The sequence below is a fragment of the Centrocercus urophasianus genome, unplaced genomic scaffold, assembly GCF_019232065.1.
Source record: "Centrocercus urophasianus isolate 14NV4802_14NV808 unplaced genomic scaffold, USGS_Curo_1.0 seq_25, whole genome shotgun sequence".
NCBI classification, from domain to species: Eukaryota; Metazoa; Chordata; class Aves; order Galliformes; family Phasianidae; genus Centrocercus; species Centrocercus urophasianus.
In genome coordinates this window covers 15,924,322-16,068,500 of record NW_024884811.1, presented here as the reverse complement: position 1 = coordinate 16,068,500, position 144,179 = coordinate 15,924,322, and the positions used below count along the sequence as shown (strand labels likewise).

General features: G+C 39.4%; 5 protein-coding genes across 14 annotated transcripts in view; 1 reads left to right on the top strand and 4 right to left on the bottom strand.

Moving 5' to 3' along the window:
• Positions 1 to 10,206, bottom strand: part of CAPSL (calcyphosine like) — a 12,044-nt gene extending 1,838 nt beyond the window's left edge. Inside the window, exons 1-5 of one of the 3 annotated variants that reach the window (XM_042825939.1) lie at positions 10,090 to 10,206; positions 6,552 to 6,688; positions 5,153 to 5,330; positions 4,171 to 4,380; positions 1 to 1,951 (exon numbers count right to left, since the gene is read on the bottom strand). The exon at positions 1 to 1,951 is cut by the window's left edge and continues 1,838 nt beyond it. In XM_042825939.1, coding sequence (XP_042681873.1) covers positions 1,850 to 1,951; positions 4,171 to 4,380; positions 5,153 to 5,330; positions 6,552 to 6,688 — 627 coding nt within the window. In that variant the 5' untranslated portion in view covers positions 10,090 to 10,206 and the 3' untranslated portion in view covers positions 1 to 1,849. The remainder of the gene's footprint in view (positions 1,952 to 4,170; positions 4,381 to 5,152; positions 5,331 to 6,551; positions 6,689 to 10,089) is intronic. The other 2 variants (XM_042825940.1, XM_042825941.1) reach the window with 2 other exon arrangements.
• Positions 10,207 to 29,321: 19,115 nt separating this feature from the next.
• Positions 29,322 to 58,637, bottom strand: LMBRD2 (LMBR1 domain containing 2). Of its 4 annotated transcripts, none has more exons than XM_042825913.1 (18): positions 58,535 to 58,637; positions 53,670 to 53,899; positions 53,179 to 53,258; positions 51,085 to 51,180; positions 49,912 to 50,079; positions 49,232 to 49,442; positions 45,449 to 45,523; positions 44,751 to 44,864; positions 42,714 to 42,897; positions 41,148 to 41,329; positions 39,393 to 39,526; positions 38,977 to 39,082; positions 38,268 to 38,365; positions 36,304 to 36,407; positions 35,416 to 35,462; positions 33,570 to 33,672; positions 31,701 to 31,830; positions 29,322 to 30,528 (listed from the first exon to the last, which is right to left on the bottom strand). In XM_042825913.1, exons 2-18 carry the CDS (start codon positions 53,841 to 53,843, stop codon positions 30,468 to 30,470), a joined length of 2,067 nt encoding a protein of 688 aa, XP_042681847.1. In that variant the 5' UTR covers positions 53,844 to 53,899; positions 58,535 to 58,637; the 3' UTR covers positions 29,322 to 30,467. The 4 variants fall into 4 exon arrangements, with proteins under 4 accessions (XP_042681847.1, XP_042681849.1, XP_042681848.1 ...); XM_042825915.1 differs by lacking the exon at positions 58,535 to 58,637 and adding an exon at positions 58,157 to 58,201; XM_042825914.1 differs by lacking the exon at positions 58,535 to 58,637 and adding an exon at positions 58,044 to 58,090.
• A 181-nt stretch (positions 58,638 to 58,818) lies between these two features.
• On the top strand, positions 58,819 to 68,495 carry SKP2 (S-phase kinase associated protein 2). The gene is made up of 10 exons (XM_042825919.1): positions 58,819 to 58,896; positions 59,343 to 59,596; positions 60,475 to 60,586; positions 60,861 to 61,004; positions 61,587 to 61,721; positions 63,143 to 63,241; positions 64,751 to 64,878; positions 65,460 to 65,511; positions 66,108 to 66,215; positions 66,867 to 68,495. Exons 1-10 carry the CDS (start codon positions 58,889 to 58,891, stop codon positions 67,075 to 67,077), a joined length of 1,251 nt encoding a protein of 416 aa, XP_042681853.1. The 5' UTR covers positions 58,819 to 58,888; the 3' UTR covers positions 67,078 to 68,495.
• Positions 68,496 to 68,648: 153 nt separating this feature from the next.
• On the bottom strand, positions 68,649 to 98,935 carry NADK2 (NAD kinase 2, mitochondrial). 2 transcript variants are annotated; one of them, XM_042825917.1, is made up of 12 exons: positions 98,602 to 98,935; positions 87,542 to 87,630; positions 87,092 to 87,180; positions 85,614 to 85,695; positions 84,206 to 84,289; positions 79,891 to 80,027; positions 78,927 to 79,005; positions 76,704 to 76,847; positions 75,069 to 75,124; positions 74,929 to 74,982; positions 74,173 to 74,296; positions 68,649 to 71,934 (listed from the first exon to the last, which is right to left on the bottom strand). In XM_042825917.1, the coding sequence occupies exons 1-12, from the start codon at positions 98,896 to 98,898 to the stop codon at positions 71,796 to 71,798; spliced, it is 1,374 nt and encodes a 457-aa protein (XP_042681851.1). In that variant the 5' UTR covers positions 98,899 to 98,935; the 3' UTR covers positions 68,649 to 71,795. The 2 variants fall into 2 exon arrangements, with proteins under 2 accessions (XP_042681851.1, XP_042681852.1); XM_042825918.1 differs by having other exon boundaries at positions 76,704 to 76,799; positions 98,602 to 98,932.
• Positions 98,936 to 101,953: 3,018 nt separating this feature from the next.
• On the bottom strand, positions 101,954 to 140,375 carry RANBP3L (RAN binding protein 3 like). Of its 4 annotated transcripts, none has more exons than XM_042825930.1 (16): positions 140,240 to 140,375; positions 139,974 to 140,159; positions 129,222 to 129,280; positions 128,927 to 128,963; positions 128,228 to 128,305; positions 127,107 to 127,178; positions 125,923 to 125,994; positions 125,101 to 125,225; positions 124,582 to 124,685; positions 120,918 to 121,002; positions 119,752 to 119,842; positions 115,797 to 115,927; positions 114,433 to 114,553; positions 113,785 to 113,927; positions 110,726 to 110,915; positions 101,954 to 104,335 (listed from the first exon to the last, which is right to left on the bottom strand). In XM_042825930.1, the coding sequence occupies exons 2-16, from the start codon at positions 140,002 to 140,004 to the stop codon at positions 104,292 to 104,294; spliced, it is 1,383 nt and encodes a 460-aa protein (XP_042681864.1). In that variant the 5' UTR covers positions 140,005 to 140,159; positions 140,240 to 140,375; the 3' UTR covers positions 101,954 to 104,291. The 4 variants fall into 4 exon arrangements, with proteins under 4 accessions (XP_042681864.1, XP_042681862.1, XP_042681861.1 ...); XM_042825928.1 differs by having other exon boundaries at positions 139,974 to 140,132; XM_042825927.1 differs by having other exon boundaries at positions 139,974 to 140,375.
• Between the last annotated feature and the right edge of the window lie 3,804 nt (positions 140,376 to 144,179).

The window sequence follows — 144,179 nt, the reverse complement described above, 5'->3', positions numbered from 1 at the left end:
ATGTCAGCTCAACAAATCACAGTTGAGTCTGAAACCGCAAGCTAGCAGGTCAGGAGGAAATAATGCCTTTATTTTGTGATGCCCGCAGTCTGTTAACATTACTTTCTTTTCATTTGAAACAGAAGATAGTTAACATAACACAATGCCCTGTTCTGGAGCCAATTAATAAATGAAAATGAAACAGATTGCACATAAGCTGCCAGGATGTGTAAAGCCTCTATTTCACTGCAAGTTTATTTTTCATACAAGATATACTGGCACCTCAGTAGCGTTCCAGTAAGTAATGACTCTTCATATGGTTAATGTCAGTCACAAAGAGACACTTTACACAAGGTAACAGCATTAGCTAGCGTACAGATATCTGGAGGCTTGCAGATCACAGAAAACAATTGAGTTTGCACAGCCCTTAGTCAGGAGCTGCAAACTGCTATGGCTTCTACTGAGGTAATGGCTAAAAAAAACCACAATCAGAGCTTGCACAGAACCAGAGCACTCAGGGCTGCAGTACCCGAACTTCTAGCAATCTAGACTAAGTATGAGCAGAGACTTTTCATTCAGACTCATCTGAAAGTACAGTGTGTAAGTCTATACTGCTTTTAGCTTGCTACCAGCCTGAAACAGAGTAAATGCTGCTGTGCACAAACCATTTACTCTGAGCAGCAACAGCTCAATCTGGCAGAACAGCAGCATGACATGAGGGAAATAGAAGACAAATGGAAAAGAAATCAAGGCAGGAATAATTAGATACATTAGATACATTCCCCCTCCCCAGATGCCACTTTTGAAAACGTTTCCTCATTGTGCCATTTCCCCACTCGCTGTGTGGGGAGAGGCCATCAAATCTCAGAACACAGGCAGTCCCACTGGTGTGGATGGGACAACAGGAAAAGCATCAGTTCCCATCCTCTATACAGCATCAGAAACAACAGATGATATGACAGTTTTAAGTTCTTAAGATCCCAGAAAATTTCCTGAAGTCATGAGCTTGGTCATAACCCAGTACAAGCACAAAAAGCAGTAAGCAACTTTTGGTGTTGGTGTGTACGGACAACAGGTACACAGCTGGTAAATGTTCCAGGAACAGAGAGAAGAAAACACTATAACACAATTTTATCCTTTAGAGCAAACCACTAGTTTTCGGAGTACAAAAAGAAAGAAACCAAAGGCAGGGAAACAACCAACAGATCCACACAGGTTTCAAGCAACAGGTGTGCAAGAAACATGGATGCACATTGAGCGTTATTGGTTGTAAGTCATGGAAAAATCAGGGTTTTAAAGACACTTAAAACTGCTCCATGTCTCTCCTGCTTGATTTGTTCCCTCTCCAGCTTCTGACACTCCAAGGTGAGCAATCATGCAGCTGCTCTATCCTGCTGGTGAGAGCTGAGAAACCAGGAGATGTTGCAGGAGAGGAATGGTGGCCCTCCAGCCTGCATCAAGGAGGCTGGTCCCTGCTAGGACACTGTCACTGGTGTTGCGTCAGGCCATCACCCTTTCAGAACATCTCATTTTCCTCCTCTTGTATCCTTTGCCTAGCAGAGATGGAGGGAGAAAAACTGCGACGTGAAAAAAGCAGCTCATCTCAGGAAAGAGAAGAAATGTCAAGGATGCAGGTAGAAAAGAGACAGATCTGCACAGTGGCTGGTTTCCAGATCTACTCTCTGATTGTCCTGTCCATCCTCTGAGGCTCAGCCTAACAAAACATCTGGGAATTGCTTCTGTAGATTGAATGTAATTGGCACAGTTACGGGAAGTTGCTGTTTTGGAAAATGAGCATGTTGTTTGCATACATTTAATCATGGGAACCTACAAAATATGGAAATAAAGTCTCGTTCATTTAATCATACAATCAGAGTTTCCAAGCATTCTTCATCATGATGATAAAATAGACATCGGTGTCTATTGAGGCGCTGACTCCTGCATAGTAGTTCATGAATTCTTCTGTTGTGACCTGGGACAAGAGAATTTAAAATAGAAAAATAAACATGCATTTTTTCCAAAGTAGAGTAATTAAAACCAAATACTGGGAAAAAAAACCATAAATAAAACCCAATACCTGCCATTTTGCATTGTTCGTAGCGAAAAGGGACCCAACAGGAGGAATTAAGACAGTGAAAATTTGTAGAGAATCAAATTTATAAGAGCTCCTTCAAGAACACTTGGATGCAGATTAAATGCGCACAGTTAAATTAATCTCATCAGGAACCAAAGTTAAAATTAGCACTGCCCATGAAGACAAATGTTTTAATCTGATTTTTTTCCAAGAATACTATCACCTCGTTCTTTGCATTATCATTAATGAAAGTAGATTGGGTTTCTGGTGCAACCCAGAGACAGACAGGAGCTTTACACTCCTTCAACAGAGAGAAAATGTCAGTGCTCCATGCAAATCTCATTTAAAGAACCAAAAATTTTTTCAAATACTGGAGATTTTAATGAATTTAATGGGTATTTGGAGGATGAAAATTCTGCATATCTCTTGTGATATCATAACCCTTGAACCATAGGGGTTATTCTTTGAACAAAACATCACACAGAAAAATATTTGCTCCTATAGTATCGTGTATTTCAGAGCTAAGCAAAATATTGCAAACAGAAACAGCAAAGCCTACAGCCTGTCCTAACAGTACAAATGAACACAAACTTCCCTGACCATGTCTGTTTCAGAGGCATCCAGCAAGATTACAATGAAGAGTACCTTCATAGCAAATATTTAGTCTTGAGGCATTTCAGCTGAAAGCCTTTTAGGTGTCCTCAGTTCATAGAGGGGCCATTAGTGACCTCCATTCTGGCACAGGAAGCTAACAGTTCTCAGAAGAAACTGCAATCTAGCTACCTAGCGTCAGATTGTTGAACAAGACATGAGATATCACAGCAACTTTTCTTTAAGTTCAAACACTACGGTATTTTTGAGAAGCAAGGCATTGGTGAAGCTTATTGGAAGCACTCAGTTTATCAAGGACCAATCTTGTTTAACGTATTCATTTATGACCTTTAGCGCAAAAAGTGGGAATATTTTGCTGGGGTTTGCTATATATCACCAGAGCTGCAGGAAAGGGACAATTCACACAGTGGTATTTCTGAGAGTGCCAAAGAAGAAAAAGGTTTGAAATTCAGCTCTACAAAGTGAAAAGCGTTCCCCAAGGGAAATAAAAGCAATCACCTCTCAACCAGCTGAGAACCTGCCTATTGGAAGCCTGCCTATTTGTGTGTTTGCAGCCTGGATGGCCAGCAGTACTCTGGGCTGCACCAATAGAGTGGTGGCAGCAAGGAGACAGAGTGGACTGTCCCCCTCTGCTCTGCCCTCCTGAGGCCCCATCTGTAGGAGGGCATCCAGGACAGGGGCTCCGAGCAAGAGAAAAAGGTGGAGCTGTTGGAGCAGGCCCAGAAGAGGCAACAAAGATGATCACAGGGCTAGAGTATCTCCACTATGAAAACAGGCTTAGTTTGGAGAAGAGAATGTTCCAGGGAGACCTGACTGTACTTTCAGTACTTAACAGAGACTTATAAACTGGAAGGGGAGCTATTTTCACATGGTCTAATAGTGACAGGACAAGGAGGAATGGCTTTAAACTAAAAGAGAGGAGATGCACACGTGATAGAAGGAAGAAATTCTTTACTCAAGTGGTGGTGAGGCACTGGCACAGGCTGCCCAAAGAAGCTTCCCTTTCACCAACACCCTGTGGATAAATCTGTCACTATTACAGACTGACTTTCAAGTAAAGCATGATAGCATTTACAGGTGCTAGAGAAGTGCTAACTGTAAAGTATTTCACCTATTAGGATACCTGCTTTTGAGCTGGATCTCGGTTTATTTTCCCTAAAAAGTAAAAGTTCCTCCAATTTCTGTGGATTTTGAAAATTAGCAATCGAGTGGGATAGTTTGAAGAAATAATATATGAAAATAGGTCTATAGAAGCTACAAGCTCATAAATGTAATCACACACCCATCTTTTCATCTTCTGCCAAACCCCTTTCCTCTCAATGACTCAGCAAGATGCACCAACAGTTCTACTCAGAGGTTTCATTGTACTGTACTCCATGTATGTGACACAAATGAATGTTTGGTAGTGGCCACAGTGCTAAATGGTACCTAGTACGTTTAATAATTTAACTCAAATTGTGAGTCAGCTGGTGATTTCATGGCCTTACATTAGGTGTTTCACTTACCTTCCCATCTTTGTCATAAGGTGAATCAAAATTATCCAGAAAGGCCCTAAAAACTTGATCTTCTGTCCAGTCTCCGTTTTGGTATTTGGGATGGTGCTTTGCATTATATACTCCCCGTAAGTCTTCAATTGTGATGACACCATCTCCAGTTTTATCTAACTTCCTAAATGCCTGCATGATGATCTCTTTTCTGGCATTTGACATTGGAGGCTGTAAAGAATCAACAGATTAATATTCTACAGTAAAAATATAGGAACAAAAAATCGTTCAAGGCCCATGGGATAACAAAATGTTGACAAATTATGTTGCCCATGACATAGGAAGAGCAATGTATCATCAAAAAACTGGTTTGATAGAGTTTGATTACTGTCTATCGGTAGGATAGGCAATGGAAAAAAAGAGATAAAATGCTTTCTAGAATATTTCTACCAATTTCAAATATTTATATCATCAGTAAGCACTAATTATTTTCTTTCTAAATTGTTGAGACTTCAGCAGAGTAGGGGCTCCAACCAGAAACAGTCTCACTGTGGCCCCAGAAGTCTAGCTGATGTTATGATGAGGAGATACGGTATAAGACGATGCTCAGGTAAGTGAGATTAACAGGTTAAAATACATATGTATTCAGACTACAGAATAGGAACTGATGTACCCAAATCAAGACAGCAATTCATAATGATCTATCGTAACCTTTTATTTATAAGGAGGCTTAGGCTTTGCCAATAAATAGCAATTATGTGTAAGACTCTGCCAACCATAGACGGGTTATTTGTGGCAATTTTCTTCTTCACATATTTAGATGAAAATGGAATACTTTGACATCTCAAGAGTTACAGACACATAGAGTACATCTATAGATTTTGCTAATTACTAATTAGTCAGTAACTACAGTGCTGTGATTTGCTAGTTCTCATCATCAAGTTTAGCTAATGAGAAATCAGGACAAATTTAATGCAGTAATGACATAAATTCTCAGACTTACTCTCAGTGTAACAAGAAATTCATCAAAATCAATTGTTCCACTGCCATCTTTATCAAATATCTGGAAAATCTCTTGTGCTTCTTCCTTGTCTATCATCATAGCATAATCATTTAATCCTTTCACAAATTCTTTGAAATCAAGGGTTCTGCTGTTGTCATCATCCATAATCTGAAATACTCTGTGGAAAACATGCAAATTGAGGAGAACAGAAAGGAGAATTTAGAGGACACTGCAAAGGTTTATCACTGAGCTGGAGAATGGTACTCTCAAAGAGTCACATGAAGTTTCAGCTGGTCATGTGTGGTCCCACTTGTGTCTAAGAGGGACAAGGAAGGGGTTTCAGGGCATGACCCCGTTCCCCCTCCCTAGGCTGGGTTGTCTACAGAAGGGTCTGGGTGCCCCTCATAGGCTAAGCAGTTGACAGACCATTAAACAAGGGCAGTCACAGCCCAAGGAATGCAAGGACATTTCACATTCCACTTCTCTCTAGGGAAAGCATTATGGATTTTGGGAAAGCACTTTCCTTTGCGGGATTCATGATACTCAGTACTTCACCAGGTGAGCAAATCAGCCCTGTCTCCCAAAGCAGGGCTCTGTGGGTTGTGGCATGTGCATGAGAAGTGGCAAACACGGGTTCTAGATCCTGCTCAGACTGCTGCTGGCCAAAGAGCAAGGTTTGTCCCAAATGGTTAAGGAGTACTTACTGCAAAAGCAAGGAATTCAAATCTTCAGTGGGTGAAGATTTTGAGGACCAAAGTTGGTCCTTAGAATTTGGGCACGGGCAGAAAAAGAGCCAGTTGAATGGGATGAAAATCCCTAATTTCTTCTCCAGATCTAGTCCACAGTGTCTTGGGGATTCACTTCTCACATGAAACAAGAGATCAGAGTGGAGTGATATGCTTTCCAGGTGCAAACAACTGCACATGGCATGCAAATCACAGCTGTACTTTATGGGTGCAGCAAAGATTTCTATTGTACAACTCAGCAGGGCCAGAATTTCAACAAAGATATGAGATTTTGTAACTTTAAATAGAGGATAATTCAGGTTGAACAAGACATCTGGAAGTGTCTCATGCAGCCTTACACTGAAAGCAGTGTTAAATTCAAAGCTAAGCCAGGTTTCTCGGTGCTTTGTCCAGATGGGTTTTGGAATACTCCTAAGATGGAAGTTCTGCAGTGTCTTCTAATGCTTAACCATGCTTACGGTGAAACAGCTTTTCCGAATATTCATCTGGAATTTCCTTCATATCAATTTGGCTGTTGACTTTCACCCATCTCTGGATACTCAATGAAGAACCTCCCTCTTTTATCCTATAACCACCCTTTTGCTACTTATGGCTAGGGCCTCCTGCAGCTAAAACTATTAGGTTTAACAAAGAAATTGACTTATTAGACTCACTTGCCAAGTCCTTTGATGCCCGCAGACCCTCTTGCTAAGCACTTCAGTCGAAGTCTTTCTACAGGGTCAGTGGTTTTGGACAGACTCCTTTTGGCCTGGATTGCCATCTCTCGGTCATGCCTTGCTGTGCCTGGCATCTGAAAGATAAAGGCTCTCAAAGAGACTGGATTCTTACACACAACACACTGTATTTAAGCCAGTCAATATATAGAGCATTCCAAATCTCTCACTTGTAAGGTGCTGGCTGCACTTTCATGAGGACTCCTTTCCACCCCCTATTTCCCTTCTTTTATCCTTTATCCTCTTAGTAAAATCCTTTACTAAGAAAAAGAAATTACTGAAGGAACTACTCATAATCTTTTCACTAGCGAAAATGATTGCTTTGACCTGTGCTTCATGGGCTAGCAAACGTGAAAGGAGAGCTCGGACAACCACACTGCAATTGTAACCCAGATACAAATGGGAAAGGGTTGGTAAAAGTTGGCTTGACCTACAGTGTACGAGCTTGCTGAAAGCTGGTGGGCACAGCAAGGCGAACACTGCAGCCACTGCACCTCCTGCATCCCACTGGGCCTCTTCAGTCTTGTGGTCTGGTCAGTGTTCTCAACCCAAATTGTTCTGTATGAGGACTGTCTTCTTGTCTGTATGTTGTTCTCTGTGCTGATTCTCGAGAGAGCATCTGAAGCCCATGTGGGCAGTAGAAACATATGTGAGCTCAGGTCCCTATCCTCATACAATGTATCCACTCCTTATACGCAGCAATAGCTACAATGGCTTATTGTGGTGTGTGTGTTGATTTCAGACCTCACCAGCTGGGCTTAAAAAAAAAACAGCCACCAAACAAAAAACAACAATTAGAGCAAACATTTTTGATCCCCCAAAATTTTGATCCACTTCTAGCATAATTGAGAAATTCAGTGTGAAAGAAAAGAGATAGTTGTCAGCTTTTGCTTCATCCAGAAAGAGCAAAGTTCTCCCAGGAGCTCATTAATGAGTGACCAGGAAGGCCTTTCAGCTATGTGAAGTCAGCAGTCAAAAATGTTTTCTGCAGACAATGACATGTCCTTAATGGATGTTTCTATCCAGCAAGAATAAAAAATACAGTGAGTTTACATCAATACTGCACAAACCGTATTTTCCTTCAGTGTCTATATATTACATCACACATATATTGTATCTATACATATATCTATTAATAGTGTGCACAACTATTTATAGTGTGAGGATGGTTAGACCCTGGAACAGGCTTCCCAAGACAACAGGCACTGAATTGTCAGTCAGAGTTCAAGAAGTGTCTGATTTTTGGGAAGTCTCATATGGAGTAAGGAGTTGGACTCAATGAGTCTTCTGTGTCTCTTCCAACTGAAGATACTCTATGATACTCTATGATTCTTAAACATGTGCTGGTTTCCTGTGCCACACAGCAGCATGTTTTTGAGAATCCTCTCTCTGCATTCAGTAAACACAGAAAAGCTGAAATATAAATATGTAAATATAATCCACATAAAAAAAAATGTACGTATGCGTATATGTATATGCATATATATGTGTATATATATATATATATATATATATATAATTGCTCACAGTCATTGGGTTTGGATTTTGTGTGGTCCTGTGTGGAGCCAGGGGTTAGACTTGATCCTTGTGGGTCCATTCCAACTCAGTGATACTCTATATATAAGTATAAAGATGTAAACATGAGTCTGATCCATAGTAGCATGTCTGCCACTTCCTTATTTCTGTTGGCAGCTGCTTTAATGCTAAAGACAAATTTTCTAAGACTGTTAAAAGATCATTTTAAGAATTACTGTAAGAAAAGAGCTCCTGAATCATGGCATGGATTGAACATTCACAGCAATTCACATGCTCTCTCCTCTGCTTTCATTCTGCTTTCCATATATACTACTTCTTCCAAGAAATCCTCTCTTTGCAGCCTGTCCTGTGAAATAAAGAGCGAGTGCAATATGCAATCATGTCTGTACTAGACACAAGTGACAAAATCTACGTTATTCAGCAGGATCTGACCACTGTCCTCTGAGAGGACAAGAGTTACAGAGCCTACACACAATTAAGCACTGCAGTGCAAAGCCGGAGGTGCAGGTTGGTTTTGTCCCTTCTTTGCAACAGCGTCACATTATTGTTGGAGACGGAGATAGAATAAAGCACTTAACTGCAATAAGAGATCAAAACAGCACAACTCTAGAGGGATTTGTCACCAGTAGCACTGCTCTCCAGAGGGCAGAAGGCTCTTCCCAATCTATTCTCCTCTGTTTCTTTTTTGTTTACTAACTCCAAGCAGCTCTTCCTGCAGGTTGATTTTAACCTATCTATCTCTCCCAATGCACTGAACAAGAGAACTGATGTATATATATAGCACAGTGTGTGCCAGGGGCACACTACAGGGCATTTACAGAATAACCACTGCAAAAACAATTTTTTTTTATTAACTGAGGCCCTCTTTTGGCTCTAACATAAAAGAGTTATGCAGAGGGTCAGGATTTTTTGACTGTGACAATTCACCATGTACCTTCCAAATGTGTTATGCATTAATAAAATAAAATAAATACAAATAAAACAAGAAAAGATATTAACTGCAATTTTATATATTTATAATTCCAATACTTTCTCAGATTATCAGACATATCCCACTGTGAAATGAAAAAGAGTCTGGTTAACTTAATTAAATGCTGGACAGTCCTGTTTTGCCACAGCTTGGCTACAAGCAGTCACAGAACTGAGCATTGTTTGTTTCCACGGGCAATGTGTTGTGCATGCTGAACTACAGTGACTGCATTTCCTAACAGAAATGAAACCTGATATATTGGGTTCAGAAAACCTCAGGTTGTTCAGCACCCAGATCCTCTTACATCCCTTTTGCACCTGTAGCTTACATCTGGAAAGAGCCAGATGTAACCAAAATGACATTATGGCTCTGTGCCACTCATTTACACATCATCCTTCAGCTGAGCCTAAGAGCTTTCTTGGAAAATTCTAGCCTTATTTTCCCCAAGAAACACCTAAGCATGGCAGATACAAAGCCACACTGATCTCTGGATTTCTGTCATTCTGAAAGTGCCTGTCCTGGCCAAAGTCCCAAGTCGCACACTACACTTGAGAAAAGATATCAGATATGGTGATCAACTTAAGCAGCTTAAACTAATTGCATGTGTTTGAAATTTTTTCTAACAATTTCATTACATTATTACAAACATGAAAACTGCACAACTATTTGTTGACTACTCAAACATGAAACAAAAAATTGGTTTTCCAACCCCCACAACCCTTCTGTAGCAAGCTGCAGCCTCCCCTCTGCCTCTGCCCGATTCCAGAAGCATCCAGTTCCCTTCTGGCAAGTTTGGCATTGCTATTCTGTGCACACATGTATGTATCTCTCTATATATAAAATAAATATATGATGTATATATATGATACATATAGATCTGTATGTAAAATAAGTTGCTCTTGGCTGAGACCCAAGCTCTGCAGATCAGAGAAACTCATAATGAGCCAGCAAACAGAATAGAAAACTTTTTACCTGCAATGCTATCTTGCACGTGGGATACCACTTGGGTTTCGGGGCTGTGAATGCAAGGAACCCCGGCTGCTCCCAGGCTCTCACCCAACAAGCAGAGGGCACACAGGTCCAGGCTCACGGTAGGGCTTCCTCATAGATCTCATTTTACTTGTTTACACTGCCAGTTCCCCCCCCCGTTCCCCTCCCTTTTTGGGAGGCCTGGAGTTTACCAGCCAGTCTCCAGGGTGATAGTGGTGCTGCAGCAGGCCCAACCTGCAATGACGCTGCTTCCCCAGACAATTGCTGGCACCCCTTTACTTAACCTGATTTCAAATGGAAACCTTCATCCTCATCCCTGCCCAGCAGTGCTGAGCAGGGGCTATCCAAAGGCTACAAGGTTGCTTAGAGCACCTTTCCACTGAAGAAAGGGTGAGGCAGCTTGACTTGCTCAGCCTAAAGAAAGGAAGGCTCTGGGAGATCGCATTGCAGCTTTCCAATACTTAAAGGGAGGTTATAAACGAGACAGAGAGTGTCTTTTACCTGCTTTGATAGTGATAGGACAAAGGGGGACAGTTTTAAGCTAAAATAGGGAAGATTTAGATTCGATATCAGAATGAAAGTCCTTACTTGCAACCATGGGTGGGATCTGGGCTGGGCATGCTTGTGCTCCCTCCCTCCCAGAAGCACAGGACATACGCTGAGGGTGCTGGGGAGATGGTGAGGTTTTGGTGACGTTTCTCTGCTCCATAGCTGATAGGGATAAGAGACTTGCTGGTTCAGTCTTTTACTCAATGTATAATAGGAGAAAGCAATTAATAGTCTGGAAGTTGTGTTTTGATATACGGAAATTTCCACTTTTTTTTTTTTTTTTCCTGGTTAATTGCCATTTTGGGAAACCAGACAGTGGCAAGAGCCCTTGGGGAGACTACACTCAGATGCAGGAAGAAGCAAATTGCAAAAGGTTAAACACCCAGCTAATGAGGGACAATTTATCTCCATCTTGACACCACTATTAACAATTCTGCCTGCAAAAGGTCACCAGCATTATCAGCAACAAACTGTGGCAGCTGCAGAAAGAGCTAGTATCTTGATAGACTCCTTAGGGGTGACAAAGCCTGTGTGTTTCCTCCTGGTATTCCCTGAGTTCATGGCTGGGGCATAGGGTGAGGGCAGCTGAGCATGAATGCATGAGAAATGTAGAGAAAGCCCTGTGCTGCCCACAGACCAGAGCGAATAAGAGCAGGAAATTATTTTAGGCCACTACTAGAGTAATAACATTTGCATCCTGGCAGGTTGCTTATCTTCCATCGACAGGTACTTCCTGGTACTGAACTACAGCTTGTGCAGGGCTTCTTGTGCTCTTTATATCTCCCATCCGGCAACTGGCAGTATATCAGTGCACAACCAGGAAACAATGCATGTTTAATCAGTCACCGATTCGAAAACCATAACTCCTGGCAACATGTCAGCACAGCCTGCCCACACTGCAGGCAAAGCGGGGGCTCAGGATGGAATCTTCTCCTAGCAACAGCTTGATCTTTGCAAGGCAGCATCCTTAAAGAGGCAAACAGTTCTCCGTGTGCAGAATTTGCAGTGCTCTCGGATGCCTGTGTATTAGCACAGCAAGGCAGCCTGTGAAACACTGAGGGGCAAGTTGACACATGGATACTTGGTTGTTTCTATTGGAAGTAATTTATGTGTCTGAACACACATTGGCAGGTGTTCAGCTTACCTTCAGCGCACCTCTCTGAACATGGGCTATTCTGTTTAATGAGATAGGAATCTGTATCTGAATAATGATTAATTTGCTTTCAGATGTCTCAGATAGCGTCAGGCTGGGATTAGCTTTATATGCTAATATCTGCTTACGGAAAGCAAAGCTGTAAGCAGAGCACAGATGATTCAGAGTTTATCAGAAAGGAGATAAAGTTTTCACCAAAACTCTGGAATTGTTCCTCCTCTGAACACTTAACCATTTGGTTTTTGTCCACGCCTGTTCATGCCAACAGCCTGTTCAGTTCATTCTGTCCAGTTTCTGGTTGAAAATGCGATTGAATTCAGCAATCTAGCAATATAATGTAGTTGTCACAGAAGACAAATCTTGCTGATGTTCAGTTTCAAAAAATTCAAACTTCTTGTTGAATTTCAGGTGGAGGGAAGACATAAGAAATATACGATGTCTCAAAGAAAAGAGAAAAGGCCCTGCATATTTTGCCATAGTTAGTTTACCTGCAGTAGTGTTGTTACTTAGTGTGAATGCACTGTGCTGATCTGTGAATATTGGTGCCAAGAAGTTCTCCAGCAGTAAGGAGTATGAGGTATGAACACAAGTGTGTCCATTTGTACTTGGTAGGAGAGTCAACACAGGGATTAATTTTCGTGACAAGCTTGGAAAAAAAAATAATTATGAAGTATCAGAATACTGTACACCAAAGATGACTGTTTATATGGTATAGACATTGGGGATTTTTCCTGCCATTAAATTCAGAAAGTTTCACACACACCAAAAAATAAACCCTTATGGTAGATGAACTGCCAGGGGAAAAGTATTCCTAAATGGGAATTCTAAATGGAAGCAAACTATAAACATATTGAATTGAATTCCCAGCTTATAAAGTATTTTTACGTCCCAAAATGCTGTGTCCATGTGGTCGGCAGCTATTCAGCTCTGTAAGCTGTGCTCATGATTGCTCTCTGGAGCTGAGGCTATTGTGGTGCTGTGATGATCAGCTTCCACTACTGCCTGCCTGCATGCTCTCCCATGGAACACATCCTCAGCATTTCTCACCCTTCCTGTATCTTACTCCACCTCTACATCTCACTCTGGAGAAGCACAAGCAGATGATATAGTTTGCTGTTAAAGGCATGTGTTGCTTGACAACTTTTGTAAGGTGATTTGCAGAAAAGACAGTTGTTACAAAATCTTGTATTCCTTCTACTAAAAATCTTTTCTCATCTGGAGAATACAAATTCGGGGTATTTCAGCTCTTTGAGAAGCTCAGCAACTAATTTAGCCCACAGTATAAAACAATGAAAATTTAAATTTTAAAGCTTTTATGTAAAAAGTCAGTGTGTGCCCTGGTCCTCTGAGATGTGCAGCTGGTAAGTGGGATTGTGCAGGCAAGATTTGTCCTGGGGGTAAAAAGTGCTAAGGAAGTGGTTTCATTAGTCATACAGGAGAGGGTTGGGGCTTTTTTCTCTGGGCCTGGGCAAAGTGTCAGCTTGACACTGCAGACAGGTGAAGCTGCTTTAACTGCCAGTGAGAGAATGTTTCACTGGTCAGTCCGTGCAGCAGGTCTGACAGAACCTCTTCAGTCTGTGTGACACAATTTTTAAAATGACAGATAAGATGCATATTTTTGTTGTTCTCTGGAGCTTTTTCTCCAAGTGCTAGAGAGGTTTTGGTGCCAGCAGTATGTGGCTCAAATGCTTTTTCCCTTGACATGGCAGAACAAGTGAAAAAAAAAACTTGCCTGGGGGAGTTCAAAAGTCTACTGGCCCAATATCTTAATCTGTAGACTGGCCATGGTTGGGGTATAAGTATTAGGTATGGGAATATAGATCTCCTCCCCTGTCTGCCTTCCAGGTACTAGCCATTTCTCAGTATCCTAAGCAGGAAGCCACATCTAAAGAACCATTCTCCATGAGCTTTATAGTCCCTCCTCGAGCTCATTAGTGCATTTATCCTTCATGGGAACCTTACAGCAATGAATACCACTCGTGATGAGTTGCCTCATCCTGCATGTTACTTCTGGTGTTGCAAGTAGTTATTATGATTTTATGGCATTCTCACTGAGGAATGAGGACTAGAAGGTGAGAGGGGACGCCGTTGAAGAAGTCCAGCAAAAAGCATCCCTGCCAGTAATCACAAGGCCAACCTTGTGATTATGTCTTTGAGCCAGTTTGTTGGGATGAGTGGCCAGAGCCACTCATCAATGCTGAAAGACAGGTGTGAAGTGGCTCAAACACTTTCCATCTGAAAGGAGTGCTGATGGCAGCCAACTCAAGTACCTACATAGAAATGATGCATACACACAAGAATAGAAGAAATTACAAATCTAAGTGCTCTCCTCATCTTCTTGTTTCTTCTTGACTGTGTGATGTAGGAATCACAACTGTGCATTTGTAATATCAGCCTTTGTCATCAGAGTTGACTTTTCAAGGATTCTATTTTATAGTTTTGGTGGAATTAAATCTGCTTGATGTAAGCATTTCATAAGCCTCTAGTTGTCAGTTTTCCAGTAGAATAGTTCTGAGAATAGGTGGCATTCCCTACCTTGTTAATGGACACACATAGGTGCCTTTGGCACTGCAAGGTGAGCCCAAGGGAGTTCAGTGCCGCCGAGGCAACAGTGAGGCTCTGCAGACATTCCTATTGTTCAGCAAAAACATGCAGTGTGCAACCACAGCATGGAGTACTGACCTAATGAAATGCAAAGATGCTTCTCTTTCTCCATTAGCTTTTGGTAAGCAACATTTATAATAAAACAAAATACCTACCCTATTTTTTTTTTATTCTGATTTTTCATGGTACTCATAGTGAAATGAAATTTGCAGAATTCCCTGCAATAGCTGCACACAATCACAGTCCCTAAGAGACTGCGCTTTCTCCCACTCAGAAGTTTTTGAAATCATTTTAATGTTGTTTTCTGTGCTGTTGTCTCTCATTCTCTGATGATGGTACCAACAGATCTTACTTCAAAAGTTCTTTTTTCTTTTAAGTAAATGCATGTGAAGGAGCGTGCATACATCTACCTGCACCTGATTACTACTCCCTGGGTTTTACAAACCCTGAAACACAGAAATTGTAGTGCTTAGGGGATTTCATTACAAGCACAATTTTCTGATGACTTTGACACACGGAAGATTCAAGAACTCAGTCACTCCTTTGATTCCAGCCTGGTAGCATAGTAATAGTAGTAGGAAAGGTCCTGGAATATATTTGTGCAACAAATGCTTAACTAGACAACTGTGGGTATGATGTCGGAGTGAAAAAAAAATTAAAAAAATATTTTCTGATCAAAGCTATGTATCTCTAAAGCTTCTAAAATCTGTATCCTCCATTTCATTGGTAAACAGTCAACTAGACAGAAATGGATAGCAAAGGACATAGTGCATCATAGGAATGTAGAGGAGGACCTAAAACTGGAGAATGCCTCATCCCCAAAGAGGCAGGCAAGAAATGCAGGGGTGTGCAGCTGTGCTGCCCAGTAGCCTGCCATTAATTCAGCCAGCAGCATGACAGCTTTGTGCTGAGCTTGCAAAGCCCCAGGGAGAGCCCTACCAGCCTTGCACTGTCTGAACTTTCCTCCATCTTCCTGTAGCTCTGTGTTACTTTTTCCTATGACAGCAGTTTCTCCAACTGACCAGCTGCCTATGGCTAATCAGTTTGAAGAATTTTTATTTGTATATGGTACAAACACAGTTTAATACAGATGGCAGTAACAAGTAGTAGCTCTGTGTGTAATAAGAAAGAGAGTCAGGAAAGAGAAATGCCAACCTGATACAACTGCAGAGGCCTTGATAATTAAGGATGTGGAGTACAGCACAGAGCAGTCCATGGATGTAATACTAACAGCTGGGGCATGACCCTGGCAATAGAAATTCCATGGCTCTCACCAGTGTCCATGCATACCTGGAACTGTACAAGGCTGGGTTTGGCTTATGGAGCATGCACTGAAAAGCTTTTAACATGTTTGAAATACGCAGTACAAAATAAATTCATCTGTAACATGTACCTACAGATGAATGAAAATTAGGAAGGTTTAATTGCATGTTAGGAAGTGCAAACAAATATGAGTTTGAGCGTGGAAAAAGCCAGCATCATCAACACCAGTTTTCCTAACAAGGACATAAAGAGCTGAAGATATTACAGTGTTGTGTTACTGCAGTTTGAAGATGCAGTTTATGACCCAGAGGAACAACTGAGGAGTGAGCATAATCCCAAGAATACTGAAAAAAATTAGTAAGTGTGTTAAATTATTAACTATATTATTATTATTGACACTTTTCCCTACACTGAAGTATTTTAACTTCAGTTTCTTCCTGGTTTTTTTTTTTTTTTTTTCTTGCAATAATTCTTGCTTTTATGTAACAATTAGATCTGGAATATAGTCTCAGTTATACTCTCAATAGTTTCTTGGCTTTACTTATATGTATGTTTTTCTTCTTTACCTTCTTTGCCTTTTTTTTTTGTTGAGAAGAACAGAAGAAGGGAGAGACACGTATGCAGGCTTCTTCAAAGCCAGCACAGGGACAGAAGGCGCAGTGTAACACCACTCTGGCTCTTTATGAGCTGTGTATCACTTTGCAGTCTGCAAGTTGCATTAGCAGGAAATTGTATTGTTACCTTTTTTGTGGTTGCATTCGCATCACTGTGATTGTACAGACCTGAGGTTTGTCTCAGCAGTGAGATTGTTTTGATGCGCTACCTTTTTGCATGTTTCCCTTAGAATAGGATGGTAGGGAGTGCTTCTTACCTGGGAGCTAGTCAGGTGATATCTCTCCCCAAATTCCTTCTTCTTTTACCAGACTGTCTGCAGAGAAATGTTTTTGTGTTTTCCCCTCTCTTGACTGCTGATCTGTGTTTAGCATAGAACTGTAGAATCATAGAATGGACTGAGTTGAAAGAGACCTTAATGATCTGCCCTGGGCTGGTTGGCCTTCACCAGATTGGGCTGCCCGTGGCCCCATCCAACCCAGCCTCCAACACCTTCAGGGATGCAGCATCCACAGCTTCTCTGGGCAGCTGTGTCAGGGCCTCACCGTCCTCTGAGTAAGGAGTTTCATTATAATTTCTAATTCAAATCTCCTCTCATTTAGTTTAAAGTGATTCCCCACTATCCTATTGCTATCAGACTGTGTAAACTGTTGATCTCCCTCCTGCTTACAAGTTCTCTTCAAGTACTGGCAGGCAACAGTGAGGTCTCCCCAGAGCCCTCTCCAGGCTGAACAGGCACAGCTCACTCAGTATTTCTTCTCAGAAGTGTTCCAGCCCACTGATCATCTTTGTGGCCATCCTGGACCTGACACAACAGCTCCACATCCTTCTAGGTTTGGGGGCCAATCTGGGTGCAGTACTGACAAGGGCAGAGCAGGGGAGACAGTCCGCTCCCTCTCCTTGGTGACACCCCTCTTTTGATACAGCCCAGGATACTGCTAGCCTTCTGGGCTGTAATCACATACTACTGTCTTGCATGCAGCTTTTTGTCCACATATAATAAAGAGTGATTTTAAATAGAGGTGAATGTATTGGCTACATCCAACAGATTTGGTACTGGTTATCCCAGCGTTCCTGCTCTGAATAGTGACACAGTTCCCAGGACATGTGCTGGAGAGACATCTGACAGGGGACAGCAGAGAGGTAGGCATGCCCAGGGCTGCAGAAATGCTAGCATGATCCCCAATGCTTTCCTAGATCTATAGGCCAAACAGTATTATTATATTATATACATATTATATATATACATATTATATATATATTGTATATATGCAAATTATATACAGTCTCTTCTTTATTTCAGACCTTCTCCACTAATCAAATCTTCATATCAAACCGTAGTGGAGCTCCTGCTGATTAGAGAAATGCAGCATCTGACACATGCATCTTAGACTGATGTAATAGGAGTATAGAGTTCTGTCACCACACTTTTCTCTGGTGTCTGTCACCTGGGCCATGTCTATATTCACAGGCTGATGCTCTCAACAGAGGTCTCTATTAAAATCTCCATTGTGAGATTATTGGTACTATTTGGAACCCTGCTGCTATGCAAACTGCTAGCAGGACCAGAAAGCAGCATTTACACAGCATCAGGCCTAGAATATTGGAAAGTGCCTGCTTGTAAGCACTTGTAAAATACATTTTCTGCCAGAAGACATGTTCTATTTAAAAATAAATTGGCCAAACCATCTCATGTGGAATTATGGTGCAAAATGTAGTTCAGTCATATGAACAGGCAATTGGACTACAAATACTGTGTTTCTGATATACTGTTCCTGCATTTCAATCCAGATAACGCTAAAAAGAATTTTTTAACGTTATCTACCCAGAAATTGCATAATCTGGCCTGTTTGTTATCTATGGGAGGAAGTCACTATCTTCTGATGGATGAAACCTCACAAGTTTTTGTACAGTCATGTGATCCAGATGTCACCCAAGATGGCTGTTTTGATGATGCCAACCAAAAAGAAAAAAAAAAGGTAACAAAAAGACGTGACTCACACAGTAACAACAAACACTAAATATTTCTCAGAATAAATCATTACAAAAATAATGCAAATTCTACACTCATAATTTGCATACTGCTGTGCATATTATGCAAAGCATAGTAAAAGTGTATTTGGTCCAGCACCCATTGTCTCTGGCAAGGACACTGGCTGCAGTACAGCACCAGCATGGCATGGAGCATCAGGAAAGAAGGTGGGAGCAGAGTCCAGAGACCACTGATGTTGCTTACAGCAGTGTTTCAATATGAATGCCAAGTAAATACTCCCGACTGCTTTATCACCCCAGTGCCTAGTTGCTTGTAAAGAATATGATTGACCAAAGGAAAATGGGGCTATGAAGCCTTGAAAAAACTCCCAGCTTACTTTCAAGGACTTGTGATGGCATGGCACAAGCTTGGGCCTATTCCTTAGTTAGGGACAAAATGGGTAACAAGGATTTACTCTCTGCTAGAGGATCTTTCTGAGAGGTTTGATTCCTGTTATCCAGCTGCCCTGTCATTGTCCAAATCTGGGATCCAAATCAAAACAAATAGTGAACTGTTTGCCTCAGTGCTGTGAAAGACCAAGTGTTAAACTCTGCTGAACTCATTTTTGAACACAAGGTAAATTTTAGCCTCTGAAGAGTTCAAGGACAAAAGAAAGAAGACTGAATTAAAAGCAGTATGTTAAAAATGTCCTGTTTTGGAAAAAAAAGAAATTTTAATATAATGTGGGTTAAAATAGAACCAGGTAACCAGGTACAAAGTACTCTGTTGTGCAGGACTACACCAGTGAACACACAAAAAATATTTTCAAGTCACACAGATAAGTTTGTGGAGGAAAGGGACGGTCTGCAAAGCTCATCAGCATCTCATCATCCCAGCTAGGATCTTCTTAAATTCTAGGCATTAGATACAGATGTAGGAGTGCAAAGTACTTTCTCTCTCCCCCATGGCATACCATTATTTAACATATTATTGCTAGGCAAAGCAAATGCGGCTTAGAATTAAGTACCGCAGACCCTTGTTTCAAGTCTAGAGATTTCACCGGTGGATCTTATTCTTAGAATAAAATACAAAATAATTCCAGGCACGACACTGAAGAGAGTCAGTGTAGCTCCCAATTCATTACCAACACTTCAGTGTAGAACTAAGACACAAACTGAGTAATATGAAAACAGAAGAAAACACAAGACACACCGCATTTCTCAAGCAGATAGTCTTATGCTTTCTCTACTTGAGGCTTTGGCTTTTTGGTTGGAACATCCCTGGTCATCAGCATCAGAAATCCGTGGCTGGCATGGGTGAGGCATCTGTCACTGACCTTAATGATCAACTCCTCAGAAATCAGACAGTGCACTGGGGGAACTTGCAGAGGATATGAGCTTTCTTTTCCAAAGTTTACAAAACGCTTAAATTCATAGACTTTTTAGCCCTTACCCGGGGACTTTCCTAGTACAGAAGCTTCCTGGAAAGAGACATTGTGTTGAGTCAGGGGTTACTGATACATGGATGTTCTTGAACTGTTGCAGCTTGGATTGAAAACAAACTCTGCCTAACGCTAAGAACTCAGTCCAGCCCTTTGTTATCATGAGGTAGGGAAGGGGATAAATTCTCTTAATGAATTCTGTTTCACTTGTACCCAAAGCTTGTCCCAGAGTTGGCGTCAGGTCTGAGAGACTGCTCTGGCGCAGGCTCTTCAGTTGCTGAGAAAGATGGAAGGTTCATCACACCAAGCTTGGGGATTTGATATGTTTGGACCTATAATGAAGAACAAGCTTCCTGATAAGTATTTTGTCTGGTGTAGGTAGATAGACTCTTAGATTTTACCTAACAGCATAATCTGTTCTGTAGAATTTTTAAAGACTGCTAGTGATTTCCTGGGAGGCAGAACTTCGCCTTACTTGAATGATGAGGCTATTTCAGGCACTGCAATGCTTATCTCAGCTCTAGTCTCTTGAAAACCAACACATGGTTTCCTGTCAACATGAGCAAAGTGGTAAGCAGACCAAAAGAGTTTGCTGTGGGGCAGGATGGAAGTGGCAGCTTATAAGTGGGCATACATATAGCTGGCAAGAGCACTAATTAAACATACTTTTTCTGTTTAAGGATGCTCTGAAAGTAAGCCAACCTTACAACTACGGATTTCAGTGGTAAAAAGGACTGAGGGATTATTTTGAAGTAGAACTAGTACGGCTTGGCTTTGTTTTGTTCTTTTGTTTGTTTTCTTAAATACAGTCGATTACACACTTTCCAGAGGACTCACTGAAAAGTTAACCAAATTTGCTAATTTCTAAACCATAAAAGTCTACAGAATTCATGATTTTTAGATCTCAGAAAGAAATAGTAGTTAAAATGCTTGAAAACAATAGAACCCAGATAAACAGTTTTGCTCTTCGTTCCATACAAACTTGATTCAAGAAGTCTGAATTTTAAATCAATTGCTAAACCAACAATATGCTTAAAGACTTCAATTACTTGAAAGAGAAATTTGGCATAACTCAGCTCGTGCTTTTAATACTTCCTGCTCTGATGTAGAAAAATCAAGTCTGAAATCTACTGCATAGTTTTCTATTGACAGCACTTCACAAGACTGAATGGCCATACACATCCAGTGTGCCAGCATTTCACTGTCGCTTAACTGCGTACTTCTGGAGCCATGTAGAGTTTTGTGCCTCTCTGGTCGCTAGCAATAAATAGGCTAAATCCAAAAACATCAGGAAAGAAGAAAAAGTCAAATTCAAAGAAAACCTGACTCTACATATAGAGACCTCTAAAAACATATTTCATATTCTTTGAATCCAACTAGGGTAATAGCTACTATTCTGTCCTAATTGCATGGCAGAAGTCAAAGCGACAGAGACCTTTGGGAATCTCAGAATACAAAGATATGAAGAAATAGCTCTGAAAAAAATATTCTCAGCCTTATTGCTGAAAATGCCCTTCTGGAAGTGTATTAACTTTGATTCTCTACCTTCAGGCGCCTGGAATTATCATCTGCTCCTATGGCTGATGAGCTCAAATAGTCACATGATAAAAATCAGAGCTGGGATTCCTCAGGATGGTCACAGAATGGTTGAAATTGGGAGGGAGATCTGGAGGTCATATTGTAGAATAGTAGAATCACAGAATGGCTTGGGTTGGAAGGGACCTCAAAGATAATCAACTGCCTTGCTGTGGGCAGGGCTGTCAGCCTCTACATCAGAGGAACCCATCAAGCCTGCCCTTCAGTGCCTCCAAGGCATCCTCCGCTTACCTGGGCAGCCTGTGCCAGTGCCTCACTGCCTTCCAAGTGAAGAATTTCTTAATAGCATGTAACCTTAACCTCCCGTCTTTCAGTTTAAATACATCCTGCCTTGTCCTCTTACTATCTACCAGTGTAAAAAGTTGATTCCCATTCTGCTTGTAAGCTCCTTTCAAGTATTGGAAGATCACAATGAGATCTCCCCAGGGCTTTGTCTTCACCATGCTAAACAATCACAACTCCCTCAACCTTTTTTCACAGAAGTGTTCCAGCCCTCTGATCATCAAAGATCACATAGTTCAACTTCCTGCTAAAGCAGAGACATCAAGAACAGGTTACTCAAGTTTGACTAGCTAAATAATACCCTAGCTATACTATAACCAAAGGATTGGTTTAATATTTTCTGGTGCAGAGCCTTTCCCCACCCCCAAGCCCTCCCCCGACGCAGCTCCATGCCGTTCCCTCGGGCCCTGTCGCTGTCACACAGAGCAGAGCTCAGTGCTGCTCTCTGCTCCCTGTGAGGAGCTGCAGCCACCATGAGGCTCCTCTCAGTTCCTCTGCACCCAAACCTGCCCAAAACTCAGTGCTGGAGGCAAGGCCCCACAGCGCAAAGCAGAGGGGACCCTTCCCTCACCCACTGTCAGTGCTGGACCAGTCTGATGTAATCCCATTAGTGTAACCCTTTAAATCTGACCCATCGGCCAAGTGTTCACCCATTCCATTGGGTTTTTTGTCAAGCTGCATGCTGGGAATTTTGCCCAGAAGAATGCCATGAAAAATAGTATGGAAAGCTTTGCTGAAAGCTTTGCCAGAAAGTGCAGACCTACTTGCTTCTCTTGGTCAGCTAAGTGTGTAACTTTGTCATAAAAGGAGATTAAGTTCCTTAAACAGGACTTTCCCCTCCTGAACTCATGCTGGCTGCGACCAGTGACTGCTTTGTCTTCCAGGTGTTTTTCAGTAATTCCCAAAACAATCTCTGTAATTACACAAGGCACTGAAGGTAGACTGACAGGCCTGAAATATGTTCAAATACATTGATGTGCTCAGATAATCTCTGTAACAGCTCCCAAACAAATAACCACATAAGATATGGCCAGATCTGCTAGTCCTGTTCATTTTGATGGGATTAGAACCAAGCTTATATCTCCTACGGCACAGCAGTGTTGATCCTGATAATCTGCACAGGGGTGAACTCATAACAGCACTGCACGTGCATTGGCTAGATACCTGTAAGAAAAACAAAATCCCCAGGGAGTTTGCACAGTACTGAACCCAATATGTGTCTTCACAGCTGCTCTGCAATTGCAGAACTATGTATTCTTAAACCTCAGGGGTCAGTTGTCAGTGTTGATATCAGACTTCATATTGAAAATTCTAGATGAGGCTGTGAGCACAGAAAGTTGTAAGATTACAAGACTAGGCACAGCTTACATGTTAGTCATCACCTCCTGCAGCTCCCCAAGGCCTTGCTATACCTCTGCCATTGCCTCCTCTGTCCTTTCTCTCTGGCCATGGTTCCTCTTGCCTCACTCCTTTCCACATGCAGAGTGATACACTGTTTTTGTACCTTGTTGATCTCCATAGATCTAAAAACCAAAATCCTCCAAAGTAAAAAGGTTAGAGTTTTTACCATATTAATGCTAACGGAAGGAGCCTCTGAGGGACAAAAAGGCATGCAGGTTTTCACAGAGGATGTCTAGACACAAGCCTGAGTTTTTCTGTTGTGCTGACTGAGCTATTCAAGTCCACACCTTTAACAAGATAAGCTATTTGCGTTGATGGAACTCAAGAGCTTTTCTTAGGTTTGTGGATAACCTGACAACAGCGCCGATCCCTGACCTCTGGTTCTGAACTAAATCACTCTCTGCGACTTGCCATGAAGAAAAGTTGTCTCTTCAGAGTCTGGTCCTCACCAACTCAAAAATACTCTTGAAAAAACTTGATGGCAACGGTGTCTAGTGAACAAAAGCGCAAGATAATACAAATGATAAGATGTATACAAAGAAGAAAGATCAAGATTTCCATCACAGCATGCAGAGCAGACTGAGCAGACACAGCATGGCACAGTGCAGGCAGAGAGAAGTGAAGTGATACTAAGTCACAACTCATACAATTCACTGCCAGTTCAATGCTATTTCAAAAGGCACTCACTGAGTACACCGAATACACTAGATAGGTGTATTATCAAACACTGAGAATTAAACAACAGAATCAATATTGCTCTGGGACCACAGAAAAATCTGACAATGAACACTGACAAGGTAGAAGATCACTCTGCTACTCCTATCTCTTTCCCAGTCAAAGGAGGTAATGTGAACCCCTGGAATGTAATAAATGAGATGAACTTCATTACTATCTTTTCTAACATCTTCATGCATAGTTCACTTGCTGCATTGTCCTGAACTCACATATACATAAAACGGTAAACAAAAAAGATTTAAAGAAATGTGAGAGTGCAGCAACAAAGAGGGATAATGGGTGACAGTCCAGAGAGGATGTGACAGGAGAAGTCTTTACCAACAGTTGGAGCCATTCCTACTGCAGTGATGGTAGACACTAGTCTTGATAGGCCAAAACATGTCCTGCAACTAACTTGAAACAGCAACTATAGATTAAATGTAGGAGACAACTAATGAAATACAGCAGTCATCCTAAACTTAGTTGTTGCAAACATCCTGATGTGCTAATAAAATGAATAATTGCTTGCTCCAGGATTTTCAAATTAGTACTTCCAAGAGATAATTCTGTAGTGAATTGACAATTGATAATTCCCAAGTGAAATGACGTTTCATTAGAATGAAAAAATGAAACCTAAATACATATCCCACCACTGTAGCTGTATATAACATTTTAAAAAATTATTATTATTTTAGGAAGGACAGAAAAACGTGATAAACATGCAAGCAGCAGAAGAGATGAGAGTTAACTCTTTCCTTCACCTTTCTCCTCACAGGAAACAGTCTTTTGCTTGTCACTAACAGCTGCATATATCTAGGACTTCTGTTCCACTGTGATGATGGAAAAGGATGGAGCCATGCCCTTTGCCCATCTTTTGTCCCCCAAAAGTACCAACGACCCCAGTCAGCTTCAGGAACATACAGGCTCTTTGCAGCATTTCAGTACACACTGTGGGAAGCTTACAGTCTCCCTGCACCCACAGAAGCATGATGAGCTGTCAATAAAGGGACTAGACCAAAAGCGCTGGTCCATGCCTCAGCTCTGGGCTCTGACAATGATATGTCAAGGCATGCAGGCTTCTGAGCAACTTCCCTTTCTAACCTGCTTTAAAGATGTAAAAAAGGTGACCACTATGTGGTTGTATTGTCTCATAGAATAAACACTCTATCTGGAAAGAAGAAATAGGTAGAATTTCTCTGAAAAGTCATTATCAAAAATATTTCAGAGAAGTCTGAGTATCTAAAATACACCAAGAAAAAAAAATGTATTGCAGAAATGATTTATTTCATGCGAACTTAAGTCATTGACTAGATATTTTAACATACATTTCAAAAATATATCCAGTACATCAATAATTTAAATACTACACAGGAAAATTTATAACTCAGTGAATTTTAAAACAATGTTTTATGCACACGTACTTGTATCATAAGGCAAGAGAAGCTAGTCTATCCATGAGCAGCACTCCTACAGCCTACTCTTGATATACACTGGAGAATAAACATCTTCTGTTACTACAGCCATATTTGAAAATGATTTCCCTTGTCTTCCAGACACTTCCATAGAAATTTAAAGTGATCTCTTAAAGAAAATAATTCCTACAGTGACAGTTAAGATATCACACTTGAACTACTATTATTCACAGGAATGTCAAATATAACAACACTATCCTGAAGAAATAATTGAAGTCGCACATTATTATTGCCTCTCAATTACATCTAAAACACACGCACACAAAATTAAGCATGCTGAGGAATACATTCCAGTGCATTTTAATGGAGACAAAGAACATACGTGATTGGCATTACCACACAACTGAAACAGAAGATACCAAATCTAATGCAATATAATCAATGACAGCAATCTATATACTAGAAAGGGATCTAGTTCAAGGTGCTATTCTGCAAGGGATGCTGTGTTTCTGTCAACATAATCAAATGGTGTAGGAGTGTCTCAGCTTCAGATTAGACTACTTAATTAGAGGCACAGATAATATCAAAAGAACTGCTGTGAAATAGCATATTCCTGCAGAGTTTATTAGGGAAAAGGAACGTAAAAATTTCAAAATATTTACAAGATACACCAGTAAGTTGCTCTGTAAAAAAAATCGATCATTTTCCGAATGCTAAAACAAAAATTAAAAGCTAGGAGACAATATATGCAATGAGTGGCATTTCTTTTAATTATACATTTGGAAACAATTCTGTTATGAATAGGCAGATTTCCTTAAGAAGCCTCACAGAAAGTTTCCATTCACAAAATGATCTCTATTTGGTACTGTAAATCCCCTCAAACTGCAAGCAATTAGCAGCAGTAATGAAATTTGGAAGAAATAATGTATTTTTCATTAAACATTGACAATATTCTGAGATAAATTTAGTAAAGTGAGAATGATCATCATTACTGAAAATCAGAGTAACCATTGGTAATATTTCATATCTAAAAATCACCACGATTGTTTTAAAATAGTAAGAATAAATATTGAACAGATAGCAGCTTTCCACCATTCCCTTTAATACTGCTAATGACGATTTATTTTACAAGTGCTTGATTGCAAAGCAGAGACATATTGTATACTGTGATTTTTCCAGTAGTGTAAGTTACAGTAGCTTAAAGTTTGTTGCCGTACTCATATGATAGAATATACCATGGTATGCCCAAATTGTCACTTGCTAACACAGACTAGAAGCTCATGTTTTTTTGTATTCCCTCATTAAAAAATTCCTTACTTTACATCACTAAGTGCTGTGCCTTAACATGCAGAGAGGGCTCATTTCCCAGTATGTATAAGTTAGCAGAACATGTACATGCTTAAATGCCTGAAAATACAGAACTACAGTTCTAGCAGGAACAGTAAGACTAGACTAGAGCTTTTTGCTATCTGTACTGTCTAAGAAATCCAGCACTGACAGAGTGTTAAAATAGTTACTGTTTTCACTCCCGCTTTGTAAAGTTTGTGACAATTTACTTTTCACTGGTTTACTATCTTGGGTGGTTGCTTGGTGCAATTTCTATGTGTAAGTGGTGCTCACAGCATAAGAAGTACACTTTGGCTGCTTGGTAATTCAAAAAGTGGAATTGTAAATAAAGATATAATTGACATTCTTTAGTTGCAAGTAAACATGACTATATACCAACAGAATTAATAAACATTCTGTTTCCTAAAGCAAACTTTGCAAGCTCGTTTTACTTCAAATTATCAAATCTGGAGCATCAAATGTGCTGCAAGAAAAACATTAACATACGTTACAATCACAGCTTAAACATGCCAAAGCTGGTTTTAGTTTATTTACTTATATTTCTTTTAATATAGGCTATTTTTAGAGTATAATTACAGTAGCAAAGAACTCAGTACCGATGCCACAGTCAGGCACTTACTTAACCCCCAGGAAAGTTCTGCATTATTTTTATAAGCAGTAACTGAAGTAGTCTGCAGTGAGCTCAAGTACACAGCAAATGTTGTGCAGATACATAGCTTGGTTCTGTAATGTTCTTTTATTGTAACCAGTCATCTTTAGTTAAAAGCTTTTCATATTTAGTCATAGGAACTTACAATTACTTTTTGAAACACTAATTAGCTACAAATTGCACTTAGAGCAAGAGTAATAACTGTTAGTCAGTAATGAATACATGGATGAAACATCACATGGATGACATCACTTATCATCTCCTTATTTAAACCTTTAGTATCCAGCTGGTATGTGACACTGGGGATCTCTAAGCACTATTCAGAGAGCTGTTGAGCTATTTTAAAGCCCTCATGTCTGTGGTTTCAAAAAGCAGCCATTAGTTACTCTACTACTCCACTGCAACATATGACAAAAGGTCAGAAGATTCCCATCTAAATGACCTCATAATTTCAATACTAGCAGATGGATTCCCACAGCAATTAATTTACAGTAAAATCCTCATATTACTGTATCCTGAGGAAAACACACAGATGTCTTATGTCACGAACTAGTTAGCTTTTGTATATAAAACCCTCAACAAGTTTCAATTGTAAATTCGTTAGCAACCATTCCACAGATGTCTGAGCGACTGAAGGAAATGGAGCTGTTTAATCTGGGGAAAAGGAGGCTGAGGGGAGACCTTATTGCTCTCTTCAAATATCTGAAAGGTGCTTACAGCGAGAGCAAGGCTGGTCTCTTCTCACTGGTGACAGGATGAGGGGCAATGGCCTCAAGTTGCACCAAGGGAGGTTTAGGTTGGATATCAGGAAAAACTTCTTTACAGAAAGGGTTAAGCACTGGAATAGGCTCCCCAGAGAGGTGGTTGAGTCACCATCCCTGGATGTGTTTAAAAACCATTTGGATGTGGTGCTCAGGACATGATTTAGTGGTGGGTTGTTAGAGTTAGGGCAGTATGGTTAGGTTGTGGTTGGACTTGATGATCTTTTAAGGTCTTTTCCAACCTGAGCAATTCCATGATTCTATGTGTCTATGAATGCAGAAAAATCATGCCCTGAGAAGGCTGATTCAATACTCTGAAGTCAACAGCAGCTAGATAGGAGTACTTCACAAGAGCTCTGAAAAATAAATATTCCTTTCATGGTTTTTCCATTAGCACTGAATTAGATCCCTTTGTAGTGACATTTCAAGAGTTAAATAAAGAACTTACACCTTATTTCATCCATGTATTTTTACAAATACAAATTACAAATAAACTTTTGGGCAATTAAATGACATATAAGCTATAAAAATAGAAATATAAAGTCTAGAAATGTTAATTGTTGATGGATGTCCAAAAAACATACACAACCTCTTTCAGATCAGGCTGGACTAATAATAGCATTTCTAAGATTATCTAATAAAAATTAAATATGTAACATCACAAAGTTGCTATAGAACAGTCTGCATCCAGAAACAAGTATCCTATTTTCTTGACTTTCATTCCCTGATACAGCCATGCTGTATCATGCTGATCAAGCTTTTATAAGACATAAAATACTCAAACTAAAATGTGTCCTCTTACATGCAACATAGAAATTACATGAGCTTGGGTACATTTGAGCATGGCTGTAATTCAGTGTATTCACCTCAGAAGTGAGGGTTACTTTATGTCTGCCCTTTTATTTACATAATCATTTCTACACAAGCATTTTTCCTCCTTCATAACAGAAATATAGTATTTTAAAACAGGCAGGTCAAATTAATAATATAAGATCAATATATTATAAATACCACTACTGTTAGAACATACAATGTACTAAATTGCAGGAGGTAGAGTTAGATCCCCATTAACAGTTACTTCAGAAAAAGACTACTTCTAAAAATTAGTAGAACATGTAGTTCATGAAAGTTTACTTTTCAGACTATCTCAGTCTCAGCTGCTTTAATGGATGCTTATCTTTTTAAGCATGATAAAGAATTAATGACGGAAGCATGTTCTCTTTCCATTTTCATCATCATTTAGAAATAAGTAAAAAGAAAACTCCCAAGTGCAAGAATATATGACAAATTCCCATAAAGCAGCATTTTAAGTTAATCGTATTTCCCAAGATATCATGAGTATGATCATGTCTTTTACCTTATGATTACACTTGAAAGTTCATTTGACAAACTACAGTTAAAATGCATCTACACCAATTAAATTAAATAGAAGCATTTCTACATAGTTAATAATTGGCATTTTTGAATGGCATTTAAATGAATATGCATTTAATCTTTTTGCAACAATTTACTGCAAAATACAGGCACCTTAAGAACTGATACATAATGCAAACAGGACATGTGAGATATTAAAAGTGTTCATCATTATCTAGTTGTGCTATGTATTTTCCTTCTTCTAAAGAAACACTCAAAAATTTTAAGCTGTGTCTGAAATCTATGCAAATAATTTTTTTCCAAATTTAACTCATTATTCACATTAGATTTCTTTTATGCTTTAAAAAAAAAAGAACCCAAATTCTGCCAATATTTTTCAACAGTTAGAACTGTAAAAATCTTAAGCAAACATCATGCCTTTGATAACATTTCCTTGCTATTGCACATACATTCATACGACAGTGAAACCTTCATCCATATTCATCTAGTCACACACACAATCTAGAATTGCTTGGGTTGGACCGTAAGGACAATCCAACACACTGCCCAGGCACAGCTGCAACTCACTTGCCCAGGGCCCCATCCAGCCTGGCCTTGAACATTGGAAAAGAAAATATTACCTTTCTTGACAAATACATATTCTAAATTTCATTAGTTCCAAAACTAATGCCAGCAAGATTTGCGAAAACAGACTGCCATTCAGTCCTTCTGCTTATTTAGGGTCTGATCTAAAGACTACTGAAGACAAAAGAAGACTAATTTAAATATGTAAATTTTGGACTAGTCATAAATGTTTAGACAGAAAATTTAGTAAGTGTCCACTATTGTAATCAATATAACTGCACTTTGGATGCATCAAGATTTTCTCAGAGCATCTTTTTCTATACAAAAAAAAAACCTTCCAGAAAATGTTCATTCTGAAGCTTAATATTGTAATTCAAGTTGAGCCTTTTTTATGAAATTAATCTCTAGTAATTTAATTACTAGTTCTCTCCTTTTGGTCATTATAAAAACTCATATGGATGCACAATAACATCTAAAATAGAAGAAGAATATTCTTGTTGTAACTGGTACAGTTACCATACAGATACATTTCTAAAATATAGCTGTTTCTTCATTTTTTTAATAAAACAAAAATGATTTTTTCCGGTTCAGCAATAACCATAAATACAATGTTTTCCAAGCAGCGAATAGGAAATAGATTGCCAATGATTTTTCTTTAGATTTAGATTAGACATCCTCAAATATTCTGCTTCGAGACATTGACAGATATCTTCCACCAGGCTGGTACCTGCAGAATCAATTTTAAATATGAAAAGATATCACAGCAAAAAGAAGAAAGACCTATGAATGAAGACTTCAGATACCACATCTGCTCCAGAACAATTATATATGCCTACTTCCATTTTTGTAGACTGTTACTTATTTCAAACACTGTATAGAAGTAGAAAACAGAATTACACTAGGCTGCTTCCTATTTAAACTTTGTGCTAAAAAGAAACCCAAAAGAACTCCAGAAGCCAAAACTTTTCCAAATGTGGTGACATCAGATTAGACAATTTAGTTGTCAGTATTAACAAGTATTGCTGAATTAACCTGTCGAACCTGCCATCATCATTTAAGAACATTCTTTATATGTTTATGAACTGGCATTTATTTGCTGAAGTTACAGACAGAAGTCAACACAAACAATTTCAGATGGATTTGATATGCTAATTTAAACTGAAAAACATACAAATTGTAACTTTTTGTAGAAAAATTTTAAACAATTTGTCATAGCAAGGTTCTAATACATAGCTGTCTAGATTAAAAAAGCACAATTAAACATTTTACTTCTTTCCTGAATGCAAGCAGAACTTAGCAGCTAATAATATATCCTATTTCATGATGGATATTGGAAACACACACAATTCCCCATTATTCACATAGCTACACTGCTCAGCCTAAGACTTTGCCCAATAGGTTCAGATTTGAATTTACTTTACTAGTCTCAAGATCTGATGCACAGGTGCACTCCTGCAACTACTGATCCTATAATACTCAGTTTCATTTCCTTCAATCCTTACAGATTTTCTTTTATACAAGGAATAATAAGCTCTCTGAAGTCTTTTAGGAAATTGAGAAAAATAAAATACCTATACTGAGCATATGTAAGTCATTATTTTGTACTTTCACTACTGTGTTTATATGCATAGTGTCCAGATTATGCTAACACATAAGTTTATGGTCATCTCAAACCTTACTCAGACATTTCTATAAAAACTGATAAAACCCAGTGGTTTCAATTGGGTTGAAAACACTTTTGATATCATCAGAGAGAAGGAAGAAAAAAAAAATAGTGATGTGAGAAGCAAATACTGTTTATAAAGGTATTATACAAAATCATGTGACGTAGCTGTTACAGGACAGGAGATAAAAGCTATAAAAATTTTTAAATTGTAAGTAAAACAGAGGATTCCTCACCTTCCAGAGTCCGATTCAAGAGGGTCATCATTAATTGAGTCTGCATTAAAATCCAAAGGTTCTGCATCCTGAAGAAGTTCTATTCTATCTCTTTCAGTCCTACCATTTGTTCGAGTGAACTTTGACAGTGCTGAATAGGTAAAAAGCAGGAAAAAGATCCATTTAATTCTATAAATACATCCCACTGTGTGAAAATATCAAACTTAAAAGACCAGTATAATAATTTGCTAGTAACTCATCTAAAGCATAATCATGAATATTTAGAGCAAATTCAGTATTAAATAAAATCTGACTGTATGCTCAAAGTTTGTGTCTTCTTAGATTTTTTGTTCTTATTTATCACTTCATTCAACCTGTCACATTTAGCTGTTTAGTTTCATTTCTCACCTGTTGTTAGCTTACAAGAGTACATGAAATACACACTGAAAGTTAGCAAAAGGACAAAAAAAATCAGTGGACAATAAGAGGTTTGTTTACTTTTAAACATTTTCAACTCAACATTATTCTTCTTCTACAAGCAAATACTGCTGTACATGTAACAATCTAAATTGGCTAGTTTAATGTGCTATTAAATGACATGCATGCACTCATGTATATCCTGGCTTTATATTTGTAAGTCATTACTCCAACCCAAATCAGTTCATTTGCATGTAGAAGAGGTACATTCCAATATTTAAAATTTTCAACTGCAAGGCATACCTCAAACATAGTTTTGTGGGTTTTTTTATTAACAACTGCTACTCTAGTTGTATGTCCCACGAGAAAATCAAATAATTTAGACCAGCCAGAATCTCCAGCCTCAACAAGTCACAGAATGACAGAATTGTAGGGGTTGGAAGGGACCTCCAGAGATCATCGAGTCCAACCCCCCTGCCAAAGCAGGTTCCCTACAGCAGGTTGCACTGGTAGGCATCCAGGCAGGTCTGGAACATCTCCAGAGAAGGAGACTCCACCACCTCCCTGGGCAGCCTGTTCCAGTGCTCCGTCACCTCACTGTAAAGAAGTTCTTGCGCACATTTGTGCAGAACTTCCTATGCTGCAGTTTCCGGCCGTTTCCCCTTGTCCTGTCTCCACTCACCACTGAAAAGAGTCCGGCCTCGCCATTCTGCCCCCCACACCTCAGATATTTATAGACCTGGATCAGGTCCCCTCTCAGTCTTCTTTTCTCAAGGCTGAAGAGACCCAGCTCACTCAGCCTTTCTTCATAGCAGAGATGCTCCAGGCCCTTCACCATCTTTGTGGCCCTCCGCTGGACTCTTTCCAAGAGATCCTTGTCTTTTTTGTACTGGGGAGCCCAGCACTGGACGCAGTGCTCCAGATGAGGCCTTACCAGGGCAGAGTAGAGGGGGAGGATCACCTCCCTCGACCTGCTGGCCATGCTCTTTTTAATGCATCCCAGGATGCCATTGGCCCTCTTGGCCACAAGGGCACACTGCTGGCTCATGGCCAACCTGTCATCCACCAGGACATCCAGGTTCCTCTCCGCAGAGCTCCCCTCCAGCAGCTCATCCCCCAACCTGTACTGGTGCATGCAATTATTCCTCCCCAGATGCAAGACTCTACACTTGCTTTTGTTAAACCTCATCTGGTTTCTTATTTATTTATTTATTTATTTATTTATTTATTTTTACATTTTACATTTTTAAGTCAAAATGTAAAAGATGAGAAGAAACACGGCACTTGTCTTGAATGGTCAAGATAGCACTATTTCCTTCCTAAAGAAGGAAATGTATCAATATATGATCTGAGACAAAAAGGAAACTATTTACTTTTACTTACAGTCAGTATTGCACAGACAGGATATTAAAAACCTAAAAGCAAGCAAACAAAAAATTTCCACACAGCACAAAAAAGCCCCACACAACTTACGTCTATTAGTACTGGCCTCTGAGAAGCTGGATTCTTTTTGCTCTGTGTGGACAACCCTATTTCTAGTGGAATCCTCTCTATTTCCATACCGTTCTTTCCATTCCTGGAAAAAGACAAAAAAAGAAAAACAAGAACTGTCAGAAAAGTAACACAACTAAAGCACACACAGGATCAACAGATACTGCAGTCTAGAGCTAACTGATCAACCTTGCCACACAGTGAAAGAAAATACTTTGAAAATGTTACTGCTTGATATCTTGATACAAGAAGAGTTCTTGTTTTGTTTTTAGCTCAGTGTTTATGTATCTTCACAAAACCAATTTCAGTAACTGCTCTTTAGAAGAAAAATATTCAGAGGAAACAAACTACATATTAAATCTACAAAGTTCTTCAACTGTTACAGTGCAAAGGCAGATGCTGGTTGTTTGGTTTATATTTCCATCTAGTGGCAGAATGGTAGAATACCCAGACACAAAAAGAAGAACAGCTATTGCTATACTTCTATCACATAATCTTTTAGCATTTAATAATTTTAATATGAAGAATTATGAAGTATTAAAGAAGAAAACCTGCTCTTCTTAGGAGACAAGTTCATGACACAGTAGAAACCTTTCCTATTGCATCTGTAACTTCCATATTGATCAGATTCTTATATGGACCCTTGATAAACTCGAAAGTTACTATGCTAATTTATGCCAACAGATCTTACAGTTCAAGCTGTAGAGAAAGTATTTATCATGATGTAACAAAAGAATACTCTTATATCCTCTAGAAGTTTCAAGAATATATGTGCTACAGTGTAAAATGCAAACTCAAAAACCAGTTTTTTTCATATTCATATTTTTTTCTATTTCAAAAATAGAAAATGAGTTTTCTGTTGAAAATAAAATTGCTGATTTATGTCAGTTCATTTCAGTGTGTAACAAAGGTATAATGCACTGACTGGTACTTGGTTTTGTATTAAGGGAAAGCCTTAAAACTATGGGATGGAAGGTGCAGAGCAGAGCATCAGAAGAAAGGTTTTTGCAGTACTAGCTGTTAACAAGAATTGAAGGCAAGTATCCCTGAGCTTGAAGAATCCAGAGGTTTTAGACCCCGTTTTATCCTAGCTTTCTGCAAATAATACTTTTCCTTTTGGCAGTTCATTTTTCACATGTACTCCTTAGATATCCTTTCTTTCTATACTGAATTTGAAGTCAAAAACAAAAGCTACAATTAACTGAACTTGCTGAAGCGAATCTCTCTGAATTGTTTCAAAAATTATTTGAAACAAAGATTCTGTTTGTTACTCAGTGGCAACAGCACTCATTCCTTCCTTCTTATTTTCTTTGAAGAAGGGAACTACATTAAATGTTTTCCCTGCTCAGAAGGAAAAAATTAATCTTTGCCAATTACTAGCAATGACTACGCGAAACAGCAGGGTAAGTCTGGGAAGAGCACTCAGTCCCCATTCCAAGAGAACAACCCAACACTGCAAGTCTGTTATTTCAAGCAAATCAGCATCAACAGAAGAGACTGAGAACAAACTCTTCCAGATTATTCTGAATCTTGTAGGTCAGGACTGGTTATCTTGACCTATGTTTATAGCCATAATTGATTCTAAGAATAGAGTGAGTAACAAGAGAGTACAAGTAGTATCACCACAATAACTCTCTTATCTTTTAAAAAGAAAATATAAATTATCTTTTTTCCTCAGCCAGGACTATTCTACAAGACAAAACTGTTTCCATCTGTGATTGCAGGACTTTTTTCTTGTAAAAAGTTAGGCTGAATTAAATAACAATGGCCATCCCCAGTAGTTTTTTTATTATATTAACATTGTGATTACATAAAATAAATCTTTTACCCTTCTTCTGTTTTCACCTTCTTCCTGCCTTTGCCGTTTTCTTTTCTCTAGAAATAAAAAAAAAAGTCTGTAGCTAAATACAAGAACAATCACTTCTAACAGGTTTTTCTTAAACAAATGCAACGAAAAAAATAACATTAACTACTGAGATTCTTACTGAAATAGTTGGTTAATACAATTAATTAAAGACACATGAAGTTCATTGTAATGGAATTTCTCATTAAAATTAATTTATCATGTTGACAATGTCATCAGTGCTGAAATGCACCACTTACATGCTCACATCTACTCCTTTGGTCTCCTTAAACATTCAGCAAGCATCAATGAATGCCAATGGGTGCCATTTTTTCACATGGAGGAATTCAATAACACACCTTTGCTTCATCTGCACTTCCATGTCACATGCCATTCTGTCAGACTGCCCCTCTGCTGCCATCTCTCACACGGCAACAACATTTAATAGAAATATTGTCAGGAAGGCTCAACCTCGACTGCCATGAAACCAACATCCACCTCTGACATTATAGATCAACAAAATAAAATAGGAGGCATTACTTTCAGATCTCAGCCCCCCTAAGATATTATTGATATTACTACTAGTACTACTATAGATATTATTACTAAGATAGTAATGGCTTCAGAGTACCAGCACTTAACTGAATTGTAAAATTACCCACACTGAATGAGTAAAGTTGGTATTTTATTGCAGATGTCAACAAAGTCCAACAGTACTTACATAGCAACCTGTATTGTTAATCTGTTGTGTTTTGTGCAGTAGATTGCCACCTACAGTTCAAAAATTGAAAAGCTATGTCTTTTTATTTTTTTCACAGACATGGAAGAATTACTGTATTTTGTAGGATGATTAGGATATGGGATCTGAATTACCTCTTCGGATTAACTCTTTTCCTTCATCAATCAAATCAGAGGTCATTTCACTGTCCCCCATGAACTGCTGGAAACCCAGAAGATTCAAGCAACGAGTTCCTAAACTGGTAAAAGCAGAAAGATAAGGAATTTCCCATATTAGTTTACAATGGGTAAATGGATACATTATATTGCAAAATGTAAAATAGACATTTCAGAAGTACAGTAATTTAGGAACAATTAAAAAAACAAAAAACAAAACATAAAAAATGGAAAACAAATAATACTACCTGAGAAATCAGAAAATTCAAACCAGTGACAAGGTTCCTGAATGTAATTGAAAGGATGGAAGACCTCTGTTCAAGTAGTAGGATAAAAATGCTTATAGTCTGAGAGTAGTACAAATTTAAAACAATTATTTGATATCTTCTCAAATAGAATAGTAATTATGCCTATGTCTCCTCTTGACTCTCCTCTGCCAGAAGAAAATTACTGAAGATTACATGCAACAAGATTTCTGTTTTTGGAACAACAATAACAGGAAAGCTGCTTTCATCTCAGTTATTACTCAGAAGAAACACCTGGCTTTTATTTATTTATTTATTTATTTATTTTTCCAGCTGTAGGAACACTTCTCCTTTTGTATCCCATCAGACAGCAGTCAGAAAATAAACTTGCTCCACCTTTCATAAAGGATTAAGCTAATGCTGAAATTGTATCCAGGAACTTTTTCAATTTACTATCAGAGACTGCAACTACTGTTTTTTCATTTTTTTCTCTGTCTAACCCAGAACATTAATATTATGTCTAAACACAGCTTCACTTAAGGGGAAGATTTTTCCTGTCCTGTCTCAGCATTAAGACTGCTGGATTAAATAGCTTTATTTGATAAATTTTAATAAACATTCAATCCCATGTGTACTTGATTTTTTATAAGGTATTAGAGATCCTGCAAATCAGATTCTTCATGTTTTTTCTCCCCTTTCCTTTCCCTTTCATTACATTGTAACAGCAAAGAGAAAGATCATCAGAGACAAATTACACAAATCAGTTTTCTTTTCCTTTCTTGTTTGCTTAGGGGATTATTTTCTTCATAGAATGGCTTGGGTTGGAAGGAACCTCAAGGATCATCAAGCTCCAAACCCCTTGCCATAAGGCAGGGCCACCAACCTCCATTTCTAATACTAGACCATTTAACCTGAAAGTAGGTAGGGAAAAACTAGGACTGTATTCTTGCTATCAGTGGATGCTCAAACTTTCTAGCATCAAACCACTTTCCCTACAATTCTAAACATATACAGTGCTTCTAACTGAATAGCAGTGCAAGATTGAAGAAGCAAACAAACATGAAATCATATCTCTCAGAGTGGTCAGAAGCAGATGTTTTGAAATAAAACAACAAAAAGCAAGCACATAACAGTATTTCCTGTAATTATCTTTTCAGATTCCAGCAATCTGTGTTTAAGGGAGAAAGATCCAGTGATTTAAAACACCAGCTAGTCTAGTAACCACTGGATTAAATAAGGAAAACAGCTTTCTTTTACAGATTTTAATTAAACATTCAGTTCCACATACGTTTGTTGCAAGTCTGCTGGAACATTCATTATCTAGAGGTTTTGCAAATCTGTGTATCAGAAAACTGCTGAAAATATAGCTTCCTCACAGTAATTTCAATTTCATTTGGCATAACGTATGTTTCTGTGGGCTTCAAAGTTTGAACAGAAAAGAACCCAAAATCTGATTAATGAATGTTTGGTGGAAAATGGAATTAGTATTAAAGAAAATCAAGAAGTTAGGAGTTCATACAAAGGATATTCTTAAAATGAATACTTTTAACACAAATAAATCTAAAACTATTCCATTATTTTTCGCATTTCTGTTAATATGTCACATCTCATCATCTGGAAATGAGTCTTTTCCTAAGTGATAAAATTGAAATTATTAATATAAAGAAATGCAGAGGATGAGTCTTGCCCATTACTTACCTAAAGTACGTGGCAATGCAGAGAATGACAACAAGCATTGGGTAATATATGTAGAATCCATCTGCAATGAAGGACAGCACTTTCATTGATCCCATTATCTGGAAAACAGAACCAGAGGAGCAAGAAGCTCTGATGATACCCAGGAAAGATTTTGCTACCTCATTCTTTCCAGTTCACAACACATAAATACACAATTCTTAGGTTACATACACATAGGTATTATCATCACACATCTAATTCTTGTCATCTCACCTAATCCAAATTCAGTACAAATTTAGTGTGTTTCATCTGGTGTTGAAGTACAAGAAAAGAGGACTATTTGCTAAGAACAAAGGTAGACATTACTTGCTGTCAGAAACTATTTATTCAGTAGAACCAAATTCAGCAATTTTCAGCAGCCAGTAAGGTTGGCTCCTAATCCATAAAGATACCCCATGCACAGAAGCCAGTGGGAGCTAACGCTCTTAAGAAGAGAAGCCTGCACTCTTCAGCAATCTATACTTTTCTAGGACAAAGGACAAAACATTTGGCTGACAACTCCACTGTAGCCAGCAATCATTACCAAACTCCGGCTCTATAACTCTTTCTACCCTGCTTAACGTAAGTGCAAAAATACAAATATCTGAATCTTACTATAAAAATTATCACAAAGCATTTTCTTCTTCTCTAAATCATGACAAAGCCCCAATGCCTTATTTCCTGTACTTACTGATGTGTAAGCAGTTGGCTGAGCATCTCTGTGAGAGATTGTTGCATCCATATGGGTCAAGCCCAAAAAATTCAAGCATAATGGTGGAGTGAGACGGCAAAATAACCTGAATAAATGCAAGAGGTAACAAACAGCATTTAAAACAATTTATTGCACCAAAAATATTAAGAAATCATATCAAGGAGTATGGCTTTCATGGCCAGGTTGGATGGGGCTTTATGCAACTGATGGACATGAAGGCAATCCTTCCCAAGGCAGTGGTCTTGAACTATAAGGGCCCTCCTAACCCAAACCATTCTATGATACAATTTAAACACATATATGAATATAAGTGAAAGAATATAAATAAAAGCTTAATGGACATTTTCAATAGATTATTTGACATGAAATTTGCAAAATACGTGCCACATACTCACATGCCACTGAAAAGGAGACTGTATGCGTCTGTTTGATGATGTGAAGCTAAGTAGTAATAGTTAAATACGCGGATTCTGAAGACAGTGGAGTAAACACAGATACTGAGGAAAAAGATGGTAAGAAAACAGGCCATCTACAAAAGAGGGAAAAAAATACTTATTTGAATATAGAACTATCCTGGTTTGGCCTGGGACAGTATTAATTTTCCTCCTAGTAGATGGTATGGTGCTGTACTTTGGATTTAAAATAACACCGATAATACATCCATGCTTTAGCTGTTGCTGAACAATTCATTACACTGTCAACATATTACCCTATATTACCTCATCAGCAAGGAGCAAGGGGTGCACAAGGTGCTGGGAGAGGACAGAACCAGGCCACATGATCCAAACTAGATAAAGAGACACCTTATACCATACAAAACCAGGCTGAACAGTAAAACAGGATTGGGATTTGGTTAGAGCGGCTGCCGCTGCCTGGGGACTGGCTGGGCACTGGTCAGCAGGTGCAGCACTTATTTTGTTTATTTTTTTTGTTATCATAATAAAAATCATAAAATCTTATTTTTAGTTCTGTTATTTTCCTTTTCTTTCTTTTTCTTCTTTCTTTTTACATTGTGCTTATATAAAGCTGCAAGTTCTTGTGCTATTCAATTTTCTCCCCTATTCTGCTACATGGAAGCAATGAATGAACAGCTGTGTGGTGTTTAACTGCTTGCCAGGTTAAAACACAAGAACTCTACTAAAGGTATTAATGTGTTAACACAATCTGTATATGCAACAGATTGAATGCAGAGTAATTTTTCATTTTGAAATTGGACAATAAAATCAGTGCCAATACTAGGAAAAAAAAACCTCCATAAACTTGTGTTGAACTATACCTGAAACATTCTGAACTTCATGTAAGTTATATCATAATTGACACTAGAAACACATATTCTACTTTTTTGTAACATAAATGGCATTGATTTAAGTATCTTGATAATTACAATGAATCATTTAACATCTTCTTCCTTTAAAACACCTGTTCTTAATGCTTTTTAAGTTCAACCCAATTTATTAGTATACTGAAGCTTCTTCCGCTCATCTGCTTTACTGTTCCCAAGACAAGGGGAAATGGTTTTGAGGGAGGGAAGATTTGAGTTGAATGTCAGGGGAAGTTCTTTACTATGAGAGTGGTGAGGTGCTGTTACAGGCTGCCCAGAGAGGCTGTGGATGCCCCGTCCCTGGAGGTGTTCAAAGCCAGATTGGATGGGGCCCTGGGCAGCCTGGTGTAGTATTAAATGTGGAGGTTGGTGGCCCTGCCTGTGGCAGGGGGGTTGGATGTTCATGATCCTTGAGATCCTTTCCAACCCTGGCCACTCTGTGATTGTGTGATAACTTTCTGCAGTCAAATTCTAGCCCCATCATGGAGTACTGGATTTCTGGCCAGCAGTGGATTCCTACTTAGGAAAAAGAGGTCATATAAATGGTCGATTAGATGGCAGGTCTAAATATTTAGGCTCCAAGCTAATGTTTCATGAATTATTCTACATGTGGTATTCAGATCGAAGGACTTTCTCTCTGTAACAGAGAGGTAAAAGGCAGACCTCCCTCACAAAACCAAAGTCTGGTACAATGTATTGTACAGAGCTTCTGAAAGCTTGTAAAAGAAACTTAAAGCTTGTTACAGAAACTTAAAGTCAATTTCATCTACTATTATTGTAAAAACAATCTAGTTTAAAGCTTTCTGTTGAGTGATGATCTCGAACTTACCTCTATGTATATATAATTGTATGTCTTTTCTGCGAGCTGTATGAATACTGCAAATAGTGATAAAACTGGCCTTGTGCTGAAAAACGTGCATTCCGACCACACGACAATTACAGAGAATGTGGCCAAAACAACTGCAAGAACCCTGTAAAACCATGGTCGTAGAAGACACTCCCAGTACCACTCTGAAAAACAAATACACATACAAGTCTCCTGAGTTAATGAAAATTAGACAACCAGAAATGGAACTCCTGTAGGAAAACAAAAAAACTATTAATAACTTACTGCATGAATAACCTTAAAATCAAGGCTAAATCTTTGGAGTTGCACATTCGAATTCTGAGATTTAATGATGCCTAGAGATCTGCCTCAGCCCTAGAGAATCATATGCACCAGCTGTGGAAAACAGAATGGATTTGGGTTGCAAATATTGCAAAATTATTGACAAGAACTATTAGAGGGAGCAGAACTGGATTCTCCACTTTCAGCCCACTTTTTATTTGTTTGCTCTTATATTACTCTACTTCGAACAAAGCTTAGACTGTAAAATTGTACTAAGAAATAAATGACTGATATTATACATCAAATCAGAAGTTAATATATGACAAGAAGACACTTTCTAAAAAACTGCACAAGCAACAATATTTCTAATTATCAGTATAGGACAAACAAAGAGCTCTTTCCCCTGTGCATTACTACAAGAGCTGCAATATCCCAATATTCTACAAATGTAAAAGACAGCTACAATTCCATAATTTGAAATTTCAAATTTTTTCTTCATTTAAAATTTCAAAATATTTCAGTTGCTATTAAAGCATGCTACTGCTATTAAACTTGTAAAAAGTTTAAACCGAGAGTCAAGTGCATAACTCAATGCCTGATGAATCTTTCATTAAACAAGCATTTCAAATGCACACTTTGGAGAGTTTCCCTCTGCTCAAACCAAACATCTCCGTACGTCATGGCTTCGTGATTTTTGGTTTTTGGTATTCCACACAATAACATCATGTGGGGCACTGGGAGTTTAACTGTTAATGCTCAAGTCCTGGGTACCTGCCCAAAAGAGAAGAACTACATTCCCCAGGGGACTTTGCGGTCAGGGAGAGGAGATTTAACTCCTGGCAAGGTCACCTGATGCGCTTTCTTTTTCTTCTGCTCTTGGTCGTGGGTGCTGCTCCTGTCTCCTTGCTTCTCAACGGGACTGCGCATCTCACCTCAGTGTTATGGTGAGGCCTATCCACCTTTCGGACATTCTCTCTCTCATTATATTTGATTTATTAGCTTCAATTCTAATTATATTGTATTGTGGTGTGTTATCTTGCATTCCAATAGCATATTTAGTAAATTAGTTTGTTTCTCCTCAGATCGTTGCCTCTGTTTTTAATTATTTTGGGGTCTCCTGTTCCCTCTTCTGGAGGCGCAGAGTTCTGCGAAATCCCTCCGCCCTGCTTGTCATGGAACCGGGCCAAACCAGCCCTTAAACCAGTGACATCATATAAAACCAGCTGTTCTTACACAACATTACCAGTTACTCCTTTATATATTCAAAATCTGGATAACAGCACTTACCAATTGTTGGTGTGTAGAAATACTGAATAATTTTATTCTCTGGTTCCTGGGACTGAAAAGTATGAACAAACTGTCGAGTTGCGCTAGTCTCATTTTTTGCCACATCTTCCAAGTAAAAGGCTTGTTCTAGAAGAATTTGCCACTGGACCTGTGTACGACGATGCCTTTGTACTGAATAAATCACCTACCATAAATTCCAAGTAATTATGGTTACAACATATCATTCCAAGAAATGAGAGAAAAGCTTTGCAGAAATCCCTTAAAAATTTCCACATTACAAAACTGCTAAGATTAATTCCATACAACCACAAAGGCAGACAGCAAACTCTCTTAATAGGTAAGCAGGAATAAGGAAAGAAACAACACATTCCTGGGTATTGCTGTATTTTCAGAACAATCAATCTGTATCATTATCATTATAAGCCTACTTTTTCCAACATAGCTTCTTATTTTTGCGAATCAGCAAATACCATGCTTTTCTATAATACACTGCTAATAAGTCATTCCAAGGCCCCAAATATCATCAATCATCTAGTCAACCAAAATATCGTCAAGTTATCTTACAGTTTTTACATAACCAGAAAATACATTTGGATCACTTGAGATATTGAACTTCTATACTTTCTTTCTCTATGAAAAGTCATTAAGTAACATTGCTAAACACACTACAGCAGGCATGCCCAACCTGTGGCCCATCCCAGCTCACAATGCATCCCATCCCACTCCTGATGTAAAAACAGCAGCTCTTCTCCACAGAGCAGCCCCAGGCATGCGGCCATCACTCAGCAAAAGCCAAACAGTCAGTGTGCTATCAACACTGTCAACTGAAAGCAGGGCACAGGGAAGACACTGCTGTGCAGTTCTGACTGAGGTGATGGCAAATAATTGTATGCATATTGATACAGTGGCTAAACACAGGACTCTGAAAAGAGATGAATAAGCAGGTGCTTTCTGTTGTGACAAAGGAATTCGAAAATAGAATCACAGAATCCTTTGAGTTGGAGGGGACCTTTAAAAGCCAAATCCCCCGTACTGAACAGGGATATGCACAGCTATATCAGGAGCTCACAACCTGGTCCAGCCTGGCCTTGCATGTTTCCAGGGACAAGGCATCCACCACATCTCTAGGCAACCCGTTCCAGTGCTTCACTACCCTCACTATAAAAGATTTTTTTCTTAACACCCAACTTAAATCTACCCTCTTCAAGTTAGAAATCATTTCCCATTGTCCTATTGCAACAGATCCTGCTAAGGAGTCTGTCCCCTTTTTTCTTACAGCTGCCCTATAGATACTAAAAGGTCACTACCAGCAATCTGATGCCTTCTCCATATTGTAATGCCCCAGCCCTCTCAGCCTGTCCTCACAGAGAAAGTGTTCCATCCTTTGGGTCATTTTTGCATCCATCCTCTGAACACACTCTAGCAGGTCCATGTTTTTCCTAGGCTGAGGATTCCACATCTGGATTCAGTGCTTCAGGTAAGGCCTCCCTAGCACAGAGTAGATGGCACCTCCCTCATTCTGCTGGCCATGTTTCTTTTGATGCAGCCCAGAATATTGTTGGCTTTCTAGGCTGTGAGGGAACGTTGCTGGTTCATGTCCAGAGTGGTGCAACGGTGAATGTGAGCACAGTGAGTTGGTGGGTAGTGTTTCAGGAGTGGTGACAGTGGGTCAGATTGTTATATGGCATGCAGGCTCTTGTTCATTGCTGGCAAAAATGCACAGCTAATGATGGTGACAGTGTTGAAAAACACTGTTTTGTAGCTCAGAATTTGGTCTATCAAATAGTGTTATTGTGCTCTTCGTATCTGTTATTGTTTCCACGGAAATGAATCAGAGGCACTACTATTGGAGCAAACTATGTATATGCCACCCAAGACAATTTCTATTCACTAAATGTGGCCAGGCAAGCAAAAAAGCTGGACAATCATGCACTACAGTAAGCTATTTGGGTAAAATACTTTGAAAAAAAATATTTGATTTGTATTTATTCTCATTACATTAGAATAAATTGCACATTCCCTCATTTATTAATATACCTGCTTGTGAAGTTTGACCAAACTTTTTTCACTTGGATAACTGTTCTGTCTTTCATCAAAATCCTCATAATCATCCATGTTCCTACCCATTCTTTCCTGGTACTCCGTAGGACACTGGAAAGAAAAGAAAAATAACAGTTTTTTCATACGTTTTTCAATGTTACGAACATTTCATGCAACTGAGAAGCTCATTCTAACTACAGATCTTTCCTTCTGATACTAACATTTATTTACTACTCTTAGAAGAAATATTTTTTCCTTCTGAAAAAAAGATCAGTTTGACATTGTTAACCAAAAAGATAAGCACTGAAAACTATTTCTCAAGAACATACTTTGTATTTTGCAAAAATTCAGAATAAGGCATACAGTGGGAAAACACAGCATTTTCTACATACCTCATTATACTTCAGAAAAAAAAAAGGTATTACTGTATGTGATCAACTGTTACAAATTCTGCTTATAACGTACTACATATCTCAAAACACGTCAGACAATTACATTCATCATAGTAACTCATTCCGTACAGAATTCAAACTCCAAAGCTGGTCTGAAAACCACAAGGTGCCAATTAGAAAATTCAAATTAAAGAGAAAATAAGATGCAAGCACTCAGTAGGTGTTGGAAGTACTCCATCCTCCTCCCCCCACCATGAACCAGCTGAAGATAGTTAAAGAAGAGCAAATTAATGTATTTATTACCTTCTTCAGTATTGTGTCAACACATTTTCTCAAAGGGTGATTATACTTGATACTCTCACTTACTTTACGAACTTCCTGTCGAGAAAAAAAACACAGAGTTTAGTTCAAGTAGATGAAGTTTTACAGGAAAAGACAAGAATTCCTTCCCTACCAACGAAAACAGTAACCATCAGAGCCTATGACCAGCAAAACTTAATGAGTTTTTTACTACACATCCAATAAAACACAAATTAAGGACAATTTAGAAAGACGTTATGTATTTATAAAGCACACTACAGTGTCAGCGTGCAAATATTATTCTGGTTTGTGGAATACTGTTTTCTACTCATGAATGCTAATCAGAACTTACAGCTAAGTAGCTTTCTAAGTGTCCTCTGGTACTACAATTTCTAGCATTTTTGTAATTTCATTCTAAAGAAAGAAGATAAAGGAAGAAAACGGTCTAAACTAAAATGGGTGAAAGTTAAAATTTTGTGACTAAATTGCCACAACACTAATGTATAATATTCACAAGTTATAAAAGAGTCAGCACTGGTGCTCTTAGGAATTATTTTTTTTTTTTAAATATTTTCAAGTTTCAGTGCTCCTCTGAAGGCTGGAAAATAAAGAATATATATACTGGACAAGTTTTCTAAAGGAAAAGTGCAACATCTGCAGATTATAAGACAAGTGACTGCCAGTTCTCAATACTTGAAATACCTTTTTATATGCATTAACAATATAACCGATTTTATCTTGTACAAGGTATAACCTCAGAATGTGTCAATCATCCTACGGGAACTAAAGCACGGTCAAGTAAAAAAAAAACAAAACAAAACAAGTGCTATCTTATTAAACAAAGTTACTGTTGCTCTTTCTCAAATAAATTTCATAGTTACGTACCTCTAATATTTTTAGCATTTTCATCGTAGAGCTGTTACTGAAGGAATTAAGACTTCACTGTTATGTTATGTTGAATCATCACAGAAGTTACTAGCCTCTCCTGCAGCTCCTCTGAGTATTACTTCTATGCCACAGTATTACAACAGTACAGCAGGAAATAGCATTTCCGTTCTGCTACTACAACACATTAGGAAATACTGCTTCCTCACACAAGCAACAGTAATGTCTCTCTCACAAGAAGATCTTGGAAAAAACATTGATCTATCTATTTTGTATTCAAAGAGCACAGAGTGGTCCTGCAAATCCAACTTGGTACCTCCAAAGATCCTGAAGTAACTTAAGACTGCTGCCTACCAATGCAGATGAGCTCAATAAAGAGGCTAAAGTTGAGACATTCTGGGCTGTAGCAACCATGCCCCAGCTGAGCTCTTCAAAGTCAGGACCCTGAACTTCAGGAGAGCAAACTCCAGTTCAAGGAACTGTTGGATGAGCTCCCCTGCAAAACTGTTCACAGGCACATAGGAACAAAACCAAGCTGGCAGCTCTTCATAGACACCCTTCTGATAGCAAAAGAGCTCTCCATTCCCCACCTTAAGAAACCAAGAACAAGAGGCAGGGAACTGGCACAGCTAACCAAGAACCTGCTCTTTAGACTGAGGCAAAAGAAAAACTGTACAGACAGCACAAGCAAGCAAATGTGGCCTGGGAAGAATACATGGACATTATCCAGGTATGGTACCAGGAAAGCAAAGGTACAGATGAAACTGATCTTAGAGAAGAATGTGAAAAACAAGAAGGGATTCTACAGGTACACTTTTCAGAAGAGAAAAGCAAAAGGAGAGTATACCGCCTGTGATAAATCAAAAGGGAGAACCAGCAACAGCAGTTAAAGAGAAGGTTTAGGTACTCATAGAGTTCTCTGCCTCAGCCTTCACTGGTAGTCAGACTTCTCATGCTGCTCACATCCCTGAACCTGGAGGTGGGGGTTGAGGGAGCAAAATCCCTCCCAGTAAGTACAAGATTATCCAATGATAATATGATAATGATAATGATAATGATAATGATAGGCTACTGAATGTGTACAAGCCTTCACGGACCAATGACATTAATCCCAGGGCCTTAAAAGAACTCACTGATGTGGTTACCAAGCCATTCTCCATCATACTTAAAAAGTTTTGGCTGTCATGTGAAGTCTCCAGAGAAACAGAAGCATTACTCCATTCTTAAGAAAGTGAAAAATGAAGACCTAAGGAACTACAGGATTGTGAATGCTAACCCAATGCCTGGGAAAGGCATGAGGCAGATCCTGCTGAAAGCTGTGTTAAAGTATCTGTGAGACAAGGAGGTGAACCAAGATAATCAGCATGGCTTCACCAATAACAGATCATGCCTGACAAATCTGGCAGACATGGGAGACAGCATCAGCAGAGAAAAGGAAGAACAAGTGATGTCATCTGCCTGGATTTCCACAAGACCTTTGATATCTTCCCAGACCACACTGTTATCTCTAAGTCAGAGAGATGTGGATTTGAATGGTGGATTCTTCAGTGGATAAAGAATTGTTTGGATGTTTGCAGACAAAGGCTTTATGCTTAGACAGAGGCCAGTGACAAGAGATGTCCACCATGGCTCTGCCTTATGACCAATGCCATTTAACATCTTCATCAACAACCTAGTCAAGGGGATCAAGTGCACCCTCAGCAAGCTTGTGGTATGGCTGACATTACAGAATAAATGATGTCATCCAAAGGAACCTGAACAAACTCAAGAAGCGGGCTGACATGAACATAATAAGGTTCAACAAGGCCCAGTGCAAGGTACTGCATTTGGACTGTGGCACCCAGATGTGCACAACCTGGAGAAGTCGCTGAGAGCAGCCTTGCAGAAAAGGATTCAGATTATGGTGGATGAAAAACTTTATGCAAGCCAGCAGTGTATGCTTGCAGCTCAGGTCAACTGTAACCTGGGCTGCATCTAACAAGGAATGACCAGCAGGTGGAGGTGATTGCCCCCCTCCACTCTTCCCTTGTGAGGACCCACCTGCAGTATTGTGTCCAGGACTGCAGCCTCCAGCACAAGAAAGACGTGGAGCTATTGAAACAAGTAAAGAGGAGGCCACAGAGAAGATCAGAAGGCTACAGTACCTCTATTATTAAGAAAGACTAGGCTTGCTCAGCCTGGAGAAGAAAAGGCACAAGGAAGACCACACTACGGCCTTCCAATACTTAAAATATATACTTGTAAACAAGAGCCAGACCAGTTTTTTGTCTGATAGTGATACTTTGGAATGGTTTTACATCTAGCTTAGATGTCAGAAACAAATTCTTTACCCAGAAAATAAAAGAACAGGTTGCCTTGACACACTGTGAATGCCCCATCCCTGGAGGGGATGGCATTCAAACTGAATAAGGTTGTGGGAAGCCTGATCTAGTGACTGACAGCCCTGATTACATCACGGGGGTTAGAACCAGAACCCAAGCAAGTCTATGACTCCAAAACATATTGAAAGACGAGCACAAAAGCATACACAACATAGTTTCAAGAACACTAGCAAAACACCCATACACCGGATTTTCTGGATTGCTATTCATTAGTCACCAACATTACTCTGAAAAGGTCAATAAATAATAATAAAAAAAAGAACAAACAAACAGAAAAAAAACTAACAAATAATGACTAGCAGGTTGCCATGAGATAAATATTCTTCTAGTTAGCAAACTACTTCCCTTCTGATACTTATATAGGATGTAGTGTCATCAAGAGGCACACTATGATGATCTTAAACTACAGATACCTCATAGTAAGTACTTGCATTTATTGCCACAAATGCCTAATATCAAGAAATTCAATGACAGACAGACAATAACCTTCAGTTACTTCGTGGCATAACTAGTTGCTTACCTCCATAATATCCTCCAAATTCTCTTCTGCATCTGCTTTTTCAGTCATCAGTTTGGCAGCTTTGAAATAGGTCTTCATGAGAAGATAACCCCTCTTAGCCCCATTCCAGTGAGAACGGGGAATTTCCACCAGACCATAGCCCAACAGCAACACAAGAAGAAAGAGACCCCACGTGTTTGCAGCAGCTATCCCAATAGTCTGAAGTTGATTCCTAAGGAAAACAAAGACCACAACCAAAAAAGCAAAGTCAACAAGATATAATCCTCCATCCCACCTGCAAGAAAGTAACCTTGGAGTCTCCGTGCACAAACAAGGCTTTCAAATTTACAGAAAGAAACTCTGTAACTGTTGCCTAGGCCCAACCCATTACTTAGTTGGGATTTAAACCTATCATGATTTTAACATCTACCACATTTCCAGAAGTGGCAAAAGTTCTTTCGGGCATGCCTTTCCTGGAGGGAGATAAAATATTCTTCCTGGAGGGAGATAAAATACTCTTCCTCAAAGGAATATGTTCCTAACAATATAAAGTTAGCAAACTTAATAAAAGTGAGGTCATAACACCACATCAGGAGACTCTGTAAGAAACAGTTTCAGAACTCAGGATTTGTAGTCAGTCACTTAAGCTGACAGCAACTAGGCAGTGTACAACATTACAATACTTACAATATTATTCTTACCATTGTAAATTGAACTTTGGGTTTACAGCAACATATATTAAAAATGCTCCAAAAATCAGCAGATAAGTGCCATAATATATTGCATTCTCAATCAGTGCAGTTTTAATCTTTCCAGTAATGGAGAACCCTCCTGACCTAGCATACGATTGCATGAAAGGTAGCAGAATCCTACGAAGAATGCAAACAAAAGCAAAACAGATCAGCTGATCGAAAAAAAATATACACATATACATACATACATATGCACATATAATAGTCTATCAGAAGCAAGACATTGACACAAAGGTGTTCAAAGTTTCTGACAAGATGAGCTAATGAAGTTCTTATTCCAGATAAATTGGTCTGAGGGCAAATCTTTAAAAACAAGTTGTAGATAAAAGCAATAGTTAGCTTTACTAGGAAAAAACTCCTTATCAAGAGCTTGCTACCGATCTTGATTTTCATGACTGAAAAAAAGAAGTAGCTATTTAAGAATGTGTTGGTCACTGATTATGTATAATCTAAACCAAAATCACTATCAGTTTGAAGTAGATATATTTATAGTTTTTTTACTATATAATTTAATAAAATCAAATAATTTACATTAAAATTACCCAACTTATTCATTTGATGTTATGTTGTCTAAAATGCAATCTTTTCAGATAATCCCCCCATAAAAATCTGTAAGTTGGTCAGTTTCAGATACGAATGTGAACTACAAGTAAAAGGCTGCCACCTGAAGAGAGGCACAAAAAAAATACATGATACAGTATTTAGAGAAATATCTCAGTTTCAGCTGAGACAGAGCTGTTTTTCTTCATAGTGTCTGGTGTGATGCTATGCTTTGTTTAGAAGAAGAACAACGTTGATAATACATCAATGTTTCAGCTGCTGCTGACCAGTGCTTTACAGAGGCAAGGAAATTTTGTCATAGCTATTACTCTTTTTTCTTTTCTTTACCTTATTGTAGTAAATAGTTTCTATGTCAACCCACAAGTCATACTTTTTTTCCCCCCGATTCTCTCCACCATCCCACTGGGAAGCGAGGGTAGTGAGCAAACAACCACCTTTCAGGTTAAAACACAAAAGAAATTTCGTTGGTAGCTCTGCAAAATGATGATATTGCGAGTGCTACAACATAACACTTATAAATTGGACGCGTATAACACTGTCATATTCCTTGGCTTAACTTACCACGTTAAAAATTGTGATGTCCAGTATACAACACGCCAGAAAATTGGCATAATTCCATTAGGGATGTAACTCCATGGTTTGAAACATTTTTGCTTGCTGTAATAACATACAGAAACTTATTAGCAGTTGTTAAGTCAAAAGTCTTGAATTATTTTTTTTTCCCCTCTTTAAATTCCACTATTTAGAAAGGATTTTGGAAAAAGCAAAAGAAATAACACATTATTTTTTAACTACTCAACCACCAACCATACCAGAAGAGAATAAACTGAAGTATATTTAGTATTTGACTCATTAAAAATAACATATTTGGACAAGGTGGCTTAATTTAAAAAGAGCCTGCTCAAAGAGACATTTTAATAAGTAATTCAAGGCTTTATTTTTTCTTTTTGCACTTCCTTCATAAAAAGAAAAGCATTTAACTTCAGTTTGCACCGTAGATTTTTCAGAAGTATCTAGGGAGCATACCACCTCAATATACTAAGAAGACCATTTAGTGGCAAGAAAGTATATTAGTTTTTTCTCCTATAAACCAACGCAGCTTAGTTGCATCTCATAAACTGATTTTGCTGTACCTTTCAACAGTTACAACAAAGGTAATGTTTGCTTCAGGACACAAACAGAAAAAAAGCCTCTGGAACCTTTTTGACAGAGCAGAACAAATGGCATAGTGCTCATCTACACCAAGATACTTGTGGTGTTATTTTCCACACTTGTCTGAGCAATAAAATAATGGTGAGTCAAGGGGCAATTCCACCAGTTCAATAGGAGTATCTGTTGAGAAATAATTGATGTTTTCCAGAATGAAACCAGTTAAACCTGTGCTGTGAGGTGTTTTTTTTTTCCCTCTATGTACAGTCTAAATATTTTCAGAACTATCAAATTAAGATAGTATGACACTCGGTGTGACTAGAGGTTTCAAACAAAATTTTAAGATCTGATTAATACTAACACGATCTAGCCAACTAAGTTAATATTTCTATTTTATAGTCTCAAGTCATATACTGTACAACAGTTGTCAGCATATTCTGGAATTACAGGCAAGTCACAAGGCTATTAAATAGTTTTCACATTGTGTATTTACCTAAATATACTTAATCAACATACACTGAATAATCTAAAACAAAAGGTAAAAAGTTGTGTTACTAGGTCTAGCATTTTACAGTGTATCCATAAATAACAATATCCTGGCAGTCTCTACTTTTGGAAAACAAATCTGGCATTACATTGCACATAATGGACACCTTAAATGTAACTACACTGCACATATCTGCAAGACGTGGAACTAGCCAACAGAGGCAAAGGAGACACAGAAAGAGTCAACATACATCCATGTTTCCCATCTTTTATTGATTATTTCCTTCCTGCCAGAAGAGAGCACGTGAGCAGTTTCAGATTACTGATTTTCTTTTATTTTTTTCCTCTCAGGGAGGACATGAGGAAAAACTTAATTACCACAAGGGTGGTCAAACACTGGAAAAGGCTTTCTAGTGAGGTGTTCAATGCTGCGTACCTGTCAGTGTTGAAGAGGCATTTGGATAATGCCCTCAGTAATATGCTTTAACTTTTGGTTAGCCCTGAAGTGATCAGACAGCTGCACTCATCTTTGAAGATCATCTGAACTATTCCTATATCCCACTGATCTACTCTATTCTAACTTCAATTATTATATATGCACAATTATAATAACCCTTACATATGCTCCCTGAATATAAAACAAGTCTATTAATCTCTACATTCATGATTTATAGAATTAGATTTTCATATCCAAAGCCTTAAAATTATGGAGCATTCATCAAAGCATTTCCTGGTAGATAACCAAAGTTATTAAAAAAAAAAACTTACTTCTATCAGTTTAACAACAGCAGAAATCTATTATGAAATTGAAAGCATCAATAGGAATATTTAGGTAATTAATTAGAACTAGAGTTATTACAAATAAATGCCTACCAATAGATGCAGATACAACTTTCTTCGCCTCTTCTCTCACTCTCCTATATGCTTCCAATCTTCAAATGTCACATCAAACAGGTAATACTTACAAAAAGGAAGCCATGAAATATTTCTTTAAGAAAAGCCTATTTGAAGAAGACTTACCTTGGAGCAAGAGTAACAAAAGAGCCGTTGGTTTCTGCAGGGCTGGAGTTAACAGCAAGCTTGCATCGATTATAAATTGTCTAAAAGAATTTTTTATCGGGAAAAAAGTACAACATGTAATTAAAAAACATTTCCTTTCCTCTGAATTTGCATTTGGGAGCAATTGAAGTAATAAACACTCAACATGCAATCTCCATGCAGGCAAAGAAAGTAAAATGGAAGTGCTTTTATGCCGCTGAAATAGTTTTAAAAATTGCTATAAACAAAAAGAATTCTAAAAGATGTGAAAGATTTGTTGTCTTATAAGAGCAACAAAATCAACTGTAACAGAGAAGTTGTCATGAAAAACTGATGTGCTAAGTTTAAAAAGATACTATTAGAGAACTTTATTTGCTGTTTTAAATACAGTACTCTGCAAATACGAATTTAAAAACAAAAATACAAATGCCTCATTTTACCTAACAGAGTGGAAAATCTTACAAACTTCTTACCGTACTGACGTCCAAAGGCAGTATAAATACAATTAGAAAGCAGAGATACCAAGCCAGTAATGTTGCAATGATCACCAGCCTATGCTGTTTCCTGAAGTCTCCATATCGATGAAGTAGGAATAAGGCCAGAAAAAAGACAAACACAATCTCAAGGCCCAACGCTGCACCACTCATTATTGAAGGTTCACTCCAGACACACAGCAGAGCTCACATAAGAAGGCTGATTAGAACTGCAAGACAAGACGTTATTTAATTACATTAAAATCTCTGAAAGATATTTAGGCAGAAAAGTTTTCAATATACATTTTTGAATTTTATAACAGGTTTTTCTGATGTCATTCAAAAAGAATGAAGATTTTTCAGTAAGATGCTTTGAACTCTTCCGCATCTTCATGGTCCAGAAGATCCTGAAATCATTTTTTTGTCTGCGAATAAGACTATGTAAGACTGTAACTTTTACGAAAACTACAAATTAAAAAAAAAACACCAAAAAACTTTTATTCTTCATCCAGAAGAATTCAAGTAATTTTAACAAAGGAGAGGTTTAAATTTAAATGTTTCCAAAAAGCTACTCAGAAACTTCTATTTAATGGACTGTTAATCAACTATGCATTTAAATTCTCTACTCTAGAGTTAACAGAGCATAAAAATACAGCGAAGCTACTTGCAATGCAGCTCTTCTAAAATTTCATAGGAGGGAATGTGTTAGCTAGCTAATTCACCTTCCTACTTTTCTTCTGCTCTTCTTCAGAAGAACACAGGTCTCCATTCACTATTAGAATTACTATATTTTCCTTTCCTCTGGGATGACTTACTGTTACAGTCAGTTACTGCTAAAAACTCTTAGAAAGCTCGTCCTCACTCAGGCATGCTACTAAGCAAAAGACCAGTGAGCTGCACAAATCTGCTGAGAAAGTGTCACCACCTTGTTATACGGTTAGTAAAATTGTTTCTGATTTTTAACACTTCATCCATTTAAAAATATATATATAAATATATGTTTACCCTGCTCAGACTAACTTGCTTTTCCACCAAAGTTACCATTTTATTTGTTTTGATTCAACTGAAAGACCTTTTGACATCATTTCCTCACTGTTCTATTTTTAAGTGTTTTTAATTGTCACTGAAATCCAGGGATTTAAAAGAAATGCTACTCCTAAAATTTCCCTCAATTTACTCAAACTCTGTTCAAGTAAACTGTTTCTTCTACTAATTCCACAGTACACAGCTAAAATATGTTATAAGATCTCTACGCACTAAAAAATGCTTTATCACTAGTAAAGAATTTCAAAGTTTGTGATGCCACAGTACTTCCTTTAGGAAGTCCTTTGGGACACATACAACAGTTATTCCCTGAAGATTTGTTTACCCCATTTTGCTCCTTTTGCATTTAATTTCTAAATACTGAAAACAGACTATTTACTTCATGTCAGCTGTTATACACAAAGCACCCCATATTCTGAAAATGGGTTGAATTACCTTCTTGTATTTTATGAAAGATGTACTTTCTATATTCACTTCCTATATTGTCTATTTTGTAAGAGGTTTATTAAGTAATCGGTAATTTTATCAAGTCAAAACATCCCCCTGCTATCTGCCTGTACTGCATTTTGGACAGCTAATTTGTAATTCATGAATCCAAGGCATCTAATCTACTTCTCGATAGTACAATAGAATACATAGAATGAACTATTCTCATTTCCTCAGAAAAGAAAGTCTTTCACATTCATAGTATAATAGCAAATTCCACTAAAAATACAGCATTTCCTCTTCACTCAAAGCCCAATTTTATTAAGGCAGAGCTATCTGACATATGCAGCTTTGGATGCCCATCATAGCCACACCTTATGCTATGTAATTAAAATTATACATCATACCCTCCATGAGTCATACCTATAGAACTTTTTACTACAGTCACACCTAAGGAGCAGAAATCTGTATAGAATGTGAAAACTTTCTGTGTAAGATGCTGCACTGAGTTCCTAACCAGAGATTTCAAAAAGGTTACAAGTGTGTATACAACGCACTAAAATAAAGAGGGAATTGAACTTAGCACAGCTTCAACTCACTTTCAAAGATTTTGTTCAAAAATGTTAGACAGAAAACAGTAAAAAGTAGTTCTAGGGAGAAAAAAAAACCCAAATAAATAAAAAAAAAGTCTTACAAAGAGAGAAACAACACATCTCTTATTGTGAACAAAATCTTCTTATGAGGACAGCCACATCTGGGTCTCTTGGTAACAGAATGAAGACGTAGAATATATTACTGAAAGACATGCTTACCTGTGGGAAACCGCACTTGCCTCTGAAGCTGGCTGTTAGCTCACAGAAAGATAAGATACTTGCCCACAATCCTGTTTCTCAACTATTAGCACTCCCCAGAATGAGCTGGCTAAAATTCCTGAACCCTCAGAAAATTTTCTCCTGTGATCAGTGAACTACTTCAAAAGAGCTCTCTCTGCTCCAATGTTTCTGTTAAACAATTACAAGAAGTAACAAGCTTATTAACTGAAGAGTATCTATTGACACTCCATCACTTAAGAAAAAAACACCTACAACTTACTGTAATTTAGATCCAAAGCTATTTTGTTTTAGACATGGGCTTTAAAACCATATATTCTGAAGCTTATGAATGGAAGAATCTGAGTAGCCCCACACAGGGCAAGAGCTTCAAAATTCCTGCAGGAAATCTTCTAAGGTCCAAACACAACTAAGGACTTAGCAAGAACCCTGAAAGGGTCAGTTCATACTTCAATAACCTTGAAGACTCCCTACCATCATGTCTTAAGTTACCCTGCCAGCCTGGAGTCTATCCAAGTGCAGGGATACTTACATTACAAATGAACTAACTGCTCACTCAGCCTGGCACAGAAATTATGTGTTAATAGATTAAACAGCAGAAAACCAACTGTGCTGCTTCTTAAAGATTCTAAATAGCTCTCGATTTTATAGCAAAGGTATTCCAAAACAGGACTAAAAATAGCAGGGCACATCTGTGAAGAAAGGCCCAGCAGGGAAATTAATGAATTGTGAAAGGGATGCTGTAAAGAACAACATTGAAGACAGCCAAAGCATGCTGAAAAAAACATCTGTGCAGCAGCACCTCCCACTTCAAGCTGAATCCAAGCTCTGGAGCACAGGTAAGAAGAAAGCTGCCACCTCCAGCACACTATCAATGGTGAGTTCCACGGTGAGCTCCTGCCTTTCTGTCAAACCAATATCAACCAACATCACCAATATAAGTGCTTAACTCTAAGCTTTAGAAACATTCATCTTTAAAAAAATAAAGTGGACTATCTCACATTTCAGAAATACTAAAAGGAAGAGAACGTAACACTGAAAAGCAATCCCTTCAGACACTTTCATACTCAGCTCTGCTCAGTCTGCTGATTTTCTTTTTTTGTTACCTCCCAAGTTCTGTAGTACACACTTACCCTTGCACCACAGGGATCAGATAAGCAGATGACAGATGAAGAGCTTCTTAGCACAGACAAAACTACCTACAGAAAGAAACTGGCCTTCAGCTGCCCACAAGAGCTGATCAGTGCAGTCACCCTACTGCACCATTTAAAAGAAATAATCTCTGAAATGAGCCAACAGATGCAATCTGCATAGCTTTGCTCTTCTAAGAAACAGTGATCAAACCACACACCAACCAGTATTTTATTAATGCCTGCAATTTCAATTATCTTGGAATGTACAGAATTACAGAATATCCTGAGTTGGAGGGATCCAAGACGATCATCGAGGTCAGCCCCTGGCTACATACACAACCACCTAAAAACCAGACCATATGTCTGAGAGTGTTGTCCAAACACTTCCTGAACTCTATCAAGCCTCTGTCTCAACTACTGCCCTACAGAACCTGTTCCTCTCCAGGAAGAGAGCTTACAAGCAAGAAGGTGACAAACTTTTTACATGCTCCAATAGTGACAGGACAAGGGGGAATGGCTCTAAACTAGAAGAGAAGAGATTTGGGTTAGACATTAGGAGAAGATTCCTTGCTCAGAGGGCAGTGAGGCACTGGTGCTGCTGCCCAAAGAGCTGTGATGCCCCATGCCTGGAGGTGCTCAAGGCTGGTTTGGATGGGGCTCTGCGCAGCCTGAGCTGGTGGGAGCAACCAGCCCACCGGGGGGGTTGGGCTTTAACATCCCTTCCAACCCCTGCCAATCTACGATTCTAAAATAATGCATGTAAACAAGGTTTAAAACTAACTAAACATTTAATCTTTGCATATAGTACTCTGGAAATAATAACATATCAGAGAGAACAGACAGTGGGGAGGCACCAAGATGTACGACATGAAAGCTGTGTAGCTACAGGATGAACCCAGAAGAACAGAACCTGCGACGCAGGCTGCCTGGGGGATGCTCACACAGAACAGGTGTCACTGAGGAGGTCTTCACGTGGTTACAACCAGAACGCCGCAGTGAGACGGACAGACTGTTTGGAAAATCAGAACTGAAATTACAATTAAGCCTTATTTACCCCTTCGCTCGCGGCTGTGCCCGACCGGGCCCCTCGTGCCATGCATCGCGCTGCCGCGGGCACGACCCTGCCCGCGATAGGAGGCTCCGAGCAGCCGAGGCCGGATTCCACACGGTGCCGAAGCAACGACAGCCGCCCTGCGACACAGCCCGGAGCGCCGCGGGGGCCGCGGCGGAAGATAAAGCACCCGAAAATGGGCGCAAAGCCGAAAAACGAGCGTCGGATCCCCGATTCTTCAGCGCCGGGCGGAGCCCAGGCCCGCCGGCCGCCCGCAGCCCAGTGACGGGAACCGCGGTCGGGCCGGGTTGTCCGCGCCCCCCGCCGTGCCGCGCCCCTCCCCGGCCGCGACTCGGCGCTGCGGCCCGTGCCGCCCCTCACCGCGCTCAGAAGGCGCTCCCCCGCACGGCCCGGCCGCCTTCCATGCTCGCTGCCGCCTCTCCCCCGCGCGAGGCCTTAAATCGCAGCGCACGCAGCTCCGCCCGGCTCCTTCCGTGCCGCGGGGCCCGGCGCCGCTGACATTTCCTCTCCGGCGTCGTCACCGCCTCGGCTCGGGAGGCGGGCGCGGGACAAGGCGGGGCGAACTACCGCTCCCGGCAGCGCTCGCGGCGGGCGCCGAGTGGCTTCCGGTCGGCTGGGCCTAGCGGGCGCGCGGCGGACGGTGCGGGGCTGGCGGGCGCGGGGCTCGGTGGACGCTGCGCGGAGCACGGGTCTCCCGCCCAGGCATCCGCCGCTATGCTCAGGTACGGGCGCCGTGCGGAGTATCGGCCCTCGCGGGGAGGCCGCAGATCAACCGGGAGGAGGGCTGGGGGCAGCGCGCGGGGCTCCGCGGCTGTGGGGGCGGCGGGAGGCAGCGCGCGTGCCTCTGCGAGCGGCGCTCTGCGCTGAGGGCGCGAGAGCCGTGCGGGCCGCTGAGGCGCGCGGCGCTCCCTCGCGCCGCCCGGGTGGGCGCTGAGGGAGGGCTGAGGGACCGCCCCGCTCCTCTGGGGAGGGGGGAACTGGGGTTAAAATTAAACTTTTTAGCGGGGATTGTTGCCCTACTTGAGGGTACGGGTTGTTAGCGAGACCTGCTCCCTGCCAGGCGGCTCTCTGCCGCCTTTCTGTACTCCGCGCCGGCCTCCAGAGAACGTGGCGATGGCCTCGCAGAACGCGGGTCTCCCTGAATCCCGTAATCCCTCAATCCGTGCAGAAAACATCTCCAGGAGATCCCCTCCTCCGGCAGCAATGTCTCCGCTGGCTTCAGCTGGGATTGGGACTCCAGCAAGACCTCGGAGTTCCTCTCGGGCATGGGGGTGTCGGTGCTGAAGAAGGACAAGCTGGGCAACGAGAATACCCCTCAGGAGCCGCTGCTGCCGGCCTGCACGCCCCACAAGCGGCTGAAAGTGAAGGAGAAGGAGTTCGTCATTGTGCGCAGGCCTCGGCTGCTCCGGGAGACAGAGCCAGGTATTGGCAGGCGGCCCTGCTTTCGTTTACCCTGCTAAATTAGTAGGAACTATTGCTGCAGCCATTCCCAACATAATTTTGAAACCCAAGGAGTTGAATTTTTTTATATAGGAATCTCAGAATTGAGAAACCAGGCCCTTCAGATCACGAGAATCCAGATGCGCATCTCTTGCAGGGTGCCAGGGGGCAGCCACTCACTCCATTGGGGTTGCTATGTTAATGCGTGCAAGGGTCCCTGTTGGAAAACTGCAGGAAGGGTGCAGCAGGGACTCTGGACTGGCAGGGGAAGGATTCAGTCCTCAGAGCAGCAGGAATACCCTTAGACACTTCTGCTTTTAAATGAATGAGCTCTGGGTTGTAGGCAGCTGTTCTGGAGCTCCAACATGTAGAATTTTTTTCTGGGCAGACAGAAACACTAGGTAACTGTGTACCTCTTTGTGAGAATTTTGGGTCGCACACATTCTTAAATAATTCCTGAGAGATGTTTTGAAGAGCACTTTGCGTTACCCAGTTTTCTCTGTGTACTATACAGATGCATACCTCCCTTTGGGCCCCTTCTGGAGGTGTAAAGTATGTGGCAAGGATGGGCATTTCATCAGGGGAGTATAGAGACAAGAAATCCTCAGATGTCCTTCTAGACTTCTTTTTCCCTTCCTGCTTTTGGGGAAGCATACAAGCCTTAGACTACAAATGAAATAGCTGAGATGTTCTCATTTCCTGAAGTATATTTTTTAAAATGAAGAGATGAAAGAGGAATGAGTAGTATGTAGAGTCCAGGGACAGACTGTAGTTGTCCTTCTGGCAACCAAAGTGAATAAGGCATCAGTAAGCAAAAATGAGCCAGCTTTAACTAGAGCATGCTCACTCTTTCCCTAAAGGAGTTTCTTGGGATGAACTTCCAGATGAACTTCTATTGGCAATCTTTGCATATTTGCCCCTGAACGACTTGTTGAAAGTTTCCATGATTTGCAAGAGGTGGCATCGTCTGTCGTAAGTATTGCTTCTTGTCACTTAATGCTAAGAACTTTGCTTCCATAGGTTGATAAATGATTTGGTTTTCATCTTGCATGTTCAAGTGTAATTCAGTCTATTATGTGAGTTGTAAGTATGCATAGTCTCAAAAGACAACTGAACTATTTTAACATTATTAAATTGTACTAAATGGCTTTTCTTCCTCTCAATCTTTTGTGAGTCTGGAAAGTTTCTGTAGTTGTACACAAAGATATGTCTTTTCCTTGCTAATGAGTAAAATTCTTCTCCCTAGATTTGATGAATCTCTCTGGCAGACTCTTGATCTGACTTGTAGAAGTCTGCTGCCAGGAGTTATTGGACAATTGCTACCTGCAGGTGTTATTGTGTTCCGCTGCCCAAGATCCTGTATTGGGAATCCGCTGTTTAAAACCACAAAGTAAGGCTTTCACTGTGTACCGAGTTATTGGAGTCTCAAATTTTAAGTGTTTTTCTCTGTGTTTTTTTTGTTTGTTTGTTTGGTTTTTTTTTGTTGTTTTTTTTAACAGCTTCACCAGTTTGTCATCTCTGTGGAGTCTGATCAGTGGTGAGGCACATGTTGAACTAAGATCTGTATTCATCAGTCAGTTATTAAGAAATAAGCTAATATATTTGGGAGTATACTTCCAGGACCGTCATGTTCTTGCAAGTTATTTCTTTTAGAACCAGGAAATACGAGCCTCATCAGCATTGTTATGTGTGAACCTCAAGAAACCTGTGTAACTCTAGCAGGATAGACTTGCAGCTATTCGGATAAATCCTCTTAAGTATCTGAAAGATAAAACTCCTGAAGTTTTGGCTGGTAGGTTATTGGTACAGCCAGCAAGCTTAGTAATACATACAGTATGCAGCTGATATTGAGAAATACAGCTCCTCTCTGTAAGCTTTGCACACTTGTACAGTATTGCATATATTTATGGTATATGAAATTTGTAGTTGCTTTTTGGTGCAGTTTTACTAACCACTCTTTCTCATCTCTTAGACCTCTCCGGGTTCAACATATGGATTTGTCAAATTGCACAGTATCTGTTGCAGATCTCCAGAGTATTCTTTGTCGTTGTGAGAGACTGGAGAACCTCAGCTTGGAGGGACTAGTGCTTTCTGATGATATCATTAAGTGAGTGAAATGTTTGGGGATATTTCATAAGTAACTTACATTTAGTGCCATTCTTTTGTGCAGTCTAGGGTCAGAATACAGTTGGAGTTGTCTCTTGTAGGAGTTGTTTGAAAAGGCCTGCGCTAGTCATTTAATGGATTTAGCTGGCAGGCTATGTGAGCTGCCTCTTTCCTATCTGTCCAAGAGACCAGGTGGGGAAGAAACACAGGTCTAGAAGAGTTGTTGGGTTTTTTTTTTTTTGTTTGTTTGTTTCCTTTTTCTCAGAGTACTTATCTCTGTGGGGGTTGTGTCCCTTCACTGTTCCTACATGTGAGCTGCAGAGCTACTTTTCCAATTTCTGTGCTCCCCGGACATGTTCACATTTAGTGTATATATTCTTTTATGTTTTAAGGAGTTCCAGCAACTTTTCTACCAGATGCTCTGTGTGCTTCTGCACCATTTCTCATTTCTTTGCTGACCTTCAGTGAAAAAGGTATCTGAAAAATTAGACTCTGTCAAGCACATGAACTGTTCTGTTAAACAGGAAAAACACTAATGGGTGTGCGGTCAAACTCCAGCTCAGTAACATCAGATGATTATGGGGGTGCTAGGAACCAGGCTAGATGGCTAGTGCTTATGGGTGATCTGCTTTCTGCTCTTGAGTTTCCTGATGCTTTTCTCATATCAGGAAAAAAAAGAGTGCAAATAAACCAGTATTGTTTGGCTTATGATGCCAAATGAAAATTGTTTACAAATTAGGCAACAATTAATGAACTTAACTTCCCTGTGTACAAATATAGTGGTTGTAAGGGGAATGCTGTTTGGAAATGTGTGTGTGTGTTTTTTTTATTTTATTTATTTTCCTCCTTAACTAACCTCTGCCTCGCAGAGAAGATTTCCAAAATGAGATGATTGAGTCATATAATCATTTGAGTTTGAAGGGACCTTTAGTGGCCATCTAGTCCAAGTGCTCTGCAGTGGACGGGGACATCTACAGCTAGACCAGTGTGCTCTGAGCCCTCTTCAGCCTGATCTTGAATGCCTGGAAGCGCAGGGCATCCACCACCTCTCTGGGCAATCTCTTCCAATGCTTCACTAATAAGTACTGTAGTGAGACTGTTTAGTCTTTTGTAGAGATGCAATGATCTTGAATAGGTCGTGGTGTTTGTTCAATGAGATGTAACAGGAGAGGGCTGGTTATAAATACGCAAGCATATCGGGAACGTTGTGTAAATAGGCAAGTGTCCTTTATAAAACTGTGCCGTGATGCAGCAAGAAGTTGAGATCCTTAGTGACTCTTTTAATAGAGTGGTTTACTAAAGATGCAGTGCTGCACATTCAACAAATAATTCTGTGCCTGGAATCTTCACTTTTAAACGTTATCATGTGTCTTAGCGATAAAAGCAATGTTCCAACATTTTATCTTTTTTTCTTTTCTACAGGAGCATTGCTAACAACCCCAGTCTGATACGACTAAATCTTTGTGGGTGCTCAGGGTTTTCTGCAGAAGCTTTGGAGCTGATGTTAAGCAAATGTTCTATGTAAGACAAAAATAGTTTTTGCTATTCCTACTTACTGTTAACTCCTGAGAGGAATTGTCCTTTTTATTTTTTGATAGGCATTCTAATTGTGTGTCTGTCAGTATGATTCTTATGAGGCTTATTATGTTCCCCAATGCTTAACTGTTGGTTATTACTTGAATAATTATATAATTTCTTTCCATCAAGCTGTTTCCTTCTTTAATAGCAAAGAGGTACTTCAGTAATTATTTGTAAGTTTCTTTAGTCATCATCCTTAAAGGAAGTCTTGGTTGGTTCAAAACTCATCTACATCCACTTGGTTAGCTAGTATATTTGATTTTCTTAATGAAAGCACTATGTAATTCTCACAGTGTGAAAGCATACAAGTTTGTTTGAGGAAGATACCATCTGAATGTGGAGTACAGGAGTTCCCTATGCAGTCAGAGAACAGTATGAATGGCAGAAAATATTATGCCCTTCCATCCATGGCAGAACAGTTCTGCAGTTTTTGAAGCACTGGTTCAGATTAACAGGTCTAGTGATTAAACCATCTGCTGTCGGAAGTCACTGAGTTGAGCTTCAGTAGCTCTGGGATTTACACCCCAATCTTTTTGCTGAGTTCTTGTGAGATGTTGGACAATCTTCTTAATTTGTTTCTGCACAGTAATATTTTTAATCAAACTGCAGTAGACCAGTGGACAGACAAAACCTTAATCTTGCTCTGGATAGTTAATGCTTACAGCTGCTGGATCGGATTACTTGGATGCTGAGCTTCTTAAAGAAAGGCAGTATCTGTAGAATGCACAGTGCATAAAGATCAGGTCTGCCATCTGATTAAAAAAAATGGTATTTTTGATTTTACGTAATGATTGACAGCTGAAGGCTCTAGTCAAGCAGTTTACTATGCCTTTATCCTCTGATTACATCTCTAGCAGCTGCACACAAAACAGTAGTATGACTGGTGATACGCTATTGGCTGCTGAGTGTGTAGTTGAGGTAAGGTCACAACCTGACCCGTGCATATATAAAACTGTAGGTATTTTATGATGACAGTGCAATTGGTCACCTGAACAATGCTAATAAGTGACAGCAAAAGATTTGTGTTTCTACATCTCAATGTAAGATCTGGTCAGTGGGAACAGGTTCACATCACCAACCAAATACAAGATGAAAAGAAGTATCTCCCCTTGACCATTTAACTTTCTACAATGATCATGAATTATTTTGATTGAAAGTGATCTTGGGAAGATGCTTAGGCCCTTTGCCTACATCATGTTCTAATTTCAGCACTGGTCAGGACTTTTTCTAGTTGAGTCTTGAAAACCTCTGCAGACAGATTTCTCACAGCCTGTCTGGGCAACCTGCTCCAGAGCTTAATTATTGAGAAATTTGTATTAATGAATACAAGAACTTTGGTAGTAGATGTACCACAGTTTGAGTTCTTATATATATATCTAATGCAGTTGATACTCCTAAGGCAAAAACATCTATTTCAGTTATTCTTCCAAACCATTCTTTCTTTGTGTGTAGGTTGGAGGAGCTGAACTTGTCCTGGTGCGACTTCACAGCCACTCATGTCAAAACAGCAGTTAGTCACATTACTTCAAAAGTAACCCAGCTAAACTTAAGTGGATACAGACAGAACCTACAAATATCAGGTAAATATCAGCATGGAAAATATTTATTCCACTAAGAAATAAAGCAGCAGGCTTTGTATTTACTTCTGACTGGTGTCCACTCTAAGTATTAGAAATACTGTGTGCTAAGACTGATTTTTATGCTCTGTAAAGAGCATAATGTTTGTATTGCCAGAAGATCCTACTAATTTCTCCAGCTTAGCCTTGAGGAATGAAATAATTTGTCTTCTCAATTTAAAAATAGGTAGAACTAATTTCATCTTCACTTGAAAGGTACAGCCTTCGCTTTTGAACTAATTCCCTCAAGCAGGGGAATAGATCTCGTGTTAACTAGGAATCATCTTTTCTAATATTGTATATTGGAAAGAAGCTTAGTTTTTGGAACATTCTTTAGATAAGGCTTCTGCTGTTGTGTCTGCTGAAAAGGTCATTCAAAAAAAGAATAGACATAATAACTACTTAGGTTCTACCCCAATGTAACATCCTACAGATATTACTGATCCTACAGTTAATTTGGAAGGCAAATAATATCAGTATGAGAGGTGTTGAAAGCATGTATGTCTTTATAACTGAAAGGTGGGCTGACTGTGACTTCTTTACAGATGTTAAAACGCTGGTGGAAAGATGTCCTTTCCTTGTGCACTTAGATCTAAGGTAAGAACTCCTGTGCAGGTAGTCCTTAAGTCCTTATGGTTCAGGGGATTGGTAACGATACTGCTCTGCAGTAACCATACAGCAGTAATTAATAGTTGAGTAGGACTGCACAGCCAAAAGTTGCTTCCCAAGTTAAATTTAGAAAAAAATTACTATCTGTTTTGACTTAATCTGGAATAAGTAACTAACTTAAAAATTTCTTTTTTACTTCAGAGTAAATAGTATGCACATAAATTGTTTGTTAACTAATAAATGGTAGCAGTCAACAGATAAAATAAAAGGAAGCATACGGGCTTACGGTACCCGTGATTACGGTGAGAATATCTTTCAGCTCTCATACTACATGGCCACAGAACTGCTTTGATTTCTGCTGCAGAAAATCTACTTGCAGAGAATTTTTGCTTCATTTGCCCTTCAGTGAAAATCAAAACGTGTCACACGTTAGAAATGGGTTACTTCTGTATCGAGCAAGAAGTACTGTAATGGCAGGAAAACAAGTGGATGTTTTACACTTCTCAGCTTGAATTTTAGAGATATCAAATTTACTTCTGTTTTATAATCAGAAGATAACTTCTAATTAATATGCTCTCATACAGCGACAGTGTGATGTTGAAGCCGGAGTGTTTCCAATATTTTCATCAGCTCATCTTTCTGCAACATCTCTGTCTCAGCCGATGCTACCAAATATCACCTGCTGCCTTAGTGTAAGTAATCCCTAAATGGCTTTGGTTTACTAATTCAGAGGATAAATAATTTTAAACATGCTGTGTTTTGGGCTTAAGAATTGCAAGTACTGTTTTGATAAACATACTGGTACAAAGTAGGAGTAAAATAATGTGGTGACTAGGTTGTGAACCTTTAAGAATACAAACTGGAACCAAAGGTATCTGAGTAATGTTTCCAGTCTGTAGTTGTTGAGCAGCACGTTCTACATGTGCCTCATGTCTGTTTAAAGGCATTGCTTTGAGGTTCCAGTCCTGTCAGTGTCAGTGTCAGCATTAGGTTTTTAATTGTGCAGCAATCAATAACTTGCTTTCAGAAACGTTAACAGAGTGGATGGTATTTGCTGACCAGTGTAAGAATCTCTATATACCTTTCCTTTCTGTGCACCTGCATCGGTTATTGGTTGGCACTGAAACACAGCTTAGAGTTATTTGCTCAAAGGCATTTTTTTTTCCTGCCTTTCATTATTGCAACTATTCAGCTCTATCCTATTTTGCATCTGAAATAGTATGCCCTCAAGAAAAAAAAACTTTAGCCTAAAAAATTCAGTAAAAGTACATTTAGCTAGTTCGGGTATAGACTGCAAAAATGCTTTCAGTATAATGATTAACTTCTCACTGCTCTCTTTCTAGAGAACTTGGTGAAATTCCAACATTAAAGACTCTTCAGGTATTTGGAATAGTGACTGATAGCTCCCTACAGCTCCTCAAGGAGACGCTTCCTGACATGAAGATCAATTGTTCACATTTTACAACTATTGCAAGGCCAACTGTTGGCAGTAAAAAGAACCATGAAATTTGGGGTATCAAATGCAGATTGTCACTGAGAAACCTTAGTGGCTAGTGATCTTGTACGATGGATGCCATGAATGCACCGTGTAGTGAAGCTCCTTGAGAAGCAGAATGTCAGAGCACATCTAATCATAGTTCTGTTTTTTAAAGTATTGTATCTTGGTCTTATGCCATAATGTAGTTCTATAAATATGTTTATACTCTTTAAAAAAAAAAAAAAAGCCTTTAGAAATCTGATGATCTGTAAGCAATTGTAGAAACTTTTTGTTTTAGGAGAGCTACTTAAAAAAAAAATATTGTGAAACAATCACTGTAATGGAACTGTTACAGCCTTTATTAACTGCTGCAGGTTTTGATGCAGCTATGATTGTTCTTAGGCATTGTAAAAGTGCTTTCAATTAAATCTTCCAGCTCTGCAACTCCTGGAAAAATCAGTGGAGGTACTAGATGGCTTAGTTTCCTGCTGGTCTGAAGTTTACAGAAATCAAATAATGCTATCAAAATCATTAAAATTATTAACTGAGTGATGTGTATACTAAGATGTGAAGCTACCCTGTTTGGGAGAGTGAGTCTGAATTCACTGAACATGGAAACAGTAAAGGAGCATTGGAACGGAGGAAAGCACTTAAGAGCTCAATACTGTACAAACAAGAAGCAATACAAATGAGCTGCTGTGAAGTTTTTCTTCAAGACTTCATATTGCTTTTCCTTGCTTAAGCGAACTTAAATTAGGGATGAAATCTCAAAACTTCTTTCATAGGGTCTTTCAGCTGCATTTAGTATATTGAAAAAAAAGTTGCAGGAGTGAGTATCTTGGTTCCAGAACTCAGAGCAGCAACAAAAACTGGGGCTGCACTGTAGGGATTTTGAGAGGAACTCCTTTGGTGCTATTAAGAGAGATCCATTTCTCTTTTAGCTTAAGTTTCTAGTATCATTTAACTTCCTGTATCTTTTAACACTAATAGGAAAAGCTAACATTTTCACAGGGAAAGCTAAATAACTAACCAAAAAAAAAAACAAACAAACAAAAAAACAACCAAACTAAGACTAGGGACAAGTAATGAGCCCCCCACCTCTTGGGGAACAGATGTGGCTCAGTCCACTCCCAGTCCTGCTGTGGGCTAGGCATGTTCCACGGATAAGGGTAAGCGTTATTATCGTCTTTCAGCACAAAACTTGCAAGCAGTGAGCAACAGTAGGGGATATACCATTGTTGTGGTAAATAGGCTGTTGCATAGGCATAGTGTCTTCCAAAGTCAGTCCAAAGATAAAAAGCTTAGTAATAAGTACACAGCAAAGTAGTGTGGAAAATTGCTTGTTTGCAGTTTTAGTTTTCATGCCTTAAATTACTTTAAAAGTTTACTCCAAGATGAAAGGTGTATCTATTTGTAATTCTTCTCTCTCTGTATAATGTAACCCCATAAAACTTGTTTTGCATTTAATAAAAAGCTAAGGAATCGCTATATTGTACTAATGATTTGCCACCACCATTTTTGCATGACTGAAAAAGCAGAAACTTGTGCAATCAGTGTCTTACCAACTGTGATTTAGATGACAGGGTATCATAATGTCATGCTTAGTAAATGAAAGGAAGGTGAGCACAGTAAACACACACATCACATATGCATTATATATATATATATATATATTTAAGTTGAAATCAGGCCTGGGACAACTTCAAGCATCTATTAAACTTTTAATTTTATTACATAATGTAGAAATTAAAAAAAAAAAAAAAGCAAAGACAACCTGTTTAGTTTAGCAGAACACAAGTGTGGACTGGCACTAAAAGATGACACCATGGATTTTATTTGATTCAGCAGGTAGAAGAGTTCAGTGCCAGTCCAGGCCAAATAAATCAGTGTTATACCAATACTCAGCCCTGTCACAGAACATTGTCTACAAGGTAAGTTGTCTCTACTGCTTTCCTTTATAACAAAGGATTTTACAATTCTTTAATAGAAAAGGTAGCTGCTTACTGATTATCTATTATAGATCTCTAACCCATCCTTGTTATTTAAATCAAGCATTCACCAGTAAATGCTATAACAGAAGTGCAATTAAAATACAGACAAAACCAGTAGAGGCCACTCATGAGTAGGTCAGGTTTATGGTTTGCTAAGTAACAGTCAGGAACTTAACTGCAAAATGTAAACCCTAAATCAGATTATACTTTGGGTACACAGGACTTGAAAACATTGTGTTTTAGTCTCAACATTCAGAGTAAGAGTACTTTTATCAGGAACACAACCGACTCAGGCTAATCTTTAAAACATTACAGCACAAATGTCTCTGAATAAGTAGCATATAGGTTCCTTGCCAGAAAATTTTACTTATGCAGCTAAACTGAGTAACTAAATAAGATTTTAATCTCAGAGTTGTTGGTAAAGTCCTAGAAAATCATAAATTAATGTTACTGGCATTGCTTTTTGAATCTTAACACCAAGTGGATGAGTATCCTGGACAAAAGGCACGTAGGGCGATCTATAACTGGCTTTGAAGGGATTATGAGTAACCTTATTCTGTGTGGCCAATGTTTTAAAGTCTTGCATCTTTACATTTAGATAAATTCTGCAAACTACTTTAGGTATTAAGAGCTTTGCTCTTTATATAGTTCTGAAAGAATATTTGGCTGTTTTGCTTTTCCTCTTCTGCTCTATAGTCCAGATAACTCAAGATCAGGTGAATAAATTGGTCTACAGCACACTTAAAGGTGAAATGTGCACAACACAGTGATAGCTTATTTTTAACAAGTTCCATAGATACCAGGTTTTTCTTAGAACTGAAACCCGTTTCTAAATTCTGTTTCTAACTGAATACAAAAACTAACACAGTGTAAAGGAAAAATCCTTCATACACTTCCTACAGCTATAAAAGTTTATATTTTGTGATTGGCAATAAATACATTGATTGGCCACACTGGAAAACATCCCCATTAAAACTGAGAACATCTATTACAGAAGTCTCTTCATTCAAAAGTAGTTTGAAAAAACTCACTTTTGGAAATACATTTTTCCTAGTAGACAGGAAAAAAACTTTTTTTCAAGTCATGTGTCAGAAGAGTTCCTGCTGTAGAAATCTTCATTTTGTCAAATTCTGCCCTCTGATCTATGCATTAATCAGCACAGATTTTCAAAGGCAAAGTTCACAGTTTCTCTAAAACAGTATCTACAAAGTCACTTCCTCTTCTACAACCAGTTTTTTATAGCATACATAATCAGAGGCACATAAAACTATATTTGTTGTCAATTCAGTATCAGTTAGAATTCAGCATAAATTTTGTGGGGAAATTAACAGGGTAACATGTAAGTATTATTTGCACTCTAACTACAAGGGCTGCTCCAAAAGTAATGTCTCCTCTTTTATTGGCCTATTATGTCACAAGCAGATGTTGATGGTATGGCAGTATAGGAGGAACCTTCCCACCAATATTCCATTACATGTTGTTGCCACATGACAGATGGCAGCAGAGGGGCAGTCTGACAAAATGGCACCTGACATGGAAGTGCAGATGAACCAAAGGTTTGCAACTGAACTCCTTCATGTGCAAAAAGTGGCATCCACTGACATTCAATGACACTTCCTGAATGTTCAAGGAGAACAAACAGTGGATGTGAGCACAACATGGTGAGTGGTATGTTTTAGCAGTGGCTGCAACAGTGGGTCATCATGCTGTGGTGCAGTCTTATGAGCAAGCCTGCATTCACTGCTGATCAGTAGTGGTGACTGTTGAGAAACAGTATTTTGTAGCTGAGAATTTGCTCGATCAAGAAGTGTTACTGTGCTCCTTATACCATTGTTGTTTCCACAGAAAGAAGCAGGAAGCATTGCTTTCACAGCAGCCTACATAGTAGGACTCAGCTGAGCGCATTTCATTATTCTGCAGTTGTAAAGAAACTCAGAACCTAAAACTTCAAATCATTCAACTTAAGGTCCGTATCTTTCTTTATGATAACTGCACACACTGTGAGTGGACATCTGCAAGCCATATACTCCATTCAATGAGGAACTGTCTTAAGCACATTTTCTGTAGTTTCATATTCATAGCAAAGGGCTCAATAAAAGCCTTAAGTTTCAAGTCTCCCTCTACTCAAAGAGCAAAGGAAGGAGCTACCTCACTGAAAATATGAAAGAGCTGGAAATTAAACCAGGCTTTCACTTTTGATACAAATCTACAAAGTAGAAAAAAAAAACTGGATGAGCCAAGAAATTTGTCATGAATCATTTGAAACTACAAAGTTGTAAAATTTCTGAAAAGCATACAAAAGATTTGTATTTCTATTACATCAACATTAGCAGTTACCAAAATCTATATAGCCTTGCACCAAATCTCTAGATTTTGACAGTCAGATTTTCTACAAAAGTGGATGTATGAAGATATTTATTTTTTTTAACCAGTTCCACACTTATTAAAAAACTGTACATCTGAATATTGAGTGCTACTGACTTAGTATTTAAACCCATCTACCTATGGTTCAAAAAGATATTCTTTCACATTTGCCATACAGGTTAAAAAATGTCAATCTGCACTGAACTTAGAGGTAAGACTTCAGATACATTTCTTATACACCAGCTGCAAAAAGAGCATAAATAGGCTTCCAAGATATCCCCAACCCAAGGAATGAAAAGCACCTCAGTTTTTCTCCAATTTCTCTTACAACCAAAAAAAAGCCAACTTCCAACTTAATGCAGCATTACGATGTGCTGTCCTTCTCCAGGAGTTCTCTCTCTGGATCCAGAACTGCTTCAGCAGAAGACACTAGGGTCCTTTCATTCTTCTAATAGAACAGTGCACAGTGCATCCTCTGTATCAATCAGTATTGAAGCTATTGCGCCATCATTGAACTCAAATGATGTTCCTCCATCTATAACCATACATGCATCCCAACAACGAGAACGGACACAGACTCTGCCAACAAAAAAACAGAACAGTTTAGAAGTGAGATGGTTCACAGAAGCACTTACCTGAACAAAGAGACTGTCTCTTGAATGTTTCTTTGCATGGACCAGTAATGCTGAATCATACAGGAGCATACGTAACAATATCACAGCAGAGAGAATTAGAGGACCTATTCAAAGGAAGGCTGTTACTCCAAAAGTCTGAGGACTCTTATAATGCTACACCTGAAAATGAAACTGGAGTTCAGTGCATTTTTAAACCAAGCTACTGATGATCCCATTTAACAAAGGTTTGCCTAATCTTTCACAGAAAAGAAGTCTTACATAATTAGCATGATTTCAGTATATTGGCTTTGAAGTTAAATGGAACATGCATTTACAACTAGCAGTATCTCAAATACTTTGAATATTACTGTATTCTGTTGTGCTGTATGAATCGTTGACAGAAAAGATAAAGTCATTTCAAACACAAGGCTGAAGGTCAGAATGCTTGCCACACAACTTCAGTAGTTATGGCAGCAATTTCCTTTTAATAATAAGAGTGTGACCAGTATGTTGTCTGGTTAACAGAAAAATTTTAAGGCAGCTCTTCTACAGCTGGTCCAGACAGAATAAAGCTACTAACCATCTTCTTCACTTATAAGTGAAATTAACATCTGTCAAGATTTCTTCTTTCAAATATATAGCAAATTAGAATGCTCTTTAATATTGTTCTCAACAATTATTATTATTTATCTTAATATTGCTAGATGGGATCCAGGAGTGGTTTCAGAAAAGCTGCAAGATTGCAGTCTTACATAGATGTGCCTGACTGTTCCACAAACAGGCCTTGGTCTAAACATGTTCTGATCTCCAAGATTTAATTGGCAATTACTCCAGTGACTTAAATCTTCATGAAGATCATCTTTCACAAAGATAAAAAAACTTGGAAGGATGGCCCAAATGTCAAGCCAGTCTCTGCCAAGTCTGAAGCCTGGAGGCACATTACCGCGTTTCACTTTAGACAGTTAAAGTATCTCAAAAAAGAGAAAGAACAGCAATAGCAAGATTTTTAGCACAGAGAGCAAAAGACAAACCATGAGAGGCAGCAAAAACTAATTCAAGGGAAAAAAAAAAATGGACAGATACCCCTCTCAGAGGTATGTAGACATTTTTTACTGCAGGAGAGTTTCTATAAGTATATCCTATCCCTGTCGACGGGACAGGAATTGATCTTGTAGCACTTACAGATGAAAATTCAGTTATTTATTTCTATTTTGAACTCTTCTTGTACCATCTCTCTAGGTTTATTCAACCTGGAAACCTCCCAGATCAAAATTACTAAGAAGCAGTAAACATTTAAGACATTATAATTTTACTACGTCATAAAATGCTGCAACACAGCTGTGGCTCAAAAGGAGAATTCAAGTCTCCAAAGTCAGACTCCTTTGTTTTGACATAAAAGGTTGAATTAACATTTGGTTGATATTGACACACTGTATTGTTCTCAGCATAGTTACTCTAAACATACAATAACAGTTGCATATGTTTTTATTTACTTAACTATAGTGAGTTCCATAAAAAGTGCTCCATGTTAAAATGACTAAATTACAGAACAATTTAGTTTGGAAGAGATCTAGGCCACAGCCTTCAACTCAAAGCAGGCCTTACTTCAAAGATAGATTATGCTGCTTTCAGTCTTGCCTTCTCAAGTTTGGACTATTCCAAGAATACTACCAGCAGTCTCTCATCAACCTATTCTACTGCCAGACCATTCTCAGTGAAAAATATTTCCTTATCAGAATTCTATAACATATAGGTCACGACTGTTGCCTCGTACTCTTCTGCTCTGAAGAGTCTTTCTGCTCTATAACTTAAACTGTATTACCCCACTTAGTCTCGTCTTCTTCATGCTCAACATGACTCCTTCCCATATGTGCCATGTGTTTTAGCCCCATAATACTCTTAGAGACCCATTCCTGAACTCACTCCAGTTTGTCAATGCCTGTCTCATAGTGAGGGCAATGGCATGTGCGCAGAACTGAGCACAGTGTGATTCTTTTATTCTGTAGGATTGTGTGTGGCTCAGATGTTATGAAAGCATAATGCAGCTTGGAAACCTCTTCTTCCTGTTCTTACCAGAACTATACTCAAGCCACTGAGAACACAAACTGGCAGTTGAAACACTTTAAGGAAAACTCCTGTGTTACCTACATACAGAAAATACAGAATGTAGAGATCTTCAGTAGCTGCTACGGTCAACACTTACTTTGAAGAGAAGCCCCGCTGCCGACTGCTAGAGAAAACTCTGTTTACAATAGGTTCTCGGATGCTGAAAAACATCTTTGGTTCTTCTGGACTATAAAGCAGAGATTCATTGTAATCATTTGTTACTGTAAATAGAAATCAGTCATTAGTTTTTGTAGATAGAATTTTTCAGAAAAACACATTCGTCCAGGAAAGAACAGCTTCCCTATTTGGAGATATAATATTGAGACTTGCCAGGTGTTTAACAGCCTTCACCTTTCAGGTGATTCTACAAGACTTAAGTTCTATTCCATGACTTACATTCACTAATTTCTTCAACTGAGTAAGTATTTAATCTTTCAAATCTTAGGACAACTGAAATTCTCATGAAGATCTACACATTCTAAAGTCTAAATTACTGCTTTCATTTCAAGTCAGAGGTTTTTCCATCAAATTCATGTAAATAATATTTCTGAAAAAGATTAAAGAGGAAAAACTTCTTTACCTTGATGGTAATAGAGCACAGGATCAAGCAGGTTGTGCAGTCCCCTTCTCTGGAACAACACAGCTGCATGCTTTCCTATGCAATCTGCTCTACAGAACCTGCATTAGCATGGGAGTTGAACTATGCGATCTGCAGACCTCCCTTCTAACAGCTACAATTCTCTGATTCAGTAACATTGCAAGAGCACTAAAACAGCTGAAGTGGTGCTGAGAATATAAAAATAAACTCATCAACATTTATGATATCTTAATAAATCTTGCCTTTTTCACTAACCTTTTTGTACTAGTTCTGTGTTCAGTGGCATATTCAAACTTCCATGCTTTTTAGCTGTTGGAACAAGATTAAGAAGAGCACCTATTAGAGAAGAGTATCTTTGTGTGAACTGAGCCAGTGATGCCAGGCTGTTCACTCACCGATATTAAGAATCTCTTCAACAGCTTGATTTGCTACCTTGTTAATATTATAGGACCTAAACAGAAAAGTAGAAGTCTTGTTTGGTAAGCAATAAAATTAAAGGGAACAAACAAAAACCCCAAGTACCTTGCATACAGATTAAAAGTAGGTTTCAGACAATGGAAAAATTAAGAATGCTGTTAAGCATTCTTTCCTCCTGCAGCAGTTTTCCTCCTGGGACCAGATTCAAAAACTGACTGCTGCCTCTGTGCACAGGTACTATGAACATGTCAGTTGCCTAGTTCTCAGTGGAGCTTACAATTTTCAGTCCAGGTCTTTTGTTATGGCTGTAAAACACCTTAAAATGCAACAGACATCCACATAACACACTACAGAAATGCCATGGGTGTTTTTCCAACAGTATTCCTCTTACACTGACTACCAATCTACAAACCTGAACAAATGCTGAGAAGAAATTGAGATGCATGGTTGTTCTCTCTCCTAACTAGTTAATCTGGCAGCTAAAGAAGTACTTGGACGTTTAAATTTAAACGCCTTGCATATTGAGGAGCTCTGAAATCTCAACAAGACCCCTAAACCAGACACCAGTTACAGCAAAGAAAACAGGAATCCTGGAATCCTCTGCTGAGATTGCTCAATAGAAAACAGGCAAATGAAATGCATAAGAACAGCTTTTGAACTATATGTTCCCAAAGTACCAAACACTAGGAAAGTTCTCCTAGCAATCTGCCAGTTTCATTCTTGGCAGCCTCCAGGACAAAGTTATGCTGACTGAATACAAGATTCTGAGTTACAGTGAATATTTAAGCCCAGTAACCATGGCTACAGCATGAATATTCATTTTTCCAATTTCATTAAAAGCTTCACTTTTAGTCCACCTTAGCTTGCCAGAAAAATCCAGCTTGTACAACCTTAAATGATAAGGATAGCCCATTTCCAAATCTTTCCCACTGTACAGAAAATTAAATTGATCAGATTTGCATGTAACACTACAGATTGTTTAAACTGCTGCTAAGGAAATCTACTCCTTTGATTAGTACAGCTCTCCTTGGATATATGCTTCTTCATCTAAGAAGAATATTTTGGCAAGAAAAAAAAAAAAAAAAAAAAAAAAAAAGGTGCATTTTCAGTTAAGTTTGAAAGAGACTTGGAAATCCAATAATGAAAAAATAGATGTGCCAGACAACACTTAAGTACAAGTCTTCCCATTGCTATTAAAGCTTCAGTCTTCATAAATGTTTTCCTGAGCTTCTTAATCTAAGCAGTTTAATTTTAACCAACGAGACTACTCCAGAGAAACCCACTGGACAGAGCAGGATCTCTCCCTCAACATTCCCAACCTCTCCTCTCTAGGGGCATACAAACTTCCGAGCAAAATTTCAGGTAAGCTTTTGTCACAATTCCTCAGCTCCTCATCCTTTCAATTCTTCTCACCATATCCATAAGGAAGAAATTCTCCTATCAAACACACAAAACAGCTTCATGCTATGTCTAACAGTGAGACTATTTAGACATAACTGATACACATTGATTATTCATAGCTCAACAGTCATAATATGGACAATATGCTTCAGCAAAGTCAGTCTACTTTATCTGAAACAATATTTTGTGTCAAAGCAGCAGCATGTACTTACCATGCTTTTGATCCTGTTCCTGTGCATACATTGAGCCCTGAACTCTTCTGCTTTTCCCAAGGACCATCATCAACTGATATCTCATAATAGGAGGCCCTATGAAGCGAGAATTTAAAACTGGGTTTGCAGGACTTAAAGTTCTCCCTGAATAAGACAGAACACACAGCCTTATCAGGCACATAAAAATTTATAGGGGATATTTTCAAATCTGGATGACAATTTCACAGGCTTTGTTGAGTACTTCAATTTGGTGGTCACTTTTCACTCAGTTTTTTAGCAGGTGTTATAATGGACAAAAGCAATTTGCAGCATGAAGTTCTAGACAGTTTTGCTTGCAACCACTTTTAATATTCAATTCCATGTGAAGAGCTCTGGATCATTTGGCAGTGACTTTGCATATGAGCAGGGTTTGCTGTACTCAGAAATGAAACTGCAAATACATTACCTTTCTTGTATAATTGTTGAATTACTGCATAAATTCTTATGCTGTGACTGGGTCTCAAAATTACAACAGGGAACACTAAGAGTAAATAATAGCATGGCTTCAAGCTGAATTCATGATCATTTCAGTAATTAAAAACCCACTGTGATTCTTCACAGACAGCTTGCTTTTTTTTTTTTTTTTTTTTTTTTAAAATGCATTCAGCAGGTTTTTGAGTTTCTCCTCAAGACAAATTCTTCCTAAAACTCAGGTGTTCAAGTTGTGGGGCACAATCATCACTGGTATTATGATGTATCAGAGGATTCATGTAGCACGGTATTATTGATGTATCAGAGGATTCCTCATCTTAGGCCTATCACAACCAATCTCTCTCCATAAGCTTCAGAACTTCCAGTCATATTTAAGAACAGTTGTTGATGCCTAAAAGAAATAGTACGATACAGCCCTCAGATAAATAGATAACCCCTTGGAAACACATCCCATTCACTGTGTTCACATGACTGAACTTCTTAATAAAAGAAGTTTACTGAGCTTTTAGTGATTGATGTTTTGATTTGGACAAACTAAAAATACAAAGCTTGTAATACTTTCTTGTTTTCTCAACTGACATTTTGAAGATGCACTAGTACTTTGTTTTCTTATGCAGCATTTCAGCCTTAAAAATAAAAATTTATTTGAGCCTTAAAAATTAGACCCATCTGTGTGACATCATTACTGAAAGTCTTCAAGTCCTATTAACACAAGATTTATTACTAGAGATTTGTTCCTACAGGTATTGTGTTCTTCACTGCCTCTCAAAAATACTGAACTAAGGAACATAGTGTATTTATGACATTCAGATGTAGAGGGCTAAAGTGTTGGAAAGCAGCTTTGTGTTCCTCTATCGTTGTACATTAAGTAAACGTTTTAGAATCTTGATAAAATTATATTTGATTAGTAGACAGCAATATATGTATCTGTTTGAGACTAATTCCTTCTGCCAGTCTGAGGCTGCAGTCCAGATGGAAGATAAAGCACTCATGGAACATTTATACTGTTTCCAGCAGCAATCACAGTGTCCCAGGTACTGTACAAACACAAGAAGATGTTACACACTAAAGTTTAAAAAAAAATACAGAATAAAAGGATATAAAATACAAGTAAAAGTTTGGTGAAGCACTGACTGAGGATCATGTTTTAACTCCTTCCTCAAAGCCCCATTCATATTCCCCATATCCTTCTTGTTATTGTTTGGCTAACAGAAATGCATTTATCTTCAGATAGGACAGTCAAGAAGGTACATCGCATAATGCAGTACCATTATGTGATACAAACTGTCTTCTTAGAACAAGGACATTTTCCTGCAATAACAAGGCTTCAGCCAAATGCAGGGCTTCTAAATACAGAGGCAGGGAAAGAAGTTATTATTAGTATTTCAGTTTGGTCATGCTAGGCTAATGAAGAGTAGACAATTCAAAGTCATCTTCTGAAATCTTCAGTTCACGATAAAGACAGTAACTGGAAGTATATGATTAGATAATAGCTAGCCAAGAAAGTAACAGACAAGAACAGAGGAGAGAATGGCCAAACTGAAGAATAGAAAAACAGATGCTTACAGCACTGCACTTTGCACTTAATTTCTGAATACACGCTTCATAACCAGCAGCAATCCAACCTGCTGGATTCTAGATTGATGCTAGAGCAGAAATTTGACAGCAAAGACATCATAAGTGATTGCCCACTACAGAGTTATGAAAAGAAATGAAGCCATTGCAACAACAACAAAAAAAAATTACACATACCTGGATGAAAGAGATTCCCCAATGAAGACTTCATTGAGTGCTCTTACTGGTAAAAGATGTGGACCAGAAACATCAGATCCTGCAGATATTGAAAAGAATCATGTTAAATCATGGCTCCAAAGCCTAGATTTTCAAAAATGATCCATGATTCATTGGAAGACACACTTTACTGCCCATGTTTGCATTTAGATGTTGGTTCTCAATGTCCAATTTTCATTTCAAGGACTTTTTCACCAGTTTAGTCTGTACCTAGTTATTGTCCTTTAGTGGAAAATACAAGTAGTTGAACCAAGGTCAGAAAACCAATGCCACACGTTTTTAGACACTGCTTTGCCTGAGAACCAATGGGCAACCAGACTGATTATCTCCTTTTCTAGTCACTGACAGCGACTTAATAAATATTTTAGATTAAGTTCTAAGAATTAGAAGTTACATCAAAGGTAGTTTAAAGGAATTAATGAGTATTTCATAATGAACAGGATTTCTCAGTGAAGAAATACAGGACTGGATAAATGAGGCTCTTGAATTCTCAGTCCAGCATAAAGAAAACAATGGAAGGTGTTTGATGACCTAGGAATTACCCAAGAAGACATGGTCACTGGTCTTTTTTCATCTGCTTGCAGACAGAGTGACAGCTTATTTTTCAATTGTGAGGTAATCTACTTCAAATGTAGTAAAAGTGTATGCAGAGACACTTTCAGTGTGGACCTGCTAAATTCATGGTAAACTGTTCCTGTGGTAACCCCAAGTAATCCTAAGAGACACCACTTAACAAACATAGAAGACGATCATACTCCCACCTAAAAAACCCAGAGCCTGAACCTTGAGCTAACAAGTATCACCACTTCCCACTTTTCAAACACAGTGACCACACTTCAAATATCTCAGTTCTTACAAATCTATGCCTCCTATTCAAAGTTATCATAGCAAAGTGATTACATTCTTGTCACAGACTTTAACCTACTTTGATCCTGGAATCTTTCATTTATATGAGCTCTGCTGTGTTGTTCTTGGCTCAGCTGCTGTTCATGTAAATCTACAGGGACAGGGTTAATACCAGTTCCTTCCAGGTACAGTCGGATTCTTTGTCGCCACTGCCACCTTAGGGAGGGAAAGAGTTTTTATCAGTATCCAAAATACTCATTACAGAATTAGCTAAGATCAGAGAGTCTTGAAGATACAAGGGTTGTACCCGTTCATTCACAAAGCAGAGCATCTTACAATTAAAGGCTAAATACAAGGTCACATTACAAGTTTTATAGCTTCCATATCACTTCTCTACTTATGAAGTTAATCATATCAAAATGTTAATACTTTACCCTCACCAAATTGCCAGCTAATGTTTTTTCTATGCGTAAAATAAGATGACACTGACCAAAATATATCTTCAAAAGTTACATCATGCAGAATCACGCAGAATCACAGGTGTCAGAAAGGACCTTGAGATCATTAAGTCCAACCCCCTGCTAAAGCAAATACCCTACAATAGATCACAGAGGTACGCATCCAGACAGGTCTTAAGTATCTCCCATACAAGAAGACTCCACAGCCTCTCTGGGCAGCCTGCTCCAGTGTTCCATCACCCTTCCCAAAAAGAAGTTCTTCCACAAGTTTGTATGGAACTTCCTATGTACAAGTTTCAGGCCTTTGCTCCTTGTTCTATTGCTACACACCACTGAGAAGATTCTGACCTGATGCATTTGTTTCCCATCTCCCTTTTAGATACTTACAAACGTTTATCAGATCCCCTCTGACTTCTTTTCCCCAGGGTGAACAGACCCAGGTTACTCAGTCTTTCCTCATATGGGAAATGCTCCAAGGCCTCAAACATTTTTTGTGGCCCTCTGCTGGACTCCTGCTGGAAGATCCCTGTCTTTTTCAACTGGGGAGCCTAGAACTGGACACAGTATTCTGGCCATGCTCATTTTAATCCACCCCAGGATCCCACCAGGCTTTATGGCCCTAAGGACACACTACTGGCTCATGGCCAACCTGTTGTCCACCAGGACCCCCTGGTCCTTCTCTGTAGGGCTCCTCTCTTAATTAGTACTGATGCATGTGGTTATTCCTCCCCAGGTGCAAGACCTTACACACCTGCTTTCATTAAACCTCATCAGGTTTCTTCCAGCCAATCCAAACAGAAAGACTACTTTCAATTAAGAAAGAAAAAAAATTATAGAACTGGACTATTACGTCCCTATTCTGAGATCCTGTTACACTGTTTACTGTCACAAAACAAAGATAGTCTGATATAGCTTGTTCTTTATAAATCAACTGGATTGGTTGTTACATGGAACAAGGCAAATGCTAACAGATTTCTTCAAGTAAAGTGACTTCCACATAGTTGAAGGATAAGGATTAAAAAAAAAAATCCTCTCTTTCCAGTCTCCAACATATACACATCACCATCCTAACAGAACTCTGAGCCATCAGAAGTTCTTTCAGACAAGTTGATCCAGGTATCCACCTAGCACAAAATTTCCTTCCAAATGAGTGTAGGGATGTGTATGGGAACTGCTGAGTCACAGCCTGAACCTCTGATTGATCACCTGAGGCGAGCCATGAGTCAGCCAGAGGAGCACAGCTGAAGGCAATTCACCTGTGCTGCCGGAAGGGGTGGAGCCTGGCTGCACCCCTCCTAGACCTATTGAAGAGCTGCCTACCAGTGGGGAAGGATCTCTTCTGGAGATCACCTCTCTTGGTGTTTTCTGGTGAGCTCAGCTGAAGGGTAAGCTCTTCCATCTATTCTCTTTTGGTGATCGTTGTCTACTTTGTCTAACTCTCTTGACTGTATTGAGATTATAACATCTTGATATCTATCGATTATACAATTATATTGTGATTATAACATCTTGATATCTATTGATTATACAGGATGCCATTCAGAGGGACCTCAACAGGCTTGAAAGGTGGGCCTGGCTGAACCTGATGAGGTTCTACACAGCAAAGCGCAAGGTTTTGCACTTGGGCCAGAGGAATGCCAGGCATCCATATAGACTGGAAGGAGCAGTTCTGGAGAGCAGCCCTGCAGAGAAGGACCTGGGGGTCCTGACGGATGAAAAACTGAACATGAGCCAGCAGTGTGCTCTTGCAGCTCAGAAAGCAAATTGTATCTGGGCTCCATCAGAAGAGGGGTGGCCAGCAGGGACAGGGAAGTGATTGTCCTGCTCTACTCTGCTCTTGTGAGGCCCCATCTAGAATACTGTGTCCAGGTCTAGGGCCCCCAGTACAAGAAAGAGAGAGAGAGGGTCCAGAGGAGAGCCACAAAGATGATCAGGGGACTGGAGCACCTCCCCTATGAAGACAGGCTGAGGGAGCTGGGCTTGTTCAGCCTGGAGAAAAGAAGGTTGCAGGGTGACCTCTGTGCAGCTTTTCAGTACCTAAAGGGAGCCTACAAACAGGAGGGGAATCAACTCTTTGAAAGGGTAGATGACAGCAGGACAAGCGGAAATGGTTTTAAGTTGAGGGAGCGAAGATTGAGGTTGGATGTCAGGGGAAGTTCTTTACAGAGAGAGTGGTGAGGTGCTGGAACAGGCTGCCCAGAGAGGCTGTGGATGCCCCGTCCCTGGAGGTGTTCAAGGCCAGGTGGGATGGGGCCTGGGGCAGCCTGGTGTAGTATTAAATGGGGAGGTTGGTGGCCCTGCCTGTGGCAGGGGGGTAGGAGATTCGTGATTCATGATCCTTGAGGTCCCTTCCAACCCTGGCCATTCTGTGATCCTGTGATTCCTTATGCTTAAATAAATCAGAGAACAACCACTCAAGTCCTTGCTTAGGAATATCAGTTTTCAAACTTAATCTGAAGCAATAATCAGAAAGATATTTTGTGTTTTGCCCTGATGAGGCTTTAGTCCTGTTAGAGCAACAACAGGAGCAAAACAATGAAAATTTCAAGATGGCATCCAATAAAATGTTACAAGTGGCTAGAGTAGCAAGGGACTTTAACAGCTTTAACAAAACTACTTACCAAGATGGAAAGTTAAAAGCTTCTGCTTTCTAAGCCTGAGGACATTTGATTTGAAAAGTATCTTTTCATTTAGTAACAACTACTGAAACTCCTTTAGTTAGGTATAATCAAACCTGATGGCTATATTCACCTCATTCTAGAATTTTTCATGGCACAAATGCAAGAATGCTTCAAGCTACAAATTAAGTATTCTAAAAGTACAACAAAAAACAACTGCAATATATTATAATGTGAATGACTTGCTTCTGTTTGATTGCTTGCCATCACAGAATTATTTCTGGAATGTTAACACACCACATGTCACAGTGTGGCCTGGTTCAGTCTAGTTCAGTGATAAGGGGGTGAAGGGACCCACAGACCCACACCCTGGAAAAGGAAGCAGAGGGAGGGAAGGAAAAAAAAAAAAGGGAGGGAGATGGGCCTAACAGGGAAAACAGTGGCAACAAGCTAAGAGGAAAAAAAAAGCTTTGTTTTCTAAATATAACAGTGGAATGTGAGCTAATATAATACAGTAGGATTGGAATTGAAACTAATAAATCAAATAAAGAGTTTCCAAAACTGAAGCCCTTACTCTAATGCTGTAGGCAAGACGGCTAGGGAGCAAAGAGGGCAGTCTGGCAATTGACAGTGCACTGAGTGATGCTTTGATGTGGAATACCAATCAAAAATCATAAAACCAGGACACCACAGAACCATGTCTTTTGTTTTAAATAGGAGACTGTGAAAAACTGTACCCTAGTTTGTCCTTTAAAATTCAAATTGCTTCCTCCTTAGTTCAAGTGAGTTTAATTATTTTGAGAATATATAGTATTGAAAGCATCGAGCAACCTTTATGATAAAGAAAAGCTTTCCCTAAGACTACTCAAGTAACAAAATTTAAGTCACTGTACCTTAATCAGCAAAACCATCTACATCAAACTGACCACTTCCTAACCATGTAGGCTTCATCAGCTTCTATTAGCATCACCAGGCACTGTACTATGTAAAATTGTACACTGTAGAATGCTCCTAAGAGTTGAAATATATTAAGCAAACACATCCGTCATTCGCTAAGTCAGAAAAGAAAATCAATTGGTGAAGGTCATACCAAATGCCTTTTTTTCCAGGAACCAGCAGCCAACTTTATCCTTTACAGTTCAGCACCACTCTGAACCACACGTTTTTCAATACAGTAAACATTTACACAGAATTAATAATTTGAACCATTACAATTTTACTAAGCATCACTTCTTCCTTACAGATCACACATTATTAAGCATTATCCAAACAATGTATTGTAAAACACACAAACAAAACAAAAATCAGCAAATCATACCTGAACTCACCACGATAAAGCTTCTGTAGTGCTTCAGGAAATGCGTGTGTATACCTCACAGGCAAGCACAGGTGACCCTCCGATCTGCAAGCAAAAGAGAATAAAGGCACTGGAAAATGACAGTATACCAATATCTGATGCCTTAAAAAAAAAAAAAAAAAAAAAAAAAGCTTTTCGTTACACAAAGCAAAGCTAGACTTTTTACTTTTACAAGCCCATAGTATTAAAAGTACATCAGCAACCACACCCATCTTCCACCTCCTGTAGCATACACAAGAGGTGAGGATCTTATTTCCATATTTCTCCTAACAACGGGCTGCTCAGCTAGCAATCCTGCAGTAATGTATACATTCCAAGAGTTCTTGTCACTGCAGTTCTAGGCAAGGAATTTAAAGTTAAAAACTTTGCCAGTTAGGAACAATATTGAACACAAGTTGGTGATACAAGACAGGCAGGTGACAGGCCTAAGATCAAATGAATGGCACATCCAAGCCAGAAAGGTAAACACTGTTTCATGAGTGATACTTGATAACTTGAAGCAAGTTATTTGAACCCTGTTACTTAGACTTGATACTGTAGAAAATATGTTAACAGATTTGAAAAATGTTTAAGAGAAACAAGGTATGGAGATTATTACAATATTTTATCACTGCTTTCTTATCTATCTACTATTATTATATATTTAATATCATATTATTATAATATTAATTTAATATTATTATATTAATATAATTAACATAATTAATTTATTATTATTATATTAATATAATTAATATTATTACTATTTAATTGGTTATACCAGAAGCAAAAATCTAAATCTTAGTGAATTCTGAGTTTTTATCTGCCACCCATTTGAACGTTATTCCCACTGAGCAGTACCAATACACTGGACCCACCTGCCCAAAGCAATCTTACTGCTAGGTGGAGTTTATAGAGGACAACTAAATGCCAGTAAGTGGTTGAGAAGGCAACATCTTCCAAGGATGCTTCCCTTTAAGTAAGTGTTCAGGTACCACATTGAGTTGCTTTTGTTATCTAAGTCTCCTTTCCGTTCAGTACTCTATACCACAACCTCCAGCACCAAGCTTGTTGTCAGTAACACAAGTCACCAAACTCTAAGCACTTCTACATTTGTATGAAAGCACTGAATACAGTAATGCTTATCCAATACACTGTAGTCCTCTCAGATGAGAGGGGACAACCCTTTCTGGAAACTTTTATAATAAAACTTTTTATAATATATAATAAAAAAAATTATAATAATAATAAAGTTAACTTGATACCTACAATCAAGTACAATAGACATATATGTTGCTAAATGCCATGGGCATGCCACATGCATCATGCAAACAGATGCACATTATGCCTGTTATTAAATGGAGCACTGCTTCCCCAAATGTGTTTTTACCTTTCAGGATCAGTATTTACTCCAATAACTGGTTTAAATTTATCAAAGACCTTACTGGCTGCTAACAGCATTGTACCATCACCTACAGAAAAACAAGAAGATGTTAGTTTCACTTTTCCTTCTAATCCAAATAGTCTCACATGTTTTGTAGCACATATCACCCTTAACCATCTATCTGTATTTACAGCCAATCAGCTAAGGGGTACACACAGACACACACACACACACCAAAAAAAGGACCAGAAAACTACTAATATTTTATAGCAAAACACCACCAACAAAATTCAAGATAACAAATGTGACTGGAAGAAGTTAGAAAAGAGATTTATGGAGGTTTCTATATACTTATTACCTACTAAGATGAATCATTTAGAAAATAATGCTAAACAAAATCTCAGAAGCCAGAAAACAATATCAGATTTTACAGTGGTTCCTATCAAAACAACAGCTCTAGTTTCATATCAGAAGGCATAATTTAAACATCTTATTTGGCTCCACACATCCATGTTCGGAAAAAAGTCTTGCATTAAATTGAGAAGGTAAATTGAGAATAAGCCTTTAAGTGCCACTGTTTCTTCAGATGTTAATATAGTTCCCTGTCAAACAGAAGAACAATTATAATCCAAATCAGTCTTTACAACAAGATAGGAGCTCTGAAAATCTTTGATGTGCCAACTTCTCTCATAACTATGAGGGATGTTGCCACAGTCAAGCTGGCAGAGGAAACATTAACCCCTCATTTTAGTATTAAACTTTGAAGATTTGACTGAAATCTACAGCAGTATTATTGAGGTGTTTGTGGTATAAACACATCCCATAAAATCTATTTTGAGTACTAAGAGCAAAATGGACAGGAAGAAGACAAATGCAAGGCAGTGTTCAGGTACTGCCACAAATGCTTGAACATTACGTCAGAGCTCAGCAACACACAGTAGATTTTGCAGCAATTTATAAAAGCAAAACTGAATGACCAGCTGCAATCCAATGTTAAAAGGAATCAATCAGGATAGCTGCTCTGTTGGTTCGTTTAGAAAGCTCTAAGCAGTGGCAGAAGCGGCTCAGAAATTGCATACCTCTATCTATCCAAATAGATACGTCTGTCAGTCACTGGAATTAAATGTGAAAGAAAGAAAGAAAGTTTGGGAAGGGAAGGAAATGGCAGTTTGTTAGTCTCCACCTCACATTTCTCAAAAATAGAGTGAGGTAAAGGGCTACACATAATCACAGAACAGTATTTTATCCTCTTCAGTAGATAGCAATAGAAAAGTCAACAATTTACACCATTTTACAAAAGACAACACTAAAGATATCCAAAGTGGCCACGTGTTGCCTTTTATTTCCTACTGCTACATCTTTAGATACTGGAGAATTTGTTTTCAAGGTATGAATATCTCCAGATGCTTCATACTTTGCAAATTTTATTTGAAAAATGCATCTATGAAAACATAATGAAATACTTCATTTTCATAAAATCATACCTCCTGCAGATATAACAGCATCTGCCCATCGAACTGTCTCTTCATTATATTCTCGACGTTTAACAAGACGGACTTCTATCTTCTCACTCCTGAAAAGTACAGAAAAAAGCCAGAATGTGTGCTATATCTTTTACTGTCACATCCTTCTGGAAAACTAGCATGTAGCTATGGACTAATTAAACTGTTATTTGGCTTAGAAGCATTTTATGCCCACACAAATGCTTTCTATCTTTTCCATCTGTTTTCAAGATAATCATTTCATGTGCTAGTTAACCAAACTGAACTAGTTCACATGTTTCAGGAATGACCGTCCATCCATATCATCCTGTTCTCAATATTCTTTTACTAAGACTTGTCATACAAAGCTTTCTTAACTGTTCTTTTCTGTTTATTTCGCACACCTATGTACAGTTGCAAGTTCTGAAATTCTCAGCATCCATGTATTCTTACCGTAAACTGTCTACAACATGCTCCACATTTTTTGTATGAATGCGATGCCGCTCTAATAGACCAGCGTAATTAGATCCCTTCAAGGCAAGCTGTAAGACAGAAAATGGAACAGTTAATCAAGAGCACTTACTGTAGCAACTAATGTAAACAGAAGCTACATAAAACTTACTTTATCTCATTATAAATATACATGTTTTTGTAAGTGTCCCTTTGGTTACATCTCTGTATAAATCCCAGCCAGCTTGTGCTCACCAATTAAAGTAATTACACTGCCACAGTAATCAACCTCCAGGGCTGCACACAGTCATGCAAACAAACACGGTACACTGACCTCTGTGCCACTGCAGACACTTCTCTAAATTCATGCGTTTAAGATTCTGGGTAAATCTACATAAAACAGTTTTAGTAATATCCTCCTCCAGCATGTGATGAAAGCACTGAAATAGTTAGCTACTTACCTAAACTTCATGCTAACCATAAGAGGACAACAGAAAAAGCAACACGAATGCTTAATTAAAACAGGTATCTCCAAAAGACTTATAGCATTAACCTTCAAACCGCATTTGAGTCAAAACGGAAGACTGCCAAATGGTAACAAAGGTAGCACTTCCCCTGCATCAAAAACAAAGCAAAACTTAAGGTAAAGCCACCTACTGCCTTCAGTATTTGGCCCTTGGTTCACTGACCAAATTTTTCAAAACTGTATCAGTAACAAGACAAACTGTAGTCAGCAATTGCATTCTATCACCATTCTTCTTGGAAGCAAAATAATTAAAATAACCTCAGGACACTCTTCAGACTGTGCGAACATTTGAAGTTCATATAGGTAAGACCTGAATGAGCAGGCCGGTAAGACCACTGCCTCATTATCCGATACTTTGTTTTTTTTGAATGAGCTTCCATTCAAATAATTCAGTCACTGCCTCTCTATATATATTCTCCACCTCATTATTTAGTCTGTTCATTTGCTGCTGGTATGCCAAACACACGTCTGTATGCAGATTAAGCTGAATTCGGAAGTAGAAAAGGAAAAAAAATGCTATTAAGTGAAAGGAGTTAGTAAATACCTTGCTAATGAAAAAGATCCTGCTTGGAGCAGTAGGCTAGACTAGATCACTAGATCACCTCTTAACATTACTTCTTACGCTTCCATCTAACCTGATGTATTCTAAGATGATATACTGTCACCATTTCCCCTTCTCACTCCGCAGAGCAGAAAAAAAATCCTCCTTGAGTTTGTGTAGAGAAATTTGTCTGTGCCAGAAGCTTTGAAAAGGCATTTCCAGCTATTCATTTCTGTGCTTTTATACAAGGCTGCACTGCCTTCCAAGAACAAGCAGTGCCAGACAGCTGAATCTAATCCCATTTTCATATAGATTCCCACACCACAGAACTTGACAGCAAAGGAGAAAGGACAGGCAAAACATGACAATCACAGCTAACTGCAGTTCAACATCCGACAAACACAATCTTTATTTGTCTGATAAAAATTGTCATGAAGAAATCCAACCATAAGCCACACACAAAGTGCTGAAAAAATTATACAAAAGAATGGAATTGGCTGTTCTGGAATTGCATCTTCATTCTGCTTAGTGGGTTTAGAATCAGTGATTGAAACCTAGCAGAAATGAAATCCTCAGCTGGTTTTACAGCTGGGATGAGGAAGCCTTCTCCAATAGCAAGGGCTCCTAGGCTTTGCCTGGATGGCATCAACAGCACTACAGACAGCCAGTGTGGGCAGCTGCCAGCTGTGCTTGGTCATAAGCAAAGAAACCTGAAAACACCTCCACTGATCTTCCAGGTCATTGTGCTTGTTAGCACAACTTTGCTGGGGTGCAGGGTGTTAAGTCCCATGAATTGCCTTGGGTCTCCTCCCCAGCCACAATGCTTACACATTCCAATTGACTCTCTGCACAAGAACTCATGGTGCCGCTCTGAGGAGCAAAGAAGTCCAGATGTGGGCAGGGAGAAAATCACAGCGCTGCAGACAGATAGAGCACTAATCACTGCTGGGCTAGTTCTCAAATTTATAGAATCCATCTGGAGTGGAAAGGAAAAAGAAAAATGTATGTATTTACTACCCACAGACCCCTTAGCACCAGAGGTCTGATTTGCTAAAATTCAGATTTTCAATCATACTTTCTGGAGCACTAACTGACCTTGTTTTACAACCAAAAAGAAATCGAAAGCAAATAAATGCTACACTCAAAAAATCTACAGGGTTACAAGGTCAGGGCTCCCATTCACGTCTCCTTTTGAAATACACTGTGAATAAAGAACAGTCACCAAATGAGTGCCTGACTAGCAGACACTTATTGCAGCATGTTTTTCAGACTGCTAATTTCACAGATTATTTACTTCCACACATGAAATACAAACTCCATCTTGCTATTTTATTTACCTTATTCATTTGCCAGATCTGCCAGCAAATGATCTTTCAGCTTAGTCCAAGAAAGCTCCTGCCTCAGAACAATGAGCAAGAAATGAATCTCTGCATGATTATTGATGTTAGGTAGCTACTCTACCTAAAATTTTCTTTCTAGACACATGGTGCCTTGCATTGGATTTGAGATGAGTATACAATTGATCACACTTCAATATGTTAGCAGTTGGTGAGCAGCGCTTACACAGTGCCAGAGAGGTTTCAGCTTCTCCCCTGCTGGTGAGGGGCTGGGTGTGCACAAGGAGCTGGAAGGGTCAGAAGCAAGATAGCTGACCTGAACCAAGAGGTCACGGCATCACAGTGAACAATAAATGTTTGGATAAAGAAGAAGGAAGGTCAGGTATTGGAGAGATGGTCTTTGTCTTCCTGACACACCACTACATGTGCTTAGCCCTGCTGTCCTGGCACCTGATTGCTGATGAGGAACAGCCAATAAATTATTCCTCACTGTGCTTTGCTTCTGCATACAAGGCTTCTGCTTTGCGTGGTGAACTGTCTTCATCTTAATCAGGAATTCAAGCACTTTTACCTCCCTCATCCTGTTTTACATCCTGAACAAGTGGCCCTGTGCTGAGCTGTCTGATAGTGTAACACCACAACACAACCTCCTGCTTGATCATTTTTAAAGAAAGGCTGATTTTTCATAGAGCACCTTTAACAGCCATTTAGACAGGAGACAGTTGCTGGAGGCTGCCTTCCTTCTCCAGACTTCAGCCTGACCCCATGGGGCCTGAGCTGCACAGCCACTGTCCCAGGGCCTCACAGGCCCCATGCGACAGCACTGCACTGACAGGCCAAGTGCCACACAGCTGGCAGCACCAGGATTCCTGCTGCTGTCCACACGCATTTTAGAATCCTGCTTCTGTGTACGTGAGTTACTATCCTTGCAATACGGAAGGGGGAAAAGAAAAGCTAAAGTTTTACTGATGTTTCCTAACCTAACCATGAGGATTGTAGAAAAGTAAACGTGAATGTTGTCCAGTGCAAAGCCATGAACTGATCATCTTCTACATTTTATCCTAAAGATTTTATGATATCCTATTATCATAAAGAAACCTTAAGATTAACAGTAGCTTTTCAGATGCACATAATGTACCTATTTATACTCTAAGGCTTATTCAGAATTTGCAACACTGACAAAGTCTTAAGTTGCTACTGCAGCAGGATGGAGGCAATGCCTTAGCGACCTCTGCTCATTTTAAGACCCTTTGGGAGTCAAACTAGGAACAATCACACAGACTTCCACAACAAACCTCCCCCCTCACTCACAAGAAGCAAAAGAACAGATTACTAGTTTCCTACCTATCCAACTTCTGTAGAAAGAATCACCAAACAGATTGAGAATGCAGCAGCTGAACACACAAGCTTTAATTTTAGCTTTAAGATAAAGGTGTTATAATCACTACAGATGAAGTCTAACAACTATTTCTAAGCAAAGCACAGCGTTATTAAAAGCCTTGTATTCTCAAAAATTTTCTCTAGATTAATATAATCTCCCAAGACAGATAGCACTCTTGCTTTAAAAAGAAACAATTGATTTTGATGACACTGTGGAAAATTGTCCCTTCTTTTTCCAGACCTAGAAACAGCTCTGAATGTAGCATGCACTTCAGACAGCATACACTTCTTAGTTCCCTTGACCAGTAAGGAACACTGACTCAAAATCTGCTTAGAGACCAAAGTCTGAGTCTAAAATTGCACGCAAATCATCTTCCTATGCTCTCATGTTAAATACTAGACAAATTAATGTGTTGTGTTAAAAACAAATTCATTTTCCTCAGCAGTAAGGAAGACATGGAGCTTACCCATTTCTCCTCACCTGTATGTAAAAGTCTGACAACATACTTAAGCTTTCCTATTTTCTACTATAGGAAGTTCTACTATATTTGTAGATAAAGAGGGAATGAACAACAGCTCAGCTTCCAGACTTTAGAGAACAATGGGCAAAAGACAAGAAGACAAAGACTGAGCACTTATTTGTGGTAGAACCCACCTAGTAGAAATGTCCATTCCTTAGACTTTGGGATCATGCCACAAAAAAAAGGGTCTGCTCAAGACACAGCTCTAAATCTCTGGGGCTTCTTTAACCTTGGCTGGAACCAACAGGGGCTTCAGCACTCTGCTTTCATACAGTAGGTGCCTGGGTCTGAGGATGACAACAGCCATCACGATGTCAGATCATGCCCACCTTCAGCTTCTGTTAGATGAAGACCAATTACCCAGACAACAAACAGTGACACTCACAAGTTTCAGCTGCTTTATTTATTTTACCAATGGTCCCGCCTTCATGGGATTCAGCCTTTTCAAATTTCTTAAAGCCAAAGCATGTTCTCCTACTTGCTTCTGCACTACAAATGCCAAATTTATCCAAGCTGACCCTCTATGCTTTTGTTAGAGAAAAAGAAGAAGATTGTGTAGTCATCAAATTTAGAAAAAAAAATGAGTCCAATTTACATCTTCATTGAAGAAGACCAGGCTCACTGAATGGATGTTTTGTTTGATTAGGCTATGGCTGAAGCTTTTGATAGCAATATGACAGGCTTCAGCAGAGTCATGCCTGCAATATGAGAGCATGAACCCATCCAGGGTCACTCAGACCAAGCAGACTGACCTAACAAGAGTCCTGAAGCCCTCTCTGAAGCAAAGCCACCAGTTTGACTGAGATACTGAGGTCCTGGATGAATTTACAACACACTGACTTAATTTAAAAGTGCAATTCACCAACTCAACATCTTGCTTACAGAATGACTTTAGTAATGACCATTTCCCTTAGCTGAAGTAGCAAAGAAACACATAGTTGTCCAAAATGAAGCCCTGCTGAGAATCCACAAGACCCGGGCTCAAGGTTTAAGTTCCCTACAAAGCTTTAAACATGAACTGAGTTTTCCATTTCAAAGTACCACTGAGTTGCAGGCTGCAGGCATTAAGCCCAGTTCCTTCTTTCTTGTCCAAGTCTGGGACATGTGTAACTACACAAACTGTTCCCAGCGTCTGGCCTTTATGCATGCTGTGTTTCTATTAGTTCTGTATGTAATTTCCCATGCTGTACCTTAGTGGGCTGCAGTAGCAAGGAAGCATTTTGTTTACACCTCCCAAACCTTTTCTCCCAGCAGTACAGACCCCTCACTTTTGTAAGCGCAGCCTTCCAAATGCTGCCTTTGTATCTGCCATTGAGTGACAATGATGAAGCATTTTGTGTTCCATTACTTCTCTGGCAGATGACAGACTATTTCTTCACCTGGTAAATAAAACAGGCAAAATCACTTTCCCAAAGCTTTAAAGAAATGCTGCTCTGAGGGTGAGAATTTTATCTGCAGGTGAACAAAAATAGAAATACCACAAATTGCTTACTAGTTCTTCATTTACCACATTAAAGCACTGTTACTTTAACCACAACAGAGGAATCCATATAGTGGGTTTGCAACCTAATCCAGAACAAGTTGTTGTGTTAACTATAAACAAATCAGGAATTTCTTTCTGCAGTTGCAGGCTTCCAGAAATCCAGCACAATGCAAGCAATCCAAGTAGACACTAACATAACAATGACATAAATCACAACTACTTAAAGGCTCCCCCCCCCCTTCAAAAACAGCCTTTCTCAGCTGTATTAAGCATTAAATTACAAGCCAGTTGACATTTAATTTAAACACACCAAAACACCATACATTCATGTTTATTTGCTATATACAATCTAAGTATACATGAATGAGGTGCTGGAAAAACAAACACACACTACGGAAGAAGAAACCATGTTCCAGTCATTTGTTTCAGTCATTTCCAGACTCTTCACAAGACCAAATGACAACCTTGAAGGCATTTTATTCTGTAATGTAGCAACTGAACTTACTGAACACTGAGACACAAATGCCAAGTCTGGAAAGTAAAGGTAAGTAAAAAAACACTGACTGTGATTTGAACCGCAGTTACACACACCACAATGCTTCCAGCAGAGCAGCTCAAACTTTTTGTGAGAAAAGTGTCCTAGTTTATATAACCTTGGCATGCTATAATCCATCTCTTGACTCCATGATGCTTCAAATTCAGTACACAGTATTCTTTTTTTTTTCTTTTCAAGGCGAGGCAGTAAACTACGGTTCTGCCAGTTTTCAAACCCTCTTTATGCACTCCCTAGAAGTCAACCTGCTGGAATAGTTCACATTGCAGAACATGCAACCAGAGATGGCTAGTCTGAATTCACCTGAATAAAGAAAACCTTCACAGCACCACCTCAGTGTTGTTAATTAAGTCCTCATCCTACCTTCATATACCACACATCTGGATCCACACAATATACGGGCTGATATGCACTCCAACACTCTGTTTTTTAGAATGTCTCAAGTTCTAAAAAGAAAACATGGGGGGGCTTTGTGTTTTTCAAAAAGACTGAGATTTCATTTGAAAATCATTATTTTGTTAAACTCTTCAGTTTGCACGTTAGTTTTCCCTTTGTGCTCCCTGCCTTGTATCTATAAAAACCCTAGTGTTAAAAATATCTGAGTGGCATTTTCTGAATAGAATTCTAGTGGATCAAGGGCATTTTGAGTGAAAAGCAGATTTCAAACAGAAGTCTAAAGAACAAAAAGCCTGTCTAGTTGCTAAGAATACCTTGTGGGTAGTGGTATGACACCCAGAAACCAGAACTTCTGGTAGTTAGGAAAATAAATTTAGAGGTAAGGTCACAAAAAAAAAAAAAAAAAAAAAAAAAATTCTTTTTGCTATTTGATGTAAAAGAAGCAATGAGGTTTTTCTGTAATATAAGAAAAAAAAAATCCTTATCCAGTGAGAGCTAATAATGCATTTTCCTTAAGAGATGATCGTCTAAGCAGCACTGAAACTTTAATGCACAGATTAGTAACAGCTGGTGCTGCAAGCATCTAAACTGCAGGGATGCACCCAATTCCTCTCCACTTCTATGATTTTCCTTTTGGTGCACAAGAACTCACAAGCTCCAGCTGAGGCTTTTGTACTGCTGGGGGAAACTTCCTTCTGGACCAGCCCTGCTTAGCATTATTTTGGTGCCCTATATTAACACTGAGCTCAAACTGTGCCTCATTCAGAGGCAGCAATACCCAGAATACTCCTTCTCTACCCATCTGCCAATTTTCAAGATATCTAAATAAACACTTTTTTGAGATGACCATCTCAGCCAACTTGCTGCAGTGTTCCAAAATTTCAATTCTTTCCTTTCTCTCCCCACTCCAAAGACAGACACCTAAAACAGTCACAGCAGAGCATCAACTGTGGTCCGCATTAAATCACCTTCCTCCAATCAAGAAAAACACAACCATAACTTTTCACTGGACGACATTTTCAAAAGTAGTTAAACTGAATCTGATGTGTGTTTGGACAGCTAATTTTGTTTATCTTCCCAAGATACCTTCCAGCAGTGACAGACAAGTCAGCAGTTATGTGTCAACCGCTTTGTAAAACTGAAAAAAATAAATAGGGCTGAGGAAGTTATCTAGTACTGGAACTGAGAGTTCTCAAGTTTATATAAGGAAGACAGCAATGCTTGCCTGCCCAAAAGTTTTCTGGGAAGAAAATAAAGGTTCCAAAGTGGCACTGAAATTCTAGCAGCAATAGCAGCCTTCACTATTAGCTGACTGGATCAGTCGTTATAGTAACCATCAACCTTTAGACACCAAGCAGAGGAAATTCAGAGCGCTGTAATTCTTGCTTCTTTCCTATCTTTTCTATCGCCCTACTTCCCTTCCCTGTCTCCCTGATTAGGATTTGTAATAAACTGGTTGGACTAACATATGAACCATTGTTTCTTAATCTCACGCCGGGTATACAGATATTAAAAGAACCTCATCTCCCTCCTATAAATTGGAGCAAGACATAAGCAAACTATGTGTAGGGGCTTGCAAAATGATCAGGACTTTTACTGAACTTCCAGCCAATAAGTGCAAGTGTTAGAAATACAAAAGTCTCTTAAGATCTCATGAGAGCAAACAAAACATCTCCTGTGTGATATGAAGCACAAATCTTGCTAATGTAGAAAGTGCTGGATTACTGAAGGGCATTTTTCTTCCAAGGTATCAGAAGATATTTTTTACTTTATTTTTCATCATCTTTTACATGTATTTGACTTCCTTTCTAAGCTTTTAAAGACTCTGAAATCTTCTCCTGCATAGTGGCATTCACAGCACTTAACTATCCTTTCCAGAACCATTCAGAAATAGGATGTAAATGACAAGTCAGACGTGAACAGGCACAGTTCTCAACAGACTCATTTTTCAGTGCGCAGAGCATCTGCCACGGGATATAGGAACACAACCTCTTGCATGACGTACATGCAGAGATGCAGTGAAAGATTTAATCTTTCAGAGATCTCCTAAATACTTTCAGTGTTTACTCTCTATGCATGTCTCCCCCATCTGTTCTATTTTTCTGCTGGCTGGACTATTTCTTCACCTCTCCCTGTTTGCAGTAAGAAAGAATTAGGGAATTCTGAACTTGCCACTTTGACTCTGCAACCTGTAACACTGCCTGTGCAGTACAACTCACTTGGTGCACCCACAAAATGGGCCACAGCTCCCAGGTGCCTGCATTTCCCATTAGAAGTGTTGGCAAACCAGCTTCTATACCAAGGTAGCATGCTATTCAGTGTATGTTATAATTTATATAGCATATCATGTATATGATGCACATTGATTTACATTTTTTCATGTATATTAAAATACATCAATGATTTAGAGCCTCTGCGAATACAGAACAATTTAATTGTTTGTGTAATCTATTTAATTTGAAGCTCAAAGGCATGCACAAGTGTGTCTTCTGCATTAGGTGATTCACTGTTTTTTCTGTCTTCATACAAAAACACACCAAGTGCAACCCCTAAATTTGGGCCTGCTTTCTTGCTGCAGCAATCAAGCACAACTGCTTAGGCCTGTAACAAGTGCTTCCTACGTACATTCATGCTTTTTGCCATCATCTCATCGCCCACAGGCTTTCAGGCCAGCCCAGATGCCCACTCTGCTCCCTGTCTCAACTCTCCATGTGACTGAGCTTCTGCACTACTCACATCTGCATTAGGGCATGGCCTTCACGATGAACCAAACCCCAACCCTGCATACCCCCAGTGGGACACCCTGTCCACGTGTCTGGCTTCTGCTTCTCAGAGACCAGCAGCCCGGGGACCAGCTCCTGCAGCCTACACCAGAAGGAGATGCAGGAAGCAGCATGACTAATTCAGAACAAAAAGCACTGAGTTCCAAGACTATCCATAGCAGGAAAAACATTTTGCAGATTCACAGGAGAGCTGGTAAGACTCTGCTGAATCCTCATCTAATGCATTTGCTGAGCCTACTGCCAGTCCAGAAATCAAGGAAAAGAATACGAGACCTGATTCCCAGCAGACAGTAAATAGAGGCATTTTTGCAGAAAGCCTAAATAAATACTGATGGACACGTATTTGGGCAAGTTAGACTTTGGCTACATAGAGATAATGAGTTCTGTTGCTGCAATTCCTCACGTGGAGGTACTCTAAGGGGGAAGCCAGACGTAAAAAAGCACTGTTCACAGTCTGGAGAATTAGTATTCCTGAGATTTTCTCCAAAAGTACACTGAAGATTTTTGTGCAACTACTTCAGCTGACACAGGCTATTGATCCCTAGGTCTTGGTCTTACCTGCACAAAAGCAGTTAGGGAAAGGTGAAACAAGCAGATTTGTTCCTCCTGGGTTCAGCTGCACGCTGAGGAACTAAGCTGATTCTCTATACTTCTCAGCAATAAAAGTTCCCTTGAGAGAAGCTTAACTGCACGCCAACAGAGGAGCAGTCTTGATGTGAGCTGGGTGAGATGCAGCTTCTCTGCAGCTCTGGTGGAACAGGGAGACACTCAGCAGCACTGACCTGCATGCAGTGACAGTATAAATGCAGGCAGGTGGTTCCTTGTGGCACCACGTGAAGTTCGATCACGTAAAGAGATTTACGCAACATGCAGTATGCACAGACCAGAATTCCACAGGAGGTGGACAGCTGCCTGAATACCCAGAAAAATGGTTAAAAAGGAAAACGCTGAAAAACGGCAAGAGCTCTCTTTCTTCAGATACTGTACTTCTGAAGGCAACACAAACACATCACCTGTCCCTCCTACAAAAATGAAACCCCTCTGCAAGTTTCAGCCCAGCCAAGACTACAAGTCCAAAGCAACGGTTTGAAGCGACGATGGACACAGCAGGAAGGTGCTGCCCTTGGCGTGCCTTCCCCACCAACCACCTGCCTTTGCACCGATCCCATAAAGAACGAAGAAAAAGGCATCTCCAAAAGCAGCAGCAGCAGGACAGACAGGTGCGCACGGGAGATCCGACTGTTTGGCTGGAGTTGTTAGGTAACGAAAGACAAATCGAGGAAGCAAAGCAGAGCTAAAAGAGTGGGAGGGAACACGACCAAGTCCTCTCCAGGTGTCGGAGGGATTTTCGCAACGCAGCGCTTCCCTCCGCCTGCACCTCCGCACATGCAGCCTTCTCGCTGCGCGCCGCAAGGGAAAACAAGAGCGGGGTTCTCTGATCTCGAACAGCTCGGCACAAACCCAGGCACACCCGGCCCCCGATAGCCCCGGCCCGAGGCCGCGCCGCTCTCCCGGCCCGACGGCGGCTCCCGGCCCCGCTCACCAGCTGCTTCAGGTCCTCCTCGCACAGCCCCGCGTAGCGGTACCGCTGCTGCTCGAACTCGTAGCGCGTCGTCTTCACCACCACCGCCACGCGCTCCGGCCGGAATCCGCCACCCGCCGACCCCGGACCCCCGCAGCTTCGTCGCCGCGGCCACCATGGCCCGGTCCCGACCGCGCTCGGCCCGGGGGAGGCGAGGAGACGCCGACGGGCTCCCCCGAGCAGCGGCAGCCCTATCGGGGAGGAGGTGACTCCCGCCGCCCGGCCGGCGAGGCAAAGGTAGCGCCGCGGGACGGACATGGTCCGACCTCGCCCCGCTTCTTCTCAACACCGGAGGCGCGAGGGCGCAGCGCTGCCCGGCGGCTCCCACCCCGGCTCTAAGACGGCCCCCGCGCCCGTGCAGAGAGCGGCACACATGGCGCGTCCGCCCCGCCACGCCCCGCGTCCGCCGCGCGCGCGCAGCCACAACCTCCGCCAATCAGGAAACGCGGGGCGGGGTGGGGCGCTGCTCCTGGGCTGGTCCCGCGCACGGCGCGCGTGCGCTCTTGCTGATCAAAGGAGGGGTGGGGGCTAGCATGGGGCGAATGGTTTCCCGTCCGAGCCTTGGGGCGCGGGTTGCGCATGCGCTGGGCGAACGGCTGCGTCTCCCGCGTCCCGGTCTTTGGTGGGTGGGACGCAGCTCCAGGCACGTAGGCTGAGGTGCGGGATGTGAGCGGGAGCGCGGGGTGAGCCGATCCGCGTGGCTGCCGATCCGCGTGGCTGCCCCTGCTGCACCCTGCGCGGCCTTCTACGCAGCCTTCTACGCAGCCCCTTTTTTTTGTGCTCACAGAACAAAAGTAAAATAAAGTAAAATAAAGCTGTTAGCGTCCTCTTTTAGGTTGTGCGCGCTCGCTGCTTAGCCAGGATTTGGGCGTCCCGGGGCTGACCTTGGCGAGTGAGGCTGACTTCGTGGCTCCTGACAGTCAGGAGGGGAGGACTTGGAAAGTTGGAAAAACCAGTATAAGCCCTCTGCTGAGGAGCGCTTAACACGGCGTCCTGTGAGGATCGGGTGAGAAACGAGTTGTTGGAGAAGCCGCGCCTTTTATTCGTGACGCGGGTGAGCGTGCTTTGCGAGCCCAGCAGGAACGTCATCGATGCGCAGCTGCTTTCTCATATTGAGAGCCACCTGGAAGTGCTGGCGTTTGAGTTTGCTTTTTTTTTTTCTTCTTTTTTTCCCTACCATTATGAATATCTGTCCTATCAAGAATTCTGTTTCGCACTCGCAGTACATCTACACCAAATGCTTTGCTTACGCACTTACCCAACTTCTTGTCCTGTGCCTGTGCTTGCCCTAGGGAAGCAGCAGCAGCTGTTTACCTGTGAATGCAGCACTCTTCTAAGGGACTTTTAACTGAGAGCCTTAGGAAATGAGATGGCTGAAGGCATTCGGCTGCTCCCCGCTATCCTGTAGCAGTACAAAATCTGGTCTGTACTGACAGGCAGAAGGATTTTCTGTCTACTGATTAGCTTAGCCTTGAAAGACACTACCACAAACCAGCTTATCAGGAGAGTAATTAAACATAACTAATCCCCAGAAAATGCCTCATTCTGTATAACCATTAATTTGTGGATCATACAAAGTGGTAGAACGTGTGGCAATATGAGATTTTGAAATGTTGTAGCTCAGTCCTGCAAGATACCTATCTTACAGCTCATTTAACTACTCTTCCAGGATTCTGTGCTTCTCACAGTACCTATTTATATTGAACTGCTTTGATCATTGTGTACAAATCAGCTTCAGTCGCTATGTCAGGCTTGAATGCAGAGCACTATTTTACTCGGTGGCCATACCGCTATCATGATAAGGTCTTTTGGATTGAGGCCTACAGCAAATATCATAGGTGCATACATTATCAGAACGTGTTTTAAATTGTAAATTCAAGATGTCTTAAGATCTAAACCTCCTGGAAGAAGAGCTGAGGCACAGAAAATGAAGTGATTCATCCGTGACTCCCAAGAGGAAGTCTCAGGCAGAACCATAGAAAAAAAGTTTAAACTTCCCACAGCACATACACTGCTTTGTGCAACATTACTTTGTAAATAGGCCTACTTGCAGAACATTCAATAAATACCGTTTTTAAAACGGAGAGACTGACCTTCTACATGGGTAGCTAGTGACAGGACAAGGGGGAAGTTTAGGTTGGATGTTAGAAGGACATTCTTCATTTGGAGGGCAGTGCTGCCCAAAGTGCTATGGGTGCTCCATGTCTGGAGGTGTTCAAGGCCAGTTGGATGGGCCCTAGGCAGCCTGAGCGGGTGGGGAGCAATCAGCCCATGGAAGCAGTCTCTAGTATTAAGTCTTATAAAATCCATGTAGAGAAAAAAAGAGGACGCTCCTCCCTCCTTGTCTCTTTTGTGCAGACTCGGTAACATTAAAAGCAGTATCAGATGTACTAAAGGTTTTCCCTGTATTCATTCATTCATTAAATCATTCATACATTTAGTCAATAGAAACATTACTAGACTCTTAGTTTGTCAGCAGTAATTAAGAGGTCACTAAAGATGATGACATTAAAGAAAAAAAAGGGTGCTGAAATTAAGGAAAAGAAAAAATGCAAGGAGACTTGACATTACGGATTTTTTTTTCCTTTTTTTTTCTTTAAGAGTGTGGAATAAGTCATTAACGCTATCCTGTCCAAGTAAATTTTTCCAACAAGTCATAGTCTTAATGGCAGGTATCTGCATCCGTATCCTTTGATTAGGAATTTTTAATTTTCCCTCCTTGCGATAATTATTCCTCTACTAATTCCTAAGAATTTCAAGCTCTGCATCCTCTATATATACAAATTAATCACTGAGATTTGTCAGAAATTTTGCATCTAGAATGTATGTTCTTTAAATAAATAAATTTAGAATACTTTTCATCTGAAAAAGCACAGAAGTTGCTCCATGAACAGCAAAATTAGTGATCTCTAACTTCATGTAGATTTGTGCCACGTGAAAGGTCCCTATGCCATTTATCACGGCATAGGAACCTCATTCCACCCTTCCATGGTTTTACTCTCTTCCCTCCCTCTTCAGACCACAGAATATAACAAGCTTATTGAGAAGCAGTTTCTTCAAAGCATACCTGTATCTGATTTTTGTCACCCAGCAAACGCAAATTTTCATGAAAAACAGATATCACACCTCTCAACCAATTCTTCCAAATTCAACATTTGGCTCGAAGTGGTTCTGACAGAAAGATGGATGAGGTACATGATTATTTGAATCTTTTTTTTTCTTAGGAAAACAGGCTGGAAGTGCTATGGAAGGAACAGTTTGTAGGAAGCACTAACTTTCACACGCAGTAAGACAAATGGATAGAAATAAAAGCTTAAGAAAATCTGTTTATTGTTTGGACATAGAAATGGTTTCTCCTGCTGTCATAAAATGACAAATGTTACATTTCCAAAACCAAGTTAATACATTACATACCAGCATACCTTTAGTCTTAAGAGACACAAAAATTTAGTGCAATGAGACTAAATAAAATAAATAATGGATTAGGATCGCAAGAGTGAAACTTCTTACCTCATACATGTCTGCACATATATGTATTTATATGCCTTCCACTACCACACTCTCCACATTCCTCAGAGTATTCAAACATCTCTTTACCTCCACAGCTTGTAGGAAGTGTAGCTTCATTTTTAAGTGTGTGTGTGTGTTTGAGCAAATGTGTGTATACTGGTGTGTGAATGTATAATACAGTCTTGGGAAAAGGCAGCTCAGAGAGGTTTTTTTTTATTATTTGTCATCATAAGCTTGTGATCATAAGCTCATATCTCATATCAGATCATATTTGTGATCATAAGCTTTGCAACTTTCACTATGGCAGTATATTACAAAGTTTTGAAGTCCTCTGTAAAAATTCTGGTGCGTATACTGCGGTAGAATTTAGAAGTTGTGGGACTTTATGATGACACTCTGATGCTTAAAATCAGTTATATGGATGGCTTTGATTACCTGGGCAGACTTTGAAATCAAACTCTACATTCAGTGCACAACCAGTTGAGCTTCAGGGCAAAGTTCTCCCCATGACCTGTTGCTAAATACATAAGATTGCTGTTTTTTAACAACTGGAGAAGTTTTTGTAACATGGAGCTTTGTTCCTGAGTTACAGCAATGAAATATGAAGGTCAGTAATGGAAATGCTGTAGTGCTCAGGAGCAAGGCTGTCACAGAAGGACGCAGTGTACAGCTGTTCTAGAAAGAAATTTTCGTTATCAGCAAACTGAAGGGTGAAAAACCATTCCAGTACTTCTAGAAACAGATGCTCCATTGCAAAGGCAAAAATCCAGTTCCATTTAAACTTGCTCTCATCCAGAAGTCAGAGAAGTGCTAATTTTGGCAGGCTGTGTAAGATTCAAGTAATCCAGATGCTAGTTCAGCTTCACCTGGGCTCTAATCTTGAGAATTTAGAAAGAAGCTGGAATTCTTCCAACTTCATACATAAGTTCAGATGGGAGACTAAATTGTAACTTGACTCTTCAGGTATGATGCAGCTTTTAAGGCTGATAAACATTAACAACTTTCTTAATTAAAAGGACTTAAGATACTTCAGACCTTTTTTTTTTTTTTTTTTTTTTTTTTTTTTTTTTCCACCTCTGAGAATGATCAGGAATTAATGTTTTGTAGCCAACAATATACAAGGCAAAAGAAGTCTGTAGCAGAGTGACCATAGACATACACTTTCTGTACCTGTTAACAGAAAGAATAGAAAGCACAGAGCATTAAATGGTGCCTGTGCAGTGCATGGGCTTGTGTAGGGTCTGGAAAGTCTTAATTCACAGGTGGCATTTGGAGAACTGACCTTCCAGTTTACCATGAGATTGGCTAGGCAGTGAGCTAGTTGTGGAATCACTTCTACAAGGAGTGTTTGAGTTGTTAGTGCTGTTTGGATTATTGCACATATTTGACTAATGTATTAATCTCACGCTGTTCAGGGATAACTGTGGCTAGTAGGAAAGCAGAAACAATCTTAGACAATCTCAAAAATGTAAGATGGATTATATGCAGATCTCTACTTATAATGTCTATGTCTATTTTTATGTATCTAACAGACAGTTAAGAGTGCAAGTGCTTGTTCTGTGCAAGCAAGAAAATGTTTGTAAGTGCAAACAGATTCACTTTTAGATTGCAATGCTCAGACATCCCTTGGAACTTCTGCTTACAGTTCTTCATGATGTAGTTGTATGGATGTAAGAGCAGAACCTAGTTCTTTGCCCTTTAACAAAACTTTCTGGTGACTACTCCACATATTAGAAACAAAAACAACAACAAAATTCGATTTCTGTAGGCCTTTGTCATGTTGAACTGCCACTGACCATTCTGCTTGCATGTACTTACAAACAGGATTCCCTATAAAAGTCCTTACTTTAATAATGCATCTAAGTATATTTAATTTTAAAATCTGAATCTCTTTTAACAGTTCTTGAACACTGGAAGCCATCATGTTATTCTCATCTCAGTGCAAAGCAAGCTGACTGGAACCCTCAACTTGCGTCTCAAGTTTCTTCCCAATGTATTGAACATAAACTGTTTATAAAATTAATCTTTGCTTAGAAGTCATAAAACAAAATTCTTCTGATTTCCTTCTTCCAGGTCCTGATGCATCTCCAGCATGTTGAGAAGTTGAATCCTCAGTAGTCTGCTGTAAACTGTGGTACATTTCATGAGCAGACTACAGGCTGCCTGCGGTTCCATCTAGAATGATCTGAAACAGATTTAAAAAAAAATATTTCTTTAAATTTGAATGTATTCACATTTTGAAGCAAACTGGCATTTCATAATACCAAAGCAGTGGGTTAAAGTTTGGATACAATCAGTTCCTGGTTTAGATAAATATCTAACCAGATAACACAGGATTATTCACAAATATTTGAGCATGTGAATAGTGAATGAAGCCTGTGACTCCCCATGTCAATAAAGATGAGCACATGAGCACTTAAGGATATAAGGTGTCCAGCCAGGACACTGTTTCTGGGATGCAAAACAACTTGTCTTCTACTGACTTAAGTAATTTGATGTTAATACTTAACAGTAGATGTCAGTAAACTGCGAAAAATACAACATATCTTCAAGTAACTTTATGGTCATGATAAAATATCCATGGGTGGTTCTGGTGAGTAATCTAGAATGCAAAACCTGCAAAAGTGTATACAGTTGATGGGTAACATCATTCCCTCAGGATCTGCTGAAAAATTTCTGCTATCACCTGGCCACCTCTAAAGAGTTAGTAAAATTTTTAAACCTTTTACAGGTGAACTGAAAAAGCCTTGTATTTGTCAGAATATGAAATCTGAATCTTCCTCTTCTGTCCCCTCTCATCCCTCCAAAACTTTTCGTGATACATCAGCTTTTAAAGCCAATCAGACAGATGTCTATCTCTCTCTCTCTTTTTTAATTTTTCTTTGAGGCATTACTGATTTTCATTGCAAAGAATAAAGAAACTTGAACTTCCAACCCCCTCCCCCCCCCAAAAAAAAAAATTCAGACTTAATTCCTGTAGTTTTTGAAATCACTAACAAATGTGTGTGTGTGTGATTGTGCTTGAATCTTTAACACTGGATAAGAATTTGAATTGACAAGAAATGTCAAAGATAGCAGGAGTTCCTACAGTGTTGCTCAATATTAGTCTCTTTAAAAAGCTTTTTTAAGAAATTTACTTTAAAAAGCAACTGCAACAGCAGCAACACTCTCATAACAGAGATCTTATGTCTTGATAAACAACAGGAAACGACAGAGTCCTAATGAGGCCAATACAGGAGATATGTGTACAGTGGACTAGAAAATTTCTCTGTGATAAAACAAAACCTAAAGCATTTCCATAACATGATACTGTTCTGCTCTCAGCATCACTAGTCTCCAAAATCTGTGATGGATTCTTGGTGGATCCACACAGGACACATTATGTCTCCAATTTAGTTTTCTCTTAAGGCTTATGGTTATGTATGGGTAGAATTCTTGGGACCTACATAGTCCTGGACATTGACAACTTTGAATTCACTCTAATAACTTCTAAAAGAAAATTCCATACCAGGTAAGAGAATGCACTTCAATAAAACTAGAGGATCACTCAATCAGAATGAACTTTGAAGCAAACGTGAAAGAGTTAATGGTGAGACATAACTCATAAAGCATTAATTTGCCTACTGATAACTGTCACCTTTGTCCCTCACAATCCTGAAGTGTTATAATAGCATTTTGGATTTAGAAAAAACTGCCATTATTTGAGAGGTGTAAAACTTTTTTTTTTTTTTTTTTTTTTTTTTTCCACAAGGAAAAATGGAAGTTTCTCATTTTACAGACCTTCTAGTATTTCTGATATTTACAGATGTAAACAAAACATTATTTCTTTGAAGAAAGGACAGAAATCTCCTTAAAGGCCGTAAAACCTCTTAAAATGATCAGAAGCAAAAATATTCTCAGGAACATCTTATTTATTTAGGAGCCTAAGTAATGACTTCTGATCATGTTTTGCTAATGGTAAGCTTAGGTATTGTGGTTCTAAATAACAGATCCATATTCTTGCTGGTTGACTTTGTGAGCCTGACATAGATACCTCTTTTGTTTGTGACGAGTGGAAAGATGAAAGCATCTTGCAAAAGATTCAGAGCCTAAATTACAGAACCACCTATTCCAAAACTGTATGTGGAACTTATGTGTATTAGTAGAGGAATTCATTACTCCCAAGTGCTGAAATTGTGACAGCCTGTAGTCAAAGGACTTAAAAAACAGCTGTTCACAATCTGCGCAGACTGAATCTGCACAGATACCTGACATAGGTCTGCCAGCATATAGGAAAATCACAAGCAGATGTTTGAGATCTATAAGCCAAGGCAGAGGAGGAAATGGCAATGGTTTGCACATTACTTTACTCATTGCAGCACACATATTGGGTACTAGTTCCTCCTTATCCACAGGGTTTGGGTCCACCTTCTTGCCTACAATGACCAATCTCCCTTACCCAGCTATTCTCTACACTTGGGTAAGGAACATTCTCCATTGTCTGTAGAAGCATCATACAGCAGAGAATATGAAGTTTACAAATGCCAAGAGAAGAAAAACAAGAAAGGAGAGTCATACGATTGATAGCAGTGGTATTCCCCTCAGAAAGGAACACTCTAATTCTAATTATTTGCATATTATCCTACCAGCTTTTCTCATCATTTTATTTGTTAAATCATTTAGTGAGAACATTTTTCCCATTACCATAAAGAATTCTGCTGATCTCTTCTCAGCTAGATATTACAAAGACAATTTGAGACAAATGTAGTGAAATATTGAGCAAGCAAGTTATATAAAGGGAAGGAGAAATTTGCCTAACTTTTGTCAGTCTAGAAGTTTGCCATCTATTCTAAATTCATCTCCTCAGCTCACTTTGTAGTTAGTGGGAAAAATAAAACACTTCTAAGAGAGTGATTAATGCCAACCACTCTCAAAAATTGATTGAAGTTGGATGAATTGTTCTGTTTCTCTCCATTCAAATTTAAACATCATTTTGTTGCTGAAAGTATCTGAGTTGTAATTAGTGAAATATAAGGTAATAAAAATATCAGAAAAATCAGCTTACTATTTATGGATCTTATGAAAACAATATCTTTACTTGAAAGTGACACAATTCAAAACAATTGTCTTTACTGAATAATAGAAATACCTCTCCTACCTTTTACAGAGTCCTTATAAAGGGTTAATGTTCTGAGGACAGTACAGTGAAGAACTGCATGTAGGAAAATTTATTGCAAGCATATAGCATCACCTTGCTGTTCACGAACACTTCACTAATATAAATTCTACTTGCTTTTATTCAATCTTTTACATCAAAAATAACTTTGATTATTTTTTTCCATTTTTTTTTTACTGTCTTGAAATATATATTTTTTTACACTGTCATGAAATATATATTATAATCTAGCGAACAATGTAACTTCAGCTTAACACAGAGATGCCTGTATTAAGAAAAGAGAGAACTGTCATTGCTTTTTTTTGAGACAAAGCAGGTAGAACATAATTAAATAAAATAAAAATAAAATCTAAGCATATTTTTTAATCTGATTTCCTGTAATGAAGCAGTTACTGAGAAGCTATGCGTCTCATAGTAGCCTAAACTAAAGATTGGATATTAAAAATCTTTCTCCTCAGAAGAACTGGTCATGCATTGGAACAAGCTGCCCAGAGAAGTGGTGGAGTTCCCGTCCCTGGAGGCAGTTAAGGAAATGGCAGATCTGATACCTAAGGACATGATTTGGTGGGCAATATTGGAAGTAGGTGGATGGCTGGACTGGGTGATCTTAGAGATTCTTTCCAACCTTAGCGATTCTACAATTCTAAAGGAGAGACAATCCCTGGAAATGAATGAAACATCATTCATACTTAAATGAAAATGAAAATGTAGGCTCTTTATCAAATGTTCTTAAATATGCAGGATCTGATTTCTTGCATCCAAATACACATTTCTACTTTAGAATTTAAAATTGACCTCACCTTATTTAAAAAGCTATGACTACAATCTCCTGTTTTGGAAAAGAAAGTTCTAGGGACAGACACATGTAAGATGTGAATGTCTGCACAGAAAGTGGGGCTTGGATACCACTGACTGAAATTTATGCAAAATTAAAACCTTGTGGCTTTGAGAATAATAGAAGAGATAAGCAGGGAATGATAGAAGTCATCCAAAAAGCATTTGAAAGGGATTGCTAAAACTGCTGACAGGAATTGTTTGAACACAAATAAAAGACAGAAGCTTAAACTAAAGGGCTTGACACTCACGAACACCTGACAGTCGTATTTCAGAATCTGTTTGCTGGATGCCATTCGAATATTTGTATCACAAATCTCTGCAAATCAAAGTAAATATTTAACTAGTAAATCTGTGCTCCCAAACTGCTTTTATATTCCCTTTCACCTCTTTCTTTTCTTTCTTCTTCTTTTTTTTTTTTCCCCTAAAACAACAAAGAGTTCTTATCACAGTAATCCTTGGAAAGGAATCAAACTCCATCCACAGTTTTCAAGTTACCTGAATCTTTGTAAAGTCAATAGAGATTATTTAGGAATTAATGAGGGAATGTTTGATTAGCTGGAAGCAGTACAGGCAGTTTTCAAAGGAAAAAAAATTCCATTTCCTAAACAGAATGAAGGTATTTGTGAGAAAATTTTGTGTGAGAGCATCATACATTGTTTAGGGCACTGAATGCTACTAAAGTGTATTTCAGTAACAACTGATCATGGGAACAAGACTATAAGCTGCGATCTGTCAAACGGGGAAAAAAGGCTTGCATGTTTTCCTTAAGCAAACAGTTACTCATAGCTGTTGGTTGTACATGACTTATTTCTGTTGAATACTTGTTAAAAAGAAGTGAGTATAAGGACAGTATGTTACTTAAAGAGGGAAGCAAATTCTAGGAGCAACAACTCAGACCTTCCTGCTTTAGTCCTACGAGAAAGAGAGTTCAATTGGTAGCATCTGTATTCATAGTGGCAGTTTGGCACAAGTGAGTAAATTTCCTCCAGAAATGTGTCTTGTGTTTCTGCCAAGACATAAGAGCTTTTAGGCCTTTCATTTTCTAGAGCAGCATTAAGTCACTTTGTCCCTTACGTCCTGTTTTAGCTACATTCCTTACTTTGAAGAGCCCACATTCTTATTATGTTAAAAAAAAAACTGCCAAAACAGCTGGCATGGCTGGCATGTAAATCTTGAACCAGGAGTCTCTTAGAGAAGTAGTTATTAGAACCAATCAAAAACCAGTGCTTTAAACAAAGTTAACTAGAACAAAGTAAATATTGTTTCAATAAACACACAGTGCTTGAAGGCATTAATAACTAGCTACTTGATGATGCATATGGACTCAACTTCTACTCATTCATGTAAGAAGTATCTCAGTGCCTCCAGTCATATCTACTGAAATGTACTAAAGAAGATTTCAGATAAAGGTAGACAATATTAAAATTCCTTAACTCTCAGCTTTTTTTTCAAAAAAATATTCCACTGCTATAAAGCAAACAGGTATTAGCACTGATCACTAGTGATGTTCTCCAGGGCTCATTTCAAGAGCCACTCCTGTTCAACACTGATGATGCAAGACTGGAATGCATCCCCAGCGCATCTGTCAATGCACAAAAACTGAGAGGTGCTGCTGGCTGCCTGGAGGGATGAGGCCTTACGGAAGGATCTAGATAGCACTGGGCAGTCAGTGACACCATGGAGTTTAACAGGAAAATTCTGGGTACTGCACTTGGGAACAAGCAGTGCAAGACACGGGCAGGGATGGGAGACAAATGGCTGGAGAGCAGCTCAGCAGGAAGGAACTTAGAGATTCTGGGGACAGCAGCTCAGAATGAGCCAGCAGTGTGACTGGGCAGCCAAGAGAGCAAACTGCCCTGTGGGGTGCTCTGAACACAGCACAGCTAGCCAATAAAAAGTTGTAATTTTCCAACTATTCTTTTGTTGGAGCAGCCTCACCTTGAATAGTGTGTGCTGTTCTGGGCACCACAATACAAAAGGAATGTTAAAGTCCTTGAAAGAGTCCAGAGAAGGTCAACAAGGGTAGAGAACAAATCCCACGAGGAGTGGTTAAGGACATTTAGATTGTCCTATCTGGAGAAGAGGAGGTCATGCGGCAACCTCATTGCTCTCTATAGCTCCCTGAGGAGGGGAAGCAGAGAGAGATGCTGGGCTCTGCTCCTGGAAACTGATGACAGGATGGGAATGGCACAACACTGCACCAGGGCATTGGACATGAAGAAAAATGGCTTCCTGAAGAACAGACTTCCTAGCAATCCCCACTCCTGTCAGTGTCTAAGAATTGTTTAGATAATGCCCTCAGTTATGTGCTTTAACTAGCCCCGAAGAGGTCGCACAACTGGGCTTGGTGATCTTTGTAGATCCATTCTAACCAAACTATTCTATCTACCACTTATCTAGTAAAATCTAGCATCGTAATAGCAGTCAGCTGCAAGGAGTTACTCTCACCTACTTAGCAAAGAGTATCTATAACATAAATTTTGATTAAAGTTACAGTCAACATGAAAAAAAGTACAATTTTACTCCTTAGAAGGAAAAAAACCTTGTAAGAATTACAGCATCCTTAGGAAAAATTCTGCTTACCAGATCCACTGCTGCTCACTTGAGTTATTTTTTCATCATCTTCATCACTGTCACAGTTTAACAGATGAAAAGCTGTCTCTGACTCTGTGTCTATTTGATTAGCATCTGATTCTTGCTCAGCACAGCTTCGCAATGCCACAAGGCGGTGATGTATTGCTGCATACAAATATCCAGCATCTTTTGATCTTGCCTGCAGAAAATAAGATTTAGAGTCAAAATTAACTAAGAAACTTTATTTTTACAGAGAGGCTGAGAAGTTTTCAAAAGCAATAAAATAACTTTATTTTGTGTTTGTTTTGTTTTTGTTTTTGTTTTTTTTTTTATCAAAATAATGTATATAAGATTCACAGTAATTTATTTCTGAGAATAGATTTAAACACAAAGGATGCCAGATTCCCTTCAGTGGTTGAAAATTTAAAATATATTGATTATTTTATCTATAATTACATGAAAAAAAAACCCTTAAAAATTATCTGCCCTGAAGAATGGCTGTACAATTCCTAAGTATATTTCTGGAACAAATAAAGCATTTGAATAGTAATATATGTGTTTGCATTTTGATTTACAAAAGAAATAAAACTTTTAAAGCCTAACCACAAAAAAATATAAATTACATTTATTAACCTTAAAAATATAATGAACTGTGCTGCAATTTTTAAATTAAGAAAGGATGTGAAAACCAGACAGGGCACCATTTTGCCAGTACATAAAACTTTAGAGCAGCCATGTCCTGACTACTATGTTCTACTCTGGTTATCATATCTCAAGCACAGAATTAAAGATGGTACAGAGAAGGACACTCAGAATGATAAAGGCGTTGGAACTGGCTGGCCAGGGAAGTGGTGGAGTAACCAGTCCTGAAGGGGTTCAATTGTAGATGTGACACTGAGGGTTTAGTTTGATGAGAAATCAGCTATAGGACACTAGCTGTTTCATTGATAACTGTACAAGCAGCTTCCTGCACGTTTTGCCACACTCATACAGCTGTACCTTGGCTTCTCAATACATGTCTGTTTTTATTGTTTAGAACTGTCAGGACAAATCTTATTAATGTTTACATGTCTATACACTAGAAAACTGCATCACATCTGGAAATCTAGGACATTTCTAATGTGCACGTGCAGATTGGCTGCACAGCACAGTCAGAGTTAGTCAATCACTGTTAGAAAGTGACAGGCTTACAGTGCTTTCATAAACACTGCATGCATGTATTTTGCATGTGTGTTAAATGGGACACCTCCTGTAAGCAGCAGTTTTCTTGCCCAAGAGGTTGAACCAGAAAGGATCTAGTAGGGAACATCATACCTTTATGTGGTAATTACTTGCAAATAAGTCCACCACATTTCCATGCTCCACTTACCAGCTCCAGCCAGAGAAAACCAGTATTCCCAAGACTGCTGTCTTATGTAAAGCCACATTACAAAATCTGTGTTCTTTCTCAACTCTGAAATAGAGGTCCTAGACCAGATGGATCATCACAGAATCACAGAATGGTTGAGGTTGGAAGGGATCTCTGGAAGCCACATGGTCCAACACCAAACTCAAGCAGGGACATGCAGTAGGTAGCCCAGGACTGTGTCTACATGGGCATCGAACATCTCCAAAAATAAGAATCCACTGTCTCTTTGGGAAACCTGTGCCAATGCTCCATTGCCCACACAGTACAGAAGTGTTTGTGGATGTTCAGAAGGAGCCTCTTTTGTTCTAGTTTGTGCCAATTGCTTCTTGCCCTGGAACTGGGTGATACTGAAAAAAGACTGGTTCCATCTTCTTTGTATTCCTCCTAGAGTTATCATAGACATTGATGTGATACCCATAAATCTCCTGATCACCAGGCTGAGCAGTCTCAGCTCTCTCAGCCTCTCCTCACAGGAGAGATGCTGCAGTCCTCTTGTCATATTAGTGGCACTACTCTAGACTTTATAGCTCCATGTCTCTGAGTACTGGGGACGCTGTACTGAACACAGGACTCCAGGTACAGCCTCACCAGCAGTGATTACAGGAGGACAGAGAGGACCACCTCTCTTGACCTGGTGATACTGTGCCTAACACCAACCAAGAATACATTTAGCCTTCTGATAAGAAAGGGCATATTGCTGACTCTTGTTTTTCGTCCACTGGAACACTGGAACACTTAGGTCTTTTTCTGCAAAGCTGCTTTCCAGATGAAGAGCCCCCAGCTCATACTGATATGTTAGACTGTTCCTCCTCAGTTGCAGGATTCTGTACTTCATTAGACTCAGCTGAGCTCTGCAGTCTGTTCAGATCCCTCTGGATGGCTGCACGACCCTCTGGTGAGTCAGCCACTTCCCCAGTTTTGTGATATTTATGAATTTACAAAGAGTGAACTCTATCCCATTGTTCAGGTCATTAATGAAGATGTGATACAGAGCTGGATCCAGTACTGAATCCTGGGGTTACTGGCCTACACCTAGATAGACCACTAAACAACTACCCTTCAGGCCCAGCCATTTAGTCAGTTTTCAGCCATCCTCACTGTCTGCTTCTCCAGCGCATGCTTAAGTAGCTCACCTGTGAAGATCTTACAAAGGACATTATTAAAGGCAGAGGCTTTATTGAAGTGCAGGAGCACAATATCCACTGCTCTCCCTTCATCCATCACGCTGGTCATATAATTAGAGAAGTCTGTTGGTCAAGCATGAGAAGTGTGCAAGCACTGTGTCCAGAATCACAGCAGAAAGCTGCTGCCTTGTTCCTAGGTGACTTATGAATGCATGACTACCTGTGTAGAAATTCTTACTATGTTGCCTCTCTAAGAAACAGTAAGTGATGCATGCCATACTATGGAACAACACCGATTCAGTGGTATGTGAACCAGAATCAAGAAGTGTCTCTCCTGAGGCAATATCACATCTTCATACCTTTTTTGAATGATGGGATAACACTGCTAACTCATTTCATAACAAAAGCCATACAAAGCCTAAGCTAATCATAGCTTAACAAGACATAGAACGGTATTTGCTAAAACCATAGCCCCAGCAAGTCTTCAGAAATCTAGATGAGGTGGGGATTTGGGTGGGATTTTCTCTCTTGATTACCTGAATTAGAAATACTTGAACAGAGTGGTCCTCTTGATCTGTTGCTGTGAAACACAGGCTTTTACTGTTTGTTCTTTTTAACACCATTTGACCCCAGAGTCTGGTGTTGAGAATCAGTCTCAAGCTGCCTTGATTTCGCATAACTAAAATAAGAAGGTTCATACATAAGTGATTGGAACTGTCTTCCTTTTTATTAGCAGTTTCTCCCAGCACTTCCATGCAACTAATATTTTCAAAATACATTAATTTCTTTAATAAATCTGAAAATAATCTACTGAAACTATAGCGCATTACAAAAATGACAGCACAGGAAAAACAGCATTCCAGAAGTGTCTTGAAACAGTGCTGATGCACAAACTGTCAGACTGGTAGCTAATTTGGAGATACTTTCCAGCAAAAAGACACAGAACCTCACAACATGAGTATGTGGGCATACACAAGACATATGAAACACCCAGAGGCAAGGAAGTGCCTCAGTTTGTAACAAAGCCAACTCCATCAGGTAAGGATATAAAGATTCACAGCAGCTTGATTTAAATAAAATTAGCTACTCAGTTTTAAATGATTAGAGAGAAACTGATTCTAGTCAGGAACAGTACAAGTTAATCAGTCTTTTGTGTATGCGTTACTTTGTTATTTAATTCTTACTCAGCCTCGATTGCAACATGCCACATTTATTGCTGGAAGTGTCATTAAGTCTCAGGGATCCTCTGCCTTTTTCAATCCAAGTTAAAGAAAGTTTATTAAATAGGAAGAGCTTGCAGTTAATCTGAAAAAGAAACACATGATGGAAATTGTGATCCACTGTTAACTTAATTGGTTTTAAAACTTCATGCTTTTAAATTTTCTGATGTGGCTTTGAAATCATATGTACGCATGGATACAGGATAGATAAATAGGTACACTGACATTTTTACATAAGGAAAGGACTCCCTAATTTGTGCTAAACTTTAAGTTATTCTTTGAAAACAATCAACATGAATTTGTGGCCAGCAGGAGCAGGGCAGTAATCATCCCTCTGTACTCAGCACTGGTGAGGCCACACCTCAAGTACTTTGCTCAGTTTTGGGCCCTTCACTACAAAAAAAAAAAAAAACATTGAGGCCCTGGAACGTGTCCAGAGAAGGGCAATGAAGCTAGGAGGCATCTGGAGCGCAAGTCTTATGAGGAGTGGCTGAGGGAGCTGGGATTGTTCAGTCTGGAGAAGAGGAGGCTCAGGGGAGACCTCATTGCACTCTAAAACTTCCTGAAGGGAGGTTGTGGTGAGGAGGGGTTTGGCCTCTTCTCCCAGGCAACAAACAGGACCCAAGAAGACGGCCACAAGTTGTGTCAGAGGAGGTTTGAGATCAGACATAAGGAAAAACTGTTTCTCTCAGAGAGTGGTCAGGTACTGCAATGGCTGCCCAGGGAAGTGGTGGAGTCGCCATCCTGGCAGCGTTCAAGAGGCGTCTGGACAAGGAGCTGTGAGATATGGTTCAGTTTGTGGTAGCAATGGTAACGGGAGGATGGTTGGACTTGATGATCTTGTAGGTTGTTTCCAACCTTGTGATTCTGTGATTCTATGAATTCTAGTTTACTTTTACAATTATTTAATCTTCATTAATTCTACATCCGTGATATCCACTGACAGGTTAATGCATTGCAAGTGCTCTAATAGCATATTCCCTCATTCACTGAAAAAGTTATGTACTTGTTTATAAAGGCGATTATTAAATGACACATTCTTTCCCCAAAAATGTTTTGTCATTAAAAAAAGCTTTACTCAAATTACTTCTAATTTTGATGTTTCAGTTACAATAGCATATGGATATAATATGAAAAAGAAAATTTAAGACAAGGAAAAAAAAAAGCAGAAGTGTATCTTAAAAAAACTTAAAATTTAAAACATATAGTGATGTTATGATTGCTTCAGAAGTAAATTCTATAAATATAGTAAAATTTAGTAAATTCGGATTTAGACATTCTTTTCATCAACAAAACTGCTGACAATCAGGGCGTTATGAAATACATACCTGTAATACATTGTGTTCTTCTTCTTCTCCAGTTATAACTTCAACTTTATCTAACAGAATTTTCTCCCCTGGCTTGGAAATATGAGCAGCTGCTGACTCAGCCTGTGTTGCATTCCTCAACAAAGCTGTTTCTGTAGGGAAAGAAAGAAGGAAATATTTATTTCTGTAGAATGAGTATTTTTAGCATGCATGGTGGCCTGTGAATTCAGTACTCCCTGTGGCATCCAATGTCATTTAGTGTTATTCCACTTTTGTCCAACTACAAGGAAAAAAAGCTGGAATACTGCAAAATGTCTCAGATATTCATGACCACTGTGAATTGAATGGGGCTCTCTTGAAGATGCAGTGATCTGCCCCAAGGGACGAGTTGCAGAAACAAGCCCTGAACAATTAGAAATTGATTTTCCAGATAAAAGTGGTTTCTAATAATGCTCAGGAGATTAACATATAACGAAAGGCATATGTCCCAATTGATGCATGTATTATACATGTTCTCTATGTTGTTTGTTTTTTTTTCCTTTTGATTTGAAAGAATGTATCTGCAAAAGAAGATCCTATAATCCTACCATTAGTAGAGAAGAGTGCAAAGATGGCTAAAGATGGGGACCCATTTGGGATTCCCTTACAGCTAAGGTTTCTGTGTCTTGCCTAGCAGAAAAGCTGCCCAAAAAAGTCACAAATAACCCCTGAAATCTGTCTTTACAGAAGTTTCAGCCCTACTATTCAGTTACAAATGAATACGAACAGCAGATAGTTTAAAACCATAGTTCAGAAATGCATTCTGAAAGTTACTCGCTAAGCTCACTGCACTTTTTCAAGTATCAAACAGCAGTTAAACTTTACCTTTTCCTGTGTAACTTAGATAATTCATTTTGAAGTCAGTCTAGTTCAGATCTTATATACCAAACTGCAGTTGCTTTCTGCTGCAGCACTCATTTGTCATCCTGATCCATTACTGAGAGAGGTCTGCTGCTTATTGCTCACATCAAGGAGGAAAGAGCAGCTGCCAGAAGAGAGTGGGGGAAGAGGTGGGGAAGAGAGGTTGCCACACCTTGTACATCCCACTGACTACTACCTGCTGTTGCTGTTTCACACAGGGACAAGTGGTACAGCTATGAGCAGCATGAATATCAAGAGGGAGCTGGGAGCAGGAGTGAAGGACTTAGGAGCACAGGTAGTTTTCTTATCAGTCCTCCCAGTTAGGGGAATGGGGAGAGAAAGCACTGATAAAATAAAAAAACAAAAAAAAAAACAACAAAAAAACAATATGTGGTTAAAGGAGAGGTGTCATGAACAAGGGTTCAGTTACTTAAGTCACAGAAGCTTTGAGAAACCATCCCCAGGTTAGAGTTAAAGGGAATGCAGGGGAAGGAGATGTTGTAGTGAAGATCTGCTATAGGCCACTGATCCAGAAAGACTGAGAAGCTTTACATTCAAAAAACAGGATACTCTCACAGGGAATTTCACCCTCCCTGATGTATGTTGTAAGGATGACATAGCAGAGCACCAGCTGTGCTGATGATAACGTCCTCTTCCAAATGGTGCAGGAACCCACAAGAAAAGGTGCCATGCTGGTCCTTGTCCTCACCAACAAAGAGGGGCTGGTGATGACATGAAGCTCAAGAGCAGTCTTAGCTGTAGTGACCATGAGTGGAGTTAAAAAGATCCTTAGAGTATAAAAGAGGGTGCACAGCAAGCTTGCTGCTCTAGACTTCAGGAGAGCAGACTTTGACCTCTTCAGGAAACTGCTTGGCAGGGTGACATGGGATTAAGGCCTGGAGGGAAGAACGGCTTAAGAAAGCTGGTCAGTATTCAAGGACCTTCTCCTTCAAGCCCAGAGGAGTGCATCCCAAGAAAGAGGAAAGCAGGGAAGAATGCCAGGAGGCCTCTGTGGACAAACAAGTAGCTCCTGGACTTATTTTGGTGCAAAGAGAAAATCTATATGGAGTATAGGCAGGAACAAAATACCTGGGAGAACTGCAAAGAAGTTGTTCAAGCAGCCAGAGATAGGTTAAGAAAGCTAAAATCCAAGTACAATTAATCTAGCCAAGGACTTAAAAGGGAACAAGAAGTTGTTCTATAGGTATATCAGTGATAAAAGGAAGGCTAGGGAAGATGTAAGCCCTCTCTGGGAGGAAACCAGAGACTTAGTTACAAGGGATACGGAGAAGGCTGAAGTGCTTATTGACTTCTTTGTCTCAGACTGGAAGGAATGGAGTGGTGAGCAGGACTAGGGAAGTAATCCTTCCCCTGTCCTCGGCACTGGCAAGGCCTCACCTCAAGTACTGTGTTCAATTTTGGGAACCTCAGTACACAAAGGATATTGACATGCTGGACCAGGTCCAGCAAGGGCAACAAGGTTTGTGAAGGGCTTGGAGAATGTGTCCTATGAGGAGAGACTGAAGGAACTGAGGGTGTTCAGTCTGGGAAAAAAGGAGGCTGAGGGGAGACCTTATTTCTCAAATACATGAAAGGAACTTTCAGTGAGAGTGGGGCTGGTCTTTTCTCACTGATGACAGGTGACAGGGTGAGGTGAAATGGCCTCAAGTTGTGCCAGGGGAGGTTTAGGTTGGGTATCAGGAAAAACTTCTTTACAGAAAGGGTTGTTAAGCACTGGAATAGGCTCCCCAGGGAGGTGGTTGAGTCACCATCCCTGGATGTGTTGAAAAACTATTTGGATGTGGTGCTCAGGGACATGATTTAGCAGAGGGTGGTTAGTTAGGGTAGTATGGTTAGGTTGTGGTTGGACTCGATGATCTTTAAGGTCTTTTCCAACCTGAGTGATTTTATGATTCTATGACTGCACCAGCAAGGGCTCTAGCCATGCTGCCCAAGTTGCAGAAAGGAAGGTAAGAAGCTGGAGAAAGAAGATCTGCCCTCTGTAAGTGAAGGCCACATTCAACATAATATAAAGAAACTGAAGATGCACAAGTCCATGGGCCCTAATGAGATCCATCCATGGCTTCTGAGGGAACTGGTGGATAGCTGCTTGGCAGTTTCATCGTAATTGAAAGGTCATGGCAGTTTGGTGGAGCTCCCACTGACTGGAAAAGGGGAAACATAGCCCCCAAAGGAAAAAAACATCCAGGGAACTACAGGCCAGCCAGTCTCACCTCTGTGCAGATCATGGAGTAGATTCTCCTGAAGGCCCTACTACAGCACGTGGAAAATAACGATGAGGTGATTGGAGGTAATAAGCATGGCTTCACCAACGGCAAATCATGCCTAGCAAACTTGGTGGCCTTTTATAATGGAGTTACAGGCATCAATGGATAAAGGAAGAGCAACTGACATTATCAACCTGGATTGTAGACTGACATTGTCCGGAATGACATCCCAGTCACTAAACTGGAAAAAAATGGATCTGCTGGATGGATCACTCGCTGGATAACAAATTACCTGGGTGGTGGCACTCAGATGGCTCAGTCTCCAAGTGGACACTGGTCGTGATGAGAGGCGTTCCTCAATAATTGGTGCTGGGACCAGTGCTATTCAACATCCTCACAGGAAACATAGACTGTGGGATTGAGTGCACCCTCAGCAAGCTTGCAGATGACACCAAGCTGAGTGGTGTGGTTGACACACTAGAGGGAAGGGATGCTATCCAGAGGGATCTGGACAGGCTTGAGAGGTGGACCCATACCAACCTCATGAAGTTCAACAGGACTAAGCACAAGGTCCTGCATTTGGGTGGGGACAATCCCAAGCACATATACAGATGAAGGGAAAGTCTAAAGCACAAGAATTGGAACTTAATGGTCCCTTCCAACTCAAATCATTCTATGATTGTATGATTCTAAACACAGACTTCACATGCAAGTACATAATAGTATTCTGGAGATTGGACGTGCCAGTAACATTTGAAAACTACTTAGCACAATTCATTTGACACCGTCAAACACACTCAAACATGCATTATAAAGACTAATTGTACTTTTTTGCTGAGTATGCTTACTTGTTACATGAAAAGATTCTATATAAAGTGATGTTATTTCTCTTTTGTATGAATCAACTTCATTGCATGACACAGAATGCTTTTCAGGGCTCTAGAAAAAAAAAGAAGGGAAAGTAAGATTTCACATTTATATAAAGAGGCTATATTACTTCTTATCAGACAGAACACTGAATCTTTTACTGAACAGCAGGGAGAAAATTTGGAATTGTAATACATTATGAGTAAAACAACATAGATTATACAATTTTATTCTTCATTTTATTAGTAATTTTATTACTTCCAACTTCATAAAATCAGTACATCATCCTGCCAAGAATTATGGCTTCTTTGTAAGGATCCAGGACTAAGCTTTAAACACATAAGCCTATCAGTGGATTTAAGTTACAGCTAATATCCAATTTCATACTTAAACCCCAGAATAGCTCAAAACTTCCAGACAGCACACATTTAATATCAGAGGAATTAAAACTTTCAATCTTTCAGTTTTTCAGATTAAGCTTCTTATCCATGTTTTAAATTAACACTAATGACTTCCTACAATACTGTGACTAAACTATCTTACATATGAATCTTTGTCAGAAGCTGCAAACCAGCCCTTCAGTTCTCAATTTTTTTCACTGGCAGATATGAATAGTTTTTTCACTGTACTCTTACTAGAAAGTGAATTTTAATTCCACCCTGAGTGGTATAGTCCTCAGCAGGATTTAATTCATTAAGCTGTTTGATGGCATGCACAATATATCTTAACATGGACAGTATCTATGGTGAGTGTTAAATATTGTCTTCTGTCCAAGAGTATTCAAATGAACTTCTCCCAGTTCTTAATGGATGGATAGAAACTATATGAGTGGTAAAGGACACATTCATTTCTCTGCTATTGTTGCTGTTGTGCTTTGCATGGAATGTTTAAGCAACTGTTTTACAAGTCAAAAATTTAGCAAAAGAAAAATGCATACTGTTATTTGTAATTACAGTATTTATGTTGAATGGAAAAACAGGGATGCCTACCCCTCCTACAGAAAATAGTTATTTTCTCTTCAACAGCCATTGCAATCTGTATACTCATATCTTAAAAAGAACAGAAGGAGCTAAAAAGAATCAATCTCTGAAAAAAACATACATTCACACACACACACAAAGAGTGTGCCAGAATTTACAGATCTTACCACAACTCTCTCAACCATATTTTCTCCAAACACAAAACCAGAATTGCTGCTGCTTAGAATACTTCTGTCTTCTAACAACTGACTTCTGTGGGAACAAAATAAGGATGTGATTTAGAACTATTTAAAGAACATAATGTCTTTAAATAAAACAAGCATATTACTTGGTAAAGAATATAAATAAGTTCATATGTTTACTCTACCACATCTTGTATTATTACAGACAAACAAAAAAATGACCTCTTAAGCAATCAGATAAATACTGCAAAAACATAAAGGTTTCACAGAAAAGTAGTATTGTAGAATCACAGAATCACAGAACAGTTTGAGTTGGAAGGGACCTTTAAAGATCATCTATTTCCAACCTCCATGTTATTGGCAGGAACATCTTCCAGTAGGCCACCATGCTCGAAGCATGGATACTGGATGTTAGGAAACATTTCTTCTCTGAAAGCGTGGTCAGACACTGGAATAGGCTGCCCAGGGAGGTGGTGGAGACACCATCCCTAGAGGTGCTCAGGAAATGTTTGGATGCAGTATTAAGGAACGTGGCTTAGTGGGGACATATTGGTGTAGGTGAATGGTTGGACTGGACGATCTTGGAAGGCTTTTCCAACCTTGATAATTCTATGATTTTATGATCTGAGTTTACAACTAAGTTTCTGCGTTCACAATGGCAGTGTGCTTGAAATCTCTTCAAGTAGGATGAAGGAATTCTTCAGTACAAACTGTGTCTATCTAGCACTTAGGAAAAAAAATATTCCTAATTTTATCTCATATTTGATGTGCTGCTAGACAAAGGAAAAATAAGAAACAAAAATCAGAAAATCAGACTTTTTGCAGCCTTAAAATCTTTCATACATGTTTTTCACCATTAAAGGGGAATCTGAAGTGTGTTTAAGCTGAATTTCTTATCTTTTAGTAAAGAAAATTCTCCAGTATATTTCACTGAATTGCAATCAATATCTATCCTAAGATTTCATCTGATATTTCCAGGTTGCTGCACCAGCAAATCACTAAGGACAGCATTCCAGAAGAGCTAAAAAAACTGAAGCCAGAGTATTGTCTCAAACAAATAATGGGAAATGGATTTTGGGTGTTTTGAGAAATTTAAGAAAAAAAATATCAGTGCAGGATTTTTCTAGTTGTCATCATTAAATTGGAAATACCAGCCTGAGGGACTCGTTAAAATCTTAATATCCTCACTTTGCTGCAGGGCAAGAAAATGTGCCAGGAATGACATTGCCATGGAGATACAAAACAGAGGCACTGAATTCAGGGAATTACCACGAACAAAGAATAGAAGGAGAAACTTGGAGAGGACCCTGGAGAGATAGAAGCAGATCTAGGTACTCGGCTGATCCTTCTCGATGTCCAAAAAGTTGACAGTTCTAATGCTGGCTCTGACCCCCTGCAGGTTTTTAAGCAAATCATTGTGAAAACTAAATACATCATCAGAAGCCTGCATTTTCCCAGCATTGTATTTATCACTTAAAAAATGATTTCCTTTTTTAATAATATTTTCCTTAATTCTTTTAATAGTTTTAAGTGTTCATAATTAATATTAATAACAATCATTTTAATAATTTTAATGTAATTACTGATTTCATAATCAGACTCAAGAAAACAAATTGCTCTATGCTTCAGCTAGTTCAGGAAACTGAACTGTTGGAAATAGAACTTGTGCAGCCACACCACACCAACTATGGAGGACAAAGAAACCATTTTCATTCATCACTCTAAAGAATAGCATTACATAGAGAACAAGCAGAAGAAGAAAGACAGAACAGGACATCCTCAGATTGAGTCTCTTTTTTTTTTTTTTTTTTTTTTTTTTTTTTTTTTTAATGTACACAGATGTCAATATCTTCACCATGATTAATAATTAAACTGACAAGATTTTTTACTTTGTAATCTGCAGGCCTTGGCTGCATTGGTTGTTACTCTTTAGCATGCATATGGAATTAAATAGATAAATAGAGTTGTTCGTTTGAATATCTGTCAAGTTACCTGTGAGAAAAGAGCTATGCCAGAAAAAGATTCCAATGAAGTATTTTAAAGAAACAAGCACTTTACACAGATCAGAAGAAAGGTACTGGTACCCCTCTGTAATGCTGGAAGAACAGAAAGCACCTGGCCATTTTTAAATGAATATTCAGCTTGGCAATTAACTTAACATTTTACCACAGTTCTGATGCATTAAACTAATCAGGCACCAAGCAGATGAGAAATGCCTTTTAAAAATGAAAGGAAAATTAACACTGTAAGAACTTTCAAGTCCTGCAACTGGTCAGTACTGAAACACAGCAAAGCATTTCTCTATTCATCTATTTCAGAAAAGACAGCCACTCAGTTGTCCTTTCCTAGACACTGTGCAGGTGTCAGAGGGTAAGTGGATTTGGAATATTGGTATCAATTGATCTGAAGGTGGCAGTGTCTTCCTTTAGCTTTTACTATCATTCTGAATCTCCTAAAATCCAGTATGTTGTGTGGCTCCATCTTGTCCTCACAGGGTTTAACTGTGATTGACAAGGGGAGGTTGACTCTTCCAAAACCACCATTGTGCATCTCTGCTTTAGTAATGCTTTTCTTATCAATAAAGATTAAGAATCTAAGTTGTCTGTGCATATAAAATCCCTCATCTTCTCTGAAGTCCCAAGTTCGTATGGGAGGGAGAAAGGATGCAATATCAAAAATATACTGGCTGTGGCCTTAGCAATTAAATCATAGAATCATAGAATTGCTCAGGTTGGAAAAGACCGTACAGAACATCAAGTCCAACCACAACCTAACCGTACTACCCTAACTGTAACAATTTTGAAATGTTCTTCTTTCATCAGTAACTCACTTCAGGTATATTCCTGATACTCACAACTTCCAAGTAAAAAACTGTCATACACCATTAGCAAGCATTATTAATACAAAATAACCTGTCTGCACTGAACTAGTTAATCAAGAAAGGCCATTAGTATTTTCATAAGCCAGACTTCAGAGAAAGATGAGTAAATCAAAGGTCCATTTTCACACTGATATGATTTTTTTCTGTTATCCAGGGAGGTGATGATCCCAATCCAAAGAAGTCAGCTTCTTCATGCAGAAATTCAGAAGTTCATCCTGGACAACCCATGTCTGCACAAAGATGCTACTCCACTGCAGTCATCACAGCTAGTCACTCAGGCCACAAATTCTTGTATGTGTACAGATGTAGCATATCCGCTGCTTTATTCAGTGATGGTACTGCATGCTTTTCTTCATGAGTTCTGTGTCTGATATACTTACATATATTGGCAAATCATCAGTTTATGAAATGGGGCAGCTATGTCATCACAACAGAACTCTCCAAAGAAACACAAGCATGACTTTAAACATTCAAAACCAAGATACAGTTTGAACTGACAAAGCTGCATGATACTGAACCAAAATAGTTTCTGGTTTTGCTAATGAGAAATGAACTGTTTCCTGGCAGGATTCCATTCCCTACGGCATACGGAACTCATGTCAGCATCCACAAATCCTGGCACCACACACAAATACCAGCGTATACATTGTGGATTTGGACAGCATAGGTTTAGACATGCAGGACAAAAGGGCAGGCCATACACTAAGTAACCTAAGTGTTACTTAGTTACTAAGTAACTAAGTGTACAAATACAATAATCAAACTTACCGTGCTGTTTTAGAGCTAGAAATATTCACAGTAATCGATGACTTCACTGCTGCTTTGGAGCCTGCTGAATTCTCAGATGAGGAACAAGAGTTGTCTTCAGATAACTAGAAATAAAATAATAAAACTGGATGAATTAATCAATCCAAGCTTATTTTCTGTTATAAACATGTTTGCAAGAAATCCAGAGTCACTGAGGTTGATGTATGTGGAAACTGATAAAGGCTTCTTCCTGCTGTACACTCAGTCAGCACCAAAAGATACAGAAAATCCCAAACTCCATTTCCCACACTCCAATATTGAAAGTTGCATTAGACTGCAAAGAAGACATGTTTTTTTTAAAACAGCACTGGTTTAGCAGTTTCCACTGATTCCCCTAAAACTGATAGAGGAACTTCCTTGAAAATCATGCAGTGGAATACTGAACTGCTTTAGAATAGCTCCACGCTTTTGTTTTGTTTTGGTTTACGTTTGACTGAGCTCCAAACATATTTTTGTCAGTAAAATTACTTTTCTCCTTACCTGAATATGTGATTGTTTCTTAGTCACTAGAGATACTGCAGGATTTTCAGGACAGGTCAGGGCTTGTGGAGGTTGTAAAATGGCAGGCCTAATAACATTCCACAGCTGACCTTCTGACAAGGATCCTTGCAAAATACAAAGACAAAATATTTAAACTGAGACATTTTCTCGACGTTTAGTTAATACCTATGTGTTTTGTTTCATTAACCGAAAGCTTCAAAGTTTATTTAAATTACTTCTATTGTTACTCTTTCCTTAGTACATATTCTTAAAAATCTTAATTCCCCTAAAACACACAACTCTGCAGGTGTTACTGCACCGTTACCCCGTCAGGATAGAAGGGTAATGCATTACATGTATATAAATATTTAAACAGAAGATATTTAAAACTTAAATGTATATTTGGACCTAAATATATTATACATACACATACATTACACATTTAGGTCCAAACAAATCAATGCTGCCTTTCAGGATTTCATATTTAATCATGCACTGGCCAATGCAGACACCAAGAAGGCACTTCATTGCCTTCTCAAAGAGTGGAGTTTTATCCCTATTCAGTCATGTATTAGAAATGTGGAATTTCACTATTCAAGATTACATTCATTCCATTGAGGAATTAAATAGTCAAAGCAGAATCTCAGACCAGAGCTCAGAGAACCACCAAATAAATCACCATCAAATAAATAAATCATTAGCTTCATAAAGGCAATTAGCATATCACTCAGCTTACAGTACAGCTGTCAATTTTATCTTTTCTGAATCTGTTAACAATGTATTTTCGGAGCTACAGTGAATGAATATTGCAATGACAATTACCTTCTTTTGTACTTCCCATGTCAATGTTTTGTCGAAGAAGAGCTGAGGTCATGAATATGTTGCTCTTCTTTGCTATTAATAAGGAATTTAAACTTGATTAACAAATAATGATAAACTTTAAATGATTAATCAACATTTGTGCAAGTCCTCCCCACTTTGGTAGTGTCTAAGCAACATCCTAACTTATCCATCTGAACAACTCTTACTGACTTATGCACAGCAAGTAGCATGGGTTTTCTGGTTCTGCCAGAGACTAAAGTCTTTTGAACATTAACAGATGCATTAATCTCTGAAAATATTCAGCTTTGAAAACCAGGTGCTGCTAGTAAGCAAAGCTGTTGAAATGGCAACACTGTCTGGTTCCATCTAATGATTTTCTCAGATGACTAAATGAGACCTGAGAACATGGGAAGAGATTAATATACCCTGCCCTTGTTCTTACAAAAAGGATTTTGTAATTTACTACAATGATGGCATTGTACTAGTGGTATTTTCACCATTTTTACAAAGACAAAAAATAGCAACCAGAAACATGTCAGTAATAGCAACCATATATCATATCCTGTAAATGTACACAATTGATAGATACTCAACACATGATCACTGCTTTTTAATGGCAGGAAGAATGTCATTTGTTACTGTAACACTATCCTTGTAAGACTGTTTATAATTCCCTCATGCCAAAGTCTGTCAAAGACCTGCTCCTGACAGGACAGACTAGGATTTCAGTCCACTCTGTCTTCTCCAGTATAAAGGAGTGAGAGAATGTTCGTAATGTCACTAGTCAGATCAAAGACAGGCTCCTGGGACAAAAAAATGATGCTTGTACAGGAGCAACGACTATTAAATTAAAGCAAGCAAACTAAATAATTTAATTACTTTAACTCCATTTTGGTTTTTCAGTTACTATTTCTACCAACACAATAAAAAGTCTATTGGCAACTCATTCAAAGATTCCTCCCTATTGTGGGATTCCCTAAAACCAAATGCAAAAAACATTTCTTCTATTGAGCCGCCAACTCTCCTAACATATTTCATTCTTCTATCCAAATAACAGCCTAGCTCAATTACGTTCAGCTCTGTCCTTGTTCTGTAGGAAGGCAGTTCTGTACACCTCTTGATTTTAGGTAATGTATGCTTTGCTGTGTAAATATATATTGTCGTCATTTTTTTTTTCCACTTACCTGGCTGGGAGGGAGGGAACCTAGGAAGAACGGTAAAGGAAGATGATCTTCTTTTCTCAGCAAGCGTTGTATCTGAAAGAATAATAAACTGAAATTAATATTATTTGGAACAAAACAAGATTAATTTAAAGTTAGACAGATAATTTATTCTGCTTAATTGACGGCAGAATAAATTATTTTCTGCTATCTACTGCTTTCTGAAGGATACTACTAGGTTATGTTGATACTGCTGAACTGAAGACATCTCTGAGGCCAAGCAGCACAGCCTGGTTCAGATCAACTGCTTACATCTAGCCTACTCTACAGTGGTTTTGTCTCGCAGATCATCAGTTGGTGAGGTTCAAAACAGAAGCAGGGAGTTAAGATATCAGTTAGTATTTGGACAACCAAGAGAACCAAGCTTGGTTTTGCATCCTACTTCATATTTTGATGCAGACATACTCTAAAATTTCTACCCTATGTATTTTTTGTACATGATCTCAGTGTAATTTTTAGTGTGAACCCAACTTAGGTTATCTTAAATCCTTTTAGTTATGTTCAGGCTTGTCACAGAACTAAACGAAAATATCATTCATACATAGTAATATATAAACACTAAAGCAACCTCCTGGTCACACTCCCAGGTTAAATAAATACTATAAAAAAGTGACCAGTCCTACTGCTTAACACAGTGACTTGTGTGCACTTCTTCTGGACATCATAGAAGAAAAACACATTCCTCAAAGGAACTTTGAGGTCACCTGTCAGTTAGATGAAAAGAGAAGTCCTTCTGAAAATTACTTCATATTTTCAGGAATTGCCCAAGGAACAAAAATCTTCCACAATCATGGCATCTCATTCCTGTCTAGCCCTCTTTTTCTACTGACTGTTTGAGCTCATCAAGGAAACTTATGAAATATATACATTTTTAAGTGTTTATATAATATTATGTTAATACAGCAAAATAATGTATTTTCACTTTGAGAAGCACTTACTAAAAATTACCATGAAAGCTAACATAAATGTTAGCATGTTTCTACCATGCAAAAACAATTCTTGGACAGAAAAACTCCTTCACTTCTTTAGCAGACAAGAGTACAAAACTACAGTTATTACAACATGACAGGACTCAAATGGCATACCTATGTTAGATTCTGAGCCAGACTTCTGGAAAACACAAGATGATGATCTTGCACGTTTTTTGGAACAATAGATGAAATCTAGAGAAAAGCAAATATAATTTCCTGCAGGGATTGATTGGCAGGTGATTTCAGCACAGTGTTATGATAAAGAATCAAGACCTGAACACAATAAATTCTAGGAATGATTTACAGAACAGTCTTAAAACAATACAGAAAAGCAAAACAGGGTCTTGGCATCTCTGTCAGCACTTGGCAGGAAGCCCTAGGGAGTTTTCTGCTAATTTCAGGGGACCTAAAATTAAGTCATTGCAATCAGATCATGGTCCACAGGCTTGGAAGGCACTAAAAATGATAAGCTGCTTTATATTATAGCTTCAAGAAATAGAAAAGGGCAGTTCAGAGCAAATATAGCAGATGAATATACTTGGACTTTCTCCAGGGCTTCTTTTAATCTGACTTTCTGATGAACATGAGAGGTAAGATGCCAAGAGGAATTCTTGAGGTAAGACAGGGACATACATATTGGGATATAGAAGGTGGCTCAACATCCCACGTAATCTTAGACTATTAACAGGCATTTGTCCCAGCTCATACAAAATAAAGTTCCATACACACTTTCCAGTTCCAAACCGTCTTTCCAGTCAGATCCTATGAATATATCAGTGTATTATTATACCATTTCAGTGATGTGGTTATTACCATTTTCAGCTTTGCAAACTGGATCTTCAGCAGGCCGCTGGAAAAAAAAAATATAAGTGAGGAAAGGTCAAGGAGAATAGAGCAGCCATTTTCTAGAGCAGGTCACAAAGTATATCAGTCCAACATATGTGTACTAAAACCAATCTCATTTCTACTTTTCTCTTTTCCTTGTTCTGTTTTACTCTCAGTTACTGCAAGCCTTATCCTGGGCTAAAATCTTTTATTACTACTAGAATCATTGTCTATACAATCTTCCAGTATTCTTTTATCAGTGATGCAAAACAGAAGTTTTTACCTTCAAAGGGTGGTCCTTCTTTCCAAACACAAACGTTGGCTGGGCAAGCACTGATCTCTCTGGAAAGGAGACATTTTTAAATAACAATCTCATAACAGAGATTCATCTTATCAACCAAAGTTCTTAAAGTGCTATGCGGTAATGAGCAAGACTGTCTCTCTTTGTTAGAGATGAAGAAAAGCCACAATGATGTAAGCAATGTCCATAGCTAAAAATAAAAGAGTTAGTCCCTCAAATCCCAGGATGAGTTTTACCTAACTGAAGGCCACAGGATTTGGCTTTGATATTTTTATGCCTCTTTTAGTTAAGAAGAAGGACTTGCCTTTAGCCTTTACAAACAACACGTCTGATTTTGTAGTGTAAGCAAACTTTAAATTCCATCTGGATACCAGTAAGTTTTAGGGGACTACATAATAGTAATGACATATTGGTTTTTAGATCTCACTGAGTAGTAAGCTTGGAAATTACATGTTCTCTTCTCCTCATGTCCTGTGCAAAGTTCGTGCTTATGCCCCTATGAAGTTAAAAAGCATGCTCCCTTTATTTTTGATGGATGTAAATCTGGACCATCTCTCCTATCATTTTAATCCTGGGTCTGTGTACAAAGAGCCTAACAACTTCTGCTCCTCTTCAGAGTAATATTCACTTACTCCCACTCATGCTGCGTGACTCTTTTCTTGTTCCTTAGAACAAGAATTAGAAAGCATCTTTCCTCTCTTCCAAATTGCTTTCTCATATTTGTTTCTTATGATATCCGAGTATCTATTTTGAAATCACAGAACAGAAATGGTCCTCAGGAGAGACATCCAGTTTCTCTGGTACATCACACCTGTGTCATTCTGACAACTGAATGCCTAACACCTAACATGTTCCTGAAACCCTGCCATAAAGGAGACTTTACAGCCTTCCCAGTCAATGTTCAGTTATACACACTGGACATGGAAAATGATTCATGTCAGAACTATCAACAGAAATTTTCCCTAATGTCAAGTCTGACATTCTTCTTCCTGCATTTAAGCATATTCTCTGTGGACTGGGAAACAATGTGTTCCTTCTTCAAAGCATTCAGAGGTATCTTTAAAGTCTCAATTCACTTTCATCCTCTCCTATGAATCCATGGATCACTTGCCGGATAACAAATTACCTGGGTGGTGGCACTCAGATGGCTCAGTCTCCAAGTGGACACTGGTCGTGATGAGAGGCGTTCCTCAATAATTGGTGCTGGGACCAGTGCTATTCAACATCCTCACAGGAAACATAGACTGTGGGATTGAGTACACCCTCAGCAAGCTTGCAGATGACACCAAGCTGAGTGGTGTGGTTGACACACTAGAGGGAAGGGATGCTATCCAGAGGGATCTGGACAGGCTTGAGAGGTGGACCCATACCAACCTCATGAAGTTCAACAGGACTAAGCACAAGGTCCTGCATTTGGGTGGGGACAATCCCAAGCACATATACAGGCTGGGCAGAGAATGGCTTGAGGGAAGCCCTGAGGAGAAGGATTTGGGAGTGTCGGTTAATGAAAGATTCAGCATGAGCTGGCAATGTGTGCTTGCAGCCCACAAGGCCAACTGTATTCAGGGTTCAATCAAGAGAAGTGTGACCAGCAGGTTGAGGAAGGTGATTCTGCCACCCTACTCCACTCTCCTGAGACCCTACCTGGAGTACTGCATCCAGTTCTGGGGTCCCCAGCACAAGAAGGACATGGAGCTGTTGGATGGGGTCCAGAGGAGAGTCACAAAGATGATCAGAGGGCTGGAGCCCCTCCCTAACGAAGACAGGTTGAGAGAGTTGGGGCTCTTCAGTCTGGAGAAGAGAAGGCTCCAAGGGGATCTTAGAGTGGCTTTCCGGTACCTGAAAGAAGCCTACAGGAGAGCTGGGGAGGGACTTTTAATAAGGGCAGACTGCAACAGGATGAGGGGAAAACGCTTTAAACTGGAAGAGGGAGTAGATTTAGACTAGAAATTAGGAAGAAATTCTTTACTCCGGGGGTACAGGAACAGGTTGTGGATACCCCTACCCTGGAAGCATTCAATGCCAGGGAGGCGTTCCTGCCTATAGCAGGGAGCTGAAACTAGATGGATGATCTTAAAACTCCCTTCCAACCCGAACCACTCTATGATTCTATGTGTTTATCAAATAGAATACAGGAAACACATCTGCTTCTGAAACAACACAAAATCCAGCATGTTGAGCCATCAAATGCTTATGTACACATTTATGCATGATGCTCCCTTAATTCAGTATATATACATATAAAGAAACTATGTTCAGCAATCAGCACGAAAACAGAGTGACATAGCAGAAAGGGGACCATACTCAGATCACAATGAGCATGCAGAGACTGAACTAAAATATCACTGTACTAGAAGGTTTGAAAAATGCGTACACTCAGTGTTTGATTGTTTTCGTAACTTTGAGACACATCATTTTTGTCCAATTCATAATGCTGATACTAAGAATGACTCAGAATACATTGCATGCTGTGGTTTGGTATGGTTGTTTGTTGAGCTCCCTCTCCATTTCTTTCATAATTTCCATCCTGGTCTTCATATTATTTTCCAGATTATAACTGTGATACTTCTTACTGTGACAAATGTGCAGCAGGGAGAAGAGGCATGCATTCCTGACCTGTGCTTAAAGAAGAAGGAAGAACTGCATTTCTGGTTCTCAGGAAAATGCAGGAATCTGAGATGAAAATGATCCGAGAAGGAGAGCAAGGAAACAGGTTCACCCTGCCTATTCTTTATGCATTAGGGAAGAGGATGTCTCATGTTAGTTTTAATACATGAGTACAACACAGAATTATAGAATAACAGAATGGCATGCATGGGAAGGGACACCAATGATCGTCAAGTTCCAACCCCCTGCCATAGGCAGGACTAACCAACCTCCAGACTTTGTACTAGAACAGGTTGCCCAGGGCTCCATCCTACCTGGGCTTGAACAACTCCAGTGATGGAGAATCACAGCCTCTCCAGGCAGCCTGTTTCCTGTGAAAAACTTCCCTCAATACCCAATCTAAACTTCCCTCCTTGAGCTTAAAACCATTCCCCCCTGTTCTATCGTTGTTTACCCATGTAAAAAGTTGATTCCTCCCCTATTTATAATCCCCTTTTAAATACTGGAAGGCTGCAATAATTTCTCCTCACAGCTTTCTCTTCTGAATGGATGAAGAAGCCCAGTTTCCTCAGCCTGTCTTTGTAGGGGAGATGCTCCAGACCTCTGGTCATCTTTAGATTGTTTAGATCGTTAGAGAGGGTCCTCCAGACCCTGTCTAACAGCTCCATATCTTTCCTGTATTGTGGGTCCCGACATAGAAACATACAAAGTCTTAGAGTCCAAATGTTACTCTCATGCATAACTGTATGTTTTTAGGCTCACAAACCTAACTGTGAACAAAACACACTATCTTGATATCAGTTTTTTAAAGGATTACTAAACTGTTAACAACTGTAAACACAGAAGAGTTAATATCGCTAAATAATTATATTTTCAAATACTGACAAAAATTACAAAAATGGTACACACTGTTAAAACAAATGCTGCATGTAATCTGGGGCAAACAGCATGACACTTCACTGATAGCCAGTGATCTATAGGTACAGCAGTAACACCTAATACTTTTGTTGCTACTGAAGTTAATTTTGCAGTTATGTTCATGCAAATGACTGAATTTAGCAAACGTGGTAGGCTTTGTGGTCTGATTTGTCCTTTTTAGGGAAAGTAGAAAAAAAAAACAAAAACCACATTGTTCAACTCCCAAAATGATAATTCTCTGTCACCAGGAGTTAAAGAAAATTTCCATAATTCACTTGCAGCTGGTGGTCCATGGCAGGACATGAGATGGAGCAATTCCACTTCTATTCACTAGAAGGGAGTGGTTCACATAAACAATAGTATTTCAATGGAAAGGGGGAAAAAAAGAAAGAAAAAAAAAAAAAAGAGAAAAAAAACCTTGTACTCCTTTCGAATGAAGGAAAAACAAAAAAGAAATCAAGCATGATTAGAGAATCTTCCTATTCTTCACATTCATCTCGAAATTAGTAATATTTATAAAAGTACATTTGCTTCTCCAAAGCATGGAACTAGCAAAGAGTAAACTGCTGTGAAAAAAGAAGTGACCTTCTTCCTCAGTTAATTTTTGTTGGAACTAAAAGTCTCTTCACAGGAATTGGGAAAGTTCACTCCAGTTTAAACAACATCAAAATTCCAGTAACAGTTTAAAACACAGAAGTTACTGAAGAAAAATTCACAACTGCTTCATTACCAACACAGAAATGTGTAGCCAGAATATAACAGTACCTCCTAAAGAAAAATACGCATATTTTGACACAGTAGTAAATATAAAAGGTATTTCCCATCAAGTATTTTGGAGACAAAGGGAAAGCTTTCTTGGCCAGAGTATATTTAGTAAGAGGTTGCTGATGCTGGTACAGTTACCATAGTTAGGGTTCCGATCTGCATCCACCAAGAAAATCTTTTTGTAATTCCAGAAAAGCTTCCATATAGTTCATTAGTTAGATCCTCAATCAGGCCATTTACATCAGTTTTTACTTTACATCAGTTTCCCATTGCATTTTAACCTCAGTTAGCTAAATACAAAATATCCACAGCTGATCTGCAGTGACAAATCAATGCAGAATTACTTGTGGATCTAATACACAACAGAATCAAAGAGTTACAGCAATTATGTCACCATGCTAATTTTAACACTGGCAAGCAACTCTGTGTTTTTCTTCTTGCTTTTCTGTGTTAAGGCTGCTGTTCCCAGGGCTGGCAGCAGTGTGCTGGGAGAAGGAGAAGCCCTTTTGCAGCCTCCTCTCCTGGCAGTGGTTGGGGGTACCCAGCCAGGCAGGGCCTGGCCCTGTCTCAGGATAAGGCAGCAGCAGCCAAGACTCCATGCAGGCAGACACGGGGAGGGAAAATGAGGTGGTGTGAAGCAACCATTCCTCCTCCTAATCAACAGGACACGGTCGGACCAGGCTGGCTACCACCTGGTTAACACTGGGTTGCTCTGGTCCTCAGTGGCTTGGTAATTCTCGGTACTTCTTGGGCTGCTGAAAAAGTTACCAGAAAAAAATGCCAAATGGGCTGCCCCTCGCTGCTGGGACTGGAATAAGCCACCAGTCTCAGCCAAGAGTCCAGACACAGGACATGCCAGCCTGCCTATGAATAATCACACTGGGCTCTCTTCTCGTCACTACAGTTCCCCTATGATAGCTGAATTAGAAAAGCCTTGGCCTAATGTTTTCTGCATCTGAAGTACAAAATACTCCCATGCCTGGAAGATGCATTAGAAATGCCCAGGTCCCGTATTTAAGATTTTACCTGGCTCCGGGAGCTTGTGCCTCACAAAAAGAAAACATGCTTTGACCTGAGCCCCTACACACAGGGCATGCAGCTCTCAGGGCTGGTGCCTGCCCTGCACCCAGTGCTGTAGTCCCTGCCTCGTGTTTCTGCTCAGTGCTGTGCCTTAGCACAGACCTGCAGGTGATCCGTAAATCACACTAGTTCATAAGCTCTGATGAAAACTGCACTTCTAAAGTTGGGTTTGCATGAAAATGCAAGGACGCATTTTGGGAAAGATGAACATTGGCTGCTGTCTAAGTCTAGGAAGCACTAGTCAGTATGGCATGCCAGAAATAGCATTAAAAATGCTTTCACCAACTTTGTGTGCATACCATGAGCCAGCATTATTTATGTGTAGGAGTCATTCAGCCTTTACTGCGACTACACTCCTCACTTCTATTGCTTTCACTTTTGTCCTCTTAAAGGTGTAGAAGCTTCACACGCACAAAAAGCAGGACACTGACAGCTTTGGCAATTTTAGTGTTATTATTATTGTCGTTTCATGTTGCACAGAGAACACAAAAATGATGTGTCACCTCTGAGACCTAAAGACACTATGGAGAGGATCCAAACGCTACTCTTCCCAATTTTCAGGCAAGGAAAATCCTGAACTCCTGTGTCAGAAGTAGCTGTCAGTGCTGTGGCTTTATCCCTCTCAGAGCAAATAGAAAAACAAACAAACAAACAAACAAACACCTTCAAGAGAATAAAAATACATTTGTGCTTTCAATAGAAAATTCTTATTTCTGGCTTTTTTAAGAGGTTTTGTTTTGTTTTGGTTTTTTAATGCCATTTGATGAGTTAGGTGGCAGGATTCTCTGGTGTTTACTGTTTCTTTCAAGCTTTTCATACCAAGAATTTCTTTAAATGCCTAATATCAATCCACTAGACTTATCCTGAGCTTTTACTATTCCCTGAACTTTATATTATTTTCATAGCATAAAAAGTAACCAATCCTGCAGGTATTTCAGGTTAGCTTAACTACAGAACTGAATTTGTTGAATGCAAAGCCTGAAAAACAGAGTAGCTCGTAACTCCCAACACAGGTGTAACACTGATGACAAAAACTAAATCCTAAAAAATTCTATTATCTCCTTGTATTTTAAGTGAAAATAACAACGTGTACCTCTTTGTACACGTTTGTAACAATTCCACTTGGACTCCATTGGAAAACTTTTATTCTAAAACAGAAATTACAATTCTACTTTATCCAGTTAAAAGAAAAGAAAAAAAAAAAAAAAAAAAGAAATTCTTAATCAAAGATCATTTTCTCAAATTATATCTGAGTAATGTCACTTCCAGTACCTGACGGACAAAATCTTTAACTTTGTCCAGCTTCTGCTCACAACTTACTAAGTGTTATGCAGCACACAAGAACCACTGCATTCAAATCTCTTATCAGACTAGCATGCTATCGTACTGGGAGATAAGGTTACAGCACACCACGAGCAAGTCTCTCCACTCTGATACACCATATCATTAATAACCTTAGTGCTATTTATTATTACTGTAACTTGCAAATTTAAAAGTGGGAATCTTCCTTCATTTCGATGCTACATCATAGATTGCTGGCTTCAAAGAAACAGAACACAAACAGCATATTCTTCCATGTACGTTGTACCCAACATTACTATTTTTCTTGTTTCACTACAACTTAACCAAGCAGGAACATGTAACTGGGGAAGAAGTTTAGAGGAAAAGTAGGTTTAATGTGTTTCGAGTTTTTTATTGCCAGATGTAATTTCACATTACCGAAATACTAAGAAAAAAACCACCAAGGCCTCTGCCATTTACAAACACAAGATTGTTCAGATCATTTACTTGAAATAAACACAAAATTAAAATATTTTTTCTGGTATTTTGTAGCAACGTGAACAAAAAGAAGAAGCCTAACAGTGACCTCGCTTATAAGTAGAAGATGTGGATTGAGAAATTAGCATAGTTCCAGTCAAGAAAACAGAAATATTTCACTATATTTTACCCACTGATGATCTGTCCATTACCATACTACCTCATGGAACATCAAATTTACACTGTATACTGATATGATAATAATCTCTAAAAGCACTGAAAATGACCTATACTTTAGATAATACATATGCAGTGTCAAGAAGAAAATAAATACATATAGAGAAAATATGCAGTAGAATAAATTAAGAAAATAGTCTTTGTGATCCACGCTCAAACTCATGTTTAAGTATATTTACTATTATTAAACTATTTCTGATAGAAGAAGATGTCTTCTTCCAGAGATGGATGATTTCATCTAAGAGGAGTTAAAAAAAATAGTAAAACTTTCTGACTAAGAAGGATTTGCCAAAGCTGCTACAGAACCGTGGTTTCTCTTTTATAAACACTCCCTGAGCTTTGCAAGATAAAATGGAATCACTTCACAGCCAAGTGAGAGTGCAACGAGGCTGGCAGCCAAAACCTCAGGTCTCTCAGTGACCTCACTGTATAAAAAGCTTCCCTGTGCCAAAAATCAAGTAAGGAAGATGACACGAGGCACAACAGTGATGTCCTAGAACAGTGCTATAGGCTGACATTTCACCTACCTTAACACATACAGAAAAAGCTTCTACAAATTTCCTTCACTGACTCTGAATGTCAGTCTATGTAACTGCTAAGCAGCTGAGAGCTCCCATGCAATGCACAGCCATGGTTGTTCTGCACCTCCGGAAAAACTGGGTCACTTCTTCAAAGATGTAAATATGGACCAGGAAATCTACTTTTAGATTCCCCCTTACTATCTTTCACAATTCTGAGTTCTGTTTGTAAAGTATATTCATTGCTTTCTAGAACAACTCGCTTAAAAATTAAGATCATTTCTTTCCACAGTTAATAAAATCAGCTGTAATGCCAAGACCACAGGATTTTAAAAATAAATACATTGATTTTTCTTTTTTTTGCTACAACATTTTGAGACAAGATTGTTTAATTTATTTACATTTAAATCTATTATAGCTATATGCTGATTGTTGTGTTCTTCATGTTTGTTCAAATCAGAACTGCTAGAAACAACTTCAGAAAATAGAATAAGGTTATAAATCAAGTAAGTCTAATCCAGCCAAATCTCCAGTACTAATCAGAAGAATTTTGCAAATGTAGAGGTAGAAGAGACCTTATAATATATACATACCCTTTTATTACTGTAGAGGCAACAAGCTTTCATGCTTAAGATCTTTGTAACACTTCCAACCTGTAAGCTAAATGAACTTTTTCTATCACAATACTCTCCTACTGAAGAAAGACAATAAATCAACAAATTTGCAACAAGCTTCTCATTTGTAAAAATTTTAATAGAAAATATTCCCAATGTCTGGTCCAAAACATACCAAAGTGACATATTGGAATAAATAGTTTCAGCATTACTGAAATAAAGTAGTTCAAATGCATGGAGAAGAAATTTTGGATAAATACTTTTGTTTTTTGAAAACTTACATTTGAGAATTAGATTTCTTTTTTGTATATGACAGACATTTGTCTGTCTGTGCTACAGACATGACTGCCTTTCAGTGGCAAATGAGATCACTGAAGACAGCCCTGCACGCTATTCAATCGCCTTGTTTTAAATATAAAGTGTACGTGTGTTGCTTATCTTGGGCTCAGATAGACTCCTGTACATACAGCTTGGGAACAGATAAACAACCTCACACATTCCTGTTTGGATCAGCAGCATGTACATTGTCAAAGAAGTGCTTTCTGTTTTTCTCACACTCAGAAAGGGGAAAGGAAATCTTCACCTAACTGACCATTGCACAATAAAACTTCTGGGAGCGAAGTGGAAGGACAATCCAGTCTACTATACTGCTAAGACTCTTGCACATTCATTGTCATACTAACAGTTTATAATTCCCATAAATAATTTCAGTGTCAGTGAGAGCAATTATGGAAGCGAGAATGCTTCATCTAGGCAAAGCTGTACAGAATTGGGCCCTAACACTTGCAGGCTTTTCCAACTTCTCTTCAGTCACTTTTCCAAATGTTGCAGAATCTTAAGTACAATTTTCTTGATTAGTGTGGAAAGGATTCCTTTACCCAAACAATTACACTTATGACTCCTAGCTTCAGCATGGGTTTGCAGCATACAGTATAAGATTTGAAAAATAAAATATTTTGCTTGTGTCATAGAAACTCAGCTGACAGCCTGCAAAAGCTTTTATAAACACAGTGTATGCAGCACCTATCCATTTCTGTACAGGGAAATCATAAACAGGCATTTAAACAACTCCAAGCGCACAAATTAGAAATACCTTCCCCCAACAGTATTTAATATAATTTCTATGAAAAATGAAAACTCAGCTTTATTTCAAACATCTGAGTGAAGGAAATATTTTGGGAGCCTTATCACTTCCACGTAATTCTTGCAGTACTGCAATACCTGAACTGTGCCAAGGCATATAACCAAAAACTGTTTGTTGAACATTTCCAACAGCCCGGTGCTCAACATTTTTAATATATTATAAAAGCCTCTAAAATGGTAACTGCAAGGGTAACAAAATCGATTGCCAAATAAAGCTTTACCACTTTCAAGGCACTACACCATTATTAATTTTCAAAAATCCTTATGAAGTAGCATAGAAGTTGTTGCAGAAATTGAATTGCATGGAGTATGGCTGTGACACAGTCCTTCATTTTAGGCATATAAATAAATGGCAGAATGTGTGCTCAAATCTAAGCACAGACTAGAAGGGACAGTTCACTGCTTAATTATCCCAAGCATGATGAAGTAAATCAATTGCAGCACCATGTTGAGACCTTGAAGGAACACACTTCTTCCTGCTGACTTTGCTCATTCATTAATCTGCACAGTTAAAAACGATTGGTAGCATCCCCCTTTTGCATCTCCTGCAAAGCATGCTAAATGCTAGTACTTGTTTCTAAAAGCATAATCTTCACAAATATTGTTACTACAGTACCATCTGAATCACTTTTGATTCTCTGTCCTCCTCACTACCCAGATGACACAGGGTTTTGCTGTTCATCCCCAAGGCCACGCAGCTCCCAGAGGAGCCAGGCAGGACCACAGCTCTCAAGGCACAATGCATCAGTGCAGGGCTCGGGACATGAGTGCTGTTCCCCCTGCTGTCAGGCCTACCACTTTGGAAAGCTAGAGTTGAAGCGGCACACCTAGAAACACAGAGGAACCGCTTTGGGGGTGCTACAGAAGCAAAACCCTAGTCATACACCATCTTTTTCTCAAATTCAATGCAACTTGAAGATTTCTGTCACACTGCAAACTTGCAGTAAAGAAACTACTGCCAGTCAAGCTCTGCTTTGCATCATCAATCCCACAGCCATCAGACAGGCACACTGTGCTGTCACTGCCCCATTCCCCAGCAATCCCCGCGCTGTGGGCACACAGCAAACACACCAATATTAGCCAACGAGACGTACCTGTACAGTGCTCCTCCGCAGTGCTGTGCATTGTCTGTGCCTGCAGGCCTGCAGCTGGGGGCACAGCCTGGGGATCTCTGATTCTGGGGAGACCACGTTTAATCTTCCCAAAGCACTGGGATCTGGTTGCAGCATCACAGCCCGCACAGTGCTGTACATCTGTGTAAGAAACATTCCCCAGGCAAGCTGAAATTTCTTGGTTTCTCATTATGACGGCCTCAAAAGCACCTTTATAAATAGACGTGTAATCACATATATATGTTTACATATCTATAAGCCTCAGCTGTGTCTCCGAATTTAGCCGCATTAACTCCTCCCTAGGCGATAGTCCCTCCAGCACCAAACAGCCGCCCTCCAGGAGGCACCTCCTCACTGCATGCAGCGCCGGCTCCGGGTGCCGGCGGGCAGTGCGGGCGGTCGGCGCGGCGCCGGCAGCTCGAGGCAGCTCATAGCGGGGGCGGGCCTTTGGGAGGGGATATGTAAAGCCCGGCGGATTAACATAATCGGGCGGGGAGGCGGCCGGAGCGCGGCTTGTTCAGGCGTGGCCCGAAGAGGCTGGGGCCGGCGGCGCTGCAGCCCGCGCCCCGTACTGCCGCCGCTGCCGTGTTAACACAAACCGAACGCAGTGTCAACAAAAAGGTGTTACGGTTTCCACCTCACGCTCTGAAGCTCGTTGATAAAGCCTAGACGTGCAGCTCACGTTGGTCACTTCAGTGCTAACAGCCCCAGATTCTTCTGCTCAAGCGGTAGCAATCTCAGGCTGCTAGGCAGCACGCCTAGTGTTATCCTGCCTATGATCTAAGAAGGTAGGAATTTACTTAAAAGTTTAGCAGAACTGTGCTTCTAGGCTTCCTTCTCAGCACAGCCCTATCTAATGCTTCACAGAAGAGCATGCAAAAATGCCCATTGTCCAAGAGCAGGCAGCTCTTCATCATTTGTCTTCATCATTTGTCTTCACCATAACCTCAGTTGGTGCTGGCATAAATCTCATAGTGTGCCACCTTACTCCTCCTGATGGAATCACAAAATATCATTATCTGGATGGGACCTGCAAGGATTGCTGACCCAACTCCCAGATCCACACAGCACCACTCATAAGCAAACCCAATGACCAGCGTCCCAAGGCTCTGTGAGCTCCACCAGCTCAGTGCCATGCCCATTGCCCTGGGCAGGCTCTTCCATGCCCACCACCCTCAGGAGCAGAGCCTTTCCCCACCCCCTGGCCCTCCCCTGGCACAGCTCCATGCCGTTCCCTCGAGCCCTATGGCTGTCACACAGAGCAGAGATCAGTGCTGCTCTCTTCTCTCTGTGAGGAGCTGCAGCCGCCATCAGGCCTCCCCTCACCTCCTTTGCTCTGGGCTGAACCAACCAAGTGCCCTGAGCCACACCCCACACATCATCCCCCGTGGACTCTCCACCATCTTTGTAGCCCTCTTTTGGACACTCTCTGATAGTTTTATACCTTTTTGTACTGCGGTGCACAGTGCTGCACACAGTGCCCAAGATGAGGTCGCACACACAGTGCATGGGACAATCGCTTTCTTCAGTCGGTGAGATGATATGCTGGATGCACTCCAGAACATGGTTGGCCGTCCTGGCTACCTATGCATGCTGTTGACTCATGCTCAGCTTGCTGACAACCTGCATCATGTTGACCTCAACCTTAACTGTTAGTACTATGTGATTGGGTGAACTCAAATTAGTTGACCAGTCTCTGCCTAAACTTTGCCGAATCCTTGACTCAGATGTATCACGTCAAAGAGTTCCAGACTCATCATCATACTGTGCAAAGGTCTGTTACCATATTTTATTTTTGAGCAAGAGCAAGAATTCCAATTCTTTGGAATTCTCTTTGAGTTCCAGTAAGTCAATAAAATTGAAAATTAGGGCACTGTATTTAGATATCAAAATTAGTATTATTTTAAAAAATTATATTAAAAGTTCTCATTCTTAAGATGAGGAGATTGATATCTCTTTTAAAAGATCCATAAAAGTGATGGAAGTCACCAGCAACTTACTGTTGTCTAATACTGTACTGAGACTGATCCAGTGGCTCCCTGTGGGGTATCATTTGGGATTCTGTTCTGATCTATGTGTAATCAGCCTTCCCTGTGGCAACATATTACTGTGAAACTCATTTAAGACACTTAAATAAATACTGTATTAAATTAATATATTTTACACCAAGTGTGGCTAAGTAAAATGACAGTTTGAGTTTAGAGGTGTGTGAAATGAAATGTGTTTCTATTAAACATGAGTTTGGTTAAAGCCCTAATAAGCCTGACTGTTCAGAAAACGTGGACCAACAGGCAGATCATGGCTGAACTTTGAAGACCAGACTGTCCCAGTAGTCAGGGTGTTTTCCTCATAGATGATCCACTCTGGACCTCTTGCTTATAGCTACATTTTTCTATTTAGATCTGAAAAATCAAATCAATTCAATACCCAAATTTCACTTAGATTTTCCTGACTTCCACTTTACTAATTTAATTTAGAAATTGTGCGTTGCTCAAGGCTAGCTTAATTTTTGGCCCATACTTGTTCAAAATGATTACAAGTTCTGTTTTGATTAAACTCAAATTACATTAAAATGTAGTAAAACTGCAGAAGTAGCTTTTCATGGTCTCACATTTAATTGTCAGTACATTTGTTAGTGTATTTTGAGGCAGTGTACTCAAATACATCAGGATATTTCATAATGTAAAATAAAACAATTTACAGAGTATTTAAAAAGAAAACTTAGTGTTTAAGTTTATTCCTAAGAACCACAGTAAATTCAAACATGCAACCATAAAATTATAAGTGCCTACATGACAAGAAATACTCCAAATCCTCCAAAAACAAGCCCTGAGTATTTCAACTTCATTTGCTTTTCATGTTTCCATTGGCTTAACATGAATTACACCTGGGTGCTTCCCACAGTGTGAATAGTCGTAATTAATGTCTCCTTAACTCTGCCGTTTTTCTTTTTAACTCAGTAATGCTTGATTTGGCCTTACCTTATAAGCACATTTTGTTTCAAATGCAAGTTATCTATGTTTCAGTCTCTGTCCAAGTCCACTTTAGTAGAAGAGTGCTTTATTTACAGAAGTCTTATTTGTACCAGTAAAATTAAACATTCAGAAAAAAAATGTTAAGGGCCCGAGTCCTTCCTGCCAAGGGATGTAGTGGAAGCAGAGTAAGGAAGAAGAGTAAAGCATACAGAGTACTGGGACAGGTGCTACTTCCCATCACAGTGGGACATGGCAGCGCGGACTCTGCGAGATGCCTGCACTTCCCTCCGGTCCTGCCCACTGCCATCCCAGTTGCACATAATTAGCACGGCTGTTGGACAAACATGGATTGGATCAGTGACAGGAATGCCTCCAGCACCGGTGGACTGAATGGTTACAAAGAACACTTGATTTTTAATGGTGAACACTGTAGGTTATAAACACTGCACGCTACTCTTTTGTGCATGGAATTACTAATGTGCAGACATTACTGAAGGAAAACATAAGAAGAATGGCCACTTCAGTCACATAATTATCAAATGTCCTGAGTCAGCATGCACAAAACACCAGCTCTGACAGAAATAGAAAGTCATCTGAAATTAGTCCCTCTGGCAAAACATCAGTCAATAGACAAAGATATTCAAAATTTCTATGATTCCATACAATAGATTTTATAGAATACTTTTGAGATAATTGAATGTTCCTAACTGAAAACTGCTAGAGAATGAGAAGGTATTCTGGGGAAGCACCATACCAGCTTGTTCTGTTCTGAGCCTTGGCATTCATTGCAGGCCACTGCTGAAGACAGGATACTTTGATCCACACTTGAATCACCATTACTGCATCCCTGAGTTAATCACGTTTTCATTTTCACTGTAGAATTCCTTCAAATAATAAAATTTTTAATAAATTACAAGATAGGTGAGTGTTGGACATCATCTGAAACTGCTAGAAAAAGCAAAATAAACTGGAAATCAAGAAGTGCACATATCCTGTGTTACTGAAATTTCATTTATCAAAATGTGAATTAATGTATCCCTGCATGGGAACTGCTGAGTCACGGCCTGAACTCTGATTGATCACTGAGGCGAGCCATGAATCAGCCAGAGGAGCACAGCTGAAGGCAATTCACCTGTGCTGCCGGAAGGGGTGGAGCCTGGCTGCACCCCTCCTAGACCTATTGAAGAGCTGGCTACCAGTGGGGAAAGATCTT

Excerpts from the sequence above, each read along its gene's own strand:
- RANBP3L (XM_042825927.1), bottom strand. The coding sequence starts at position 140,181 with ATGAGAAACCAAGAAATTTCAGCTTGCCTGGGGAATGTTTCTTACACA. Across the intron at positions 127,179-128,227 it reads TGGCTCAGAATCTAACATAG|ATACAACGCTTGCTGAGAAA; the intron begins GTATGCCATTTG and ends TTATTCTTTCAG. Across the intron at positions 110,916-113,784 it reads TTCAAGTATTTCTAATTCAG|GCAAGATCAAAAGATGCTGG; the intron begins GTAATCAAGAGA and ends TATTTTCTGCAG.
- SKP2 (XM_042825919.1), top strand. Across the intron at positions 60,587-60,860 it reads AAGAGGTGGCATCGTCTGTC|ATTTGATGAATCTCTCTGGC; the intron begins GTAAGTATTGCT and ends TCTTCTCCCTAG. Across the intron at positions 63,242-64,750 it reads ATGTTAAGCAAATGTTCTAT|GTTGGAGGAGCTGAACTTGT; the intron begins GTAAGACAAAAA and ends CTTTGTGTGTAG.
- NADK2 (XM_042825917.1), bottom strand. The coding sequence starts at position 98,898 with ATGTCCGTCCCGCGGCGCTACCTTTGCCTCGCCGGCCGGGCGGCGGGA. Across the intron at positions 80,028-84,205 it reads CTTTATCGTGGTGAGTTCAG|GTGGCAGTGGCGACAAAGAA; the intron begins GTATGATTTGCT and ends TCCCTCCCTAAG. Across the intron at positions 74,297-74,928 it reads CACAGAACTAGTACAAAAAG|TAACAAATGATTACAATGAA; the intron begins GTTAGTGAAAAA and ends TTCTATTTACAG.
- LMBRD2 (XM_042825913.1), bottom strand. The coding sequence starts at position 53,843 with ATGAGTGGTGCAGCGTTGGGCCTTGAGATTGTGTTTGTCTTTTTTCTG. Across the intron at positions 50,080-51,084 it reads ACATCACAATTTTTAACGTG|GATTCTGCTACCTTTCATGC; the intron begins GTAAGTTAAGCC and ends CATTCTTCGTAG. Across the intron at positions 30,529-31,700 it reads CTTGAATCGGACTCTGGAAG|GTACCAGCCTGGTGGAAGAT; the intron begins GTGAGGAATCCT and ends TTGATTCTGCAG.